Below are 144,179 nucleotides of genomic sequence, written 5' to 3'. Positions count from 1 at the left end.
GCTCATCTTGCGAGAACGCCTGAGAAATTGGGCTTGACAAGGATGAGGAAGAGATAGAAGATATGTATCAGCACGAGAAAGTTGGAGAATGTGCCGCAATGGATCTTGAAGGCGGATGCTGGATCGGGACCTGCCGCAGACTCCCAAACGACCTGGATGGAGTTCAAATCTGCTAAAATATTAGTCTCTATTATTTAATTGTTTTTTAGTGTTGTCATGCCCTTTTTTTCTTCATTTGTACGAAGTCTTATATTATTCGTAGGTAAACACATATTTACTACTGCTATGTACTTGGTTTTCATTTTAGCAACTTTTACGAAGTAAGGCATGGATAAAAACGAATAAAGATACACAAGAATGAAGAAAATTAAAAAGCTATGCATAGAGAACACTTACGTGCTCATTAGAGAGCAGTCTTCCCGCTGGAAATTTCCTTTCACTGAATAACTTTGACTTAAAAGAAAAACAAGGAAATGGAATTATTGTAGCTTTCAAGTGTATGAAGGCTTAATAGTGAATAAAACTGAAGAACTAGATGATTTTGTACACGTAATTTCATGCTATACATCTTTAATAACTTGACGTTTTTCATTTGGAGTAGTCATTTTTGAGTTACAGGCGTTTGAGCCAACTTTTTAGCCGAGTTGGTAAATATTAACAAGCATTGACAACTGATTACGGCCAAACGGCTCCACCGATTTTGGCATTTAAGTAGGTCATTCGACGCAAAATTCAACGCTCTCTCATTTTGTCACGGATAATAATTTCAGTAGGATGCATGATTTCCAAATAACAGACGAAACCGAGTCAAAATTTTTAAAATTTCTTGGTTTTTGGCCACAAAAAGTTGTCCCGAGGGTTTTACAGATCGAAAACGTGGATTCAACATGCTCTCAACTATATACACAAGATAAAAGAATAAAATCTTCTGCTTCTTTTATTGCAAACAAAAAGTTCGCCGTTACTGGACTAAATAGCCACCTAATTCACCAAAATTCGCCACGAGTGACTTTCATATGTCGAACGGCTCAAAAAACAGCTGGCAGCATGCACGACGGAAGTGACCCAGAGGTGAAGACCGAGGTGCACGGGCGCCTGCATTTGCAGCCAAGAGTGTTATTTCCACTAGCTATCCATTCACTTCCCAAGCGGTGGAATGCGGACTTTACAGATCTTGGAAACTAGGTCGAAGATGTTACATTCGTAATTTTTCTGTAATACTTCATTTGAGTAATAGTAAATCATTAAGGTTTTTTTTTCAATCACCCCAGTACAAATAACGCTGGCAAAAAAACAATCCCAAGACGAAACTGAACAGTACTGAATGCCAGTTTGAGGGCGAATGCGCAGTCACCATTAATGTTGTTAACAGCAGGTACAGTGATAGAGTGAATGGAATACGTCCGTTTCCAAGCAAGACGCACTGTGCATACCGTCGTTATTTGCACCGTTATGCAGATATTTCCATCCAATCGCAATATAAAGATGAAATGGGGGTAAGAAACCAAGAGAAACGCAGTTAACTCTGTAACAAGCCACCATTTTTCTCGCACCAAATTCTCAGAAAATGTCACCGAAATTTTGCCGATTCAGTTCGGGTTTACACTGTAGACGGCACCGATGTCTTCTTGAACTCAGTTTCCAGCTTTCGTGACACGCACCATCTCTATGTGTCAAGGTTTCTCAGAGTCTTCTGACTTCTGTTAAATTTCTTACCTTCCGTCTCTATACCCTGTACCGTTCCACAGCTTAAGGGACCGTACCTTTTTCGTTAGTCAGTTGTCCTAAAGAAGTACACGTACTCCATGTGTCGCGCGAGGGAATTCTCCACCAGGGAAGTCATTACATCACTGGGGCCTTCGCTAATTCTTATGGTCATGCGTCGTCAGCGATGTTTCCCACCAGCGATCATTAGTGAAATGAATGAGTCTCCGAACCATGATTTGTCATCTAGAGGAGGATACAGTTATCTCAGAAGGATACTATAGCAGATTATTGTGTAATCTAACAGCCAAAGAGTTTCACACGATAATGGAAGTTTTCCAAAACGTTAACGAGAAAGCAGCAGAGAAGTGAAATTATTGGAAGAGAGGGCTATGAGAGATAGCACACTCGTTTGCTCGTTACTAAAACGAAAGGAAACAAATTTACTGTAATGCCTGGTATCGGTATAACAAAGGTGATATGTTTCAGAATTCTGTACACAACTCAAATAACACTGGTAGCTCTCAAAAACGGTCCTAACCTTGAACTCTAAACGTAGTAGACAACCAGCCTATAGATTCGGCAGCAGCGCGACACTCCAAATAGCCACCAAGTAAAACGGTCTGAAACACACTGAAGAGCCAAAAAACATGGCGCACCTGCCTAACATAGTGTAAGGTCCCTGCGAAGACGGAGAAGTCCAGCAACAAGACGTGGTATGGACTCGACCAATGTCTGAATTGACGCTGGAGGGAATTGACACCACGAATCCAGCAGGGGTGTCCACAAATCCGTAAGAGTACGAGGGGGGAGATCTCTTCTGAACAGCACGCCACAAGGCATCCCAGATATGCTCAATAATGTTCATGTGTGGGGAGTCTGGTGGCCAGAAAAAGTGTTTAAGCTCAGAAGAATGTTCTTGGAGCCACTCCGTAGCAATTATGGACGTGTGGGGTGTCGTATTATCGTGCTGGAATTGCCCACGTCCGTCGGAATGCACAATGTACATGACTGGAAGCAGATGATCAGACAGGATAATTACAGACATATCACCTGTCAGAGTGGTATCTAGACGTATCAGGGGTCCCATATCACTTCAAATGCAGACGCTCCACAGTATTATAGAGCCTCCACCAGCTTCAACAGTCCCGTGCTAACATGCAGGAACCAAGGAATCATGGTGTTGATTCCATACCGCTTGATAGAATCTAAAACGAGTCTCGTAAGAGCGGGAAACATGTTTCCAGTCATTAACAGTCCAATGTGGTGCTGATGGGGCCAGGCGAGGCGTAAAGCTTTTTGTCGCGCAGTCATCAAGGGAACACGAGTGGACAGTTGGCTCCGAAAGCCATGCCGATTATGTTTCGTTGAACGGTTCGCACGCAGACACTTTTTGATGGCCCAGCACTGAAATATGCAGCAATTTGGGGAAGGGTTGCACTTTGTCACGTTCAACGATTCTCTTCAGCCTTCGTTTGTCCCGTTCTTGCAGGATCTATTCCGGCCCCAGCGATGTCGGAGATACGAAGTTTCATCGGATTTCTGATATTCACGGTGAACTCGTGAAACGCTCGTACGGAAAAATCCTGAATTCATCGCTGCCTCGGAGATGATGTGTCCCATCGTTCGTGCACCGACTATAGCACCCGTTGAAATCTTGATAACTCTCCATTGTAGCAGCAGTAACTGATCTAACAACTGCGCTAGACGCTTTATGTTATATAGTTGTTCCTACCGTAGCGCCGTATTCTGCCCGTTTACATATCTCTGTATTTGAATACACATGTCTATAAAAGTTTCTTTGTCGCTTCAGTGTAATCCTCAAACAGGGCGTCCAAATTGACAGCCAGGTAGAATGGATGTCGGCGTCAGTGGGAGTCATCAGCGAAGCATACACGGTCCGAAGTAACTTGCGCCACTGGACTGCTACCTGAATTAGCCCTGAGACGTCAGCTGCTTATCCCATTTGACAGCTTTATGTTGCCCTATGATTGCAGCCAATGAAGTCTGTGATAGCGATTATCGTAGGCTACCGATCTAGCTGTTTGAAGACAGAGATACGGCAACTCTCATTATGGTTCTGATGCACCGATGCCCTGAAGTTCTCAGCACACGAGGAATCGGTCAGTTTTTCACCGAGTGCAGTGTATACGGAGCTGGTGTTTTTGGATAGTGCCTCTGCTGGAGGTGAAGCAGGTCACTTACTGATATTCAGTAAGAGTGGAAATCACCATTGGATGGATAAATAAGATATTGCTAGACTGCGCTGCTTTGAGGGCAGAAACCTATGACTCTCTCACGTAAGGAGTACAGTGGTCTTCTTGGCGGACCTATTTTATATTGCTAAAAACAAGCTGGAGGAGGCAGTTTCTTATGGAAGTGAGTAGACTGTGTTTGTTGCGATGGCAATGACATGTATGTATTGTATTGCACTTTTAACACGAAGTTCTGTTACTAGCCAGCTATGATCTGCTCATTCTGGTTGAAAAGTAAACGACTATAGGAAATAAGTATTCTCGAATAAACACCACAGCGTGGTAGCTGGTGGCTACTTTTTTTGCTTCATCACTTCGTTGTGTTTCTCAAGTGCATAACGTTACTTTAAGCTACTTAAGCAACGGTGTTTCACATAATTTTTAAAGTACTCTTTTCTCGACAATGTATGGACATGAGGTTTACATTGAATATAAGGAAGCCACGTGATATACGTTTAAAGTGTCATGAAATTTCATGCCTGCAAGATGACCAGATATTCATGAGCAGTCACGTTAGTCATTATTCTATCATAATACTTCACCTCTATTTAACCACTTTCTCATTGCAACTAGATGGTTCCTCACCCCACCCCACCCCCGCTGCAAATTTCTGAACGGTTTTGAGATTCTCCTATCACGGGAATATCATCACAACCTGAAACAATGGCGGAGGGTATGTCTGACAGTTCAGAACCTAGAATGTTATTGTGCGTATCAGTGTAGAATAATCACCTATCGACTTGGTCATGCTGAGTCTTCTTCCATGCCAGAATGGCAGAATGGATGGATAAAATTCTCTAGGTTTTCAACCCTCACGATTTAAATTACGGATTTATTTACTTGATGCAGCTTGAAAACTGGGAAGATCTTCTTCATTTATCACTCTGATATAGACATAGCAGACAGTTATTCCACAATCTTTCTTTTGGGAAAAGTTACAAACAGAATTTGGATCGCTCCAGGGGCAACTGGCCATAAAAATCAGGGCATACAACTCCTACTTCTTCATGTAATTGCCACTTATATATGTTTTTCAGAGAAACAATGACTCCCCAAGCAAAAACCTGAATAATCTGACCTTGTCAATTTTTTATTGCCATTGAGAAAGATAACTTTTGTTATAAATTTAAGGAGTCTTGATGTGATAAAAAAAGTTGGCACAGTAGTTATCGTGGCATAAGACAAGTGGCAGCGCTCAGCTAATGTAGGAAAAACACTCCATTATCTGTGGGTGTTAAAAAGACAGTTGAATGGTGTCAGTGCAGATGTTCACCATAGTGCAAATCACTTTTTGTAGAAGTCCTCAGGCAGCCAGCAAAACTGACATACTGTGGACTGTGAAATAGGAGATCCCGAATTACAAATGAAAATGATGATTTGCGTACTTTTGTCGGGAACTTGTGGTATCATATAACAGCCATACATTTACACTGGTTGAAAATTTCTAACCGCCATATGATTGTGTATGAAGTAATATATTGTTTTTATGCAAAATTTTGGTTAAATAGCGGGACTTACGTCAACTGTGATAAGGAACACATATACACCCGTTCTTGATCGGTATCCAAAATAGGCTCCATAACATCGTGTTTCGACTAATTTTATTGGTGAAAAGATGCATCTTAAATTACTGGTTCAGATGCCTGAGGTTGCCAAATACTAAGCGAATTATTTTCGGAAGAATGAAAGACCGTTCGAAGCCGACGCAGGGGAGAATCTATTCCGATTCCGGAGATATGTATGATCATGTGAGCCAATGATGACTCTACGACTTATCATTGAAGATAAATTTTAAAAAGTGTAAATCTACATTTATATTATTTGTAGATTCACTCAAAACGTTTAAAATTCTTGAAACGAACACAATCTTTGAAATTCAGCAGATAACAGGGATAAAACACAGGGAGTAAAATTTTATCTACAACCTGACTGTAATTACAGGAGTTAAAGGACTCGAAAGGGGGGCTATAGTTAAGAGCTAAATGAACCATGGATATAGTCTCTTTCATTGTGTTCTTCACCAAGAGGATATTAAAATGGGAAAGTTTCAAAGACAGGAAAGTAATGGTTTGAAGTATGCCGATGGCATAATTCTCTCAAAGACTGCAAAGGACTTGGAACATCAACTGATCGAAAGAGTAGGTATCTTGAAAAGAGATTATGAGATGAATATAAACTCAGGTGATTCTGAGGGAATTAGATTAGGTTGGAGGGTCTCGAGAAACTATAAAGAGACTGATGACCTCAGAAGTTAAGTCCCATAGTGCTCAGAGCCATTTGAAACTATAAAAATGGCGTCAGTCTAAAAACGTGTAGGGCAAACACAAAACCAAGGTAGACATAGCAACTATCGGTATTGTAAATTGACGTAGCTACATTGAGGAGGAAACAGCGATCGAAGCGCTTACAGAAAGGACTAAAGCTGGCTAAAGCTGGAAATAAGTTCAATTGAAATTTTTATAAAGGACCTAAGCGTGTTCAGAAAGGATAAATTATATATAGTTGGTGATTCAGTGTTTATTGCTGTCAGAAGTGGCTTACGTAGCACTGAAATTGAAGTATATATTTTCTATGAGTTACTGTGGGTGGAAATTAAACTTGACAACCAGAATTTATTATGATTGGTTCCTTTTACCGACCCCTGACTGAGATGATACAGCTGCTCTTGAGTTTCATTTCATATAGGCACTCCGCTCGTACAATTATAGCTGGTAATGAATTCTATCTACCCTTGATATGTTGGCAAAAGCGCATGTTTAAAGTTGGTGGTAGGCAAAAACGTCTTCCAACATCGTACTTAATGCTTTGTCTGAATACTGTTTTGTATAACTAGTTCAGGAGCAAACTGGAAGTTTAACCGGTTGCGAAAACATACCTAACCTCTTAGCAAAAAATAAACCTTAGCAAATAGGTAGCATCGTGACGGATAAAGGGATTAGTGACCATAAGGTCGGTGTCGTGAGACTGAATTTCGTAAAATCCATTCCAGAAAAAATAAACGAAAAATACATCAATTTAGAAAAGCAGATAAAAATTCGCTTGACGCCTTCCCAAGAAACACCACTCCTTCCAATCGGACTATGAAAGCGTATATAAGATATAGGTTTATTTATGGAAATAGTATCGACGTCTATTGAGGGATATATACCAAACTTATTCATAACAAATAGTACTGACACCACATGATATACAAATCATATCAGAACACTGTTGCAGAAGCAACGAAAAAAGAATATGACATTTAAAACAAGCAAAAGTACCACAATTGATGAAGTGTTAGGAAGGTCGAAATTTAGCATGAACGTCATTGCGAAATGCTTTTAATAGATTTTTCAACAAAATCTGGCAGAAAACCCAAAGAGATTCTGATAAAATGTAAAGTACACTATCGGCAAGACGCACAGAGCGATAACAATGGTTATATTACCGATGACAGTGCCACTAATGCAGAGTTACTAAGAATTACTAAACAAGGTGTTCAGAAATTCCTTCCCCAAAGAAGGCGAAGTAAATATTCCAGAATTTGGCTCAAGAGCAAGTCCAAAATGAGTGACTTAAAAGTTGATATCCTCAGTGTAGCAAAGCAGCTTAAACTACTTAATTAAGTCAAGGTCTACGGCCCAGATTGTGTACGAGACAGGTCAATTTCAGAGTATGCTGATACAACAGCTTCGTACTTAGCAATCACATACAGTCACTCGCCCTTCGCAACATCCGTATCTAAAGACTGAGAAGTAGCACGTGTCACTCCAATATGCTGTATGACAGATCCTTACCGCTAACGTCGACTTTCTGTACGGTTTTGGGACATGCATTGCGTTAGAACGTTTTCAGTTACATCTAAGAAAACGATTTGTTGACACATAGCAAACGCGGTTTCAGCAAATATCGTTCTTCTCACACACAACTAGCTCTTCATTCTCACGAAGAAATGAGTACTGTTGACAGCGAACGTCTAACTTATTCCGTATTCTTAGATTTCCAGAGTGCTTTTGACGCTGTTCCTCACAGGCAACTTTTAATCAAATTGCGTGCCTGTGCAGTATCGTCTCAGTTGTACGACTTGTTAGAAAGGTCACATTTGCTTGTAACTGACTGGAAGTCCTCAATTAAAACAGAAGTAATATCTGGCGTTCACCAACTAAGTGTTATAGGCCCTGTGCTGTTCCTGATCTGTATAAACGATTTAGTAGACAATCTGAGCGGCCCTCTTACATTGTTTGCAGATGATGCTGTCACTTACCGACATGTAAAGTTATCAGACTATCAAAACGAACTGCAAAATGATTTAGACAAGATAACGTATGGTGAAAAAAGTGCCATTTGATCCTAAATAATGGAAATCGTGAAGTCACCCACATAAATACGAGAAAGGAATCAGCTAGACTTCGGTTGCACGATAAATCACAAAAATCTAAAAGGTGTAAATTCTATTAAATACTTTGAGACTACAGTTGCGAATAACTTAAATTGAAACGATCAAACAGATGATGTTGTGGGGAAAGGAAAACAAAGACTGCAATTTCGTAGGAGGAAACTTAGAAAAGCGCAACAGATCTATTAAGGAGACTGTTCAGACTACACTGGGCCGCCCTCTGCTGGAGTTCACATCAGACAGAATTGACAGAGGGCATCGTAAAAGTTCAGAGAAGGGCATCTCGTTTTGTACTATCACGAACCAGGGGAGAGACTGACACGGATATGAACCTTCAATCACCAGCTTTCTCCTCAGAGTGTGATAATATTATGTTGGTGCCCACCTACAGTGGGAGAAATGATCATCATAATAAAATAGGAGAAAACAGAGATCGCTCGGAAAGAGTTAACTATCATTTTTCCCGTACACTATTCGAGAGTGAGGCGGTAGACAAATAGCTTGAAGGTGGTTCGATGATCCCTCTGCCAGAAATAAATTGTAAACTGCAGAGTAATAATGCAGATGTAGATGTAGTTGTAGATCTTGCTTTTTCCCATACTTGTTGTAGTAAAGTGCTGTAGAACAGCAATTGTTACGGAACGAACAATTTTGCGACAGCCACTGAGGAACCAGGAGAAAACAAGGAAGCAGTCTACAAAATACTTTAACAGGAAAGGAAAGGTCACTGTGTACTCAAAAAAGTAGACTCTAGGGCACGGAAGAAGTAAACTTGTATATGTCTTCAGACCTGCTCTCAGTTTATAGTGATCACTACACCCACACACAGTAGCATCGAGAAAGGGTAGTAAAATCTGGGCATCATCTTTTATATATCTGTTTGTGTCCCGCAATAATATTTTCACATATCTGCAGAGAGTGCATTCTGTTAAAGTGGAGCCGGGTTTACGAGTAAATTTTATCTCTTCGATTTAAGTGCTATGTCATTGTTTTTATCGAAGACTTCCATTATCCAACGCATTTTGGGCACTGGATCGCTTTCCTTCCCGCGCGTTTCACGGTAATAACCGTAGCTGGCTTCCGTTCAACGGAAGCAAATATGGCAGATTTTGCTGTAAGACTGCTCTTGTTGTATCGTGGAAAATTCCAATATACGCCACTATTTCATAGGTTATTTCAAAGAGTTTACAGTACTAGGCGGTTTTCTGTGATTAAGAAATTGAAGTGTACAGGAGTGTGTGATAGCTATAACGTCGCTTGCAAAATAAAATTTTGTATATGGCCTTGGGCCGTAGCTTCCTCTTTAGTAAATAGGAACTGTGTCCCAATCGAGTTACTACTCGATAATGAGTTATGAATCAACGTAATAATTCATTATACTACGTTCTTAGTTACTTAGTCTGTAGAGGTATTTATGAGTGACGTTTATTAGCAACTCAGACAGAAAGCTCTAAGTATTTTACGACTGTATTGTAGATAACACCCAGTGATAGACTGAATCAAAACAAGTCAATTCAAGAGGAACATGTAATTTGGTCTCAGGCTGTTACTGCACTTTTTGGAGGCATGTGAAAACACAATCAGTGTAAGTCACAGATGCTACATGAAATTATTGCATGTGAATACAAAATAGTTGGCCTAGAAATATGTGTGATTTGAAGGGGATGTAATATTATATGCTGTTTATGATAAAGCGAAAACCTAGACACAACGAGAAATTGTTACATACTTTTTACTGCAGAAGACAGAGCGTGTTCTGTCCACTTCTTTTCACGTAAGAATTGAAATGCACGCTGTCACCAGTAAATTGACTACAAAAACACCTGATAAAGCGGTGTCTTAAGTTCAGTTTACGGATGTCAAAATGTTTGTGTACGATTCGAACGAACTAGACAAAGGGTTGTACAAATTAAAGTACAAAACTGTTGTGATCTATTTTGCACATCAACATTACATACACTTCTTTTCCATGAGTAAATCAGCAGTTGTTATGCACTGAGTCAAAACAAAATATTTTGTTCCATGTATCAAGTTCTGAAACTAAAACGCTTCCTCCGACATATAGCTGTCGAATTATTTCAAATGAATGTCAATTTATTACAATTAAATACGATACTGAAAACACTTCCATGAGTCATAATTTTAGTAACTTCATATTAAATTAAATAGGTGTTATATTTTTTGTTTATTTCTTATTTTTTGCCTTTTGATTTTTATCCCTCTTTGTGTGGTTGGCAACGAATTCACGCATGCCGCAGTGTGTAATACAGGTTTACCGAGCTGACGATTAGCTCTGTTACTTGGTTTTTATGGTAACTTATAAAGTGACATAATTGTTCCGAAGATTTCAGATAATAATGGGCTTCAGCATAATCTCTCCAATCTATAACCGAACCACAGATTAATTAATTCACGTAATATTATGAATACACTTAAATGGTCAAAGATTTTCTAGTACATGATAATAAAAGATTGTCTGTTACAGAAACAACTCTCATCCGATCGCGAATTAATTTTCTCGTATACGTGTGCACAAAATGGTTCTACAATGTATACAGATATCCCTCTATTAGAGTCTAGTACTGAAGTATAGTGCAGAACGAATAATAATTCATGCACTTCATCGCAAGAAGAAGCGGAACAACTGAGCTTAATCAGCGTCAAATATACTCCTAAGCGCCTCCGACAACTGCCTACGTATCAGGGCGTGCTGAGAAGTAATGCCTCCGAAGTTTTTGTGTGAATTCTTAAATCAATTTAAATAAAATAAACGTTTTAAACACTCTACATCTTTTCTCTTCATGCCTATATATTTTTAGCTCTCTGGCACTAGAGGCCTCCGAATAGTAACATTACATGGCGGTGTGTATCGCAACTACTTCGGAACGTAAGAAGCAGCGTGCTGTAATCGAGTTTCTAACGTTCGCCCACACGTGAAGTGCCCTTTCCTTCAGCATGGTAATTCCCGGCCACACACGAGCGCTGCGACATCTGTAAAAATCAGACGCCTTCGGTTCACTGTCTTTGTTCACAGTTCCGACTTGGCCATGTCCGATTTTCATCTGTTTCCAAAACTTAAAGAACACCTTCGGCAGCTTCAGTTTGATAGTGATGAAGCGGTCCTATCTGAAGTGAGGTTGTCGCTCCGTCAAGCAACTCAAACGCTGTACAGAGACGGTATAAAAAAAATAGTTCTCTCGTTGGGAAAAATGTGTTTGTTGGTAGAGTGACCACATTGAGAAATAAATATTTAGACATGAAGAATTAAGATTAGGCAATTTAATAACTTTTGTTTTATTTAAAAGGCTTTAAGCGTTTTCACATAAAAAATTTCGGTGTCATTACTTTTCAGCACGCCCTCCTACAACGGCTTCTCCGCACCGCGGATAATCTGTACCACAACGAATGTTATCAGATGATGGGTGGCACAGCCATGGTATCCCCACTGGCTGCGGTCACTGAGAACATAGAATGTGATCATTCCACCATCGTGCGACAATTTCATGCAATAGGCAAGGTTGAATAATCGGCTGTATTGGTACCGCATTCTCTAAGCCAAAATCACAAAAATCAGCGAGTGGCCGTATGTGCATCTCTTCTTGCTCGTGACCAATTGGCTCTTGAACAAAACAGACCATTGCTAGCGTCTATCGTTACCCGTGAGTAGAAAAGGTGTCTTTATGCTAACACAAGGAAAAGAGCAGAAGGCTTCAGCCCAAACAAAGAACCAACTCCCCGTACAAAGAGCTGCACTCATCCACAGAAGATAATGTTACGCATCTTGTGGCGTGCAACGAATCGTTTCGCCGAAGTATAACAGTCAATGCTGACATTTATTGTCAACAACTCGTCTTGCAGAGGCAATCCAAGAACAACAACCAGGAATACTGTGTGAAGTGATGCTACTCTACGATAACACGCCCCCCTCTCCCGCATTCTGCTACACTATCATTAGCAGATATTCATCTTTTCCGTTCTCTATCGAACAACCTGCCAGGAACTTCCTTTCCAGACAAAAATGAGCAACGAACATGGCTCGACGAGATCATCGCTACAAAGCCGCGTGCTTTCTATAGTCGCGGAATCAAGAGTTATCCCAGCGTTCACATTCTGTGGAAACAGTGAAGGTGAATATATTATTGATTACTAGCGTCCCGGTTATGTGTATCTGTTGTGTTTATCAAACTCACGGAAGAGCACTACGAACTTGAGCAGCAACAGCGTCGTTTCGTCAGATCGATGGTTCAACACATATTCTTCATGTGAGTGTACAAAACAATTTTATTAATGCCATTTAAATTATATGGAACGCGATATTACAGCTTGTTATTTGTCTGTATCATACAGCAAATGTATGGAATTATCGCGTAATCCATTTGTTTTATGTATCGACAAGTACTGCACGTAGCAGAAGATGAGATGTTCACTGCATTCCAAAAGCTCCTGTTGTCTTTTTGTCAGTACAGTAATTGTTCAAGGAAAACTATAAGGACTCGTGACACTTTGGCTGAATTGCGGAGCGACGGGCAGTGTGTCGTATGGCAACTGCACTGGCATACGCGAACACAGCAGGTGCCGTTGGAGCACGGTGGGCCGCGTCTCCGACCCGCCGGCTGGCTGCGCGTCTTTAGCGGGGTCGTCGCCCCTGCCCGACTGGGATGAGATGGGGTGGGCTCCACTGTGCGCTGCCGTTGTCTCACAGACTCCTTTCCGGCTCGGCCGCTCTCTTTTCGCTCTCATTTCTGCAGCTACAGGAGGCGGCGAGGAACAGCAGCAGCAGCTGCAGCCAGGCGCCCGGAGAGCGCCGATCCGAAGCCCCCCCCCCACACCCTCAGCCACTGCCGCGAAAATGAGGACATGGAGGATAACTCCGCGAAGATTGCCATCATTGGTGCTCAGCTCGGCTCACTCTGGGGCACACGTATCGATTCCTCGATCCGGCGGAACGCTCTACCTCTCTCTTACAGAGATGAAATATTGCAAATAACAAATGAAAACCCTGCTTCACTTACAAAATACAATCAGTTGCTGATAGTTTATGACCATCGCTTTCTTATGACTGCGAAAGTTTTACAATAACTTCGATTAAAATTTGCCTTACTATCGGTTAGGTAGTTGAAGGGTTAAATGTCATATTTTTATAGATGTCTATTAAACCCCTTCCTGAGCTAATGACAGTTTTGATAATTAATAATAAAGGTGCCTGTTCCTTCTTCGCACAGCTGTGCACGGAATTGTTTTTTCGACGATAATATCATCACTACTAGCCATTAAAATTGCTACACCAAGAAGAAATGCACATGATAAACGGGTATTCATTGGACAAATATATTATACTAGAACTGGCATTGATTACATTTTCACGCAATTTGGGTGCATAGATCCTGAGAAATCAGTACCCAGAACAACCACCTCTAGCCGTAATAACAGCCTTGATACGCCTGGGCATTGAGTCAAACCGAGCTTGGATGGCGTGTACAGGTACACCTGCCCATGCAGCTTCAACACGATACCACAGTTCATCAAGAGTAGTGACTGGCGTATTGTGACGAGCCAGTTGCTCGGCCACCATTGACCAGACGTTTCCAGTTGGTGAGAGATCTGGAGAATGTGCTGGACAGGGCAGCAGTCGAGCATTTTCTGTATCCACAAAGGCCCGTACAGGACCTGCTAATTGTGGTCGTACATTATCGTGCTGAAATGTAGGGTTTCGCAGGGATCGAATAAAGGGTAGAGCCACGGGTCGTAACACATCTGAAATCTAACGTTCACTGTTCAAAGTGCCGTCAATGTGAACAAGAGGTGACCAAGACGTGTAGCCAACGGCACCCCATACTATCACACGCCAGTATGGCGATGACGAATACACGCTTCCAATGTGCGTTCACCTCGATGTCGCCAAACACGGATGCGACCATCAACAAGCTGAAAACAGAACCTGGATTCATCCGAAAAAATGACGTTTTGCTATTCGTGCACCCAGGTTAGGCGTTGAGTACACCATCGCAGGCGCTCCTGTCTGTGACGCGGCGTCAAGGGTAACCGCAGCCGTGGTCTCCGAACTGATAGTCCATGCTGCTGCAAACGTCGTCGAACTGTTCGTGCAGATGGTTGTTGTCTTGCTAACGTCCCCATCTGTTGACTCGGGGATCGAGATGTGGCTGCACGATCCGTTACAGCTATGCGGATAAGATGCCTATCATCTCGATTGCTAGTGATACGAGACCGTTGGAATCCAGCACCGCGTTCCGTATTACCATCCTGAAACCACCGATTCCATGTTCTGCTAACAGTCATTGGATCTCGACCAACGCGAGCAGCAGTGTCGTGATACGATAAACCGCAATCGCGATAGGCTACAATCCGACCATTATCAAAGTCGGAAACGTGATGGTACGCATTTTTCCACCTTACACGAGGCGTCACAACAACGTTTCACCAGGCAACGCAGGTCAACTGCTGTTTGTGTACGAGAAATCGGTTGGAAACTTTCCTCATGTCAGCACGTTGTAGGTGTCGCCACCGGCGCCAACCTTGTGTCAATGCTCTGAAAAGCTAATCATTTGCATATCACAGCATCTTCTTCCTGTCGGTTAAATTTCGCGTCTGTAGCACGTCATCTTCGTAGTGTAGCAGTTTTAATGGCCTGTAGTGTACATATTATGAACGAGGGTAATGAACGCGTAGCTGCGTAAAGAGGCATGTGCAAGATGATTCCGTGTGAATATCATTTTGTCACGGCTGGTTTCTGCTCAATCAATACTTTATTATTAAGTAATGGATTACCCTAGGAAATTATGTCATACCAGCCATGAAACCGAGTTTTGCCTGGTCTTCTATTGCTGACTGTGCACGGGAAAATCTACATGTTGAAACGTCCCCTTTGAAAATTAATTATGACTGTGCTGGTTAACTATGTTACTTGATTTTCAAACAGCTGAGCAAAATTGAACGTACTCAGACATTTCTCTCTTTACTTATTTTGATCATCGCTAAACTGACACACAAAATTTTTAGCGCAACGCAGTTGGACTTTCAATAATCCCTACAAAAGAATGGTCCTGACTAACAATAACCTATACCTTTCATGAATCACTTACCTCACAAAAATCTTCGTTACTCGAACTACTGCAATACATCGAGCGTCAATATTGCCAGCTAAATAAATGGTTCTAACTACTGAAGGCACTAACTACTGATAGACATACACTCCTGGAAATTGAAATAAGAACACCGTGAATTCATTGTCCCAGGAAGGGGAAACTTTATTGACACATTCCTGGGGTCAGATACATCACATGATCACACTGACAGAACCACAGGCAACAGAGCATGCACAATGTCGGCACTAGTACAGTGTATATCCACCTTTCGCAGCAATGCAGGCTGCTATTCTCCCTGGAGACGATCGTAGAGATGCTGGATGTAGTCCTGTGGAACGGCTTGCCATGCCATTTCCACCTGGCGCCTCAGTTGGACCAGCGTTCGTGCTGGACGTGCAGACCGCGTGAGACGACGCTTCATCCAGTCCCAAACATGCTCAATGGGGGACAGATCCGGAGATCTTGCTGGCCAGGGTAGTTGACTTACACCTTCTAGAGCACGTTGGGTGGCACGGGATACATGCGGACGTGCATTGTCCTGTTGGAACAGCAAGTTCCCTTGCCGGTCTAGGAATGGTAGAACGATGGGTTCGATGACGGTTTGGATGTACCGTGCACTATTCAGTGTCCCCTCGACGATCACCAGTGGTGTACGGCCAGTGTAGGAGATCGCTCTCCACACCATGATGCCGGGTGTTGGCCCTGTGTGCCTCGGTCGTATGCAGTCCTGATTGTGGCGCTCACCTGCACGGCGCCAAACACGCATACGACCATCATTGGCACCAAGGCAGAAGCGACTCTCATCGCTGAAGACGACACGTCTCCATTCGTCCCTCCATTCACGCCTGTCGCGACACCACTGGAGGCAGGCTGCACGATGTTGGGGCGTGAGCGGAAGACGGCCTAACGGTGTGCGGGACCGTAGCCCAGCTTCATGGAGACGGTTGCGAATGGTCCTCGCCGATACCCCAGGAGCAACAGTGTCCCTAATTTGCTGGGAAGTGGCGGTGCGGTCCCCTACGGCACTGCGTAGGATCCTACGGTCTTGGCGTGCATCCGTGCGTCGCAGCGGTCCGGTCCCAGGTCGACGGGCACGTGCACCTTCCGCCGACCACTGGCGACAACATCGATGTACTGTGGAGACCTCACGCCCCACGTGTTGAGCAATTCGGCGGTTCGTCCACCCGGCCTCCCGCATGCCCACTATACGCCCTCGCTCAAAGTCCGCAACTGCACATACGGTTCACGTCCACGCTGTCGCGGCATGCTACCAGTGTTAAAAGACTGCGATGGAGCTCCGTATGCCACGGCAAACTGGCTGACACTGACGGCGGCGGTGCACAAATGCTGCGCAGCTAGCGCCATTCGACGGCCAACACCGCGGTTCCTGGTGTGTACGCTGTGCCGTGCGTGTGATCATTGCTTGTACAGCCCTCTCGCAGTGTCCGGAGCAAGTATGGTGGGTCTGACACACCGGTGTCAATGTGTTCTTTTTTCCATTTTCAGGAGTGTAGTTAGCAAATGAAAGATTTTGATAGAGAACAAACAATGTATTTACCTTAATAATGTTCAAAAGTCATCATAGATATATCTATCAATTTATGACGTCCATCTTTACAAATTTCCTTTTTCTGGCGCACACACGTCCAGATCGTCCGCTTATAGTAACCTCTCAAAACTGGCATCTCACTCTCCACATCCACCACTGCTGGCGTCTCATTTCCAACTGCCCAACGCTACGCGCTATTTACATCCAGCTACCCAACACTACACAAGCGAATATTCCAACCAGCCACAGACTGCACACAGCGCACACAGTGCGATTTTCATACCGACCACTACATGGTGTTACCAACATAAAAACCTAAACAGACTACTTACAATGTGTAATTTATTTCTGACTTACGAAGCTTCTTGGCATACAATTTTTGAAGTAGTATGAATGGATACTTGAAGGAAGAGCTCGACTGCTTCACTAAAATGGGAGAGATCCATGTAAATCTGGACGTGTGAAAAGCAGTTGACACAAAGGTACACGCCCACAAAACGCAACGTCTGGTCTCGTGCTTTGTTTATGGTCTTTACATAACATCACCTTACCAGGAATTGTAGAAGTTTCTAGCGAAATGCTAAACTGTTAGGTATAAATGGGGTTCGGGTGAAAAACTCGCTCGGCTGCACCAGTTCCCATCAAAATTTTCCTTGTATTGTTGAACCGCCCTCTAAACCCGCAGGGCAGAACAGGTGATTAGGACTGTGGAAAGGGCCAGATAAGGTGGCAGTCAGGTTCACTCGAAATTGTAATTAATTATGATTTAATAACACCTTTAAATCAAGCCGATACATATCGGAACCTTTAGAACTACGAGTTTCAAAAAGACAATTATTTCACGGCTGAAGGCCTCGAAACAAGGTATCTTAAAGGTCAACAAAATTAAAATGCAGTTAAAATAGCAAATAAAATAATTAGAATATGTATGGTATCACAGCTAGGCTGGAAAGCCTCGAGGAAAAAGTAGACAGAACTAACATATGCAAGGTGCAATTCAAGCGGCTGAGGGCCAAAATTAAATTCGAAAATTTTAAAATATTTTACCATAATCTTTTAAGGTAGAAGGCCGTAATGTTTCAATTAAAGGGGAATTTCAAGAATAAGATTTTAAGAGGCTTAAGACCCACAATTGATTTTACAAAATTTAAAAATGCATGAAGTCCAGCAAAAACCTGAAATTTGAATCATTGGCTATGATAGATTATAAAGAGACAATTATACACCAGTGAGAAGGACAATAAAGAAAACTGGACTCAGAAACCTCATTGGAGGTCGGTCTGCCCTCGTTCACTTAGGTGAGAAAGGTGGTGAGCCCAACTACACTTGATCAATCGGAACACAACCAGGAGACAGCCACGGACAGACCGACACAACGACTTGCTTGCCACCAATCAGTACATGAGAACTCAAACACAAAAGATTACGAACGTGATTATCCACAATGAAATATGTATTAGCTGTCAAAACTACACACCATGTTGGACAGCGACAACAGGTGAGGAAAGGACGCTGCCTGAAATTACGTTAGTGGCCAGGGCAGGTAACCGGCAGCAAGGCAGAAAATTCCGCTTTTTCATTTCAATTGTAGTCAACCGATATAGTTAATTCCACCGCATGGCGGCTAAATTTCAGCAATACAAACACTCGGTGAAGCTCACAGGAAAACGTCGCCAACAGCGAACCACCGAAAAGAACCACACAACATGAATGGACGTGGCTTGGGTACTTGAAACCACTACTCAACTTTGACGTCCTGTGTCAGTGAACCACGAAGCTCGTAGCGATCGGACAGCACCACACAATTTCCGACACTGCGCAGGGACCGGCAGTGGACCCAGGAGACTGCGCCGCACGGAGATATCCTCCCTGATCTGCACCAACCGATCGAATCTTCTCAGAATGCCGACAACATGAAGACAAATCGGAAGTCGATGCACACACACACAGCCTACTCATGAACGATCGGCGAGCCACACGCGTCGTCCAGTAAGACGACCGACCGACGATCCACCAAGACCGTGGCCCGGCTCAAGTGACGCGTGGTGGCAATGGTCGGGCGAGCCATGTCGACGCAGAGCTCACGGCTGCTCCAACCCGCCTGCACTAGTGCCGCCCTACAACTTCCAACCTGGCAGGTCCGGACTGCGCTCCAGACGCGTTCCAACTGACTGCGGCCCGATCTCGCGACCCAAAATGGCTTACGACAGACAACGACCGGGAAGTAATAGCAGTCGAGAAAAGATACTACGAGAGGGGTTATATCGATACGCGATGCTAGCGCCGCTCATGGTCAGGCAAAGCAGCAACTCAGTGACAGTAGTAATTTAAATTTACGTAGTGAGCTGGAAGTACGTTAAAAACAGGCTGTAAAATACATTATGGTGGGAACACGAGCCACGCACGGCTCAATTGCGTTACGGTGTGGAGAAGTAACTAAGGCTCTGTGAATGAAGAGCTCTGTGATAATGCACGATGCTCTCGATCAAAGAGACGCCGCGCCTCGCTTTCGGAAAGAGTTTCCAAAGAGGAAGTTAAAGCCTGACGTTCTGAAGCCTCAGCAAGTCTCGCCTTACGATCTTCGGTGGATTCTTAAACCACATCATCCTCACTCTTTTAGCCGTTTTGCAGCATTCATAAAGACTCGGTCGTTTTCTAGGCACTTTAGTTCATAAACAAAACGAATCAAATTGTTAGAAGTAGGCACTCAAATTACGCGTTTTTTAGAACAAAGAATGTAAAAAATGTTGTTGAAAAGAGCAAAGCAGAGCTAGGTTTTTAATAAACAAAGCGAAATCAGTAGAACTGTGTTTGAGCATGACTGGGAGTGTTCGAATAGTTTACGTCACAGTTCGGGAAATCTTGGGTTCGGTTCGATCTTTTAATGGGCCTGCGAGTAGTGACATTTATTGGTACTATGACAACGACCTCTCGTATGGATTTTAATAATAAAAATAGTTGTGAAACACGGAGTGAAGCTCATGCGTGCAAACGGCAACTAATGAATAAATAAACTTTTACAGTCATGTCTCTGCTATCCTCCTGCTTCCGCTCTTAGTGACGACTGATGTTACTACACTCCTGCAAATGGAAAAAAACACATTGACACCGGTGTGTCAGACCCACCATACTTGCTCCGGACACTGCGAGAGGGCTGTACAAGCAATGATCACACGCACGGCACAGCGGACACACCAGGAACCGCGGTGTTGGCCGTCGAATGGCGCTAGCTGCGCAGCATTTGTGCACCGCCGCCGTCAGTGTCAGCCAGTTTGCCGTGGCATACGTAGCTCCATCGCAGTCTTTAACACTGGTAGCATGCCGCGACAGCGTGGACGTGAACCGTATGTGCAGTTGACGGACTTTGAGCGAGGGCGTATAGTGGGCATGCGGGAGGCCGGGTGGACGTACCGCCGAATTGCTCAACACGTGGGGCGTGAGGTCTCCACAGTACATCGATGTTGTCGCCAGTGGTCGGCGGAAGGTGCGCGTGCCCGTCGACCTGGGACCGGACCGCTGCGACGCACGGATGCACGCCAAGACCGTAGGATCCTACGCAGTGCCGTAGGGCACCGCACCGCCACTTCCCAGCAAATTAGGGACACTGTTGCTCCTGGGGTAACGGCGAGGACCATTCGCAACCGTCTCCATGAAGCTGGGCTACGGTCCCGCACACCGTTAGGCCGTCTTCCGCTCACGCCCCAACATCGTGCAGCCTGCCTCCAGTGGTGTCGCGACAGGCGTGAATGGAGGGACGAATGGAGACGTGTCGTCTTCAGCGATGAGAGTCGCTTCTGCCTTGGTGCCAATGATGGTCGTATGCGTGTTTGGCGCCGTGCAGGTGAGCGCCACAATCAGGACTGCATACGACCGAGGCACACAGGGCCAACACCCGGCATCATGGTGTGGAGAGCGATCTCCTACACTGGCCGTACACCACTGGTGATCGTCGAGGGGACACTGAATAGTGCACGGTACATCCAAACCGTCATCGAACCCATCGTTCTACCATTCCTAGACCGGCAAGGGAACTTGCTGTTCCAACAGGACAATGCACGTCCGCATGTATCCCGTGCCACCCAACGTGCTCTAGAAGGTGTAAGTCAACTACCCTGGCCAGCAAGATCTCCGGATCTGTCCCCCATTGAGCATGTTTGGGACTGGATGAAGCGTCGTCTCACGCGGTCTGCACGTCCAGCACGAACGCTGGTCCAACTGAGGCGCCAGGTGGAAATGGCATGGCAAGCCGTTCCACAGGACTACATCCAGCATCTCTACGATCGTCTCCATGGGAGAATAGCAGCCTGCATTGCTGCGAAAGGTGGATATACACTGTACTAGTGCCGACATTGTGCATGCTCTGTTGCCTGTGTCTATGTGCCTGTGGTTCTGTCAGTGTGATCATGTGATGTATCTGACCCCAGGAATGTGTCAATAAAGTTTCCCCTTCCTGGGACAATGAATTCACGGTGTTCTTATTTCAATTTGCAGGAGTGTATATCCAAGACGGGTCTTGCCGCTGTAACTAATTCCCACGATGAAAATTACAATCAGTGTATTACTATATATTTCCTTAGTTTCGTGGTTTCTTTCATCTACATTATTTTCAAACTGATTAAAATATTTCAACATTTTTATCTGTTTTTGTAATATGTGAACAGCGACTGAATTGCTCATTTGCAACCTACATGTTAAATCATTACCGTTTCTCATAAACAAATAAAGTAATCCTTTATGGAGAACATCATTTTCGTCCTCGGATATTACTTTTACTTCAACATCAGCATAAATGTTTATAATTACGTACATACTAGTAGTGTATGAGAATTCATATCATAAATTTGTTGAAACCCAATAGGAGTTCGTGCAGTGGTAGGATTTAATGCTATTTTCTCCCGTGTTTCACGAGATTATCAAATTTCAAGTAGAGCCACAGCTTGTTGTTGTGGCTAATTTGTGGTTTGTTGCGTATACTTTGCACTCGCGCCACGTTAGTCAAATGCCACGTTGTTGTTTGAATAAGCTCGATACTGCCTCGAACGCTGCGGCGTACTGGAAAAATCTCGAGCCCGTTCGAACGTGGTTATCGTTTGATCAGCTCTATAAATCAGTAAATCTGTGTATCGTAGCCAGATAAATTCGCTCGTAGTTTCTATTCGTAAAGATAAGATTGTGAAGCTTCTCTCACTGACGTAAACTTCCGAAGTTACATGAGTCACTTAGTTAAAAAACACTAACAACGACATTTATTGATTTTTTTTGTTCTACTACAATACCAAGAGCGCCATCTACTGGTTCTCTGGTATACTACACCGTGAGGACGAAAGATCCGACCTACTAAGCTGAGTAGACCATTTTAGATACAAAATTTTGTCGTGTTCCGGTTTTGATGAAATAAGTTCGTTTGTTTTTTCACAAACCTATAATCAAGGAACCCGTGGAAAGACCATGAAGATTCATTTAGTAATATGAGGAGATTAGCGTGTTCAAACAGACATATAGGCACAATTATTTTACGGTTTTAAAATGTTCAAATGTGTGTGAAATCTCCATGCCCGATGGAGGACTCGAACCTCCGGCGGGACCAGCCACACAGTCCATGACTGAAGCGCCTTAGATCGCTCGGCTATCCCGTGCGGCTTTTGCGGTTTTATTGTTAGTATAGAAGACATTAATGTCACTCACAGTGAACACCTCCGAATGAACTACACCGTCCATAAACTCGTCTCCAGTAATCCTATCGTTTCCCCCTCTACCTTCCAATCCTCACACGCTGCCGCGCCTGTACCAGCACATCCCACCAACCCTCCACTTACACAGCCTCCACGTGCTATCCTGACGAAACCTCAAACATCTCTCCCTCCCAGATCAAGAACTCCCCCGCGACATTAAACCTGTCCTACCAGCTATAGGTCCACTCCATCCAGTCCATCCTACCATGGCTTACTCTCTTTCCCCTCCCCACATTTCCGTACCCCCTTTTTTTCCTTGTCTGCTCTTCTTTCACCCGGCTCCCCTCCCCCTCTTCTATTTCTCAACAACCATTAGTGTCATCAATTCCTCCCTCAACTCTAGCCCCTCTTCTGTCCCAAAAGCCACTCCTACGCTGTCACTGCTATGCACCAGTCCTCGATCCTTATACCAACGTATTCCTACCCTCCTCACTGGCTAACCTTTTCAACTTCTCTAACTGATCCCTATCCCATGGCCAGTCCTTCCAGATTCTAGTGACGGGAAAGTTCTTCCATTAAAAACCATTTTACAGATACATGTTTTAAATGTGCGCTTACTGTGTTTCGTTTCACCTTTTGTTATTGCTGTTTTTATCCAACAATGCAAGAAGTCATCTATCATATATTTAAAAACTTCCATTATATTTTTCACCTTTAAAAAGTCTTAACTTCAGTCTAAATACCTCCACTAGATGTTTCTTGTTTCCTCTCATTTAATTTTACATTGTCAGTTGGTTGAAGAGCGGATGCTTGTACCGCTGATAGCCCACCCCTGCTGCTGACATGGTGTGCGGAGAGATGAAACAACAATAAAAAAGACTGTTCATATGCTCAATATATTAAAATGTTTTGATCGTAAATCAATAATTAAACGAATTTCAAATGCCTGTAGAGAGTGATCAAGTAACCTCACAGCGTCTTAGAAACATGAATATTTAATACAGCTCTCTCCTGTGGCCTGCCAAATAGAATAGATGCGGTGGATCGAGTGCAACGAAGTTTCGTATAATTACTTAAGTTCCATTCAAAGTAGAAGAAAACATCGACATTGGTGAAGAAAGAAAGATTGGCCTTGTGTTAATAAGTTGAATAAGGATCTCACAATGTTGTGCACTAAGTACTTGTCGAATCCAATAACGTAATTTACGCTACTCTCCTTATAAAATTAGGCCTAATGAAAAACTTCGTTAACATCATGGACAAAACTGGGGCAGCATTTCTCTACTTCTCTATCTGCGCGAGAAATTTCCACGTTTTAGAGAGGCGAAAATAAGAGAGTAGAATTTCGTGAGCCCCCTTATAAGTAAACTGTACAAAGATGAACATTTCAACGCGATCCCGACAGATGATGAAAGGTTAGCTTGGGTAGCCTTCGTTGAAGTGTCAACAAATTTCCTAGGAAATACGAGGCAAAGGACTATAAGGATCTTGTTGCAAACCTTCTACACGGTAACTTAAAGTCATCATAACTTCAAAACATGAGGTAATCCTGGATTTTCATTAACTTTCGTTATCAGCACAACCGAAAACTTAAAGATTGAAAAGAGTAAAATTTTGTTGCCTAGTGATATAAGCGTTGTCGAAAACGTTACTCATCCCCATCCCCATGTATTATTTGTACCGTACTTTTTACTCGTGTTTAAAATCTTATACATTACTTTCTGATATTTTTTTGCTGTTGTAAAAGGAAAACAATTTTCTATACTTAAATTAATTTTCTAGGGAAACATATGAAATGTTGCACCGTACTTTATAGAACAAAACAGCATCAAAACACCGAGATATTGACATTGTAAGCAGTGTTACATTCTAAGCAAGGATCCTAAAGGCAACTAAATTTGAAAGTTTGGGTATAATAATTCAACTCTCGATTGTCGAGACATCAGTTTCAAAGGAACTTCAGAAACAGCTTTCGAGGAAAACGCTTCTCAGCAAGAATATGAAAAGAGTCAATTAACTGGATTTAAATGAATTGCCTCTGGGAAATATAGAAGCTGTATTTTCTGTGTCTGTCTTATCAACGGATGCAGGTTCAAAGGCCTTTACTGGAGAGAGTGCCAGGAGGGACTCACGAATAGCTGGCTCGCGTACACCTTTAATTGTTTCACTAATTAAAACCAATATCGCTGCCTCATCGGGAACGAAATTGAAAAGTGCGCGTCTGTGTTTGGGGCCGCTCCAGCACGAAGCCAGTCGCTCGACGTCTGCTATTCCAGAAATGCACAAGCCGAAAAACCAGTGTTCACCCGCTCATCGGAACATGACAGGCGAAACTACAGCCATGTTTGCTGTCTGTGAGGCCAAGTGAGGGGTTAAGGAAATAAGGGGATCTGCTGTTTAATTAATGGGAATACATAGGGCCCCTGCTGATCTCGCCATTAGTTCGAAAGCTGCCACGTCACACTTCTCTGATGGATGACGCCACCGTTGCCTCTACGCTGACCGCCTCTTATTAATGAACGCGTAACCGTGATTACCGGGTGAGGCGTCTCCAGCGTGACGTGGCGTAATGACCTCTACAATGGCGACATCGTGCACTCTGAGCGTTCTGGTGACAGCAGACAGGAGTCATGAGGAATTTACCATTTGAACATGCGATTACGTGTAAACACCTGAAGCAATGGGGCAGTGGCTAAGTTCGTGAAATGCCTAGTATTTTTTGTAGTAAAAAGCAGGTCACCGTTGATTCCCTTGGTTTATTTATTTAATCGTGGCAAATGCATCAAACTTTAGCATGTAAATTACATACATATTAGCACTTGTTATCTGTTACTTTACAAACTGAAGACTGGTACATCGCCCAGAACATATTGTACCTTCGTATAGTTTGTTGGATTTCATTTATACAGTGATGTACTTTGGAATTTTAGGAATATGGAAAAGAAATTCGTGTTTTTAAAATCAGCCTTATGCAAGGAAATACTGTTTAGCATTTGGTTGGTTAAAAAAATATAATCAAAAACACAGTAAAAAGTCAAAAGCAGCTTCGAACCTGAGCAAACTCGTATAACATATTCAAGAATTCAACAGTACAGTCACACAAAACTGTCCTGAACTTTAGGTTTAACAAAATATGTCTGATAACATATTCCCGGTTTTGAAAAATTCAATGGAAACACCAAGTCAGGTGCAGCACAAGTAGCAAAAAGAAAAGCAGGACATATTTCGTTAGAAGAAGAAATTCCGTTTCTTTATGAAAAAGAACAGCAACTCAGTGTTCAGTTATGTAAAACACATCATGATTTAGCTAACAGCACAGAGACATTAGCCCATTTCAATGACAATAGACGAGGTATCGTATCATACACATGACTGCCAATGAAAAGGAGGAAAGAACACAAAACAAAATACTGAACCACCTCATGTAATCCACCACATCAATGAATAAAGAAGACAGAAAGGATGCCAGACAGTCTTACCAAGATATACCAAAAAACAGACAGAAACTTCCAAAATCACTCAAAATTAGAATCGTAAAAACTCAAGCCATACACATGACACAAAAAAACCCTAAGCATCCAATTAAATAGTTTACCAGATGTGCACAGAAATAACTACGCGATTAGACCAACAGTTATTTCAAAAATACACCACATAGCTAGGTACATACACATAGTTCTACAGAAATCTTACACTATCACAAACAACAGATACCTATAAAAATCCAACAATTTGATACAAAAACTAAAAGACATAGATAAACCATCACAGCAAACCTGATATCATTTGGCATCACATTCATGTACACTCCTGGAACTTGAAATAAGAACACCGTGAATTCATTGTCCCAGGGAGGGGAAACTTTATTGACACATTCCTGGGGTCAGATACATCACATGATCACACTGACAGAACCACAGGCACATAGACACAGGCAACAGAGCATGCACAATGTCGGCACTAGTACAGTGTATATCCACCTTTCGCAGCAATGCAGGCTACTATTCTCCCATGGGGACGATCGTAGAGATGCTGGATGTAGTCCTGTGGAACGGCTTGCCATGCCATTTCCACCTGGCGCCTCAGTTGGACCAGCGTTCGTGCTGGACGTGCAGACCGCGTGAGACGACGCTTCATCCAGTCCCAAACATGCTCAATGGGGGACAGATCCGGAGATCTTGCTGGCCAGGGTAGTTGACTTACACCTTCTAGAGCACGTTGGGTGGCACGGGATACATGCGGACGTGCACTGTCCTGTTGGAACAGCAAGTTCCCTTGCCGGTCTAGGAATGGTAGAACGATGGGTTCGATGACGGTTTGGATGTACCGTGCACTATTCAGTGTCCCCTCGACGATCACCAGTGGTGTACGGCCAGTGTAGGAGATCGCTCCCCACACCATGATGCCAGGTGTTGGCCCTGTGTGCCTCGGTCGTATGCAGTCCTGATTGTGGCGCTCACCTGCACGGCGCCAAACACGCATACGACCATCATTGGCACCAAGGCAGAAGCGACTCTCATCGCTGATGACGACACGTCTCCATTCGTCCCTCCATTCACGCCTGTCGCGACACCACTGGAGGCGGGCTGCACGATGTTGGGGCGTGAGCGGAAGACGGCCTAACGGTGTGCGGGACCGTAGCCCAGCTTCAAGGAGACGGTTGCGAATGGTCCTCGCCGATACCCCAGGAGCAACAGTGTCCCTAATTTGCTGGGAAGTGGCGGTGCGGTCCCCTTCGGCACTGCGTAGGATCCTACGGTCTTGGCGTGCATCCGTGCGTCGCTGCGGTCCGGTCCCAGGTCGACGGGCACGCGCACCTTCCGCCGACCACTGGCGACAACATCGATGTACTGTGGAGACCTCACGCCCCACGTGTTGAGCAATTCGGCGGTACGTCCACCCGGCCTCCCGCATGCCCACTATACGCCCTCGCTCAAAGTCCGTCAACTGCACATACGGTTCACGTCCACGCTGTCGCGGCATGCTACCAGTGTTAAAGACTGCGATGGAACTCCGTATGCCACGGCAAACTGGCTGACACTGACGGCGGCGGTGCACAAATGCTGCGCAGCTAGCGCCATTCGACGGCCAACACCGCGGTTCCTGGTGTGTCCGCTGTGCCGTGCGTGTGATCATTGCTTGTACAGCCCTCTCGCAGTGTCCGGAGCAAGTATGGTGGGTCTGACACACCGGTGTCAATGTGTTCTTTTTCCATTTCCAGGAGTGTATAAAAGTATGCCCGTAGAGGAAATAATCAGCATTGTTAATGAACAACTACAGGAACAAAAAAATACAACAAATCCACATATAGAGGATACTGAAGCAATTCTGAATATTAAAAAGAGCAGGCCTCCTCCATTTTCAACAAAGAGATCTATCTACAAAAATATCGCCTACCAATGGGCTCACCCATCAGAGACCTACTTGCGGACTTATTTCTGAACCACACTGAAAAGAAAATATTCAATGGAATTATGGATCCAAAACAAAACAAGGTTATAATTATATTAGCACCAGCATGTGGATGATATCATTTGCCTGATATATGAAACAGACATCAGTATAAAACGACTACACAGTGACATAAACACAGTTCTCCCAGAAATAAAATTCATCGTTCAGGCAGAAGGAGACGTAATTTAAGTTTCTTGACTTCACTGAATGCAGACTCACCCGCAAACATAATTTTGGAATATACAGAAAACCTACAACCAGAAGCACAACCATTCGCAACCGTTCCAATAACCCCTAGGCACACAAATACTCTTTCATGGTGGTACATGGTACACAGGCGCAACAATCACCACTCAACAAAACTCGTCTACATACAGGAACTAAACACAACACACCAGTAAGCCACTACTATTGTACACCTTACAAGGAGCACAGCATGGCACATACTAACATATGGCAATAAAAACGTCCACAGGACTGGGAACATCCTGAAGAAACAAAGACTACAAATATCATTCCGAAAAAACAACACACTGTAGACAAATCTGAGCACTAAGAACACCACGGACAAATTCTCCAACCTAGAGTGTGTCATTAACCGGTAGTTAATGCCAATATGTCTGCATAGGCAAAACACGCAGAAATTTCAAAACAAGGTAGTCTGAACACTTCGGAGTCTTAAAAAGTGATAATTCACATCCAGCTTTTGCAGATCATGTCATACAAGGAAACACCCACCCAAAACATTACTGAGGATTGTGTTAAGATTGCCAGAGAAAAGAGTAGTCCCTCTCAGAAACTCACAATAAAGGATAAGTATCACAAACAGAAAGCAAAGATACAAGGAAAGAAAAGAGGAATGAAAATGCAACACTGTGCAAAAAAAAACGCTGTTTTAAACACCCAGTCGATTATATAAAGACACCTTTGCACATTAATTACAATAATTAAACATCTGAAAATATCTAAAAACATAAAAAACACCTGTTTTCTCAATCAAACCCTACTCCACTTTTCCTCCCAGCTATCGCTCTCTCTCTCTCTCTCTCTCTCTCTCCCCCTCTCCGTCTCTTTAAATACACACACACACACACACACACACAAGTTTTCCTGCAGCAAAGACACCAGAATAGTTCTCATGAAACATTCAATATTAACGCCACACTAAGCACAAGGCAAATGACGAACAACTGAGAAACGACAACAACGCAGCACTACTAAATTAATATGCGCTACAGTCTCTTAACGAAGGTACGAGCATAAGGAGTAGGTTCCCAGACATGTGAGGCTTGTTAAGTAATAGAATCCCGAAAACTGCCCTCGGTGTCGAAATTTCATGAGACAAGCGTATCGTGACGAGCGTGTGTGTGTGTGTGTGTGTGTGTGTTCTGGCGAGTTGTTCGCTGATGATGCTTTGTTGTATGGGAAGATGTCGAAGTTGAATGACTGTAGGAGGAGACAAGATGGGTTCGAAAACATCTGTAGTTGGTATGATAAATGGCACCTAGCTCTAAATGTAGAAAAATGTAAATTAATGCAGATGAGTAGGAACAATAAAGCCATAATGTTCGGATGTAGCATTGGCAGTGTCCTGCTTGGCTCTGTCACATCGTTTAAATATCTGGGCGTAACATTGCAAACCAATATGAAACGGAACGGGCTTGTGAAGATTGTGGTAAGAATGGTGAATTCTCTACTTCAGTTTATTGGGAGAATTTTAGTAAAGTTTGGTTCATCTGTAAAGGAAAACGTTAGAACAACCCATTCCTGAGTGCTGCTCGAGTATTTGGGATCCGTACCTGGCCGGATTGAAGAAAGACATCGAAGCAGTTCAGAGGCGGGTTACCGGAATTATTACCGGTAGATTCGATCAATGTGCATGTATTACGGAGATACTTCGGAAATTCAAATGGGAATCTTTGGAGGGAAGGTGACGTTCTTTTCGAGGAGCACAGTTGAGAAAATTTAGAGAACTGGCATTTGAGGCTCGTTGCAGAACGTTCTATTGCCACCAACATACATTTCGCTTAAGGACCACGAGATATTAGGGCTCATATAGAGGCATCTAGATACAAGTTTCTCCCTCGCTCTAGTTTTGAATGGAACAGGCGTGGTACACGCTGACCTCAACCAAGCACTGTACGTTGACTTGAGGAGTATGGAAGTAGATGTAGATAGAGACAGATGTGTCTGCTCAAATCACGTTTTATGGATAATACGTGTGGAGTAAGGATAAGAGTGAAATTACAATTAAAAACGGCCTGAAAACAGTGTAGTCAAGAGCAGTAGAAAGAGGTATCCACCAGAGATACAACAGCGTGTAAAATGTAAATAAGTGTCATACATAGGCCCCACCCACGAAAAATTTGCCTTCAAAATACACAAATTTTGTTGCTGACAACTTTGCAGTTGACATGATGCTGAAACAACAAAAAATTCACATAAAGCTATCCATAAAAACGCATTTTCTCTAGCAAAGTAATTTTCAATTGAGCAAACCAGACAAAAGAAGCAAAATGCACGTGTTATAGTTCTTAGATTTACAATAAATAAACGGTTATGAATTCTGTATTATACTGAACAGAAACAGATTTGACACAAAGATAATGACTCATAGGTGTCGAAATATTACTCATTGAACAAAAAAATAGTGTTGCATAAGACAGATTTAAAAAAGTTGAATCATAAACACGGAAAAAGTCAACAGAAGCTTCGAACCTGAACAAGATCATGTTGACAAAATGTTGAAACAAAAGAAATAAAGACAAGGACGACAATCTGAGCAACTTTAGCCCAGCTGTAGGGAATCGTATGCTGTAGCTGCCTGTCTATAGTTGCGAGCAAGAGAGAGAGGCTTCTCACCATCACTCGGCCAAGGTCGAGCTGGCAGCGCCGAACGCTTGTCATTGTAACTCAGGTAAAGCACGGCACGACCACCCACAGTAAAATTAAACGTTAAAATAACGTTACTAGACTTGACTATCTTATGTAAACCTATCCCTATGTTACATGTTAAGAGTTTCAAAATGACCCGCTGATTAGTTTAAAAATAATTCACTTTTACCAAATTTCAAAAGCACGTAACATTAAAGGTAGAAATTTTTACTTTTAGAATTAGGTTTAGTTTAATATAAAAACATAATATGAAGTTTACTGTGAAACTACTTCTTATTATTTTCATGTTATTCAATAAAATATGAATTTTTAGCTAAACTTTGTAAAAACATGTTACTTTAACTGACCTTTATAATTAAGATACAATGCTGAAATTATAGCAGTATATTTTATATATGTAATGAGAAAGCTGTACCACGTTTCTAGACACACCGTAAAATGAAAAAGGTACAGATTGTAGAAAAGAGACAGTTTAGATGTCACCATTTACTCTTTGTTCTAACAGAAAATTTCTGGATATTAGAGTTCATTTGTTACCGAACAGATAATTTTGTAGAAGATGAGCTGAGTACAATTATGCTCAGAGAAAATTTGGGAAAGTTGTTAGTCCTCAACTAAAAATGCAGTAAATGATTTTGTATTCGAAAGTAGTGCTGTGTGGGCCCTGCAACACACGATGGAGGCGTTCTATCTGCAGGTGATCCGTTTGCCATTCGCACATCATAGTCAGCTGTACGTGCAGTCCTCGCTACTATTAAGAATGTGCTGTATTTGTAAGCACGACCGCGCGCACAACGCCTTGAATCGCGTTAAAAACGATCGAATTGATTAACACGCAGATTCTGTAAAAATGAGCAAAAGTGAACGCGCAGGGGTTAAGAATTTGCTGGATAACCTGTGTTTCTGTTTCCATGTCTCTAGCTTTGTTTGTCGTCCGTACTTCTGGAAATCGGCGTTGTAAGTGGTGTACCTTATTCACCATTTTTAAGGCTAACAACTGTACTTAACTAACACACTGGGCAATAATTAGTAATTCTTGGAACGTCAACTAGAAACATTTTCTGAACTTTGTCGACTGTTGTACGCTAAGAAAACTTTATTGAATTCCGGGACTATTGAATTGCTCATATGAAATTTTAATTAATGTACTTATCTGTGAAACGGCAGTAGACACCCATTTATCGTCGTGGTTCCTGACTCCTCTGGATTATAAATAGTCAGAACATTTTATTTCAGTTTTGGCCAGTTGATTTGTGGAATTGTAGACTGAATATTATCGGCATCATGTTCTCCATCGCTTTCTGGCTCTCTGCGCAAATAATTCTCAGGCTTTTTTCAGTTCATACGCAGCTTTAGAGGTTCGTTACATAATTACTATTCCTCACTTTCTGAACATTCGTGCAAGAAGTGTGGCCCTATTAACAAAATTTCAAGCTTTGAGGTTTGCAGTCGACTCATCTAAATCACTATTTTAACATATTTTCAGAATATAATTAACGTGTTCACAAAATTAGTTGATAGCACATTAAGGCTGGTGGTAGGATGTAGTGTTCTAAAAACATTAAAATTTTTATTTCAGTCTGATGGCTGGTACAGTGCTTGCGAAGATGGATTTCTTGTCACGGTAAAGCAGAATGGTTTTAGAAAAAGAATATCCTGTCTTGATAACGTAGCTTTGCAAGACGACTCATAAAAAAGTGATGCAAGTATAAGGAGACACATATGCTCTCACATATTCGATGGATTATGTTAATAAGTACAGAAGAAAATTATGACTGAGGTTAAGGTATGGATACCGTCTCCACTGGATTAAGATAATACACAGGGCGAGACTGCTAAATGAATCCACCATAAATATTTTTAGAATGGGTAAGTATATGGTGCTATGGTTTTCACTACATTATAGTCGACACATTGTCAAGCTTTATTGTGTCAGCAATTAATTTGTAAAGTAAATAGTTGCCGAGTCACACCACATGATTATTTTTGATGATATTATATCTTATTTCTGTGGCACTGCCATCGGTGTTCGAAGAGGACTGAATCGGTGTAACCTATGTCAGACTTTATCAAATGGTAAAGAGATAAAACGTCGCAAATCACTGCACCACCATCAATAGCAGGCTTATAGATACCTCTGCCGTTTTTCTCAGTCATCAGTCTTCTGACTGGTTTTATGCGGGCTGCCACGTATTCTTCGCCTGTGACAAGCTCTCGTCTCAGGGCAGCAATTTCAACATACGGCCTGAATTATTCGTTGGGTGTACTCCAATCTCTGTCTTCCTCTAAAGTTTTTACCATCTACAGCTCTCCCTAGTATCATGGAACTTATTTCCTCATGTCTTAACACATGTCTTACAGCTTGCTATGCTGTACCAAACGTAAGCGAACATGTAACATATGTACTGATTGTGAGTTAGCCATTAACATTGTCGCACAGAAACAAATCTAACATCCTCTCATGGTCAGATTAATTCTTACTCTGAATTTAACAGCTGTGTTGCTGATGAACACAAGCCAAATACATCGGCCAGCTCTGACAGAAATTAGAACGTCAAACCTTACACTATGTGATCAAAATTAACCGGACACGCCCGAAACATACGTTTATCATATTAGGTGCATTGTGCTGCCACATAATGCTAGGTACGTCATATCAGCGACCTCAGTAGTCAATAGACATCGTGAGGGACCAGAATGGGGCTCTCCGCGGAACTCACGGACTTCGAACATGGTCAGCTGATTGTGTGTCACTTGTGTCATACGTCTGTACGCGAGTTTTCCACACTCCAACACATCACCAGGTCCACTGCTCCGATGTGATATTGAAGTGGATACGTGAAGGGACACGTGCAGCACATAGGCGTACAGGCCAACCTCGTCTGTTGACTGACACAGACCGCCGACAGTTGACGAGCGTCGTAATGTGTAATAAGTAGACGTCTATCCAGACCATCTCACAGGAATTCCAAACTGCATCAGGATCCACTGCAAGTACTATGACAGTTAGACGGGAGTTGAGGAAACTTGGATTTCATGGTCGAGCAGCTGCTCTTAAGCCACACAACACGCCGGTAAATGACAAATGACGATTCGCTTGGTGTAAGGAGCTTAAACATTGAACGATTGAACAGTGGAAAAACGTTGTGTGCAGTGACAAGTTACGGTACACAATGTGGCGATCCGATGGCAGGGTGTGGGTATGGCGAATGCCCGATGAACGTCACCTAAAGTGGTTCAAATGGCTCCAAGCACTATGGGTCTTAACATCTGAGGTCATCAGTCCCTTAGACTTGAACTACTTAAACCTAACTAACCTACGGACATCATACACATCCGTTCCCGAGGCAGGATTCAATCCTGCGACCGTAGCAGCAGCGCGGTTACGGACTGAAGCGCCTAAAACCGCTCGGCCACAGTTGAACGTCATCTGTCAGTGTGTGTAGAGCCAACAGAAAAATTAGGAGGCGGCGATGTTATGGTGTGATGGTGTTTTTCATGGAGTGGGCTTGCACCGCTTGTTGTTTTGCTTGCGCTGTCACAGCACAGGCCTACATTGATGTTTTAAATATGGTATTTCGAACGCCAGAAAACCCTAACAGAAATAACAAATAACTGGTTTTCCACATTCTGTATTTGCCAATGCATTTAATGCAGTCAAAATTACTTAGATAACACAGGAGGATTTTTGGAAAAATTTGACGCCATTACATAATAATAAAAAGCATATGTTTATCATTTCTTAACATAGGTTCGTACTATATTATTTTTTGAAAACTTTGTACCAGATCTCTTATCACAAACCCCTCCTGTGTTACTAACAAAAATCTTCAATTGTTCTTGTGCTTATTTTTAGGTACGGTATCATTAATGTGTGCATCCATTTTAAGAGAAAATGAAGTTCGTAATATCACTAAAAAGTGTACTGAACTAGTTGTCGTAGATCTTCGTCGAAATTAAGGCTCGTTCAATGGACGTTGTCTAGTAGGTAATAATGGCTGGGTTATTGACAAATAAAGACTCTGCTTCCTACTGAATTTTCATGCATCCTTTTCATTTTCTTCGTGTCATGTTATTTCAGTAAAATGTAACAAATCCAATATCCTGTTCTTAACATCACAATTTCTTGACAGATACTTCACATGACTTTACGCCATAACCTACCAACTTCCACTGTACTACCTCCATAGCTCACTGAAACGTCTCTGCTTCTGCTGACGCTCCATAACTACCTGAATAACTGGTACACAAAAATCAACAACAGTGATATCACAGACCGCAGCTCGAAGATATTGGAATACAGCGATCTTTGCATGCAAAGAGTATAAAACAGTTTGCAACTTCTGGTCAAGTGTTTTTCGGAACAAGTCATACAATATAATACAAGCACTGACGGGTTCCATTGTAGTCTAAAATTGGTAATATTAACATCTTATGCTGTTTTTGAATTCAACTTCTCTTCGTTACCGAGCGATCCTGACTGGGTTTGTTATGCAAGCTGCAAACTAATATGAAATACCGGTGCACAAAATGGAAACCAAGCGTCGGTCATCGTCGTCCTGATGTCAGCTGACAATATGTGTAATGTTACGTTGTGAAATAATGTGTGCATAGTTTGAGTGGCGTATGCGGTGATCGATTTTAATAATGAAGCGTGTAAAGCTTCCAGAATGAGATTTTCACTCTGCAGCGGAGTGTGCGCTGATATGAAACTTCCTGGCAGATTAAAACTGTGTGCCCGACCGAGACTCGAACTCGGGACAGTTTTAACCTGCCAGGAAGTTTCATATCAGCGCACACTCCGCTGCAGAGTGAAAATCTCATTCTGGAAACATCCCCCAGGCTGTGGCTAAGCCATGTCTCCGCAGTATCCTTCTTTCAGGAGTGCTAGTTCTGCAAGGTTCGCAGGAGAGCTTCTGTAAAGTTGGAAGGTAGGAGACGAGATACTGGCAGAAATAAAGATGTGAGTACCGGGCGTGAGTCGTGCTTCGGTAGCTCAGATGGTAGAGCACTTGCCCGCGAAAGGCAAAGGTCCCGAGTTCGAGTCGCGGTCGGGCACACAGTTTTAATCTGCCAGGAAATTTCGTGTAAAGCTTGATTTTCACTCTGTGAACTACGTTATTTGGAACAGTATCATACCGAGGGATAAACCGAATGAGACTGCGCTGTTCTAAACAAACTTGCAGTTAATCTCGGAAAATGGAAGCACTATTCTCTGTCTGGCTATCCTGTTCTAGCGTTAACTCGATGTCAGTAAATGCTTCTGGAAAATTCTGGAATGGATCCTACCATTACTCCACGGCCATATATCGATCCTACCTTTGTAAAACTAGACGGGTTAAGTATGTAATGAAGAACAGTTTCCAAATTTCAATATATTGGTTACAAGAGAAGTCCGTCCAGTTCATTCCCAGATTTACGTGTCATACGTTGTGGAGAAACGCCCTTGGAAAGATGTTCCACTGATGAATAAAGTCAGTACTTTCATGAACCTAGAAATTGTGTGGAGCACGCTATCGAGCATTCGCAAATCTCATAGAGAAATTTTATCTATCACAGAAATTCGTAAAAATGTTGACACGCTTCAATTGCTAAGAAGTTACTCTAGTTGTTAGAGGATAACGTGTCACAGTTATTATGTGACCATTACAGTGAAACGTTACACTGTAGCAAGCCGAATAATGCTCATGACAATGAATCGAATTTGGTTCGTGTTTTAAAAATTCGTGTGGTGTCCAGACTACATAATATCATGTGTAGAAAATTTTATGTGATTGCAGGGTGTCTGCTTCAGCTTTAATTTTGCTGTTCATCAACGCAGCATTGTTGCCTGTTACATTATTTTAGTTGTATAACAGTATAGCCTATTTTAACCAAAAGATGACGTGAGGTATACGTCTTTTGGTCTTCTGTCTGAAAGTGTGAGCGCGGGTAAGGGGGAATGTACACACATCAAAAAAAAATTTGCATCACCGCAGTTCCCAGAACTCCTGAAGATAGACGTTGACTGTGGATATTGTATCACAGGCACAGTCCCTTTGACTGTTCAGAGATGTCACTAAACCCACGCAAAAATGTAAACAACCATGCATTAGCAGCGCCTATTAGACGGAGGGGGACCGACAGACGATCAGTTCCAGTCATTCCACAACGAAGGAGGTACACGGCTCGTGTTGTCTGTAGTTCAACCACACCTAGACGGTCAACACCGCGGTTCGATCTCGTCCGCATTGTTACTTTGTGCCAGGAAGGGCTCTCAACAAGGGAAGTGTCCAAGCGTCTCGGAGTGAACCGAAGCCAAGTTTTTCGGACATGGAAGAGATACAGAGAGACAGGCACTGTAGATGACATACCTCGCTCAGGCCGCCCAAGGGCTACTGCTGCAGTGGATGACCGCTCCTAGGGATTATAGCTCGGAGGAACCCTGACAGCAACGCCAGAATGTTGAATAATGCTTTTCGTGTAGCCACAGTACGTCGTGTTGCGACTCAAACTGTGCGCGATAGGCTGCATGACGCGCAACTGCACTCCGACATCCATGGCGAGGTCCATCTTAGCAATCACGACACCATGCAGCTCGGTATAGATGGGCCCAAAGACATGCCGAATGAACCGCTCAGGATTGGCATCACATTCTCTCCGCCGATGAGTGTCGCATATGCCTCCAACCAAACAATCGTCGGAGACGGGTTTGGAGGCAACCCGGTCAGGCTGAACGCCTTATACACATTCTCCAGCGAGTGGAGCAAGGTGGAGGTTCCCTGCTGTTTTGGGGTGGCATTATGTGGGGCCAACGTACACCGCTGGTGGTCATGGAAGACGCCGTAACGGCTGTATGATACGTGAATGCCATCCTCCAAACGATAGTGCAACCATATCGGCAGCATTTCGTGGACGAAAATTCGCGCCCCCATCGTGCACATCTTGTGAATGACTTCCTTCAGGAAAACGACATCGGTCGACTATAGTGGCCAGCATATTCTCCAGAAAAGAACTCTATCGAACATGCCTGGTGTAGACTGAAAAGGGCTGTTTATGGACGACGTGACTCACCAACCACTCTGAGGGATCTACGTCGAATCGCCGTTGAGGAGTGGGACAATCTGGGCCAACAGTGCCTTGATGAACTTTTGAATAGTATGCCACGACGAATACAGTCATGCATCAATGCAAGAGGACGTGCTACTGGGTACTGTACAGCAATCTGGACCACCATCTCTGAAAGTCTCGCAGTATGGTGGTACAACATGCAATGTGTGGTTTTCATGAGCAATAAAAAAGGCGGAAACGATATATATGTTGATCTCTATTCCAGTTTTCTGTACACTTTCCGGAACTCTCTGAAATGAGGTGATGTAAAACCTTTTCTGATGTGTGTCGTAAGGTGATTTTACTTTACAGTGCATAATTTTCGAAAAAAAAACTCTTTTGTAACTAACTTGTTTAGTAGGGCACTGATGACGTTGCTGTTGAGCGTTCGGTATCAAAAACCACCACCACGTTCTGATGAGACCAGTCAACAATGGTTATAATGTTAACGAGCGAGGTAGCTCAGTAGTTAACACACTAGACTAGATCCTGGAGGACGACGGTTCAAATCCGTATCCCGCCATCATGATTTATGTTTCCCGTGATTTCCCCGAATGGTTTAAGGCATATGTCTGATTGTTTCCTCTGAAAAGACACGACCGATTTACTTTCCCAGCCGTCCCTGCTCCGAGCTAGTACTCCATCTCTAATGATCTCGTTGGCAACACGTTGTTAAACACTAATTTTAATTCTTTCTTTTATTTCTCACGAACAGTAGCGATCAGTACAATTTCAGTATAAACTACATAACCTCGATTGAAGTTTCTCATAACGATAAATAAGGAGGAGTGATCCGTATGTATTTTTAAGACATTTTTTATAGCAAAGATCGCGTTCAAAACTGTTTTTTATTGAGCGGTTTCGACAGCTACTGCTGTTATCTTCAGATCTTCAAAAACTTTTATGGATGTACGACATGTTCAATTGAACGTTCATTACTCATGCTGTGTGTACTCTCCACTTCAAAAATGGTGCAAATGGCTCTAAGCACTATGGGTCTTAACATCTGAGATCATCAGTCCCATAGACATAGAACTACATAAACCTGACTAACCTAAGGACATTACACACATCCATGCCCGTGGCAGGATTCGAACCTGCGACCGTAGCGGCAGCGCGGTTCCGAACTCAAGGCCATAGAACCGCTCAGTCACAGCGGCCAGCTACTCTCCACTAAAATGTTAACATGGCGTGTGCAACGAATGCACAATATTACATGACGTACAGTCGAAAACGTTTTTTATCTTGAGAATGCTTAAATAATGCCAGAAAAATAATTAATGACCAGTCTCTGAGAATAACTGTGAAGGTAGCACAGTGAGAATAACGGGCATATGCTTCTTCTGGTACAATTTTTTGAGTGAAGTCATAATTCATAGAACTTGTAAAGTAACGACACATCTATGTTGTTTCGATAGGCCTCCAGCCAGGGTTTGCAGCCGGCAGAGACACGTCAGGCATCTGCCCCACATCTCCACCTCCCGCCTCCACCAGCCCCCTGCGCCTGTCAGCAGATACACCTAATAACTGCGTGGGCAACGTCGCTGGAAATACACAGACGTCGCTCAGGCAGAAAACAAGCTGCGCTCGCAACTCGAAGCGTCCCCCTAACGGCGGCCAACTCTCTCTCCACGACGGGGATGAGCTGGCCTTATTATTAGAAGCGCGAGGCACGCCGCGGATGCGAGCCCCAGTCTAGATGGGAGAATGCGGCCCCTCTTCTGCTTTCGCGGATGAAAAGATCCAGCGCAGCCTTCAATTCTGGCAGCCATAGCGACTCTGGTGGCCTTGGTGCTCATTTCAGGACTTCTTCGTATCTCGCTTCCATTCAGCGAACTGTTTATTTTTATGTCGTAAGTCTATCTCCGGCTTGTTATAAGTTCGCTAATGCACGCAACGCTAACCAGTAGCCACCAGTGGAGCAGGAGTGGAGAGGAATGAACGCGTGGGATCCAGCCTTGGGACTACGATCAGCTCACTACTGGATCGTGAGCTGCGGTGATGACTTACATGCCGCTGAGGCTACGTTAGTGACGCAGGCGTGTTCTCTGCTTGTGCTCTGATGCCTATAGCTGAAAATAACCAGTCTTCAGCCTCCACTGCTTCGCTGCGGAGACTTCGCCAACACAGCAACAAGTAAGTTCACTGGAAGACAGTTCTCTTTCTAGCTATATACTCGGCAAACTAGCGTAGGGCGAGATAGACGGTACTTAGCAGTGGGTCACGTGCTATGGCCTCTTCCCGTTCCCATTAAGTGCGGAGCGCGGGAAAAATGACTATTTAAATGCATCTGTGTGAACAGTAATTAGTCTCATCTCTTCTTCGTTGTCCCTAAGGAAGGTATATCTAGAGGTTTGAGTTCTCCTTCTTCACCTAATATTGGTTATTGAAACTTTGTAAGGGGGCATTCGCGAGATAACTGGCTCTTCAAAGTTTCTGCTAATTCAGATTATTCAGCAACTCCGAGGCTCAAATGGCTCTGAGCACTATGGAACTTAAAATCGGAGGTCATCACTCCAAAAAAATGGTTCAAATGGCTCTGAGCACTATGGGACTTAACTTCTGAGGTCATCAGTCCCCTAGAACTAATTAAACCTAGCTAACCTAAAGACATCACACACACATCCATGCCCGAGGCAGGATTCGAACCTGCGACCGTAGCGGTCGCGCGGTTCCAGACTGTAGCGCCTAGACCCACTCGGCCACCTCGGCCGGCGTCATCACTCCCGTAGAAGTTAGAACTATTTAAACCGAACTATCCTAAGGACATCACACACATCCATGCCCGAGACAGGATTCGAGCCTGCGACCGTAGCAGTCACGAGGTTCCGGACTGACGCGCCTAGAACCGCTCGGACACTGCGGCCGACGGTATATTTGTCTTGGTAATTTGCGTTCATAGCTGTTCCTGACGCCTTAGTGTCAGAGATTAATAAATATTACAGGATTTACCAAGGAATATGTTATGTATACGTCCTTTAGTTCAAAAGCTCAAATATAGAGACTGCATGAAGGACAGGTAGTATTTACTTTGACGAAAAGGTTTCAAAGTTGAAGATCTAAAAAGAGGCAGTACAAATTCATTACAGACTCCGGCTGGATCTTATGTTCGTACTTAGGTCAGTCCCACAGTATCAAGTTACAGCTGTTTTCCACTAGTTCTACTCGGTTATATACTTATCCACTATCTTCACTAATAACTAAGAAGGTAACTATCCTATCCAACGCGTCAAAACCTGCCCTGAAATTTTTTATGCGGGAAGAAAACACGAAAAGAAGAAGAGTTCAAAATTTTAGCTGCTAAGAAACACTACAAATATTTCAACCAAAAAATGTTGAAACTGTCCATATTCATAGCTCGCCAGGCGGCTGACGAAATGTACAGCGCCGCGTACCTGCAGCAGACAGCGCACACGCAGCACGGCGGATACAGATCCTTGGTTGATGGCACATCAGTAACCAGATAACACGGTACAACGTGGTCGCATTTTGTGAAGTGAATTTCACTTTCTGTTAATACTTTCTCTGACACAATTGTTTGCAGTTACTATTCACTCGCACTTTCAACTCATTCACTATCCTTCATGATTAGCAGTTGTCTTTGCGGCATAGCTAGTTGTTAATTAGACTAAACTCCACCCGAGCAGGCCGTGAAGGCCCAACGGTACCAACCGGCGGCCGCCGTGTTATCTTCGGACTACATGCGTCAAGGGATGCGGACATGGAGGGGCATTTGGTCAGCACACGGCTCTCCCGGCCGCTAAGCAAATCCTTAACAATGGAAATAAACCTGAATTGATTTTCTTTACGATCTCTTCGTAAATGCTTGCTAATAGCATCAGCCTTTGAGCGCCTTCCATCATTTCGCAGCGATGTGGAATGAAATTAATACTTCTAACTGTGCAAACATTAAGTATTAAGAATGTTGCATGCAATCGAAATCGTATACTTCTCCTGAAGACCTACTTATGTGTGAATGATTAGTTAATTTCTTCGCCATTCATACTAACGATGACGACGTTTCGTTAGAAATTGTGAAAGCATTATAACAAACAGGAAGTAACATCGACGATCCTGTAAGTTGTGGTTCGAAAGATGACTGTTCTGCTAATCAAAATCCAGAACAAAAGCCGAATGCCTTCCAAGCCCAAAGAAAATATATACAGTAATACCTTTAAGTGAGAAAATATTGGCTATACATTTTTAGGATGAAGGAGGGAGAAAACGGTTATACATAAACATTATGTAGAACCGGTTTCGTTTCGTAAAATGTAAACATCATTTGTGTAAATGAAAGAACGTTTTACGTGAAGTGTAAAACTATGCCAAACTGAAAGTCGCAAAAGCGTGCAACAAAAACTATTCGAAATACTTAGAACTGCATGCAAGAGTTAATCATCATTACCATGGAAGATCTATGAGATTAAGCGCTCTGAAATGCAAGTGAGATTAACGTTACTGACTTCCAGGCTTCTTCGACCTGGTGAAACAGATTCTGAAAATTTTACGGAAATGGAAGTCGCAGAATTAGGAAATTTACCTCAATTAAACACGAATAAGAAATACCATTAGTAACAGATATTACTACAGAAAAATTCGTAGCTGACGTGAAGACGAAGCTTCTTGCTATCAACTAAAATGCTGCGTATAAAGCCAAACAGTCAGGTTTCGTTGAAACCACACTTTATCGTTTCAAGCGAAAAAAAAAGACAAATTCGCTTGTATGGTTGATCAGTACTAAGTATCACTGGATTATTGTTTCCGCAGCTTAATATCTATCTTGAAGAACATCAAGACAACTTAGTAACAAAAAAAGAGCTGTTTATTCGCAATAATCTAACAATCGATGTATCAAAATGTGGAAAAATGGGAATAATTTTCTGTATTGCATTAGAACCGTCTTCTTACCAGTTCCAGAAAATAATTCATTGCTTTTGTTCGTCTCTTGGCTTGTACTCAACAACATCTCTGCCTTCAGGAGGATAAGGAAAAGACTTCATTAATTCCATCCGGAACTAATAGTGCAATTAAGCCTGATAGTAAAATATTTTCAACCATCTAACGCATTTTTCAGGTAATTGTCGGAAAAATAATTTCCATTATCTCTTTATCATTCTAGGTTCATCAGCGTAACAGAACTGTTAAACTTCAATCATTTCTGCATTGCTGCTCACGACATTTTACCAATTTGATTAAGTATGCCTGGTATGCGGCTCAAAATGCTGAACGACTGCCACGGCAATTTCGTACCCCATTCCATTTCTGTCTAAATAAAATAGTAATTACTGTGAAGCACCTGAATGTATTAAATATTCTTTTATCAGTTGTGCCCAGTTTAAGGAAAATATTTGTTTTCGTCATGCAAAAGGCAATTTGCTGTTTTATGATGACTGCATGTAATAAACAAGAAACAAAAAATGATTCAAATGGCTCTGAGCATATGGGACTCAACATCTGTGGTCATCAGTCCCCTAGAACTTAAAAGTACTTAAACCTAGCTAACCTAAGGACATCACACACATCTATGCCCGAGGCAGGATTCGAACCTGCGGCAGTAGCAATAGCGCGGTTCCAGACTTAAGCGCCCAGACCCGCTCGGCCAGTAAACAAGGAACAATTTCACTGTCAGCAAAATACACGTTATTCAAAAAATTATCGTATTTATTCAAAAGTTAATGGTTTGAGACATTTTTGATATGGTTACACTGCCTAAAATTGGCTTGTGTGCTCTCTGGACTTCGCGATATGCGACGCTACCTTCTCTTGTCATAGCATCGTTCGCTTATTCGTCGATTGGCGTGCTAGGAAAGAAGGGTTGTACAAACTGCTGTTATATACGTTCTTCGTACTGCCAAAATGACTAATATTTTTTAAAAATATTTGTAGTGCGGCTTAGCAGCTAGAAGTTTAACACTGCATTTCGTTTGATTTATTCTTCCTGTGTGGAGAATTTCAGAGTAGGTTTTGACTTGTCGGAAAGGACCATTTCCCACTAAATTACCTGTAGTCACTGTTAAGTACAATTAGAAAACACACCATCTTGGGAACAGTTAGTTGTTATCAAGAGTTGCTATCTTACATTATTCTGCTACTAATTTGAACCACGAAAGCTTTGGCATTACATGTCAGAGAAAATTGTATACGTTTTGAACAGTGTTGTTTGTTTCCCCTTACCGGAGGATCAAGTAACCAGAGTCCTCACAATTATGAGTACTATGTGTAAACTGGTGCATTTAATAACTTTACAGCGTATGTTATTTACTTCTGTGAACCGTACTTTGGCTCTTAAATGAGTGAAATTTTAGCTAATAAAAAAAAGTTAACTCGATACAACAGACTATGTAATTACTTTTCTTTTGTTTGTCAAATTTTTAAATGTGAATGTGAAAATTATTCTGGTGAATTTTGTCTCATTCTGATTAAACTACAAGCCCTAGAGTCACAATAGCAACATTTTTAGCACACACACCGCAAAATATGTTTCTTTCTTGTCAGAACGCTTGCAATGGCACTTCAAACAAGGTGCGGTGCTCATCTCAAAGCTGTGCACTGTGTACTCCAGCAGATCAGTGTGTTTATTCAAACATTCATCATGCCTACCGCAGTATAGCAGGTTGGAGCATTTTGTCGTTTACGACAGCGGTGGGCTTCAAATCCCAGTAAGGCTATCCACTATTGCTGGAGGCCGTAGTTGGTAACGTACCCGGGGCACGCGCTCATGTAATGAGCAGTCAATAATTCGCTCACCCTTGCTGGTTAGCACTCAGGTGGCTTCGGGCGCCTGAGCAATGCCGTTGGGTTTCTGCGATGTATTTGGTGTACTTGTCAAAAAAATGGCTCTGAGCACTATGGGACTCAACATCTTAGGTCATAAGTCCCCTAGAACTTAGAACTACTTAAACCTAACTAACCTAAGGACATCACACACACCCATGCCCGAGGCAGGATTCGAACCTGCGACCGTAGCAGTCCCGCAGTTCCGGACTGCAGCGCCAGAACCGCTAGACCACCGCGGCCGGCGGTGTACTTGTAACCTATAACCTATCTATGGCGTTACTCATAATCTGCAAACTGGACAGTGTTCGGCCATAAAAAATTATGGATATGGTAATCACATAACAACGGCTCCCGTTGGCTGGAACAGACGAGCAAATACAACCAGTGACGTATAACAACTGCATCATGACGGATGCAGCCCAACCACTGTGGGTCATTAAATTTGCTGCTACCACACAGCATAATCTATGCAACACGTACCCTGTGAAAGATAATGCAATTTCAAGCCCAGTACAAACGATTTATTTTACGAGTATGGAATAAATCGCACGCCAAAAATCTAAATACAAAGCCAAATCAGTGTACTAAGTTTGCCAATATGTACGGTGGGGTCGACGGTTCAACTGCAGTAATGGGCATGCAATTATTAATTTAGCTATGATAATTTTGACCCACATTGCAATTATTTGGGTTTAAGAGAACATTTATTAGGACTGCCCGTACCAACATTTGCGGCACAGTGGATTCTGCGGTTAAAACTCACCGCAGCTTCAGGGTATCAGTACAGTGCTATTCTTGCATCAATTTCTCGAAATTACTGCGTTCGTGTTTCTACTGATAACTCCAGTGAGTTTTGCAAACTTAACGACTGCAGTTTAACAAAGTTACACAAATGAACACAGAATCCGGTTCACAATGGATACATTTACAAATTTTGGCACCTTTAGAAAATTAATGTGAAATTGCAGTACTTCGTGCAACTTTCAAATAATATTCTACGTTGTTGATTTGCCGTGTCAAAATAAGGTATCCAGTGTGCAGCAACCGGTGTCATACAATCACGTACCTCAGGGAATTTATAAAACCTACTAGTTTAAAACTTCATCCACATTATATATAAATGTTTGTTCGGTGCATATATAATTTGGTTCACAACACTTCCAAGCGCTTCCAGTTATCTCTCACGATACAATATAATCCCAGTGGCTGTAACGTGAATAACAATGCTTTGTATCTGACTTGCGCCGGGGTGTGACGGCATAGCGTCAATGTTTAAAAGCTACGTAGTCGCACGCTTTTCTTTGTTCCAGTCGTACTTTTTCCTCACTAAGAAACCACATAAAAGCTGCAACAGGCCTCCATCCACAGATTACATCGCTGGGCTCAACGTCGAAAATTTCTCTTAACAGACTCATCACATAGGCTAGCGTACGGTGTTACAAGAAGAAAAATGTTATAATATGGTGATACGTCAGATTTTTTGCTTTATGCAAGACAATAACAAATTACATCTCGTTGCTAGACTGTACCCGGAGTCCATTACTCACTCTGTGAAAATGAGAAAACGCATTACAAACTTTCTAATATAGTGACGAGCCAAGACATTACTACTGCCTGCGTAATAGCTCGTTGGGTTATCTTTGTAACGCAATATATCACCGATTCTGCGTATCACCGCTTCTACAGTTCGTTGATAGATACGTAGCAGCAGGTGTCTACGCACAAGTCGTAAAATTCCCGTAAGTATCTGAACGCTGATTTGTGTACACGGTGGTGGCGCTCGATAGCGACCCTGATGGGAAAAATTGCATTCACATCAGACGAATTTGGTGGACAAGACATTAACGTGGTTTCCCTATCATGATCCTCGAAACACCATTGAGCGATTCTGGCTCCGAGACAGGGACAATTACACTGCTGAAAGATGACATCGTCATCAGGGAAGACGTCAAGCACGACAGGATGCAAGTGGTCCGCAGCTGATAGCGTTTCTTCGATTACTACCTTTGTTCCCATGCAAGCACAGGAAAATGTCACTCTCAGCCTAATAATACTCCCTCCAGCCGGCTTCCGTGGCGCGGTGCACGTTTCGAGCAGACGTTCGCCTGGATGACGGCGTTTGTGGAGACGACCATCGACCTGGTGTAGCGAAAACGTGTTTCATCCGAGGAGCCGACACGCTTCCAGTGATACAGGGTCCGATCTCGATGATCGCGAGCCCACTACAATCGTAACTGACGATGTCAGTGAGGCAACATAACACACGTAGGGTCGTCTGCTGCGGAGCCCCTTCCTCAAAAATGTGCGCTGAATGCTGTGCTCCAGGACACATGTGCGTCCACTGGCATTGTTCTCTTTCGCCAGAGGTGCCACAAATCGGCATCTACACTACTGGCCATTAAAATTGCTAAACAAAGAAGAAATGCAGATGATAAACGGGTATTCATTGGACAAATATATTGTACTAGAACTCACATGTGATTAAATTTCACGCAATTTGGGTGCATAGATCCTGAGAAATCAGTACCCAGAACAACCACCTCTTTCAGTTGATGAGAGATCTTGAGAACGTGCTGGACAGGGCAGCACTCGAACATTTCCTGTATCCAGAAACATCCGTACAGGACCTGCAACATGCGATGGTGCATTATCCTGCTGAAATGTAGGGTTTCGCAGGGATCGAATGAAGTGTAGAGGCACGGGTCGTAACACATCTGAAATGTAACGTCCACTGTTCAAAGTGCCGTCAGTGCGAACAAGAGGTGACGGCGACCTTAACTAATGGCATCCCATACCATCACGCCAGGTTATACGCCAATATGGCGATGACGAATACACGCTTCCAATGTGCCTTCACCGCGATGTCACCAAACACGGATGTGACCATCATGATGCTGTTAACAGAACCTCGATTCATTCGAAAAAATAACGTTTTGCCATTCGTGCACCCAGGTTCGTCGTTGAGTACACCATCGCAGGCGATCCTCTCTGTGATGCAGCGTCAAGGGTAACCGCAGCCATGGTCTCCAAGCTGATAGCCCATGCTGCTGCAAACATCATCGAACTGTTCGTGCATCTGTTGACTCACGGATCGAGACGTGGCTGCACGATCCGTTACAGCCATGCGGATAAGATGCCTATCATCTCGACCGCTAGTGATAAGAGGCCGTTGGGATCTAGCACGGCGTTCCGTATTACTCTCCTGAACCCACCGATTCCATATTCTGCTAACAGTCATTGGATCTCGGCCAACGCGACCAGCAATGGCGTGATACGATAAACCGCAATCGCGATGGACTACAATCCGACCTTTATCAAAGTCGGAAACGTATTGGTACGCCTTTCTCCTCCTTACACGAGGCATCACAACAACGTTTCAGCAGGCAACGCCGGTCAACTGCTGTTTGTGTATGAGAAATCGGTTGGAAACTTTCCTCATGTCAGCACGTTGTAGGTATCCCCACCGCCGCCAACATTGTGGGAATGGTCTGAAAAGCTAATCATTTGCATATTACAGCATCTTCTTCCTGTCAGTTAAATTTTGCGTCTGTAGCACGTCATCTTCGTGGTGTAGCAATTTTAATGGCCAGTAGTCTATCTTACTTTACAGAGCAGACAAGCCTCCAAAGCCCCGTTTTCGAGATGCTCGCAGGCTCTGTGTATTACTCGTAATAGTCTGCCCTCTGGCAAAGTCGATTGTCTCAGTGTGTAATATTTTGGCTGATCAGTGTATTGGGTAGATTTTGCATACACTCGAATATGTTCTGGTACTTGCATTGTCGGTGCATGTCGTACAGCCTGATTAAAGCAAATTGATAATAGTCTACGAGCTCCATGTAGATTCTATTACTAAACTCATGGGGTAGCGTATAATCTTAACAGATAACTTCAGCGGAGAAGCTGCAGAGTAGGATATGTGACGTATGGAGGTAAAGAAGTGAAACAAAGAACTTGAAGAAACGCTCCACCAGATGTATTCGGGTATCCTAGTCGGCAGCACACTGCCTGTAAAAAACAGTGATCAGCGTTTGAGTCGAAATTCGGTGACGACTAGAAACTGTCTCAAATATCTCTTCACAGCGTACTCCGATACAACTGGAATAATCGTCATCTCAGTATGACTCCCTACTGTTTTCTCCAGAAATGCTAGTCCAGCAGTAAGCTGGAACCTTTAAGTCGGTTGAAGGGGCGTTCGCGCAGTACGCTATTCGCAACGCCAGTTCCTTCTAGGTATAGAACATCACACTGTGAAATATGAGTCATAGCTGATAAGGGGTCCGCATTAATTCGTCATCACCGATTTGATCGCAATTTACGATAGATGCCGGCCTTGGCCAGACATGAAAATGGTAGAAGTGAGAGCTCCAGATGGCCAAGCTTTTACAAAAAAAAAAAAAACAGCGTTTCAGGCGCCTGGCGGGCGAGTCATGAGACATTTATGATAACGTATTCTGCCGATAGACGTTGGCGCAGCGGAAAGAGTACAAAGTGGTAATCCCTTACCCGTGGCGTTGATTCTCCACGGATGAACTTTTTTCAGTTGTTCGGTTGCTTAACGCTACTAATAAACCGAAATAATGTTCACTATACTGCATTTATTAATAACTTCATAAAAGGCACGATAACGGAAGGTAAGCGAAAAGCAGTGATCGCAAATAAATTTCCAGTAAGAGATTCAAGGCGTACAAGAGAACTAGGAGACGAAGTTGTGAAGTAATAAGAAGAGACATAATAAGAAATGACGTCTTACGAGAACAGAAGGGAGTTACCAAGGATATAGTCGAACCCCAATTGGAAACAAATGAGTAACATAATATGGAGATATTAGAAAAACGCCAGAGAAAACGTGCCCTTTTAAAATATGGCTCTGGAGACCTACACGACACAGAAAAAGAAGAAGACCACGGCTACAGTGGAACAATTTAGTGAGGCGTGTGGTCCAGAGTAGAGGGATGCAAGAAGAGAAGTGACAAGATAGAAAGAGATGGAAACTTGGATGCGAGGGACGTCGCAAGATATAGAAGACTCGCAGAAGGAAGAAGAAGAGAACATCGTAAAATTAAATATTTGTATTATTTTACAATTGATGATTTACGATATTCATTGTCAAAGCAGGGAAAGCAATAACTTTTTGGCATGTCACAAACGTTATAACGACGTATTTTTACAAATGCAAGGTAGTTTTATGGTACTTATAGAAAAGCAGACTTGGTTTACATCCGTAAAAGGTTTTGTCTTATCGCACAGTGTGGTGGCAAACCACGCGTATCACACCATTCCACTAAATATTGTTAATGGAAAGTATTTCCGTGCAGTCTTTTGCGAATTCACTAAATTGTTAATGGGTTGTAATTTTCTTTCCTTTTTTTTTGTTAGTTCATTTGGATGGGGAATCACTTTGATCCTACATTATGGCGATCCTTTTTCAGTTTGATAAATGTCGTCGTGTAGATGTGGATTTGTTTGGCCTTTCACTTTATAGAAAAAATTAATTCTTCTGCTTGTAAGCATTCCTCACATCTGCCACTTTTCGTATGAGGCTGTAAGTTTCCGCACATTTTGATGAAGTAATGAAGACATTCATTTTTACTGCCACATATTCAGCCACTAAATTTTCCTTTGGCTTTATTTTTCAAACCTTCTACGAAAATATTAATAAATCTAATACACTGAGAAGTATTTCAGTTTGTTTGTAGTGCAAGTAACGTAGAAATTGAAAATAAGAATGTATCCGTAAAAGGAGTCGATCGCACGATCATCGGATTACCATTCTGTTTTCTTTCCGCTGCTCCAGCCGCTGCCTGTTAACAATGCCGACATAAATTTCCCGCGCCAAAATTGCTATTTTGTTCTGAACGTGTGACACTTCGGAGCCACACCGTTGTCACATTCATTTGTGCCATAACCATGCTTATACCATAAATGTCGACAAAATCAGCGATGACGAGTAGGGGCGTTCCCCTTGTGAGCATATTCAGCAAAGAGGAAGAAAATTCTCATTTGCTTCTCGGCTCACAAAATAAGATTAGTGAAGAATTAAAACCGCTAGCGTCTGCCGACAGAGTTTCTCCCAAAGGAATTTAGTCAAAATATACAAAAGCTGTTACACATTATAGAATTCCAACAGTCAGACTCTCAAAATTTGTGTGAAAAATAAAAGATAAACGAATTAATCTACACGGTTGCTCCGTATATTTACGACATTGCTCTTTTTTAACACTCAAAATTAATTTGGCTTCTCCTAAAAACACCGAAAATATGTAGATTAGTGTAAGCACGATGCGCTTTCGTTCAGGAGATTTACATATCTGCGAGCTCAGTATTTCCAGAACGCGCAGGAAATGAAGAAGGAAACGGAGCTAAAGAGAAATTGTGGCTCAAGAGAGCGGGGGATTACGGTCGTGTTCGACCGTCTCTCGCCACCTGTTGACTGCCGAATTATCCCAGATGCTCCGCACCCTCACGCACACACACACACACACACACACACACACACACACACATTCCGGGCCATTTTTCACTGTCGAACATTAATCTTAGTCAAAACACCTTCATATCAACTTCAGCTTCCCGTTTTTACCCAGTTTTTTCTCTCTTGTTTTCGCTTCCCTCCAGGTTGCCGAAGTGCGGGAGCGATAGACGCAAGAAATCTCATCAGCAGCCTCTTCGCTCGGTGAGCCGCCTCGCGATATTGGACTGCCGGCGAGTTAATTAATCTGCTTCCAGCGAGTTTGCCGCGCTGTTCTCAGGTGAGTATTCCTGCTCATTATGACGAGCGTGGCAGGCTTCTCTTTCAATTAACGTTATTACGCAGGCAGCTTCTGCTCCGCGCTGGTTTCTTCTACCCAACGAACGCGGTTCTTGCAGAAGAGTGAATTCTGTGTACGCAAACAATTCTGCAAAATACAGTTTCACTGAAGGTACCTACTTTCAGAGATGATTTAAAAAGATTTTAATTTTACATACTTATATTCACTAATAGGCTACAAAGGGAAATCCCACTTCGAAAACACATTTCCAAAAGAAAAGAAGGATGCTACCACAATTCTACTCGGCGTTAGTTGTACATGGTTTGCATAAATTTTACTAAAACGTGAGCTTACTAGCATTACAAACAGTTATACGGTATACATTATCAAATAAGTTTTACATTGACACCAACATTTCTATTTTAATGCTGTTTTCTGTGTTTTAGCCTCTCTTCCGCATTCCAAGCTTTAAGTCAAATGAGATATATTTCGTCTTTTGCAACTGTAACAAAAATCGTATTTAGAATATATTCCATTTCACTCCATTTCAAAATATCTTCAGTGGTCACAGTTACTGTTTTTCTTAAAAAAATCTGTTTGCCGAGATCATAAACGGATCTCATGTTTTAAATTTTGTACTACAACCCACGGCCCTCTACATGCTGGCGTTCGATTTTCTTGCTTACAGCAATTCATTGACATGTACTGTCGGTCCAAAGTGGTCCAGAGATTATTAGGGCCCGGATTAGTATGTAAATACGTATTTTCGCGTCAAGTAATTTTCATTCTTTTTGTAGTTTTCAATATCAGTCATGACATTTGGAGTTTGAAAATGTAGCTGTCATTTTCCATATTTCAAAATGTTGTCCATATTCGTTCATATTTCAAAGTTGAGTCCATATTTTTACATCAAAATATCATAAATCCGAATTTTCAACGTTACGTAATTTTATAAATGCCGATCTTTTTAAGGCATAACAGCATCAAGAAGTTCTTTGAATGACATTTCAAAGAGCGATTCCTGGCTTCGGAATGAACAAGCCGAAAACACAAACAGCACCATCTGAAGTAGCCTAGTTTTTCAGATAGCGCAACGCAATCTGACTTTCAATCATCCCTACAAAAGATTGGCCATGACTAACAATAACCTATACCTTTCATGAATCACTTACCTCACAAAAATTTTCGTTACTCGAACTACTGCAATACAGCGAGCGCCAATACTGCCAGCTAAATAAAGGATTCTAACTACTGAAGGCATTAACTACTGATAGGCATAGTTAGCAAATGAAAGATTTATGGGAAGAGTGAAGGAAGAAAAATCTCTTCCGGGGACTGAAGCATTGCAATGAGGTTTTTGACGGCAAGGCTGAACAGTTTTTGACATGTTGTGCACTACTGTCAACATACCCTTCCCCACCAGTCATCTGTTATGAAAATCCCTCACCAAAGTTACAATCTTTCGTGAAAGCACATTTATAAACACTCTATTACCAAACGTGATACTTTTTTATAGTAATGAACATGATATTAAATTAAGGCAGCTAAAACGTAATTTCTTTCAATAACAAAGGTTGTCAGTATCCTCGACGTCCGTGAAATATACCAGTCGAAACTAGGGTGCAAAGGCTCTCTAAGAAGTCTTCGTCGTGGATACGTTACATGATTTCTATTCCTCTAGTTTTTCTGTTCCGTCATCCAATTGTCCTTCGCGTGAACGCAAAACAATTAGGCCTTACAATCAAGCGGGCTCGTTCGTGGCAGGGATGAGAACAATAAGGCTGCACCATTTAACGTTTCCTCATTGTTATACTTGACCGTTTCGTTCAACGCGCAACGTTTGACGCGCACCTCCACAAGTAGTACGCTAGCCGTATGTATAACTCCACGTCCGTATCATTCACTGTTGCTAACAAAGAGGTTTGCCGCTACGCGTCATTGTTATTTACATCTATGTTCTTTCAAGTAGAAAAGTTTGCGTATCTCAATCTGCGTGCTTGTGGTTTCTTTACAGAAACATAAAAATGGCGAATGATAAGCAACCGTTGTCTTTCAAATTGCAAAATACAGTGAAGGTTTCCCAAAGCAGTCTTTGAGTACAGATAGTAAAGCAATGCTTTGTAATGCTTGTGAAAAATCGGTGTCGACTGAGCAACACTTTCTAACATCATAGTACATATAAACTACTAAACGTAAGGTTAATGTTATAACGAAGAATAAATTCAGACAACAGTTTTTTCTGATGTAACAGCCAGTGGCTCGCAAAGTTTTATGTTATGCCATGATTTGTGCAAATATCCCTTTATGGAAATTAAATAACCCAGTGTTTAAAGCTTCCTAGAGAAGTATTCTGGCAAACATATTCCTGACGAACATACACTTAGAAAACTATGTCAGCAGCATTTACGAGGATTGTTTGGCTTCAGTTCGAGACGGCCCTATATGGGCCGCAATCTATACAAGTGTGGGCACCTCAAAGGTGATGCATTGGCAGTGTAGTGACTGCAAGACCGTTTGAAGATAAATCGAACAAATCCTTTCTATTGGCGTATGAAGAACTTCCTAAATGTAGCCATCAAATATCAGCAAAGCTCTTTAATCATGCTATGAGTGTTTTATTGCCTAGTGGCGTAAGACACGAACAACTTTTCTCGTCGGTGACCGAAGCTGCTCCTTGTATGCTTAATGCTGCAGATGTCCTGAATATTTCATATCCCAAAATAATCCATGTAACGTGCTTGCCACATGGAATTAATAATTAGGTGCATGCATAAGGCCAAATTACAAAAATGTTGCTAGATAACTATCAAACGTGAAAAAAATATTTTTGAAAGCTCCTAGTAGAATCTAACAATTTTAAGAGCTGTATCCCGATATTATTTTGGCACCGCAACCAGTACTGACATACTGGAAGCAGTTGAATACTACTGTTAGTAATTCAGTGACAAAAAGCAATTATTTTTCAGTTTGAACATGAGACTGCTTGTATTTTGAATGCAAAAAAGCTTTCTGAAAATGATACCTAATGTACGGAGTGATTTAGTGTACATCAAAAGCAATTATTGTTTTCTATCGCGTCAGGTTAAGGGACTGGAAAATCCTTCAACATCATTGAAAGACAGTGTAAAGATTATCGAAGGCATAAAAATGAAAATTAGCGAAGCAGATGACTTGTTAAAGCAAAAAGTGACCTACTTACTTGAGAAAAATGAAGGCTTTAAACTGCTGACAAAAATTAACAGTACGCTGTGCGGGACAACATATGACAAACTTGACGCCCCTTACTCACCAGAACTGTGCTAATTTAAGTTTGCTCCAGTCACATACTCCAACGTTGAAAGATCTTTCAGTCAGTACAAGGCGTTGTTCCCTTCAAACAGAAATAGTTTTAATTTTGAAAAGTAAAAAAGAAAACATGTGATTGTGTATTGTAACCATAGAAACAATGCCATTGAGACTGAAGAAGCATAAAATTGTTTGTTTTTGGTATAATAAAGTGTGGCTTACTTGAAAATAGTAGTTTCTTGTGTCCATATTTTGTATTTGTAAGCCCATATTTTATATACATATTTTGTCATTTTTAATACATATTTATCCGAACTCTAGAGATTACGTTCCTAGTTCAAAAGCGACTTGAGCAAAGTATTTATTGCAGCAGAATCAGTCAACAACTGTAAACAACAGACACGCATTCGACCAGTCAGTTGTGAGTGGCGGACGAGCGGCCGCAGTGTGTCATCGTCGTTGCGTCACAAATCGCACTGGAGCAGCATCGCTGAATCAGTTGTTCAAGGCTTTCTCCACAACGTTTTGAAGAGGAGAAAAGCGTTTTCTGTGTTTCTCCCGAAGATCTTGACTGCCGGAAGGTTCTTTTCTGGAGAAAATAATTACTTGGTGTTATCAACACGGCCTGCCACAAAACGACAAAGTACAGAAATTCGCATGAAGTGTCAACATTTTGATGAAATCACTGACATTGAGTTGTCCGAAAAAAGGGCTTTCGTGACAATATCACATGGTTGTATGAACGTTCCGTGCATTGTACTTGAGTCGGGGAAGACTTCATTGAACATCTGAAGCGTTAAAACCACTACCTTAACGTTTATCTATTAGTTATTAATCCCGTCTTGAAACATTTTTGACTGAATGTGCGGGATATATTTTTGTTTTTATGTTTCGTAAATTCATGTACACCTCGGGTACTATGTTCTGATTGTGCGGAATGAAGTCCACTTTAGTTTTGTTTTTGTGGCTGTGTGATTCTTTGGTTCTGGTATACATACAGGGTATCCCTCCTAAGAGCCGCCAGGAGAATTTTCCTTGGTGTTTCGTCAGATATTTCCAGTTTGGTTTTTTCAGCGTGCAGCTGCTCATCACGTATGTTACGGGACGCCTAGTGTCAACGGAATGCGTCGGGAAATTACCCTTGCAAACAAAATTATTTTCAGTGCGGAATTTTACGTTCCAATTCGACAGAACGGTCCAAAATCAGTGTAGTAAAATATTTGTGTTCTCTATATTTATTAACAGGTGCAGTAAAACTGGAAGTATTACCAGTACCCGACAGTAACACCACCTAAATGACCCTCACCGACTGCTACCGCTATGACGCAGCGGTGCTCAGTGGCTGCTGGAGTTCCGGTTTACTTCGAGTTTTACTGATACTGGACGTCGCATGAAAGACAGAATGAGCAGAAGTGTTTGGGCTGCCTCCAGTTACACATTTCCAGAACACCAGACAAAATGTGCCTGACGTACTAACTGATAGGAGGGACACCAGGTGACGATATTTACGTATACAAGGCAGTGTTGCGACTGACAGACTCACTCACTGACTCATCATTGCCAGCTCAAACAGCTAAGGATAGAAACTTGAAATTTGGAAGAGGTGTTGATCTTATACTGTAGGCGCTGTTCAAGAAGGGACTTTTCGAAATTCCATCTCTAAGGGGGTGAAATAGGGATTGAAAATTTTGCTGAAAATATTGCGCTTTTAGGGAAATTTTGAAGGTAGACGCACGAAAATTGGTTTTGGTTTCTCGGTCAAAAACAAAGAAATACGCGTTTCAGTATTTTTGCAAATTTAACCCCTATGGGGGTGAAACAGTGGGAAGCTTTCTTTTAAATAAGTTATTAGTAGAGAACTACTAAAGCATTTTTTAAATCTGCACCTAGGTAATCTGATATTTGACTTCACGCTTGCAAATTAAAAAAAGTACGTGTTTCAGTGTTTCTGGAGATTCAGCCAATAAGGGGTGAAATAGAGAATGAAATGTTTAATGAAAATATTTAATTATGAAAGCATTTTTAAAGCTAAATCTTTGAAAATTAGTGTTTGGCATCTCGGTTGGAAATGAAAGAAATATGTGTTGAACTATTTTTGGAAATTCAACCCCTAAGGGGGGATTCAATGAGAGCGTAAATCACTAAGGATAGAATCTTGAAATCTGGAGAGGGCATGGATCTTATACCTTAGGCATCGTTTAAGAAGGAATTGTTTGAAATTCCAACCCTAGGACGGTGAAACAGGGGAAGACAGGTTTTTGGAAATATGTCACTATGAAGGCAATTTTGAAACTAGAACTACGAAACCTATTATTTGATTTTTCAGTCAGAAGTAAAAAAAATATGTGGTTCACCATTTTTGGAAATTCAGCCACTAAGGGAATAAAATAGGGGGTGAAAGTTTTTTGAAAATAAATCATTATTAAAGAATCTAATAAATTATTTTTAAATGTACATCTATAAAAGTTGGTATTTGATTTCTCAGTTAGAAAATTTTAAAAAAATATGTGTTCCAATGTTTTTTGGAAATTCGTAGGGGATGGAAAATCTTACGAAATTATTTCGTTATTAAAGTGCTTTCAAAGTTAAATTTACGAGAATTTGTATTTAGCATCTAAGTTAGAAATAAAAAAGTATCTGTTTAATTGCTTTTCTGAAATTCAACCCCTTAGGGGGTGAAATAGAGGATGAAAGTTTTAAGAAAATATTTATTTATTTTAAAAAATTTTGAAGTTGAATGTTTAAAAATTTGCATTTTACTTCTTGGTTGTATATAAAGAAATGTGTGTTAGGGGATGAAAGTTTCTATGGAAATATCTCCACAAGAACGCAAAAGGAATTATGAACAAAAACTTACGACTCCAGCTACTAGTATCGCTTTTGGGTCAGAAATACATTCGGAAAATACTATGCTTAACTCTCTGTCTCTCTGTCTCTCTCTCTCTACATTTTGTGCTCCCCCCTCTCTCTGTACACCTTCTCCTCCCTCTTTTCTCTGTCCATCTTCTCCTCTCTCCACTCGGACTAGCAAATAGTCCTCCGTGTCTCTGATATCTCAGTCTTCCCTCTGTTTTCGTCCATCTCCTCCTCTCCCCTTCTCTCTCCATAGCCACTTTATCATCCGCAACCAAATGGAAAGTTAGTGGTTCTCATCCCCACCCCTCTCCCAAGGAATTACTTTCCACATTGCAACCAGCATGTGTACTTCATTTGGTTGGGACCGATTCAGGAGCTATAGAGGAGCTTTTTAATCACAGCTTTGTCCAGGTTCGCACGTGTCAAATATGGTTGACCTACACTTTATTTCTTACATATTTATACACATATTTCACCTGTATTGCAGCGAATGTCGCCCTGATGTTTAGTTTTAAGGTCTTTCGAACATACATGCCTGTCTAAAGGAACAACGCATCGTAATTCGGAGCTACAAAGTCACTGCAATATCGTATTTATTGCCGACAACGGGCAAACGACTTTCAAGTAAAATGTCTCCCCTGTACGGAAATATACACAATGGATCTACAAGTATAGTTTGTGGACACATGGCCGACGACATACGGAAGTTTGGGTCCGCCCGTGAGTAGTGCTCGGATATTCAAATGGTAAGGCGACTGCTCGTGATGGTAGAAAAATCGGGCTCGTCTCCCCAACCGGCCCAAATTTTCACTGTCATTCCACTCTACAGCAGATGGTTGTCCCTATCCGCAACTATACTTCATGTATTTCATGACGGCTGAGTCGCCGCAGTGGATGCTCTTTCAGTTGGGCATCCACATCAGTAGGAACATGGCATCGGAATAACACAGGCACTGCAATATCGTATTTTCTGCTATCGTTAAAAATATAATGTATTCCTTGAACAGTTAATCGGTAGCAGATTTCCTACTCTCCAGCATCTACATCATCAACAATACACTGTTTATTGTTGCGAAAGGAATCAATTACCTCCATTGTTGTGTACACTGATATGAACATGGATTTGGATATAGTGAAACGGGATACTCAATTAATGAAGTGTAGAAAAGTGTGTGAAAAGCAGTCGGGTCACTGTGATCCAAGGAACGTAAGTTAAGTGTAACAATTTCACCTATAAAAAATTGAATAATGATTTTTTTTAAATTGGAAGTACTTATGAAGAGAAAGAAAAGCATAAATTTAAATTAATAATTTACTGTCGGGCCATACTGACCCAAGGACTTGAACTGGCAGAGAATGAAGTTTTATTTCATCAGTATCTTTTGGTGTTTCTTAAACATTACCATTTATTTAAAGTAATACCAGGTTTGTTTATGGCAGGTACAACCGCACATTGAAAAATACTTGGTAGTGCAACCCCGGACACTAAGGTTGCTCCATGCTAGAAACAACTTGTACATACCTATTGACGGCTCAGTTCCTTTGGAACTATATAGGAAGTCGTCATCGACTAACATTGTTCCTTACTTCCACTGCGTCACATTCTCGTATTTCTCTTGATGCGAAGTTTTCTTTTGTTTCGTGGCTGAAGATAACAGATAGCCATATCGAAAGTTTTCTGAAAACTGTGTAAAATGAAACACACAAGGTCGCCGCTTTCGCCAAGTCCCATAATTCCACGCGAAGAGAGATGACCTCGGCAAAGTTTGACGCGACCCTCACCGCCTCCCTCCAGTAGCGTGCAAAGGGGCGCATCCTTTGTCTGCCGGCCCGGCTGTTATTGGATTTCTATACATGCCGGCGTCGAATTTATCGACGTCGAACCTACCGCTGGAACAATACCTCTAGACACCAGTATCAGGAGCCGCGGAACGAGTGCTGCACACACCGATACTTATTGCGTACTGTTGAGGTGTAAGGTAGGTGGGCGGGTACAGACGTGCCTCATCAGTTGCGGGAATCAATGTTGCAAGAAGCCTTGATGTCAAGAAAATATTTTCAACTGGCTTCCGTTAATCGAGGAAGGGTCACACTATTAACGATAATTCTATATGCAAAACGCTGGATGTGATGCAGCTTTCAAGAAGGACTTATGACTGGACGTTGAAGAATCAGTAAACAGTTATAGACATTAAGTTATCTTTGAAACACAGGTAACATCTATCCAGAGCGGCAAGCATGCTTAGCAGAGCACAACAGTGTCGGCTGGGTGGTGCGCCTCAATTTTTTGAACCCATATATACGATGACGTAAGTTAAGGTCCCTGGTATTACACTTAGGACCCATTCACACTGATGGGCCCTCGTTACAAGTAACTGACGAAAATAATTTCGGATTTGGTTTGAAAAAGATATGACGCACGCCGGTTGGGTAGTGCAATGATCGAAGTACAGGATTCATGTGCAAGAGATTTCGAGTTCGAATTTCATCAAGTGCTTTGAAAATGTTTATTTTTAAATCGTTATTGAAATCATTATTTTATTTAGTTATTTGATTTAAATGTAACTTTTTTATTTATATTTTTTTATTTATATTTCTCTCATATTTTTCTTCCCACAATTCTTTTCCCGCTTCAAATCATTATACATGTGATTTAATGTCTCATCCTACATTGTCGTTCACATTATTGTAATCATTATTTCTATTCCATATTTTGCTTGAATTTCATTTCATGTGTAACACCTTCTTTAGTTTAAATCTTTCCCTGTGTTATTTTGTCCATAGTGCTTCAAGAATTTATGTTTTAAATGTTGGTGTGACTATAATTACCATCCAACAAGATGTACATCTTGTAATGATAATTACATTTTTGGCACGACTGCACATGTTAATAAATTATTTATATTTTGTTTGTTGATCGATAGATGGACACTTTCAAATTTTTAAATATTGTACAAGAAAAAAGAAAATAATTTATTTGACAGGCATAAAGATTCCAACTGGAAAAAGATAGATGCAAGAAATTGAGACAGTTAAGCGGTGATGAAAATGAAGTGACAAAGGGATAGAAATATAAAAAAAAAGATTTATATTCATTAAAGGAATAAAAATAATGATTAATGTCATTTGGATAAGAATTAAAAAACGAGAAATTCCATGTACCGGACAAGATTAGAGCACAGAAGCTCTTGCCTATAGGCTTGTATTATAACCATTACGACACGAAACCTATCTGTTTTACCTTTATTTTTCAAGCTGTAGGGCATCACGTGAAATGCCAAATTTTTTTCGTTGGTTTCTCGCAAATGGGGGCCGACCAGGATGAATGGTTGCAGGATATGATACCTGGGACTTTAACCTACAATGCCGTGTAGATGGTTTCAAGAAGTCGATGCCACAATTGAGCGCCTCTTCTTGCGAGCGTTCAGCGCGTCTAACTGCTACTTGGAGAATATGGGTTAAATTCCAGGTATTGCTAGGTATTTCGTTCCTTGTTGTGAAGACTGGATCGGCTCCTACTCATCCTTGTAATGACAGTTGAAGAGCTGCTTAGCTGAGAAGTAGCGGCTCCTAACTCTAGGAAGCTTACAAGATACCGGGACGGCAGTGTGTTAGCCCCATGACCCTCCATACCACAACTGAATAACACTTCGTGGCAGAGGGTGACACAGCGGCTGGTAGGCATCGTGCGCTCCTCTGGACCTAATCGCTGTGTTGAGTTGTTTTTAGTTTCACCCGAAGCTGTCTCAACTACATACTTTTCAATCGGTTGGCGCACAGTGACCCGTAAAAATGTATCCTCTCAGTAGAAAATTTGTTTTGATTATTGGATCATAACAAAAACACTATGATTCGAAGTCCTTGAACAGTTTCACAGAAAGTAAACTGTAGAACGTTTTTATGTCACATCGGAAACTGTAGTGTCGCTGAGAGTCAGTGCTCACGGAAACAAGCACTCCAGTCCAGATAATGTCTGTGCAATGTTAGGGAGCTGGTATCAGGGAGTGGTAAGGTGCTGAGCATAAAGAAGATAATCTGTATACATATTGATGTGTTTAACACAGAGGACGGATTTTAATTTACAAAGACAAACAACAATTATTCACCACAGAAGTCAAGTTAAAAACAATAACTACGAATCATAAACCTCGGGGGAATGTTCCAAATAAATTAGCAAGATTTTAAATAACATTTTCTATAAGAGAAGAGATTTTTTTAAAATCGACCTCAAATTTTTTAAACTTTGTAAACATTAGAAAATCGTTCCATAGGTACTTATTGCGTTAACAGGATTTTTATAACGTGAATAAACTGTCAAAGTTCTTAAGATAATAGAATACGTGACTTCTAAAATTACAAAAGGGAGTATAAACAAATTATTAAGTGTTACGAAGTACTAATGGCAGCAACAAAATTCAAGGAAAACACGGGCTGAAGCACAAGAGTTAGGAGAACAGGCAATAGAAACAAAAAAAAAGATAAAACTTAAATCTCCAAAAACCATGCGCCTGTAGCGTAGGAAAAAAATCAAAGATTTTTCAAACAAAACACTATAAAATGCAAGTTTTCTTTAATTCGAATAAATGCTTAATTAGAATATGCCTTTATTACCAGGATACCCACCCACGCTAAGAGTTTCGGGCAAGCAGTGCAAGCCAAGTCAGCATACGGCAAGTATACCAAAGGAAATTCAGTGGCAAAGCACAGTGGCTATCACGAAGCGCGGCGTCTCGTAGGTGCATGGTACTCGCCGTTGTTCGTGCGTCAGGCCCAGGAGAATAAGAGTCTAGTGTCCAGTGAAGCTTCACTTGACTCACTACTTAACAAACTGTTCTCTTGAGGTACAATAGTCCACATTTAAGAAAGTGCAACTCCATCTGAAAACTTTGAATCTTTCATTAGTCATACCTAATTGATGACGTTGAGTGCTACTGGTAAGGTCACAAACTGGGGAGAGGGCTTCCGCGCTCGCCTCTGTTTTGACCTCCGTTGCGAGGGCGCTGCTGTGCTGAGGGGGGGAGGCGCGATCTTTAGGAGTGCCTTCCATATAGCATTGCAGGTTGCAGCGAGAACTGAAAAATATCTGTGGTACCGATATGTGTTGCCGATTTTGATGTGGCACGGTGATCTCTGGTTGATACCACAGACTCAGTCTCCACAGAGATAAATATTGTTCAACTGATGTAAAAAGCACTTACGGGCTAAACGTGCCTCTACCACTCCTCCACCAATAGGCACCACGGCTTTTTCCTCTCTTCTAGGTCTCCGTGACGTTATGCTTCAACAAGATAATGCAAGACTATTTATTGCCCGTGATGTCCTAACCAACCTCGATACAGTGTTCGACTGGTGACATTGCCACCATGTTATCCAAATGCCTCGCCCATTGGAAATATCGGGACAGGGGATCCTAGAAAGCCGGCCGGAGTGGCCGTGCGGTTCTGGGCGCCACAGTCTGGAACCGAGCGACCGCTACGGTCGCAGGTTCGAATCCTGCCTCCGGCGTGGATGTGTGTGATGTCCTCACGTTAGTTAGGTTTAATTTGTTCTAAGTTCTAGGCGACTGATGACCGCAGAAGTTAAGTCGCATAGTGCTCAGAGCCATTTGAAGTACGAGGGCTATTCCGAAAGTAAGGTCCGATAGGTCGCGAAATGGAAACCACGGTAAAAATCAAAAATGTTTTATTTGCAACAGTTAGATACACCTTGCAGCTACTTATCTCCATAGTCGCCGACCCGACTTAGACGTGTATCGTAGCGTTGTACCAACTTTCCCATACCCTCGCTATAGAAGGCAGCCGCCAGTGCTCTCCGCCAATTCTCTACGCTGGCCTACGGCTCGTTGTCTTGTGCCGAAATGTTGTCTTCATAACCAGCGGTTCATGTGACCTGAGCTGAAACTCAGAGGGAGACAATTACGGGCTGTATTGTGGGTAATCTCACATTTCCATTTGAAAACGATGCAGGAGCATCTTCATTGTCCCTGCAGAATGCGGCTGAGAATTGTCTTGAAGACGAAACAGCACGACAGTTATGTAATGTTAGCTGCATAGCTTCAGGGGAAATTTCTCACCAGCCCCTCGTACTTGGCGGCAGACACTATTTTCTAGACATCTTTACGCACTCACTGCGAGCTCAGAAATGAGAGGAGCGACGTGATGCTAACTGGGGTTATACTAGAGACACTACCCAACACATCTGTGCAAAGCTTTATCGGATTTTCATAGTCGTTTCCATTTCGTGACCGATCGGACCTTACTTTCGGAATAGCCCTCGTATTTGATCCTAGAAACTGGTACGCCACCGTTTTCCAACCTCTACAAGTGGTGAACTCTGGAAGAGAAGCTGCTTGTACTTACATCTTCTACGGCCTTGCCGCAGTGGATACACCGGTTCCCGTGAGATCACCTAAGTTAAGCGCTGTTGGGCGTGGCTGCACTTGGATGGGTGACCATCCAGCCGACATGCACTGTTGCCATTTTTCGGGCTGCACTCAGCCTCGTGATGCCAATTGCGGAGCTACTCAACCGAATAGTATCGGCTTCGGTCAAGAATACCATCATAAAGACGGGGAGAGCGGTGTGCTGACCCCACGCTCCTCCTCTCCGCATCCTCCGTGGAGGATGACACGGCGGTCGGATGGTCCCGGTAGGCCACTCGTGGCCTGAAGACGGAGTGCTTTTTTTTTATATCTATTACCCAAAATCACGTAAGCTAAAAAGGCCGTCCAATAAGTAAGGCAACACATTTTTCTTTTCGCCCAATTTCACTTGAAAAAATTAAGAATTTGTAGTTGGGCATCGTGAATTATTTCCGCTCAGTGCCTATAGTTTCATGTAGTTCTGGCAGTTTGCGGCTTTATAGGTAATATTCAAAATGGCGTCTGTAACGGAGGAGCGATCCAGGTCGAGATCTGTCATTGACTTTGGGATGACAAGTTCCGCCTTCTGCAAGACACCTTTTTTCTTTTGTTTCACCCTTACGTGTTTCAGTACTTATGTGCTATCGTCAGTGGGTTCTATTTTTATTTTTAACTTGGGTGAAACAAAAGAAAAAAGGGGTCTTGCATAAGGCGGAACTTCTCATCCCATTTTCTTAGCAAGCACGGAGACAACAAGAAGAACTGCACCACAAGATGATTATTGTCATTGACTTTCTTTGGGCGGGAAACGAAAGCCTCACAGATACTCATACGTGTTTGCCGAATAAATACAGAGACGTGATAGTGAACGAAAGGAAAGTGAGTAGTTGGGCTAGTCGTCTGCCATTGTTGTTGTGGTCTTCAGTCCGAAGACTGGTTTGATACCGCTCTCCATACTACTCTATCCTTGCAAGCCTCTTCATCTCATAGTAACTACTGCAACCTACATTCTTCTGAATCAGCTTACCATATTCATCTGACACTTAAATTCTGTGCTCGATGGAAACAAATTTTTCTTCTTCAGAAATGCTTTTCTTGCTTTGCTCTGTTAAAATCTTGCACACCCTCTTAAACTACGTCCTCTTCCATTTCCACAATATTGCCCTCTAGTACATCTCCCTTGTATAGATTCTCTGTATACTCTTTCTCGCTTTCTGCTTTCCCTTCTTTGCTTAGGACTGGTTTTCCATCTGAGCTCTTGATATTCACACAGGTGTTTCTCTTTTTTCCAAAAGTCTATTTAATTTTCCCCTAGGTGGCATCCATCTTTCCCCTAGAGATATATGTTTCTAAATCCTTACAATTGTCCTCTAGCCATTCCTGGTTAGCCATTCTGCACTTCCTGTCAGTCTGATTTTTAGGCGTTTGTATTCCCTTCCACCTTATGCATTTGTTGCAGGTTCATATTTTCTCCTTTCATAATTTAAATCCAGTGTCTATTGCGTTACCCAAGGACTTGTATTAACCTTCGTCTTATTACCTACTTTCTCAAAGCTATCCAATCTTGTTCTACTGTATTCCTTTTCCCTATTCTTGTCAATCCTTCCCAAGTGCTCCCTCTGAAACTCTCTACAGCCTCCAGTTCTTTCAGTTTATCCAGATCCCATCTCCACAAATTCCTACTTTTATGCAGTTTCTTCACTTTTAACCTACATAACCAATAAATTGTGGTTAGAATCCACATCTGCGCCAGGGAACGTCTTACACTTTACAGTCTGGGCTCCAAATCTCTGTCTTACTATTATATAACCTTCCGGTGTCTCTAGGTCTCTTCTACGTATACAGTCTTCTTTCATGAGTCTTAAACCAAGTGTTAGCTATGTTTAAATTGCTCTGTGCCAAATTTTACCAGACGGCTTCCTCTCCGTTCCTTTCTCCCAGTCGATATTCAGCCGTTAGTTTTCCTTCTCTTCCTTTTCCTACTATCGAATTCCCGTTCCCCATCATAACTAAACTTTCGTCTCACTTAACTATCTGAATAATTTCCTTTATCTCGTCATATATTTCTTCAGCCTCTTCATTATCTACTGAGATAGCTGACAGATAAAGTTTTGCTAATGTGGTGCGTGTGGGCTTTGCGTCTATCTTGGCTACAATACTGTGTTCACTACGCTGTTCATAGTACCTTATCCGCGTTGCTATTTTTATTCATTATGAAACCTACTCCTGCATTACTCCTATTTGATTTTGTATTTATGACCCCATATTCACCTCACCAGGAGTCTGCACCTCCTACCACCGAACTTCACTAACTCCCAATATATTCAACTTTAACATATACATTTCCCTTTTTAAATTTTCTAACCTACCTGCCAGATTAAGCGACCTGACATTCCACGCTCCGATCCGTAGAACGCCAGTTTTCTTTCTCCTGATAACGACGTCCTCCTGAGTAGTCCCCGCCGGGAGATCCGAATGGGGGACTAGTTTACCTCCGGAATATTTTATCCAAGAGGACGCCATCATCATTTAACCATACAGTAAAGCTGCATGCCCTAGGAAAAAGTTTTGGCCGTAGTTTCCCCTTGTTTTCAGCCGTTCGTAGTACCAGAACGGCAAGGCCGTTTTGGTTAGTGTTACAAGGCCCGATCAGTCAATCATTCACACTGTTCCCTCTGCAACTACCGAAAAGACTGTTGCCTCTCTTCAGCAAACACACGTATGTCTGGCCACTCAACAGATACCCCTCCGCTGTGGTTGCACCTATGGCGCGGCTGTCTGTATCGCTGAGGCACGAGAGCCGCCCCACCAACAGCAAGGTCTTTGGTTCATGTCATTATGGAAACAATAACGCGCAAACCGGTCCCATCACCAACGTGCCGGCCGGACGCGCATAGCTGTGACTCCTGCAATGTTGAAATATGCGGACTCTATCGTTCGAGTTGATCAACGGATCACAGATACCTTACTGCTCCACTTGACTGACACTCTCATCCAATAGCCGGGGTGGGGACTCAAAGGTGGGTGTCCGCTCGGTTCTTCGTCACCTTGCAGAAGAACGTACAGAACAACAAAGAACCGTCTGCATGATGCTATGTATATCTCCTGCTGCCTCCGATACCATTTCCACATTTTATACCATTTAAATTCTAATATTAACGTATTCCCTTTTGGGTCATTATTGACATATGTAGTGTTTATCAGTCGCAGGGAAGCACTATCGGTCTTTCAGACAGCAGACATGTGGGAAAGCAGAATATGTTGTTCTACATACTCTGAATTTAGTGACCTTTTTGCCGGTCGCTGAACCCAACCTTCCTTACTACCTCTAACAAGGGGAGGCCGCCAATTGTGAAATTCAGATTCGATTCATACTGCGCATAATAAAAGCTCATGGCCAGAGGTGTAATGTGGCAAAGCACCAAGATGCACTTCTCAGCCGTTGTCGAGAAAATCGACAGTTAAAAGAAACCGTTGCTGTGAAAAACTCCCTACGATTGATAACTTTCTACAGCGTCGTGGCGCAGCGGTAAGCGCTCGGGTTCGTAATCCGAAGGTCGCCGGATCGAATCCCGCGCCATGCAACTTCTTTTTTATTATTAGTTTTTTGAAATTCAAATATATATATATATATATATATATATATATATATATATATATATATATATATATATATATATATATATTAATGAATTGCTTATGCATGTTGATGAAGGCGGATCGCTCTCCAATTGTACCGCCTCCATTTTTCCGTTTGTTTAACAGGGTGTACCAAAGCTCTCCCGTCCGCACTGATTTTCTACGATGTTATAAGCTGCGCTAGGGACCGCATCTACCTTCTTTCGAAGTTAACAGGCAACTACGCTGTTATGCGGCGGCTCGTTTCGGCCCATTCAACATCTGTCCTTCAAGTGTAACGAGCGAGTAACGGAGTTTATATTTCATACCTGCCACAGCAAATTTGTGTTCGTGGGGTTTCTATTCTAATTCGAACGTTTGACTTACGCTATACGTATTCGTTTAGGAATATCGTTTCTACGTCTTTCGTTAACTATACGTGGTTAACATTATGAAGACAATAACATTTGTGAAATACAACTTTGTTGGCGGAAAACATAATGATGTTCGAAGTCGCCAGTTTTTCCACGACAAACGACTTTCAACAACTTATTATATGAACCCGAGCGTTTACCGCTACACCACGACGCTGTAGAAAATTTATAATCGTAGAGAGTATTTCACGGCAACGGTTTCTTTTAACTGTCGATTTTCTCGACATCGGCTGAGAAGTGCATCTTGGTGCTTTGCCACATTACACCTCTGGCCATGAGCTTTTATTATGCGCAGTATGAATCGAATCTGAATTTCACAATTGGCGGCCTCCCCTTGTAAGCGCTTATTGCTCGCTGTACAGATGTGGTAAATTTCCATCCTTGGTTTCGTAAGCAAGGCATACCTACCCGCTCTCTTACATTCCCCAAAAATTGTTTAAACTGAGTTTGAAATACCTAAACACTAGCGTAAAGCCTGCTGCTTCGCTCGTGTAGACTGTATGGTCTGCACAAATATTTTTAGTCTTCCTTTTTCTAATCTAATTCCTATGTTGTTACGCCCATTTCTCACGGATGAATCTGCACGCTACGAGATAGTTAGTGACCCCTTACATAGCGGTTTCAAAACGCGCGTTCGGTTATCCTGCTTTAGATTTTCTGTGAGTCCCCTAAATCGGTTCAGGTAAATGCGGAGATGGTTCCTTTCAAAGGGTACGGCAGAGTCCCTTTCCCACCTTCCCTAATCCGATGGGACCGATGACCCTGCTGTTTGGTGCCCTCTCCCAAATCAACCAACCAACCAACATATCAGTCCTCGCGCAAAAGTGACATCAAGATACGAAATAATGGCTGTGTTCGGGATTTGATTATTTATTTATTTATTTATTTTTTATTCAAGCAAGAAAAGCGGGTCATGATTAAGTACTGGAACTCTTGCCGGCAGATGGAACAGGAATGAAACTGCTTAGGTCTCAAATGAGGTACAGAAGGTATTATTCCTTCTACGCTGTATGCGGTTTGATGAAATGGAAACGAGGAACGACAGGAGAAAAACTGGTAAGTTGGCTACATTACTGAATGCTTTTGTTGCTAACTGTTGGAGTTATTACAGCCTCAGTGTAGTGAAAAAATGCTTTACACTGTCAGAGGCCGCTGTGTATGGGTACAGAACATGCTTAGCAATCCAGCTAAATATGGGATAAAAATGTTTGCCTCCGTGATGCAAAAACATTTTATTGCAGTAATCTGGATGTTTACTGTGACATGCAACCAGAAGGGCAATATTGGGTATCTAGTGCTCCTGAGGGCATAGAGAAAAGACTTCTGGTGCGTGTAGAAAATTCTAACAATTCTGACAATTTGTACACAAGCTGCTTCCTATTTGAATATTTGCTGCAGGAGAAAATCACTTGTATTGGTACATGAAGAGACATGAAATTTCTCCAGAAAATCATACAAACAAAACAAGAGAAACTGGATGTAAAATATACGAATTTCAGCAGGATAGGATCTCAGTTTCATACGTTCCTCGTCAAAATCGTGGTGTTACACTTTTGTCCACTATGCAACAGCTGATGAAAAAACACACCGACGTGAGATCATAATTGACTGAAATGTGACAAAGGGTGGAGTTGACGTTGTAGGTAAAATATATGCTCGTTAATCCATTTCAAGAAACACAAGGAAATGGCCATTGGTTATTGTTTTATTTTTTTGAACACTGATGGAATTAATTCACAAATGTTTTTCTTCACGAAGACGTATCTCAAGAAGCTAGCAGAAAGTCTTAAGAAAGAGCAACTCACATCAAGAACTAAATTCAAAACGTCGCCAGCCGATCTCACCGTATTTGTTTCGCAGTTTCGTGCTGAAGCATTCGACTTCCGCAGATCAGCACGCTGAACCTCCAGCGAAAAACAGTGGGATAGGTATGGGTTTGTGCTCATCAAAAAATTCATCTACATCAATTAAATGTGATAGAAGTAATAACTTTCCTTGCAAACAGCACACTAAGAAACAAATTGTCCATGAAAGGTGTTATGAAAGTGAACATACGTGGAAATAACTGACTAAAGGAAGAAAAGAGCAAAAGCTTTGTTATAAACGTTGAAGTTAGTGATTGTGAACTACTTTCTTCAAAAAGAAAGAAAAATTTAATAGTTTGTTCAGCACAGTCTAGTTTTTACTTACAAATACCCACGTTGTAAACTTAACAACGCGAGCCTACTCTTGTGACAACAATATAGACACCTTCCCGACGGTTAATTTCATTTCACATAGCGAGTTCAGAAAAGAAAGAGAGAAATCGGATGAATACTTCTGCACTTATTAGCGCCAGTCTTGCACCCGGTACTGAACTCGCTCCTGTACATGGAATCGCATTTAAACATGACATCTGTTTTGTCATCAGTAATGGTTAGTTTACGTAGTAATTACAAAAAAAAATTACTTTGTAAACATATACTACACCTGAATGAGATTTTCACTCTGCAGCGGAGTGTGCGCTGATATGAAACTTCCTGGCAGATTAAAACTGTGTGCCCGACCGAGACTCGAACTCGGGACCTTTGCCTTTCGCGGGCAAGTGCTCTACCAACCGAGCTACCGAAGCACGCCTCACGGCCGCTACTCACAGCTTTACTTCTGCAGTACCTCGTCTCCTACCTTCCAAACTTTACAGAAGCTCTCCTGCGAACCTTGCAGAACTAGCACTCCTGAAAGAAAGGATATTGCGGAGACATGGCTTAGCCACAATCTGGGGGATGTTTCCAGAATGAGATTTTCACTCTGCAGCGGAGTGTGCGCTGATATGAAACTTCCTGGCAGATTAAAACTCGGGTTCGAGTCTCGGTCGGGCACACAGTTTTAATCTGCCAGGAAGTTTCATATACTACACCTATTTATAAGTTAATATACCGGCATTAAAGATACATTTATTTTTCTAAGAAATTCAGAGGAATCCGATTCGTCGTGATGACTGTTAAATAGCTTTCTTTGATTTAGTTCACAAATTGCCACGCTTTCTAAATTTTTCACGCTAATTAAGGCCATAGACGCATAGTCTTTATCGAATGTACTTTTCATCAGAAAGCGATTCTGCTTTCTTAATTATTTTCGCAAAACTTTTCATCAACTTCTTCACCCCCTTAGGGGCTGAATTTCAAAAAATGTTGAAACGTGTATTCTTTTGTTTCAAACTGAGAAACCAAATAACAATTATCGTAGTTATAGCTTCAACATTTCGCTAACTGGGATATAGTTTCAAAAAACCATTCATCCTCTACTTCAATTCCTTAGAGGCAGATTTTTGAAAAATCTGTTGCTAAACGACACCTCCAGTATAAGATCATAACTCTTTCCAAATCTCAGGTTTCCATCCTTAGATGTTTGGACTGAGATGATTCAGTGAATCAAGCAGGACAGTATATAGACTATAACGTCTTTCAGATTAAAGAACCGTTAAACATAATATTCTGTGTAATAAAGCGACAACAACTTTGCTACCATTCAGCATATTTTTTAGCTGTGTCGTATGAGGCATTCACACAGTTTCCTTTCTGACGATTGTGACAGATTTTGGACAATGAGCGCAGCAGCTTTAAAGGTAAATTCTTCCGTGCTGCTTCGGTCGTCCGCCATTATAAATATCTTCTGCTAATCACTGTATTGCAATGTAGCATTCATTGGGAATCGTTAGCTATTGTCTGCCTCTTTTCATAAGCCTTTAGTGCAGCCTTCTTTCAGAAATGAAAACGTCACACACAACATCTAAGTTCGCGATTGATCGTGCCAACCCATTCAGCGCTGATATCAATGTCAAGGTGTCGTAATCAGACGACTTTCCAACGTATGTATTTGTAGCTTCTTTACCTGTGGCGTAGTACTTTGGTTTCCAACATATATTGTCGTATGTATTAATTTTGAGAAACAATTCTCTGAATCTGGTTAAGAATTCCAGCCAGTAAACGGCAAACCCACAAACATTAGTCATCCGCAGGAGACATGACAATAATATCGTGTAACGCCACCTATATGTTCGATAATGGGCTCAGCCCGGCGAGGAAGTGACTCTACAATTTTCTTCAGATGTGTCACATCCAGCTGAAGCTCCTCATTACTAATTAGATCCCGTTGTTTGTTGTTGTTGTTATTAATGTGGTCTTCAGTTCTGAGACTGGTTTGATGCAGCTCTCCATGCTACTCTATCCTGTGCAAGCTTCTTCATCGCCCAGTGCCTACTGCAACCTACATCCTTCTGAATCTGCTTAGTGAATTGATTTCTTGGTCTCCCTCTACGATTTTTACACTCCACGCGGCCCTGCAATACTAAATTAGTGATCCCTTGATGCCTCAGAACATGTCCTACCAACCGATCCCTTCATCTAGTCTAGTTATGCCACAAACTTCTCCCCCAATTCTGTTCAACACCTCCTCATTAGTTGTGTGATCTACCCATATCATCTTCAGCACTCTTCTGTAGCACCACATTTCGAAAGCTTCTATTCTCTTCTTGTCCAAACTATAGTAACAAATTACGGGTATGTTGAGTGCTACGTTTCACCTAATGTTCCAAATTATAGCTGACGTTTCCTACTGGATTAACACCAGATGATTTCGTGGGACAATCGCGGTGTGATACGATACCTGAGTGTTCGTCAAACCAGGAATCTCTGAACACGGCTGTTGTCATCTTGGAAGATGGGAGTGTTTTCTGTGGAGATGTAAAACAAAGAGGAACACTTGTTTAAAGGTAATAGATAATTAACTAAATATCCTAGTTTATGTCCATAGTACCCCGAGTGAGCGAGCCACTTCCGGCAGCTGACGTCCAATTTCTGTTTTGTTTAACACAACAGTAGACGCGCAGATCTATGGGCCAATGTGACGAATAGCCTTTCGTGGGGTGCCGAACCGAACAACGTCCATTGCATGCAGTTAAATTCACAATGTTCGTTCGAGATCGTTAATCACTGACAACAGCAATTTCTAGCGAGTTGTAATCGGCTGTCATTGACAATGCTTGACACTCTGTCAACCCCTGTCGGTTATCACGTTTCAGCAAATTTCTGTTTCGACACACTGGACAGTCTGCCTTGGTACACTAACATGTCGGGCAGCTTCATTACTAGTGCGTTCAGAGGCACATCCAAATACGACAGCTCCGTCTCGTCATTCCGTCACGCTCTACACTGCATTTATACTTAGAAAAACCCTTACGTTGATTGGATGAGCGTATTTTGCAGAACACTGTCATTTCCTCCTGCGGGAAGAACGATTGTTGGTAAACCTCTGTGTGAGGTCAAATCTCTCTAATTCTACGGTCATGCTCCTTTCTCGAGATGTACAAAGGTGGGAGCAATTTTTGGTCGACTCTTCGAGGAACATACGCTTTCGGAATTTTAACAGTAACCGGACCATGACTCAGAACACCTCTCTTGCAGCGTCTGCCACTAGAAATGACTGATGTTCTCGATGATGCTTTCTCGCTTTTTAAATAAGCCTGTTTTAATACGTGTTGTTGTTCTATGGATCTTCTCAGTATCTTCAATCTACTCTCTTTGGCACGAATCCCAAACTGACAAGGTATTGATCGAACAAGGGTTTTCTAAACTAGCTCTAAACTAACTCCTCTGATCTTACAATGAATCTCAATCCGTCATCTGCCCTACTTAAGATTAGTTTTATGTGGTCGTTCCACTTTAAATCGTTCCGTATGCATACTCCTAGATAATGGATATGACTGCTTCCAGTGATTGTTCTGCAATCATGTAATCATACAATAATGGGTCTTTCTGTCTATTTGCGTACAGTTTAAATTTGCTTCTTTGGAGTGTAGCCATGTATGGAAGTGAAACATGGACGATAAACAGTTTGGACAAAAAGAGAATAGAAGCTTTCGAAATGTGGTGCTACAGAAGAATGCTGAAGATTAGATGGGCAGATCACATAACTAATGAGGAGGTATTGAATAGAATTGGGGAGAAGAGGTGTTTGCAGCACAACTTGATTAGAAGAAGGGATCGGTTGGTAGGGCATGTTCTGAGGCATCAAGGGATCACCAATTTAGTATTGGAGGGCAGCGTGGAGGGTAAAAATCTAGGAGGTAGACCAAGAGATGAATACATTAAGCAGATTCAGAAGGATGTAGGTTGCAGTAGGTACTGGGAGATGAAGATGGTTGACTGGGTAGAGTAGCATGGAGAGTTGCATCAAACCAGTCTCAGGACTGAAGACCACAACAACAATATTCAGGGTCAACTTTCAATCTCTTCACCAAGTGTCGATCCACGGCAGGCCTTTCTGTATTTCGGAACAATTTTCTGGCGTTGTGACTTCTCTGCGTACAGTATTATCGTCCACGCAAAGCCTCTTGAGACTTCTCACAGTGACCAATGAATCATTTACATATATAGATATGTGAAAAATAGTTTTCCATAACACTCTTTTTGGGTATGTCTGAAGTTGTTTTTACTTCTGAAGATTTCTCTCCGTTGAGAGCGACATGATCTGTTAACTTTGCTAGAAACTCGTGTTTTGTTCATTAGGGGGCATTGTGGAACCGTATGGAATGCTGCCACGAAGTCGAGGAATACGCCTTCATTCTGGGCTCTGATGGACGAACAGAGCGTGCTGGATTTTACACCATTGTTTTTTTTGGGAACTCATGCTGATATCTGCAGAGTACAATTGCGGCCTCCAAAAATGTCGTAATACTTGAGTATAAAACATTTCAGAATTCTACAACAGACCGACATCAGAGATATTGGAATGCATTCTTGTGCTCTGTTCGAAAACCTCTTTTCAAAACTGCAGTGACCTGAGTTATTTTGCAGTCATTACGAACGCTCCGGTCTTCCATCGACCTATAGTACACAGCTGCTGGAAGAGGATAATCCATGGAGAATCGTACTGGTACCCCGTCAGGTTCAGTGGCCTTTCCTCTTTTGAGCGATTTCATTTGCCTTTCTATCCCATGGTGCCTTATTTGATTATCTGTCATTTTGATGTTCGTGGTGAATTTTAGCGTTTTGAGTTTCTCTCAGTCATCGTCTCTGTCGATATCATTAAGGTTGCAAAGTAGCTTGACGGTGGGGCTCGATTCGTTTACTGATTTAACATAAGATCAAAACTTCTTATGGTTTCCGGTCAAGTCTGCGTCTTCTTAGAGGTTCGGTGACAATCTTCGTCTTCTTATAGGTTCGGTGACAACCATTTAAATGTGCCTCAGCAAGGTGCACTGCTTTTGGGCTTTCAGATGCAAGATCCGCTCGCGTCTCGATGCCTGAGGAGATGGTGTAAACAGGGTAGTGAAGGAAGTGGTTCATCGTCTGCTCAACACAAGGCGTACAAGATACATCTTAGTTATCGTAGAGTCTCCACTTTAACAATGGTGTTTTACTTCGGCCAGTGTCCACGCGAAGATGATTACGTGATATCCATGTTGGCCAAGACAGGTTGTTTCCCGAGAGTAGCTCCTCTTTTGGTCGTATCACGTTCAGCACTTAATTGCCGCTTTCGCCTACAGTAAGGGTAGGTACTTGAGATGAAGATTTTCCTGCTGCAAAGACATCGAGCAACTGGTTCATGTCCATAAAGTGGGTGTCTGTCATCAATGTTGACCTTGCGTCTTTCCCATTTCACTGTTACTATCCGCCTGATATCGTATGGAGCTACTCCTGCCACAACCTGGACTTCTCGGCTGGGGTTGGTGTCAAGCACCCTTTCACCAGACGGCAAGTTCTTTGAAGATCAATATCAATCCGTATCGTGTGGCAAGATTGGTAACAAACAGGGGAAGCATACTTCCCTGTCGAGTAGCACAGGTCTAGATCCGACATCCGAAGTACATGTGGGCTTAGTCCCCAAATAACGGTTTTGAGTTTTTTAAAGATATTGTTTCTTGCTGCGACCTTCATTCTGACACTATCACAATGTTCGTTGAATGTCAGACTCCCATCAAGAATAACTCTGAAATATTTTGGGACAGAGCTGTGATTAAGAGGAGTTCCCAGCCATGAGACTTTTAACCTGTAGTTATCATATTTGTTAAGGAGATGGAAAGCACTGATTACGGTTTTGCTTGGATTTGGCTTCAGGCAAAACAGCTGTCAGCGCTTTCCACCTTCGTATATACGTGTTAAAATTCTGGGAACTCCTCTCCCGTCGAGCTGGTGGATAGAGCTTTACTCTCAAATCCTTAAACGTATGACGCATTAACCTCCTTGCACTAACGTTCTTTTTGTTGCAAAGAAGTACTCTTTGCTCTTGTAGCATATTTCTGACACAGCTTTCGAACCACGACCTGTACTTACCATTCCTCACAACTTGCTCTTTCGACCCGCCTTCCTGTATTTACTCTCTATTCTGGTCGTATGTAAAGTACACAAGCGGCAAGACGCAGTCAATATCTTCGCTGCGCAGTGCCGATGGTACTGTTACCGACGACTGTGCCCCTAAAGCGGAGTTATTGAACGCAGTTTTCCGAAATTCCTTCACCAGGGAAGATGAATGGAATATTCCAGAATTTGAAACACGAACAGCTGCTAGCATGAGTTTCTTTGAAGTAGATACCTTAGGGGTTGCGAAGCAACTCAAATCGCTTGATACGGGTAAGTCTTCAGGTCCTGATTGTATACCGATTAGGTTCCTTTCAGATTACGCTGATACAATAGCTCCCTACTTAGCACTCATATACAACCGCTCGCTCACCGATAGATCTGTACCTACAGATTGGAAAATTGCGCAGGTCGCACCAGTGTTAAAGACGGGTAGGAGGAATAATCCATCTAACTACAGACCCATATCATTGACGTCGGTTTGCAGTACGGTTTTGGACCATATACTGTATTCAAACATTATGAATCAGTTCGAAGGGAACGATCTATTGATACCTAATCAGCATGGTTTCAGAAAACATCGTTCTTGTGCAACGCAGCTAGCTCTTTATTCGCACGAAGTAATGGCCGCTATCGACAGGGGATCTCAAGTTGATTCCGTATTTCTAGATTTCCGGAACGCTTTTGACACCGTTCCTCACAAGCGATTTCTAATCAAGCTGCGGGCCTATGGGGTATCGTCTCAGTTGTGCGACTGGATTCGTGATTTCCTGTCAGGAAGGTCGCAGTTCGTAGTAATAGACGGCAAATCATCGAGTAAAACTGAAGTGATATCAGGTGTTCCCCAGGGAAGCGTCCTGGGACCTCTGCTGTTCCTGATCTATATAAATGACCTGGGTGACAATCTGAGCAGTTCTCTTAGGTTGTTCGCAGATGATGCTGTCATTTACCGTCTATTAAGGTCATCCGAAGACCAGTATCGGTTGCAAAGCGATTTAGAAAGGATTGCTGTACGGTGTGGCAGGTGGCAGTTGACGCTAAATAACGAAAAGTTTGAGGTGATCCATATGAGTTCCAAAAGAAATCCGTTGGAACTCGATTACTCGATAAATAGTACAATTCTCAAGGTTGTCAATTCAACTAAATACCTGGGTGCTAAAATTACGAACAAATTCAGTTGGAAAGACCACATAGATAATATCGTGGGGAAGGCGAGCCAAAGGTTGCGTTTCATTGGCAGGACACTTAGAAGATGCAACAAGTCCACTAAAGAGACAGCTTACACTACACTCGTTCGTCCTCTGTTAGAATATTGCTGCGCGGTGTGGGATCCTTACCAGGTGGGATTGACGGAGGACATCGAAAGGGTGCAAAAAAGGGCAGCTCGTTTTGTATCATCACGTAGTAGGGGAGACAGTGTGGCAGCAAAGACGTTTTTCGTCGCGGCGAGATCTATTTACGAAATTTCAGTCACCTACTTTCTCTTCCGAATGCGAAAATATTTTGTTGAGCCCAACCTACATTGGTAGGAATGATCATCAAAATAAAGCAAGAGAAAGCAGAGCTCGAACAGAAAGGTTTACGTGTTCGTTTTTCCCGCGCGCTGTTCGGGAGTGCAATGGTAGAGAGATAGTATGATTGTGGTTCGACGAACCCTCTGCCAAGCAGTTAAATGTGAATTGCAGAGTAGTCATGTAGATGTAGATGCAGGTGAGGTTAAATCTGACATAACCAAAGCTATATGACTTATGTGAGTGACAAGGTGGTACAGCCATGATATTAGGTTCTGTCGACTCCTCAGAATGGCAAGAAGAACGTATTACCAACAAGGTAATATGCTGAAGCGACTTTCGGCTGCCGGACGTTTGAATCGTCGCGGAGTATTGACCTTTACATCGGTCGACGTCACTGCGGCGGCGCCGGCAGCTTCGCTTGCAGACCGAATTCCGGCTCTAGGACGCGTGCAGCGCGGGGCCGGCCGCGGGGGAGACCGCGTCGTTGCGGACATCAAAGGCAGAGCCGCCGCCGCCGCTGTCGGCGTCAGCCTACGTCCAAACAAGCAGCCGCAATCAAAACAGCGCATTAGACGCCACGGCCCGCAGCTGGCGCGGCCGCGCTGTTTGCTCGCCTACTTTGCCGTGGCCGCCTAAATACAGGACGACCACTACCGACAACCACAAACACAGCCACTCTCATCCTCTATTTTCTGTGACATAAAGTGCCGAAAAGGGATGCAGCACTTAGGCAATTAATCCTATCGCAAAATCCACTCTCATGGCGCTGATCAACGAGCTGCGACTCAGAAACTGAAAGCTTCTAAAGGACAATGTACAGATGTACAGCATTAGTTGAAAGTTAAGAAAGGATACATCTTTCAATGTACAGTGAGTTGGTCCATGTCTGGAGCACAGTCAAGCAATTATTTTGCGTTACATGGATTCGTCAATTCATTAGTAGATTTCCGATGGGATGTGGCAACATATGTCTACGCACACGTCACGCATTTGCTACAAATTACACGCGCCTAGAGTTAGCGCCCAATAGCACTCTGCGTGTTCCATCGGGTTCTGACCAGGCGAATTCTATGGCGAAAACATCAAAGAAAGCTCTACCATGCTCGCCAAAAACATGTAACACTATTCTGGCCTTTGCGCCATTCAGATATCGTGTTTAACAAGGAACTCCTTGAGTGCGAGGTTGAAAGCGGCCAATATATTGGCTACCGTGAAACCATAATATTGGCTGCTTATGGCAACAGAGGGCGGGACTAGATGTACCCAGTAGAGAGTGCAGCTCGAGGATACGAAGCGTAGTGAACTGCTTAGTCGGCGAGTAACTCACAACAGTGTTACAGTGCTAAGGGGTATTGATAACAAAGCAGAGCAATTGCAACGATAAATAAAGCAAATATTGCATTATATCTGTAACAGCTGCAGAAACTGACATTTCGTCAGAAAGGAACACAGGAATTTCGCAGAGGCAGAAGGAAGTTGGCTCAAATGGCTCTGAGTACTATGCGACTGAACTTCTGAGGTCATCAGTCGCCTACAACTTAGAACTAATTAAACCTAACTAACCTAAGGACATCACACATATCCATACCCGAGGCAGGATTCGAACCTGCGACCGTAGCGGTCGCTCGGTTCCAGACTGTAGTGCTTAGAACCGCACGGCCACTGCGGCCGGCGCAGAAGGAGATGGCAGATGGAATATTAGCGTTTGTGCAAGGTGAGTCAGCGGAATAAATGGTGTCGTATGAGGAGTTCAATGATGACGATACGTGCTTAACAAGTGAACGTGATATTGAAACAAGTTTATAACCATGTAGTTCGTCATCCTTGTCTCCAGTGAAACTTAGTAAAGGACAATCGTTGAGATTTGAAGGCAATGAAGAAGGCAGTGTGGACAGTATTTTTTCACAAGTTGTCAACTGATGAGAAGCCAGTACATGGGTTGTGTGATATACACTCCTGGAAATGGAAAAAAGAACACATTGACACCGGTGTGTCACACCCACCATACTTGCTCCGGACACTGCGAGAGGGCTGTACAAGCAATGATCACACGCACGGCACAGCGGACACACCAGGACCCGCGGTGTTGGCCGTCGAATGGCGCTAGCTGCGCAGCATTTGTGCACCGTCGCCGTCAGTGTCAGCCAGTTTGCCGTGGCATACGGAGCTCCATCGCAAACACTGGTAGCATGCCGCGACAGCGTGGACGTGAACCGTATGTGCAGTTGACGGACTTTGAGCGAGGGCGTATAGTGGGCATGCGGGAGGCCGGGTGGACGTACGCCGAATTGCTCAACACGTGGGGCGTGAGGTCTCCACAGTGCATCGATGTTGTCGCCAGTGGTCGGCGGAAGGTGCACGTGCCCGTCGACCTGGGACCGGACCGCAGCGACGCACGGATGCACGCCAAGACCGTAGGATCCTACGCAGTGCCGTAGGGGACCGCACCGCCACTTCCCAGCAAATTAGGGACACTGTTGCTCCTGGGGTATCGGCGAGCACCATTCGCAACCGTCTCCATGAAGCTGGGCTACGGTCCCGCACACCGTTAGGCCGTCTTCCGCTCACGCCCCAACATCGTGCAGCCCGCCTCCAGTGGTGTCGCGACAGGCGTGAATGGAGGGACGAATGGAGACGTGTCGTCTTCAGCGATGAGAGTCGCTTCTGCCTTGGTGCCAATGATGGTCGTATGCGTGTTTGGCGCCGTGCAGGTGAGCGCCACAATCAGGACTGCATACGACCGAGGCACACAGGGCCAACACCCGGCATCATGGTGTGGGGAGCGATCTCCTACACTGGCCGTACACCACTGGTGATCGTCGAGGGGACACTGAATAGTGCACGGTACATCCAAACCGTCATCGAACCCATCGTTCTACCATTCCTAGACCGGCAAGGGAACTTGCTGTTCCAACAGGACAATGCACGTCCGCATGTATCCCGTGCCACCCAACGTGCTCTAGAAGGTGCAAGTCAACTACCCTGGCCAGCAAGATCTCCAGATCTGTCCCCCATTGAGCATGTTTGGGACTGGATGAAGCGTCGTCTCACGCGGTCTGCAAGTCCAGCACGAACGCTGGTCCAACTGAGGCGCCAGGTGGAAATGGCATGGCAAGCCGTTCCACAGGACTACATCCAGCATCTCTACGATCGTCTCCATGGGAGAATAGCAGCCTGCATTGCTGCGAAAGGTGGATATACACTGTACTAGTGCCGACATTGTGCATGCTCTGTTGCCTGTGTCTATGTGCCTGTGGTTCTGTCAGTGTGATCATGTGATGTATCTGACCCCAGTAATGTGTCAATAAAGTTTCCCCTTCCTGGGACAATGAATTCACGGTGTTCTTATTTCAATTTCCAGGAGTGTATACGGGTGCAAATATAAGCACGCAAAATCAGAAAACAAAACATTTCCACATAAACACAGTCTTCCTGAAGCAATCTTAAACTCCATAAAGCCAACATTCCAAAATAAATGTACCCAAGGTGGAACAAAAAATCCGAATGAGAGCTTCAACAGCCTCATTTGGAAGAGAAGCCCAAAAACAACATTTAGCTAATCTACTGTTGTTAAAATTGCGACATATGATGCATGTCTGGTGTTTAATGATGGTAACATTGGAAGAATAATGACCCTTACCGGACTAGGATTTGTTGGAGGTTGCTTCACCGAAAAGCTATTGACAAAGATAGATTCTGCGAGTGTTGCACGTTGTGGCTCAAGGATATAGCCAATAGGGCACGCCAGAAACATGAGATAAAAATGAAATAGGTACACGAAAAGCAAGAAGACCAAATGTATGATTATGGTCAACATTAAGGTACTGGTTTGTGGTGTAAATCCATATAAAATCTTTTTAAGCGCATTTCCTGGAACGTTATTTTTTTAGTTATAAGGAACATTTTCCCCTGAACCATTGGAAATAGAAAAGTTCGTTTTTCTGCAGGTTCCGTTCATAGTATAACACAACTTCCTGTGGCACAAATTTTTTCTGAGTGTATTTCTGTCAAAATTATTTTCTGTGAAATTGAAATTGCTTTGTTTCATATGCATAATTTGTTTTTTTAAATAAATTGCAAGAGCTCTAAAACTGATATTAAAAAACTGTTCCATACGTTTGCTTATCTGATTACTGAGAATTACCTATCACTATATGAAAGTTGTAAGTAAAGGAATTTTTGTGAAAATGTTCCTTGTGTGACAGCATGTGATGCGAAAATTTCCAACAATGCCATAATCAAATTATTGAGGAGAAAAATTTGAAAAAATTCCTGAATGTAGCCCATAACATAATTACCTCACATACAAAATTTGGTTTTATTATCTTTCAAACACGAAACAGTGTGTTAGATTATGTAAACATGTCCACTTTCTCCTACGTCCCCCTTAAAGAACGTCTTCGAGGCCTTAAGTTTGTTTGCAGTGAAGCGTTGTAAGGAGAAGTGAGGTTCTGGCTCCGTCGACAATGTTAAACATTCTACAGTGTCGGTATCAACGACCTGGTCTCTTATTGGCAGAAATGTGTTCGTCGCCAGGGTGACTTATATTGAGAAATAAATATGTATACATGAAGAATAAAGGTGTAGATTGTATATGTGTTTGTATTCAAAAAGCCTTAAGAGTTTTCACATAAAAAATTCGGAGGCATTACTTTTCAGAAAACCTTCGTACATGCATGTAAAATGGACATATGTAATTAAAATGTGTTGGGCTACTACTTTCATGCGTATATTATTTTAAAACAGTATGTTACTGTGCCATTTGGTTTTAACACGTACTCACCTGCTGTTCAATCGGACAACTTCGCCCTCTGCTGGTTCCCTCTCTAATCCCTTTCATGCTTGTTAATGTAGCACCTCCCCCTATTCCACTACTGTGTTCTGACAAATGGTCTCCTGTGGAGCAAGTTTCATAGTTTGACAACATATACAGGATGTTCCAAAAGTACATAGGAATATTTCAGGGCGAGGTTCAGAACATGCAAGAGATTAAGAAAAGTCACATGAACATAGGTCCGGATATGGATGTTTATGGTGATATCGGACAGGATTGTCGATTACAGCGTACATTACTAACGCTCCTACGAACTTGCCATAGCGGTTCCGCAATCGTAAGTGACGATACACTAGTGTGACAGCGGTCTCCTTGGACAATGGCCGTGCTGGAATTACTGTACTTCGTGGTAGGATCTACAGACCGCTCAACGCACTAAATGGTACAAGTCTGTTAGATCTTACACCGCTGCCGCTGTCGTAATGTGAGTTTCTCCAGGTACAGTTTATGCGTTTCTGTAATACTCTACTGTCGTCACTGATTCTCATGCACATATTGTTTTAGACAGTGTGTAACGCCGGAAATGCATATCCTCCTATTTCCATCTATTGTACTGTAAGTTTTTTTCCTTATTTTGTTACCTGAATATATGACATTTCTGTGCCTTTATATATTGTAATTGTTTTACTATATATATATATATATATATATATATATATATATATATATATATATGCATTTATGTCGATGTATAATTGGTTTGTTTCGTAAATATTATTTGTATTTTTACGCTGGGTCTTGCCTAGGGAAAACTGCTATCGAACGATTACATCGATAGGTCGTGTGAAGAATCAAAGTGTGTAGGATCTTTGGGAGTGTTAACTCTGCCGCGTGGAGCGCGGGCAGGGCAGTCGGGGTCTGGCTGGAGTAGCGAGTGGAGCAGGTGTGTTGTGTGACGCTCCCGCGAGTTGCCGCGCTTTCGGGGTTTGGCAGCATGTAATTGCGCTCGGCTCGCGATGATAGTTTCTGACATGGTGTCGCGGACGGGAAGCATTAGCTGGCGCACATCAAGAGCCCGTTTCGCCTGGTGACCGTGTCGAGAAGAAGGCGCGCCAACATCCAGCTTCTGCAACAGCGACGGCCGACAATGAGTGACCGTCGCCACCTCCTCGATCGACGGCTTCAAACCTTCAATCAACTAACAAGGAAGACTAAAAGCACGTAAAGTTTCAGAACTGTATGGCAGACCTCAGCTTTTCAAATTGTTCCATTTGCCTACCAAAATTACAGCAACTCAGCATGAACCTTTGTTGCTCATTGTCCCAATTGCATTACCAAGCAGGGTCCCTTCCTTTTTCCGAAATGAAACCGAGTGTCGTTGAAATTCAGACGCCAACATTAAAGTACTATCATTGCATTTCATTACTATAGTTTCCAAGTGCAGTTAAAGCATAGCTGGCTACAATAGTTAGATTACACAAGCACAAATTAAGAGTGCGAGTTTTGTTAGCATATTTTAGCTTACCTGTGACTGCAGCTCAGCTTGGTACGTACTAAATTTTATTATTGTTAATTATTCAGAATCATTTAATTCAAGTTCAAAGTTAAATCTCTTGTTTCTAAATTGCGTAGAGTCAAGTTGCTTTTGAAATGATTGTTGAGGTAGTCCAAGACTAACCGTATTCTGCTGGATTTCAATGTGCTTCAGAAAGAAAGCTCACTATTAACTTCAGTCACTAAATTAACTTTCGATTTTCCGGTTTTATTAATTCTTTTGCTAAATTAAGTCAGAGTGTAGCGAAATTTATTACTTCTGACAAACTTTCAGTTTTCACACTACACGTGTCAACCTTCAGTTGCCACGCTTCTAGTGCTAATTATATGTGCAATAACCTTTCTTTTTCAGTTACTATAGTAATTGTCCTTAGGACTGGCGACCGTGATTTCCCCCAAATCTCAAATATCTAATTACCGCTAGTTAATTGTTGACGTAACGGCCGCACATTTACTTTCTTTATTAACTTTACCCCTTTTCAAAATTAATTTCCACCAGTTTCATTTGCATTTTTCCTTTCATTTAGATGTAACCCTTTCCTCCCTCTTTACCGACAGATTAACTTCGGTGACGATTGCTTTCCCAAATTTCCCATTAGGTACACGCGGTTTAATTTTTCACTGTCATTAAGGTCGATAAGTGAGGGGGAGGTTACAAGTGCTCTGACCAAGTGCATGTATGCAAGGTACCCAACCAGCCACTGACTCGCTGAAGTGCACTAGGAGTCCTAATCAGCATGATGCAGGTCGGTACAGGACCCCCACTATACACACCATCACAGAATATTCCAGTGTTACTGCATGGACAAAGTGAGGATGTGGTTAGAAGCGTTTACGTATTGGTATGGAGACAACTGCAGATAGAGACTGCTGTGATGAGACAGAGATCGAGAATGCAGCTAAAAGTATTAAAGTGCGGTTTCTGGAGGTCGTGTGTAATGAACTGTGACGTGCAAAAGCCTACATCAAGCAGCAGTTGACCGCCGAATGTCATCCGAGGCGTCATCCTCCGGACATTTGCTGTGCTGCTCAAACTCCATCCATTACAACAGTGTACAATGATTCTGCACTCCGTGTGAAATCGTATGACACATAAACTTATCTACAGCACTCCACCGTTAAAAGATTGTTCGGTCAAAAATGGTGCTATCCTTTGTTTTGTAAAGACTGAACAGATGGCTTCCATGTGTTAAAGCTGTGTATAGAGACACTGCAGAGTACCTATGTATGAACAGTGTGCATGTAGACGACTGCGGACAATGGGTCAATATAGTGCCTACCAAAACTAATGAGTTTGAGAGAAATACACGCTGAATTCTTTGCTTAGAAACAGTCTTTATTTTCTGTATTCTGTATTGGTGTTAAGATTAAGAAATAACGTAATGCATTCCGTTTCCAATTACTGAATAAAATATATGTATAACTATGTATAATTTTTATTTCTTACTTCTCATTATACTGTAAGTACTAAAGCCGTTGAAACCAGATTTTTCGCCGCGCAATTTAGCCGTGCTGTCTGGGGGCCTTGTCACGGTTCGCGCGGCTCCCCCCCCCCCCCCCCCCCACTTCAAAGGTTCGAGTCCTCCCTCGAGCATGGGTGTGTTGTTTGTTGTCCAAAGTGTAAATTAGTTGAAGTTAGATTAAGCAGTGTGCAAGCCTAGGGACCGATGACCTCAGCAGTTTGGTCCCATAGGAACTTACCACAAACTTCCAAATTTTACCAGTATTTTCACCGCAAACATGCAAGAGCAGAAAACTATCTCATGTAACTAAATTATCTGTAAAAGACTATCAGCATGCCAGGACCTGACATAGTCGGTATCACGACAGGGCATGGAGTTCATTATGTTCTACAAAACACATTTTACGCCAGTCACTGACGTAGGAGGTATCATGGCAGGGTAGGTGAAGTATCAAGACATTGTTGCAAATGACTGGAGCTGTGACGGTGTGCAAGAAGACCGGAAGAAGAATGGCGTACACCTTCCCGACAAAATACGTGCAATAATTGTAGGTCGATCCATCTGCAGCAATGCAATTGTTCTCATATCGCTGCTAACACATCCGAATGGAGTCCACTTTGAGCACTATGTGTATTTTCGAAAACACTGTTTCAGTCCAGATACTAACTACTACAGGAGATATTGCAGGGTGTAGATGGTGTGACATACAGGACATTCAGTGGGAGCAGTGACATCCCTCCATCGGAAAAAGTAAAGGCCAACACAGTGTTCATATTTGACGATGTTGCTGTGGAAAGCCAAGATCAAAGTCGGCGATGTTTCTGTTTCGGTCGCCATATGGCTGTTGATTTATTTTATCTGATTCAAATGGTTCAAATGGCTCTGAGCACTATGGGACTTAACATCTGTGGTCATCAGTCCCCTAGAACTTAGAACTACTTAAACCTAATTAACCTAATGACATCACACACATCCATGCCCGAGACAGGATTCGAACCTGCGACCGTAGCAGTCGCGCGGTTCCGGACTGCGCGCCTAGAACCGCTAGGCCACCGCGGCCGGCCTATTTTATCTGAGTCATACATATTCCATAATCCCTAAACAGCTGGTGAGAGATAATGCAAACCTAATTATAGCATTCAAACAGGACAATCCGAATCTAAAACACATTGACGTGGCTAAGGTAGGAACCGATATGTCGTTCAATGGTTTTGTAAAGGTATGTGCAGACTGCTGGAAATACTCAGTATGGGTTTCTCGTTATTGATAAAACAAGATTAACAATATAGATTGGCGATAAATAGCTTCAAAGAACATCCGGTCTACTGGACCTTAAATTTCCTAAGATCCACGAAAGTTGTAAATTATTCACCTAAAGATCTGGAAATGTATCGTGAAAAATTGTTTTTGACTATTCTGCATAATAATTCAAAATGCTGAAGCCATGTGAAATATAAATCCATTGTAAACAATATATTGAATGGTGAAACAAATAGTGATGTTGGTACTGACATTCAGCATAAAAGGGTGAGCAATCGAAAACCCAAATGAGCTAACAGACCAACTACAAATGCCATTGGCATCAACTGTCGCTGATAACACAGCTCATTCGAATGGAGTTGTTTCAGTAATTTCTTAGCTTAGGGAGAGACGTATCATCAAATAAATATGGAGACTGTAGTTCAAGAATTCCAGAAACCAGCACAAAAAACACACCCTCGAAGATATATTATGATTGAAGGTTTGGACGACATGTGGCAGGCGGATCTTGTCGACATGAGGGAATGTTCGCATGTGAATAACGGATTCGAATATATCTTAATGGTCATTGATGCTTACTCTAAATTCACCTGGGCATTACCCGTGAAAGCGAAAACAGGAAAGGAAGACGCGCATGTGTTTGGGGGGTTGCTGCGGACGGAGACGAATCGAAGCCCAGACAACCTTCAAACAGATCACGGTGGCAAGTTTTACAATAGATATTTCAAGGCTGTGATGGAGCGGTGTGGAATACATCACTACTTAACGTTCACCCACCTGAAAACGAGTATCGTGGAACGTCTGAACGGAACAGTGAAAACTCATATGTGGATACAATTCAATCTTCATGGCTCACACAGATGGACAACTACCCTCCCGCAAATAACTGCACTGTATAATCGACCTAAACATCGCACGATTTCGTGGTAATAGACTACTAGTTACAGTACACAATCGTATTAAAATGTTAGATCTGCGCAAACAGCAGTTTAATGTAGGTGATTTAATATGTATTTCAAATCACAAGACAGCATTTGAAAAGTCATACATGCCAAACAGGTCAACCGAGACATTCACTGTTTCCAAAATGCAGAAAACGAATCCTAGAACCCACCTCTTAAGGGACAGCAGTAGTAGACTACTGAAATAGCAGAATGCTTTTACACAGAAGAATTACAGAAGAGATCGGAACCAGATGTGTATCTCGTAGAGAGGGTCATGTGGCTTCAAGGGAATACACCGTTAGTTAAATGCTTTGGTTTTCCCGCATCACAAAATAGCTGGATCGGCGCTGATGATTTGCTATGTAACAGGGTGCGCAGACCACAACCACTTCAGTAGCATAACATGCGTGATAGGAGATGCATTAGAGGAGGAGGCGGTATTGTCGACAAACCGCCTGTAGAATTACACATTTCTGGATGCAACTACTGTGGACTTCGATCAAAACTTTAAACACGATTGGCACTCGGTGATAACGCGATAAATCTGTTCGACCAAGTCTCTATGGAATACAACAACATGTAAGCAGCAAATAAAGATCGTCATACCGCCGATCGTATTTTAGCTGCTAAAGGTAAGGCAATACGTGCGAGAAGGGATTTTGGTGTTGGTCAACGCTTTGCACCATTTTAGTTGAGAAAACTATGCATGGTAAAGTTAAGCTGGTCTTGGGTGTGAAGAAGTTCAGCCAAGCTATGAGCGCTGCACATAGGGTGCTAAGAAAGAAGACGACAACCAAAGGATATGTGAGAAACTGTATCCTGAAAGCGTAGTATGCAGCTAAAAGCACCCTGAAGCAGAAATGAGCGAGAAAGAAAGATCTATTAAACCACCCAGGGTTCTACCAATAGCCAAGACGTTGAGTGGAATTATTCCGTTCCTCATTCCTGCCCTAGCCGGTCTCTCAGCGGTGGGTACACTGGCTGGAGTGCTGCGGCTATTAGCAGAACAGCCAAGAATGCACAAAACTCTCTCTGGTGCAACAGCAGGATGCACGAAGACGTAACTCCATGATGGTGGCAGCAGCAATCGGAAAAGGGCTATACTTGGAAACATACAAGAAAGGACTAGGTCTCTTCATAAACAGAAGAAAAGCCCCCAAGCAGTCTTACCGGACTGGGCATTTACAAATTCTGACCTGTTTAAGTTTGTTAAAAAGAAATTCAACAGTCCGAGATTCTGAGGCGTGTTTATACGGGATACGTTACCGAGGACTACAGGTTACAGACTGCAAGCCGCGGCAGTCAGTAGTTTTACTCCCGACGAAGATGGCGGAGCTAGCCATTGAAAGCTTGAGAATTTTATTGGAATTGACGTGGTTTGAAAACCGAGAAGATTTTATCCAGTCATGCCACCTGGGAAGACTCCGAGGAGACGCCAGGGATTTTATTCTTTGGTACATTGCATGCTGTTGTGCGCTCGGGATGGTGTTTGAAATGGTAATTTCTTTCGCAAACCAGCGTTATCCTTTTCATTTTGAACGTTGATACAAGCCTTCTTACTCTTATTGTCCTCAGGGAGTTCGAGATAACTGGACCCTCCATTTAACGCATCGTAGACATAAATAAGGATGTCAGTATGGTATTTGTATGTGTGTTTCAGCTGACCCTCTTACTTCCATCTCGGGAAACTGGGCCAGTATAACACCCAAGGTGGATTCACGATACCACACGGCGATTGATGTAGTCAGAGATATAACGCCATTATCTCCCCAGATGTAGCGCAGGCTTTTCCTCCTCAGAAGCACCAGGCTGCTTGGACGGGTGGTCAACTCGCAGTAGAACACTGCGTTACGTTTAATGGCATTATACCTCGGATCATCTAGGGCTTTGAGGAGCTCCCCCTCCAGCACAGGGAGGCAATCGTCTAGGAGCCTGACTGGCTCGCGACTACCTCCTGGCAGGATTCTCAATTGTGGTAAATGAGATATTCCCCTCAAGTGTCCTAGCAACCGTCAAGTATTCTAGAGGGGTCATGACGCCGCTAATCTGATGTGCTTCACTATAAGGATGGGATGGAACACTACCACTAGCCACAGGTTCATTATCATTAATACTACAACTGGGAGACGACTGCATCCACTGGGTGGATGTTGGCGCTGGGGAGGAGGTGTCTTCAGGAGGGAGGATTATGTGCCGAGGCACACATACTTTTCATTTATGGAGAGGGCGAAGAGCCGGAGCTGGAGTAGGAGGACCTGGCGGCTGCGAGCTTCTGTGGGAGCACCTAGGCCGCGGAGAGGGTGCTCGTTGATGCTGCTGCATGTTGGAGCCTACATCATCGCCAGCCTGGAGGGGCGGGGGGGGGGGGCGAAGCGGTCGTTCCTGTGATTGAACCACTTATGGACGCCAGGCTGAAGGTCTGATACCTGCCCCAACAACCAAAGCTCTAGGTGAAAGTGCCACAGCAAGCTGTTGTTGTAACAGTATTGGTGACACATCTGTAACGTACAAATTATGGAAAAAAAATCAAGTACAGTTCTCAAGATTTTCTAAATATATGCTGTAAAGAAATAAAACAATTAAGCACATCAGCATTCCAGAATAATAATTATTATATGCTGTAACGAAAATGGTCACATTATAATCACCTTTTGCCCTCTGGGTTTCAGGATTGAGTAGTTCAGTCGATATTGCTGCTAATTCTCCCACCCAGTCAAATACATCCACCTCCTGTTCCAGAAGAGAGAATCACACTGCCTTTCAGCAGCCACCATCTCATCCTCCCACTCCGGTATTTCACTCTCGCTGGGATTATTGTTCTTGCGCAGCCACTGATCCATCTCACGGAAGTCATCTACAACAAGATACTGATAATAAAAAACAATAACCACAACGAAAAAAGTTTTACTCAATTTGCCTACAGCGAGATAATGATCATACATAACTATGAAAAAAATAAATAAATAAAAGTTCATACTAGATGGGAGTGATGACTCTTGGCCATCATTCTCGGCACACTTTCCTACTACAATCTCATCCTTTCGTTGATCTATAGCAACATTTACAGCAAAGGATAATATACGCCTCACATAACTGTATACGATGAAAAAAAGTCGAACGGCAATATATTACAACTGTTCTTGTTGCATTTCGGCCTCCATTAGCAGCGAGATCAAAAATTTTAGAAACACGATCTGAATACATCAAGAGCTGTTTTCTGAACAAGTAAAACCATCACACAGAATTTGGAGATGTTCTTGCATGATGGTAGCACAAGCTCTTCCAGTCGCTGGCGACTTTCGACTTCCAGCTGGTGCTCCCCTAATGCTACAATAGTAGAAATATTATAAGCACCTGTTGCGATTTGAATACTTTAAGAAATGTTTTCTGTACATGTAAACTATCACACACAGAATTCTGAGACGTACTCACATGATGGTAGCACAACCTCTTTCGTTTGCTGGCGTCTTTCAGCTTCCAGCTGGCGCTCTAACTCATCCAACATTTCGGTAATGAATGCTACAATAGCAAGAAAAAAACTACTTTTATAACTACTTGTTACGAAAATGTATCACAATTTCGAAACAGCTGACTACTTTGTTACGAAAGTTTATAACTGTCGCAATTTGAATTTTTTTTATATACACTTACATGGCAATGCCTCAAGTTTGGCCATTTCCCTCCACCACTACCGCTGGCGTCACTGTTGGCTAACCGTTTCATATTGCAGGAATCACACGGACATAACAAAGCTCTGTCAAAGACTGATGATGATTGTGTTGGGATTTTGAATTTATATACCTTCAGACTCCACCCTCTATTTTGCAGAGGTCCAATAGGAATTCAGAACGCCATACCAGCAAGCTATAACTTGCCTTCTGTTTTCTTCAAGTAGGCTTGGTGCAGGTGTTTGAGGCACAGATCGTGGTTGTAAAGGAGAAAAATAAATTCTGAGAATAACATCCTTTGTTTGCTGGGAAGTGTCTTGGAAGATTAGACGCAGCTTTAGAAAAATACTGTTTTTTCGTTGTAAGACAAACAGATAGCTGAATACTTCTGATACTTCTGTCAGTTGCGTCCCTCAAAATACATGTTGCTGTTGGTAGCGGTACAGCTGTGGGATGAGGACGCTAACCTCGCCTTATGACCTAACGGGACACGCGAGGCGAGGAAGCTGCAACATCCGTCATGAATGCGGCCCAGATGGGGACGAACGGAGACTCCCGCAAGGTCACGCGAGGCGGCGTGGTGCAGGAGGCAGGGAAGGGATGAAATCTGGCTCACGCCACTATTGCACTCGCACCTTGCGGTGTACTGCGGAGCATCTTTATGACTTTGCGATAACAGTATATTAAGCGATTGGAAGTAAAACAAGAGTATCCCTGTCCTACGAAAAGCAAATTGTGTCTATCTAAGAACTTAATTCAGGTTTCCCTGCCCTCTGAATTTTTTTCCGATTTCTGCCAAATATTACCATTTTCTAAACAATTTACGTCAACAATTTCTGTTAATATTAAGTCCTCTGAACCTACAATTGTACTGTACAGCGAAATTCTGAATTACCGCCAAAATTCGAAATTCCTGCCAATAGGGTAGGTGGGAGAGGGGGAAGGGGAGGGGCTGGGACCCACGTGCAATCTGAGGAAAATACATGATGTGTGGGAGGTTCGTGGGGGGGGGGGGTGAGGTGTAATTAATTGATTAATTTAATTAATATGCATATCAATTTGATATAAAAATTGGGGTCATGCCACCTACTCCCTACTACTGGTGGCACCCATAGTGATGATGAATCTACATACTACGGATATAAACGTGTCTGTACTACTTCATTATCCCCAACAATCGCAGCACAACTAATATCATCAATAGGTTGCAGAGTATCTAATTTAAATACCACTGTTTGTAGTTCAGCTCAGTACGACGCAAGAATCTGTGGCCCATGTACTTCCCTGTAGATCTGGCCCAGGCTCCACATCCTCAAAGCTACAACCATTGTCACCTATTGGGACAGACCTGCTGCACCTTAATCAGTATCACCCATGTTGTTACCGCAACTGCTTCTGCACACCCACATTTCTTTCGGCACTACAGATACTTCAGGTTCCACATTTTCACAAGATGTTGGAGTCATAATTTTCTATCCGTTTTTGCCACAACGAGAGTACCTTGCGTAGCAAGTAAACTTACGAAACCTCCCACATATTTTGAATCTTGACACGTGTTCACATCGTCAAGCCTCAGACGAGCACTTTTCAACTGTAATATGACCGTAATATTCTTGTCTCTTGATAACGACAGTTTGTTTTACTGTTGGACTAACACCATCAATTGTTTTCCTCCCACCAAATATTCCATTCTTTATCATCTTTCCCTGTTTCCTTGTTTTGTAACCTACTTTTCTCCTCTAACGCTGCGTTTACTGTTTTAAGCATATTCCTAGCGTTCGCAATTTTCTTTGCACTGATCTCTTGTAAACGACTTACTGCTGCTGATAAAATTCTCAGTGTTTCCTCCAGGATAGCCTTCTGTGAAATCGGCAACGACACGGTTGATCCATTAACAATTATACAAAACCGAACAACCCAAAACGATGATGCTGATATTTAAATACACTACCATGGTATACTTTTTACAACTTAAACTTCCGTCAGCATGGCTTCTCAGGAATAGCAGCATCCCATACACAAATAAAACGTGTGATGCGCCTTGCTTTCAACAAAATACAGTACCCATTAAAAACAGTATAAATCGATACGCATAACAAAGAATTAATTAGTTGCTACGTCCACATGCTACTCTATAATCCACACATAAATACCTGCCAGAGGTTTCTTCAAACCACCCACAGACTATTTCTCTACTGTTCCACTCTCTAACAGCACGTCAGAAAATGAACAGTTTTTGAAGAAATGTAAGATGTTAACTTACGTAGAAACGGGATCCCTTTGGAGGGACAAGGTTTCCTCACCGTCTCCTCCATTCCTTCCATTTTTTTATGATTCTTGGGTAATACTTCTACATAACATTCCTTAGTTACTTACTTAGCCTACTTGCTTTTCGAGATTAGAACGGTAGAACCACGTTCAGCTACAAGGTTCTTCTTCCACTGGTTACTGTTTACTGATCTCTCCCGCCATGTACCCTCTATGCCGATCTGCAGCAAATCCTCATGAATTCTGTCACTCTACAGTTTCTTTGAACTACCTAATGGTCCTCTACCGTGCGTAGTAAAATCCATGGACATCAAAGGCCATCAATATTTGTCCACCTCAGTGACATGACGGGCCCAGGTTATCGTAATGTCTACAATATCTTGGCGCAGGCCAGGGTGGCCGAGCGGTTCTAGGTGCTTCAGTCCGGAACCGCGCAACAGTTACGGTCGCAGATTCGCATCCTGCCTCGGGCGTGGATGTGTGTGATGTCCTTAGGTTGGTTAGGTTTAAGTAGTTCTAAGTTCTAGGGTACTGATGACCTCATAAGTTAAGTCCCATAGTGCTCAGAGCAAGCCATTTGAACAATATCTTGGCTGTTGTAGATATGATCTATATTTATGCTGGACCTCCCGTTGTTCAGTGATCTATCTGCCCGCATGGGATGCACTACTTTAAGGGAGGGCCTCCTGTCAACGTTCTAAATAACACTGCCGTAAGAAATTTTATCGTTTTAACTAATAGGGTAGGATTTTTTCTTTCACATCTTGAGGCTCCTTAGTTACTAATCTGTCAAACAGTCAAGCACGAAGGAATGTCTTGTGTCCCTGTGAGCGACTACTTTTCCCTCAGCGAGGGAAGTGAGGCAGTAGTAGGACACTAGATTACCATTGAGAAAGACCGTGGTCATACGTTAAGTCTGCTTATCTAAATTTGGGTTTTCAGTGGTTTCTGTAAAAGTCATAAGACAAATTCCAGGGTAGTTAGGTTGAAGAAGATACATTACATTTTATTTCTTATTCTTCCCAACACCGAGTTAGATATCCATCTCTACTGAACTCATCTGCAAAGGTTCGTAGACATTTACTTTTTACGAGGTTGTCTGCGCCCGCACACAATGAGTAGAAACGAACGTGGTTACAACGGGGCAAGTGAGAAAAAAAAGTTTAAAAGATATCTTAGATCAAATCCCTCTGTCTCCTAGTCTCACCCACGATCACACGCACAATTGCAATAGCTGAAATCATGGAAGAGAGTGTTAGAACTGTTTAGTTATTCTAGAACTACCTAGAGGAAAACTAAAATATATCCATGGAATTATTGTTCATAGACTGTATCTGCGAAAACTTTATCAGAATTTTATCAAAAATGTGTTGTCAACGTGGAAAACAATGGAGTGACTTCGTAAGCAGAATTAACTAAATACGAGGGCCGTTCAGAAAGTAACCTCCGGTTGATTTAAAAAAATACACCAAGTTAAATAAAAATATTTTAATATATACATCTTACAACTACATCTTTGCACTATTTTTCTACATAGTCTCCATAGCGATTGAGGCACTTATCGTCTCTCTTCACAAGCTTTGAAATTCCTTCTGCATAAAAATCACCCGCTTGTGCCTGGAGCCAGCCTGTGACCGCATCTTTGAGCTCTTCGTCGTCATCAAACCGCTGTGACCCGAGCCATTTCTTCAAATGCATGAAGAGGTGATAATCACTTGGCAACAGGTCTGGGCTGTAAGGTGGATGGTTGATAACGTCCCACTTGAAGGACTCAAGAAGGGCCGTTGTTCTGCGAGCAGAGTGAGGACGGGCGTTATCGTGCAAAAAAACGATACCGGAAGTCAGCATACCACGGCGTTTGTTCTGTATAGCCCGTCGTAACTTTTTTATTGTTTCACAGTACACGTCTTGATTAATGGACGTACCACGTTCCATGAATTCAACCAACAACACCCCTTTGGCATCCCAAAACACCGTTGCCATCAGTTTTCTGTCAGAAAAATCTTGCGAGGCTTTTCTTGGTTTGGTAGGCGAATTTGAATGTGCCCACATCTTTGATTGTTCTTTTGTCTCAGGGTTCACGTACTTAATCCAGGTTTCGTCACCGGTCACGGTTCTGTTTAACAATGGTTCTCCTTCGTCCTCATAACGTGACAGAAAGTCTAATGCAGAGGCCATTCTTTGAGTTTTGTGGTGGTCGGTAAGAATTTTGAGCACCCATCGTGCACAGAACTTACGGTAACCCAATCTTGCTGTAACTATCTCGTACAAGAGAGTCTTAGAAATCTGTGGAAAACCAGTAGACAACTCCGACATTGAGAAACGTCGATTTTCACGAACTTTTGCATCAACTGTCTGAACGAGTTCGTCAGTCACCAATGATGGTCTACCACTCCTCTCTTCATCATGAACGTTTTCTCGTCCACTTTTAAATAAACGTACCCATTCACGGACAACTCCTTCACTCATAACTCTTGGTCTGTACACAGCACAAAGCTCACGATGAATAGCTGCTGCAGAATATCCTTTGGCTGTAAAAAAACCTTATGACAGCACGCACTTCACATTTGGCGGGGTTTTCTATTGCAGCACACATTTCAAACTGCCACAAAAACTAAACTAGCGCAGGTACGACGTTCACTCGACCACGACTTGATGCCGACTGACCTGTTGAGTGCGTGGACGCACAGATAGCGTCGCTACTCCCCCCACAACCCGCACTGTGACCAATCGGAGGTTACTTTCTGAACCGCCCTCGTACAAGAGCCAGTTCCTCGCGGAAGAAAGTTTTATCAAAATTATGCAGTTTACTATTTCTACTTTGCCTGTTCGATACAAGTTTCCGTAATTAGTCGAAGATACGGTACTCCAGGTTATCGAATCTAAACTTTTGTCTGGTGCTCACATTGTCTGGAAAGATGAAAGCGTTCGTCTTGTGAGCGCCGTTATTAGTTACCGACAGACTCTCGAAAGTTAAATCCCTCCAAAGCCCCGAATAGCTGTTTTCCTCAGTAAATATACTGAAGCAGGCGCTCTTACACGAATCTGTTGATTCTTTGGCTTTTCTATCAAACCATGATGCAACCAGTTCCTTTAAAGCGCGTGTAACGCTGGCACGCAAAACAAGGACCGTTTTTTACGTCTGCAAACAATATGAAAAAGATTTTATGAGCCACGAATACTCTTAGTAATATGTTCGAAACCTTGTCATTATTTCAGAGCAATTGGAAGTACATCTGCACCCTTAGAAACAAATAAAACACTACCGTTTCAGGGTCAGCGGAAGAACAGTTTCAAACACAATTAAAGCCGAACTGTAAAACCTTGCGAATTGGAAGAGTGGCTTGACATTGGACTTCCATTCAGGCAGTTGACATCCCAAACCGGCCATCCAACTTTAGTTTTTTCCGCGGCTGAAGATGTGCATATAACGCCATCTTTACGCTCTAGAACCGTGACAACAGAGAATGGTGCATGTCAGATGTGTACATCATTTTCGAAGGGTATTTATCTGCCTTGTGACTGCAGATTCGCTGTAATGCTTGCTCTTCCCAGTAAATCTACTACGTTACGACTTACCTCACCAAATATGAAACTGTCTTTTTTAAACATTTTAAATAGAATGGTCAGTAATGTGAGAGCCGCCATTAAATAAATTAAATTACTGTGAAAATTGTGTGGTGCTCTGGGATTCGAACTCGAAACTTTTGTCTAGCACTACTCAACTGAGCCAGCTAGGCACGACTCTCGACCCATTCCTTATGAACGTCAAGATTCCGCATTTCAGTCACGTTCCAGCCTCGTATTTTAATCTGCCAGGAAATTACAAACTATTCTCAGTCTCTGAGAGATTATGGTCCAACGACAAGGGTGTGTTAGTCAAGGCACTTCGTATGTCTTACGGAGCATGTGGAAAAATTACAGATTGATAGAATACAAAAAATAACTTACATACTATAGAAGTCTGATACCGCATTATTTAATGTCGAGTTGGAATCTATCTACAAGTGTCTGGGTCGAAGGAAAACGATCATAAAACGGTCAGTACTTGGAGTATGAGAACTTAACGCTTTTCATTTACTAGCCAGAGGATTTTGATCCTAATAGCCTATTAACGTGTAGCTTCAGACAATACGCGTTCGTCCCAGATTATGGGCTCTGAACATTTAGAATGCATTGACCGCTTAAAAGGTCCTGATTACATTTACACTCACTAAGAGAAACAATGACTTTCAAAGGCATCACAGTTTGCATTCAACATTTAATACTCTCGTTTTATGACAGCCAACTATAGCTTGTATGTATCTCAGCACTGTTATAATCCAGTGTATTGTCGTAAAGGGACTGGCTATTTCCCAGGGCGTTTATCGAGCGTTGGGCTGAGTATCTGGGGGTGTGAATGAACGCGCAGGTGCTGGGACGCGGATCCACAGTATTAATGCGTCTCGTTTTACTACCCTCCGCGCTACTGTCGAATACCTGAATGAAGTCTGTTTATGCGCTCAGAGTACTTACGTAGAGTGGAGATACGTGTAAACATCGCATTGTAGGTGGGTCATATAACGTGTGCGTGTGTGTGTTTGCGCTTGCGCGGGTGTGTGTGTGTGTGTGTGTGTGTGTGTGTGTGTGTGTGTGAGTGAGTGTATGCACATGTATTCTCGGCTGGCCTTCTCTCTCAGCATGAATTCACGAACTCCTCGCAGTGGCTAAAAGCTGCTCGCGGAACTTTGCCCATAGCTTTCAGCACACCAGATACAGAGTAACAGAGAGTCGTTAATAAAATTTGATTTCTTCAGCTGGGAACTAGTATAAACATAGTATTAGGTGAGTGTTGTCAGAGCAGCACAATATAAATATGGTTCTTCTTTCTTGATGGGAAGTTCCCAGGAAAGCAGCCAGCAATACTAGGGTCCAGTTTATAGTTCCTGGCCGTGAATGAAGTGTCTATACGCGTTTTGATGTTTCAAATATCGCACATTTCTTCTCCGTTCAGCTGCGTCCATGTGTGGTGAATAACGGATAAGTTTTTTGTGTTTACTCGTCAGTTTGGTTTGTCACAGAGAAAGGAGTTAAAACGTTTCGTCATTGCAATTCTTATTTTTATGTTTAAAACACTTTAAAATTACTTCATAGGTGATAATCATCGGGTTCAACGCATGAGAGCTCTACATTAGTGCCTCCTCATCTCATTTACACTATGTGGTCAAAAGTATCAAGACACCTGTCTGAAAGTGACTTAAAAGTTCGTGGCGTCTTCCGTGTGTAATGCTGGAATTCAGTATGGTGTTGACCCACCCTTAGCTTCGATGACAGCTTCCACTCTCGCAGGCATACAGTTCAATCAGGTGCTGGAAGGTTTCTTGGGGAATGGCAGACCATTCTTCACGGAGTGCTGCACTGAGGAGAGGTATCGAAATCGGTCGATGAGACCTGGCACGAAGTTGGCGTTCCAAAACATCCCGTGATAGTGAAACGCAAAACAACAAGGGGTGCAAGCTCCCTCCATGAAAAATACGACCACACAATAACACCACCGCCTCCGAATTTTTCTGTTGACACTACACACGCTGGCAGATGGCGTTCACCGGGCATTCGCCACACCCACACCCCGCCATCGGATTGCCATATTGTGAACCGTGATTCGTCACTCCACACAACGTTTTTCCAGTGTTCAATTGTCCATTGTTTACGCTTCTTATACCAAGCGAGGCGTCGTTTGGCATTTACCGGCGTGATGTGTGGCTTATGAGCAGCAGCTCGACCATGAAATTCAAGTTTTCTCAAATATCGCCTAAATGTCATAGTACTTGCAGTGGACCCTGATGCAGTTCGGGTATCCTGTGTTATTACGACTCTCTTCAAGTGTCGGCGGTCTCTTTCAGTCAACAGACGAGGTCGACCTGTACGCTTTTGTACTGTACATGTCCCTTCACGTTTCAACCTCACTATCATGTCGGAAACAGTGAACCTAGGGATGTTTAGGAGTGTAAAAATATCGCGTACAGACGTATTACACAAGTGACACCCAACCACCACCTGACCACATTCGATGTCCATGAGTTCCGGGGAGCGCCCCATTCTGCTCTCTCACGATGTCTACTGACTACTGGGGTCGCTGATGTGGATTACGTGGCAGTATATGGCAACACAATGCTCCTAATATGATAGAGATATGTTTCTGGGGATGTCCGGATACTTTTGATCACATAGTGTATATTATTTTCGGGACCGCTGTATTCATTGAACATTGTCACATACAATTGAGTAATAACTCGTTATACTGACCGAGTAATAATTAATAAACAGCACACAGGAACAAAGAATAAATAATAAGTACGAATGTATGGTAATTCTTGCACAATACAAAAGTTAGAAGTAATTTTATTCCTTACAGATATCGACAGAGGTAAGCACAAATAAGAAATTTTAAATAACGGAACGGAAAGTGAAATGGAATAATCGGTCATGTATAATTGTATGAGTAACACGTGAAGCGCATATGATTTAACTATGAATGTCTAAACCAATGAATATATCTTTGGTAATACCACACTAAGGCCGTATAGTATTGTGGTCAGGATGGAATGCTTAGAAAAGTGGCAATGCTTCAAAATAATCTGTAGTTGTCCAGATACACCATACAAAAGAACTGCATAAAAACATGGCCGATGTAATGTGGAAAACTGAAAGAAAAATGAGAAATGATGATTTACAAACGTGAATACAAAAAACTGAATTTATTAGCATAGCCAAGATTAACGCATCTACGAAATAAATAACATATAAATGAGACAAACTTTCCAGTCCTTTTCATAAAAAAGTGAGCATTAGCATAAACGATATAAATTGAAACATACTTAAAGAAGAAATTCTAATCACAGATGTACAATATGTGGGAGAAGTGGCTTCAGCTATGAAGCATCAATCGTGAAAAAGAAAAGAAAACAAAATCTGCAGCTATACGGACGGAAAAAAGGAAATTATACCACAGGGAAGTAAAGAATGTTGCTAAAAGAGGAAACAAGAAAATAAGGAGATAATACGTGAAACTGCACATGGCAGACTAAGGTCAACAAAGAATTTAAAAATAAAAAAAATTACGTGAATAACATATTAATTTCAAAGTACTGTGAGATTCAGATCGTGGAGGCGTTTACTGGAAGCGAGGAAGTAACTCAGCTATGAAAAACATAACACAAATACCATTTTATTTCTTAAATGAAAGATTCCAGAAAACAGGGCAACTTATATGGAACAATTTTGTACAAATCACCTAGTTGGCATTTTGTCAGTCCACACCCTGTCTGGTACTTCCGTCCTTGTCTCTGCGAAAATGCATTTTGCCCTACCACCTTTATTCCACTTAACTTTCGTTCACAGCGAAGCTGTCTTAATTCATGGACGGACCTACACTAGAAAACGTCATTATTAGCATTCATCAAATGAACAGGACGCGTAATGAGTCAACTTCGGAGTTTCAATGGACGGTATGCGTACCATGATACTTGAGAAACCATTCAATTGCCTATCTTACAGTATTATAACATTACCAAAACATAAATAGGCGGGAAGTATTCAGAAATATCGAATTAGCAGCCTTACAATTTGCGCATGAAATAGAAGTGATGAGAAAATAATGGTACACATTATAAATGACGTTCAAAGCAAGGAATGCGTCAGAAGGCGAATGGCACCGGTGACTGTGATGTTTCCTTAACAGAATAGCTTTACCACTAAAAAAATTGATACAGAATCGAGAAGCATCTTTTAGAAGCTAAATGCCCGTAAGACAGCTTTCTACAGAACTAAGACAACGGCAAAGGCGGTACTAGACAAGACCAGACTCTGTCTGAAGTACGCTCCTGCAGAAGGGATTTACAGGTGGAGAAATGAAGTATGAATTGAGAGGTACTAAAAGCAATAGATAATACATGTTACTTGAGTGTCCACTACGACATCCTTGAAAAGGAAGGTGAAAAGTTAAATTTCAGCGGTTTGGCCCTAGACGGGTCTATGTGGCTTGACCAGCCACAGTGTCAGCTTCTGCCAATGGCGTCATTGGCTGCGGTATGGAGCGGCATTGGTCATCACACCGCCAGAATTTCAAAGCGTTGTTGGCACCATTTCACTACCACAGGAAATGACGTTTTACCTAGTCCACACACTGCCAGAAATTCACGGTGAATCAGAGAGCAATTTAGACAACTATTTACCACAAGAGCGGTACTGTATCGTGAACTTCAACTCTGAAATACCTTCCCACTTGCCGCGTCCTTTCTCACCCACACTACGATGCACCTGTTATCCGTTCCGCAGTAGGACTGTGTCTGCAGGCGATCCAGAACATGCACTCTTGTGACAAGGTGTCACTCTTGTTGCACAGTGGTCTTAGCGTGCGACGACATATGTAAATTATTTTTGAAATCTTCTCGTCTTTCTGATGCCATTCTTTGGGTCTTTTGTACTAGTCGAAGTTTAACGAAATATTCCATATTTTACTTCTTACATCGTTACCAGTGGGCATTGCAATAGAACTTTTTCCTGCATTTACTCACCCTTGCACACTTTACATGAAGCCACATTTTGCTTTTATTCCATTCGATCTTGTTCACAGCACTCAGTGTATCTTTTCCTCTGTTCTGTGAATGAGCTTCTGTGGTGGCTTCCTCTCACAACCACCAAACCACTTTAGATAGTTTTATATTTCTCCTCCTTTGCTTAGCTAAGTGTTTTTCTTTCTTAGGCTCAAAATGGCTCTGAGCACTATGGGACTCAACTGCTGAGGTCATAAGTCCCCTAGAACTTAGAACTACTTAAACCTGACTAACCTAAGGACATCACAAACATCCATGCCCGAGGCAGGATTCGAACCTGCGACCGTAGCGGTTGCGCGGTTCCAGACTGTAGCGCCTAGAACCGCTCGGCCACACCGGCCGGCTTTCTTTCTTAGGCAACCGCTTTCTCTCTGCATTGTCGAACGCAAGCTTTCTACGTGCGACAAACTTAAACCATTCAAGAACTTTTCAAAATAAACCATGAACTGGCACCATGTAAACGGTACGAAAAATGGCGCGTCAGTATTATCACACAGGTTCGCACAATCAAAATCTAAGGCGATCTCCTTGGAAGTTACAAACCGTGCAGGACATTCAGATAGATGTCTACTTTTAAAGAGTGCATGTAGCATCATATTGGTATAACGGGACGATGAGAACTGCTGGAATTTGATGGCTTGTAGCCGAATGCGAAACAGTCTGTCGTGGAGCTTATCGTGAAACTGTGTACCCTTTAAGGCGCAGCTGCAGATAGTGCAATAATGTGTTTTATAGGCACATGAACCATGGATCTTGCTGTGCTTGCGTGCCTCAGCGATACAGATAGCCGTACCGTAGGTGCGATCACAACGGAGGGGTATCTGTTGAGAGGTCAGACAAACATGTGGTTCCTGAAGAGGGGCAGCAGCCTTTTCAGTAGTTGCAGGGGCAACAGTCTGGATGACTGACTGATCTGGCCTTGCAACACTAACCGAAACGGCCTTGCTGTGCTGGTACTGCGAACGGCTGAAAGCAGGGGGAACTACAGCCGTGCGTCGTCATGCTGCAGATGAAGCTAAGGAAGTGCGTCGGGAGTCTTGTCGTGTATTGACAAGAGCTACACCGCCAAAGAGCAACATCTCGCCTATGGAGAGGGCAGCCCTCCGGAACTTGCGAGCAGATCCGGATACAGTGGTTCTTGAATCGGACAAAGGTAATGTTACTGTTTTAATGCTACGAGAGGACTTTATTAATAAGATTAATGTTTTATTAAGTGACTCAACATATCGCAAAATAGATAAGGATCCTACTACCCGAGTGATGAGGAAAACAGCCGAACTTCTGACTAACATTTCCTTACCAAAGGAGGTAACTAACAAACTAAAACCAAATAGTTCAGTTCCACCTAGGTTATATGGATTGCCGAAGATCCACAAGGATAACGTGCCGTTACGTCCAATTTTGAGTAATAGCGGAGCAGCCACTTACGACTTAGCAAAATATTTGGCGTCTTTGCTCAAACCAAGGGTAGGAAAGTGTCCACATCACATAAAGAATTCTAGTGATTTTATCAGCAAACTTCAGTTATTGCAGCTGCAAAGTTATGACTTGTTGGTCAGTTTTGACGTGTTTCTCTTTTTATAAATGTACCTCTTTTGGACTCACTACATCTCATTGGCAATAGGTTTGGAGCTCACGGACAGCGCTGTTTGCGCACATCCTCTCCTCTACATTCTTATTTTATTTAACAACGAGTTTTATGAGCAATCAGGCGGTGTCGCCATGGTGAGTCCTTTGTCTCCCCTGGTGGCCAATCTTTTTATGGAAGATTTTGAGGAGCGAGCGCTCGCCTCAGCCACTTTAAACCAACAGTATTTTGGCGATATGTTGATGATACTTTTATAGTTTGGCCTCATGGTTTGGATCGTGAGCGAGAGTTCCTACAACATCTGAAATCCATACACGAAAACATAAAATTAACTATGGAGCTGGAGAAGGAGGGTAGCCTGCCATTTTTAGACTTATTGGTGCGACGTAAGAGCGATGGCACACTTGGTCATTCGGTATATAGAAACCCCACTCACACAGACCTTTAGTTGCAAGTCTATAGTTGCCACCAACCGGCGCAAACGATGGGTGTTTTGAAGACATTGATTCACGGAGCTCACGTCATCTCTGACACCGATAGTTTGCAAACGGAACTGGAGCATCTGCAGACTGTATTTCTGAAGAATGGGTATTTGTCCCAGCAAGTGGAGAGAGCGCAGCAGACCTGTAAACGACGGAACAAAGAAGAGAAAGAGGCCTTTAAAACGACTGCCTATTTACCATATATTGGTAGTATTTCAGCGCAAATAGGCAGAATATTAAGAAAATATAAATTGAAAGCAATATTTCGCCCTCCTGCAAAAATTTCGTCGCTGTTGGCATCTGTCAAAGACGACCTAGAGCTGCGCAAGGCAGGTGTTTACAGGATTCCGTGTGAATGCGGCAAATTTTATATAGGGCAAACGATGCGTACTGTGCAGGATCGCATTGTAGAACATCAGCGGCATACTCACCTCCTTCAGCCTTGTAAGTCTGCCATCGCCGAACACTGTATTTCCACTGGTCATGTCATGAATTACAATGAGACAAAAATTGTGGCCCATACGTCTAACTTTTGGAGTTCTATTATTATTGAATCCGTGGAAATACGGCCGTCTGACAATGAGTCTCTTATTAATCGTGGCGGCGGTTTCGAACTGAATTCGGTGTGGAATCCAATCGTCGAAAAATTTCGTGTCCTCCGTAGCCGGCGTAGTTCTGTGATGGAACCGCGGGAAGACAATCGAATTGATATCGATGTGGCGAGTTTTCACAACGAAGGGCGCGCGAAGGAGCAGAATCGAACGAGTTCAAGTAGCGCACGCACAACGCCAAGTGAATCCACCACGCATGTGCCGGAGGGGCCTTAAATACCTGAGCTCAGAGAGTTTTCGCCAGTATCACCTGAAGATGACCAGACGACTCTGCGCGGAAATATTGTGGTAGAAAGTTACAAAGATCCGGCAGTTCACCCGAAATCTTGTGCAACAATATGTACGCGGGAAAGTTTTAAATCTCCCAATGCAGGAATAGGTTAAATAGGAGCGCAGAGAAGCTAAAAAACAGCATAGTGAACGCATTATTGTAGCCAAGGTAGACACGAAGCACATGCCTATCACAGAAGTACAAGTTTATACGCCAAATAGCTCCGCAGATGAAGCAATCGAAGAAATGTATGGAGCAATAAAAGAAATTATTCAGTTTGTTATGAGAGCCGAAAATTTAATAGTCATGGGGGGACTGTAACACGATAGTAGGAAAAGTAAGAAAAAGAAAACTAAGAGGTGAATGAAGCAGGCGCAAAGGAATACAAATGCCCCAAAAATGAGATCGACAGGAGGTGCAAAATGGCTAAGTAGGGATGGCTAGAGGACAAATGTAAGGATGTAGAAGCACTGTATCACTAGGGGTAAGATACAAACTGCCTACAGGAAAATTAAAGAGACCTTTGGAGAAAAGAGAACCACCTGTATGAATACCAAGAGCTCAGATGGGAAACCAGTTCTAAGCTAAGAAGGGAAACAGAAAGGTGGAAGGAGAGTATAGAGGTTCTATTCAAGGGCGATGTACTTCAGGACAATATTATGAAAGTGGAAGAGGACGTAAATGAAGATGAAATAGGAGATATGATACTGCGTGATGAATTTGAAAAAAATGGTTCAAATGGTTCTGAGCACTATGGGACTCAACTGCTGAGGTCATTAGTCCCCTAGAACTTAGAACTAGTTAAACCTAACTAACCTAAGGACATCACAAACATCCATGCCCGAGGCAGGATTCGAACCTGCGACCGTAGCGGTCTTGCGGTTCCAGACTGCAGCGCCTTTAACCGCACGGCCACTTCTGCCGGCGATGAATTTGACAGAGCACTGGAAGACCTAAGTCGAAACAAAGCCCCGGAAGTAGACAACATTCCATTAGAACTGCTGATAGCCTTGGGAGAACCAGCAATGACAAAACTATATCATCAGGTGAGCAAGATGTATCAGACAGACGAAATCCCCTCAGACTTCAAAAAGAATGTAATAATTCCAGTCCCAAAGAAAGCAGGTGTTGACAGATGTGAAAATTACCGAAACTTAATAAGTCACGTCTGCAAAATACTAATACGAATTCTTTACGAATGGAAAAACTGGTAGAAGCCGACCTCGGGAAAGATCGGTTTCTATTCCGTAGAAATGTTGGAACACGCGAGGCAATACTTGCCCTACAGCTTATCTATGAGATAGACTAAGGAAAAACAAAATTACGTTTCTAGTATTTATAGACTTCGAGAAAGCTTTTGACAATGCTGACTGGAATACTCTCTTTCAAATTCAGAAGGTGGCATGGGTAAAATAAAGGGAGCGTAAGGCTATTTACAATTTGTACAGAAACCATATGGCAGTTATAAGAGTCGAGGGGCAGGAAAGGGAAGCATTGGTTGCGAAGGGAGTGAGGCATGGTTGTAGCTATCCCCAGTGTTATTCAATCTGTATATGGAGCAAGCCATAAAGGAAACAAAAGAAAAATTGTGAGTAGGAGTTTAAATTCATGGAGAAGAAATAAAATCTTTGAGGTTGCGATGACATTGTAATTCTGTCAGAAGCAGCAAAGGAGCTGGAAGAGCAGTTCAACGGATTGGACAGTGATTTGAAAGGAGGATATAAGATGAACATCAACAAAAGCAAAACGAGGATAGCGGAATGTAGTCGAATTAAAGCAGGTGATGCTGAGGGAGTCAGGTAAGGAAATGAGATACTTGAAGCAGTAGGAGAGTTTTGCTATTTGGGCAGCAAAATAACTAATGATGGTCCAGGTAAAGAGGATATAAAATGTAGAATGGCTATGGCAAGGAAAGCGTTTGTGAAGAAGAGTAATTTGTTAGCATAGAATATAGATTTAAGTGTTAGATGGCCATTTCTGGAAGTTTTTGTATGGAGTGCAGCCATGTATGGAACTGATACATGGACGACAAATAGCTTTGACAAACAGAGACAGAAGCTTTCGAAATGTGCTGCTTTAGAATAATGCTGAAGATTAGATGGGTAGATAACGTAACTAATGAGGAGGTACTGAATAAAATTGGGGAGAAGACAAATTTGTGGTGCAACCTGACTAAAAGAAGGGAGCGGTACGTAAGACACATTCCGAAGCATCAAGGGATCACCAATTTAGTATTGGAGGGAAGCGTGGAGGGTAAAAATCGTAGAGGCAGGCCAATAGAGGAATATACTAAGCAGATTGAGAAGAATGTAGGTTGCAGTAGTTCGTCGGAGATGAAGAAGCTTCCACAGGATAGAGCAGCAAGGAGTGCTGCATCAAACCAGTCTCCAGACTGACGACCACAACAACAACAACAGGCATGGATAAAAATTGAAGAGGCTGAATTTGTCAGTTCTTTCCAGGTGATGTAAACTGCAATATTACACACTTCTCAGGAGGGGTAGTTTGCTTTAAAGAGGTGGAACTTTTGTAAGTTGACCATGAATCAAGTAAAAGCAAGTTATTTTGATTAGCTACTGGCCAAAAGCAGTGCTCGTACCATAGCTGTAGTTCTGTGACACCTATTTGCTCATTCTTGCTTGCTGTGACGTAAATATTCCCCACTGCCGTTGCATGCTAACGCACACGAGAAATAATAGCAGGGGGCAGAGCGCTTTCAGTTTCTCGCAACACAGTAAATAACCTGCCAGCCAGTTTACCATCTAGCTTAACAATCGGCATAATTGTATACCAATACGTTAAGACGTTAATGTTATTCGATTTTCATACAATTCTCTTGGGACCTCGAATCTCCAGCATTCCTTTCACATGCATTTCCTCTTCAAATCTCGGTTACTCCGTGTTGAAAACAAATTGGTTACTGAACTATGGGGTAAGTCTGTTCATATCCTCTACAAACTGCCAGGCCGATTCCGCAGTTTGCAGTGCATCGTCAAGTTGACGCTTTGTTGTAAGTTTTGCTATCTTACGTCTTCCAATTCTGTGGCACTGCTTGAAATTATGTAATTGTCCACTGCTTCTCTTGAAATCACTGTAATCTATGTCGCGTGCAATTTGATGTGCACAACGTGATAGGTCACAATCAAGCACATCCTGTAAATTGTATCGAGAGTCCTTGTAACTGCGCACACACCAGTTTTTTAAACAAGTGCTACTTGTCCTCCGTTGAGTATCTGTAGTGATTCTTATGCACTACACGATCATATAGGTTCGGACTGGTTTGAAATCTGTTTGTAACTTTTTTTTTAATATGCTGTGGACGACTTTGCGTGTACGTAATTATTTTTAGTACCCACCCGTGGACGACGATTGTCCTCTACTACGTTTCGCTGGGGACGAGATTTGTGGCTACCTGTCCGACAAGGATAATGAACTACTAGGCTCGACACCTGTTTCAGTGTCACTTTTATTGTTAAGCGCGAATCACTCAGCAACCCAGGTTGCTAAGTGATTTATCCACTGCGGTATGACTGATACGGAAAATCAGCTCTTTGCTCCCGGTCTTCCGTTGTTATTGACTTGTCTTGATTCGGGGACATATTGCATTTCAAGCTTCTTTCTCTGTAGTGTTTCTGTAATTCTGAAGATTTCTAGCTTCATGCAACGCTTTACATTGAGGATTGCTGTCTGTAGGTCCAAAAACCTTACGAAGGTTTCTTGATTTTTCTTACACCTGGCTTCCTTGATCAAATGCATTGCTAGAACTGTCATGTATCTTCTTCTTCCCTAAAGTCAAACTGATCATTTTCTAGTAGACGATCAACTGTCTACATGCGCTTTGTGGTCCCTACATGACCGATAGATACTTATTAAGGAACTTAACATACTCTCTGAAATACTTTTTGTACTGTTGTAATATTAACTGTCCCGAAAGCTACATACCAAAAATTGTTCACACCAAATGTCTTCTAAATTTTATTTTGTTTTACTACGTAAGGTCAGTTAGTAACGGTCAATTATACATAATATTTAGCTTTTCCTACTGGTGTAACTGAGTTACACTTGTTGAGAGAGGGAGCTTTCGTCGATGGAAAATAGGTATGCTGCATTAACTTACACGCATATTTAAAAGTAATCAGGGGTAGATATTATAGAAAGTTTGATAAACATCGTTTTTATACTTTTACAGTGTGACGTTAACTCTGGATTCGAAACCTACTGTTTTCCTAAATTTACTGTACGTATCCATTGTTTATTATTTTTCTTGTAAAAGTGTCTCAGTTTTGTCCACTGGTCTAACAGATTAAATGAGCGTATCTTACACTTCCTGAATAACTCCTCTATTATGTGAAGAAAATCTACAATTAATTTAGAGGAAAAGTTTTTGCATAAGTTACTATTTTTATTTTATGATCTAGTCCACCCTACTGCAAAAACATTCAACCTTTCCAGGAGCGCTAACGGGCTTAATCCTGTATTGCATGCAACATCTGATGCATCAAATATTCTGCCTATGGACGTGCAGTGTTCGCTTGAAAAGGGTAACTGGACTGGAAAAACAGAGTAAAGGACCATATGCAGCTGTCACTTCGCGTGGGACTCCAATTTTTCAGAGGCGGTGACGGCCGAACACAACTCCGTTCAGTTGTCGCCTGCGCGTAACACAATTATAGTTCGTTAATGTCTCTCTTGATGCAGCAATTCGCTTTTGTTCAGTTCTATGTCAGCTTCCATATACCCTTTTCCGGAGCGAAGAAGTAAGATAGCCTTTTCAAATTTTTCGGAACCGGACTGATAGCGAGGCAACGTAATTAGACTGTCTGAAAAAGTAGAAAGTAAAATAAATGAGACAAACAGGACGCAGTCCTGTGACACATCTTATTTACTGGCTGCACCAGCCACGGCAAACGCACATAACACACGAAAAGCATCAGATGGATCGCTCTCAAATGTAGAGGAATCTAACTAGATAATGATCTGACACTGAATATATTTTTCTTGATACTTAAACAATTTTTAACCAAAGTATTCCACTCTCAAACGTTTTATAGGCAAAACACCGATAATATTTCACTGCGACCCAGGTAATTGTTGCTGTTGGATTAAATTATTGAATGTGTTTGTTGTTGTACGAGGGTTGACTGAAAAGTAATGCTTCCACCTTCGATGATAAACAGGTATTCATTGGACAAATATATTATACTAGAACTGATATGTGATTACATTTTCACGCAATTTGGGTGCATAGATCCTAAGAAATCAGGTCCCAGAACAACCACCTCTGGCCGTATAACGGCCTTGATACGCCTGGGAATTGAGTCAAACAGAGCTTGGATGGCGTGTACAGGTACAGCTGCCCATGCAGCTTCAGCACGATACAACGGTTTATCAAGAGTAGTGACTGGCGTATTGTGACGAGCCAGTTGCTCGGCCACCATTGACCACATGTTTCCAATTGGTGAGAGATCTGGAGAATGTGCTGGCCAGAGCATCAGTCGAACTTTTTATGTATTCGGAAAGGCCCGTACAGGACCTGCGACATGCGGTCGTGCATTAGCTTGCTGAAATGTAGGGTTTCGCAGGGATCGAATGAAGGGTAGATCCACGGGTCGTAACACTCTGAAATGTAACGTCCACTGTTCAAAGTGCCGTCGATGCGAACAAGAGGTGACCGAGACGTGTAATCATTGGCACCTCATACCATCACGCCGGGCGATACGCCAGTATGGCGATGACGAATACACGCTTCCAATGTGCGTTCACCGCGATGTCGCCAAACACGGATGCGACCATCATGATGCTGTGAACAGAACCTGGATTCATCCAAAAAAAGACGTTTTGCCATTCGTGCACCCAGGTTCGTTGTTGAGTACACCATCTCTGTGATGCAGCGTCTAGGGTAACCGCAGTCATGGTCTCCGAGCTGATAGTCCATGCTGCTGCAAACGTCGTCGAACTGTTCTTGCAGATGGTTGTTGTCTTGCAAACGTCCCCATCTGTTGACTCAGGGGTCGAGACGTGGCTGCACGATCCGTTACAGCCATGTGGATAAGATGTCTGTCATCTCGACTGCTAGTGATACGAGGCCGTTGGGATCCATCACGGCGTTCCGTATTACCCTCCTGAACCCATCGATTCAATATTCTGCTAACAGTCATTGGATCTCGACCAATGCGAGCAGCAATGTCGCGATACGAGAAACCGCAATCGCGATAGGCTACAATCCGTCCTTTATCAAAATCAGAAACGTGATGGTACGCATTTCTCCTCCTTACACGAGGCATCACAACATCGTTTCAGCAGGCAACGCCGGTGAACTGCTGTTTGTGTATGAGAACTTTCCTCATGTCAGCACGTTGTAGGTGTCGCCACCGGCGCCAACCTTGTGTGAATGCTCTGAAAAGCTAATCATGTGCATATCACAGCATCTTCTTCCCGTCGGATATATATATATATATATATATATATATATATATATATATATATATATATACCAAGTGGCAATATCGAATGATAATATTTTTATTTTATATTATTATTGATTTCACAGTATTCGGTAAATATTTGAAGTTGTTCTTTTAAAGTTGTCGTAGAACATAATTATACAGCCGGCCGTTGTGGCCGAGCGGTTCTAGGCGCTTTAGTCTGGAACCGGGCTGCTGCTGCGGCCGGAGGTTCGAATCCTGCCACGGGCATGGATGTGTGTGATGTCCGTAGGTTAGTTAGGTTTAAGTAGTTCTAAGTCTAGGGGACTGATCTCAGATGTTAAGTCCCATAGTGCTCGGAGCCATTTGAGCCATAATTTTACTTTTCACTTCGACTGTGAGAAACAATTGTATGTGGCACGAATGAAGAAGTCCTGTTGCACTGGGGAGGGGTGTGTGAATGGAATAAAGAGATGTAAGATGTGAAGAAATAGCATAACAGTGGCGTTATAAAAACAATCTTTAACGCAACTAGTGTACCATTTCTTCACATCATCATTCTTGGAAAACATGTTGCTGAAAAATGATGAACAAAAGTCTAAATGACAAGATTGACCTTTGCAGTGGTTGGGACGCGTGAGGGGAAATGCTGATGTAATCGGGGCTGGACGTTACCAAGAGAAACTGCAACGTTCAGCTTCACCATACTATTTTGCCACTACAACTGCTAGGTTAGTGGAGTTGACAGAAATGAAAAAATAGGAAAGCTGACATGAAGTGTTCCTGACAAATCTGGTATGTGACGAACCGAAAGACGGTTCATTGCGCCAAATAGAGTTATCATTGTTAGCAATGTGGTTATCGTCAAGCATGAACGTGCATCGTCTTCCTTTCAATTCTTGCTCTAAGGTGGATAAGCAGGCTGCTAACTTTTTGACGTACAGAATGTGTGATAAATAATCAACACTCAAATATACAGCTCTAAAACTGGCATTATATTTACAAAATGCTGCCGATATTTTTATAGGTAGGTACGACAATACTTTATCTGTCGGCATATCGATACTATCTTTCGATGTAACGAGGGCCGATAGCTATATTTTTTTAAATATTATATCGCTTTCCTGATATTTTTGAAAATATCAACAGTCGTACCTCAAACCCTAACTCAAGGTGTAAATCCAATGCGTCTAGCACGCAAACAAGTTGTTGCAGGACCTCAGGTGGTCTCCTTCTAATCAACACGCGGCCATCACTGCCACCGAGGCAGAATCAGCTGGCATCAGAAAACATAGCAGACCTTCACCCTGTCCTCCAATGAACTCTCGCTTGATCCCTTTGAAGTAGCAAATGGCGGTACTTTGTGATCAATGGCATGCACAATACAGGGGTCTGGCTCGGAGCTGTTCCTGGAGTAACTGATTTGCAAGAGTTCGTTTTGTCACGGCGGTGCCAACTGCTGTTCACATTGTTGCTGCAGACGCAGTACGATGCGCCAGAGCCCCAAGCCGAACATGATGGCCTTCCCTCTCACTAGTGCCACCTGGCCGTCTGGAGTCCGGTCTTCTTGCGACCGTAAATTCTCGTGCTTACCGATGCCAGCTGCCATGTACAGTGGCTACATCCCTGCCAAGACTTTCTGGAGCATCGCAGAAGGAACATCCAGCTTTTCCTAGTCCTGTTACACGACCTCGCTCAAACTCAGTGAGGTTCTGATAGTTGCGTCTTTGTTGCCTTAAAGGTTTTCTTGAGTAACGTTACCTCACCCCATCCAGTGTCAAAGGTGACTTATGCTCACGATCGTTAAGTGTGTATTTACAGCAAACCTGACCTGCATCCCCAAAGTGGCGGTTGTAGCGCCATTGTTAACGCCACTGTTACGAGACTGGCATGAAATATGAAGAGACATCATCTTCCAGAAATAGAAACACGCCTACCAACTTTCGTTTGTGTGGCACAACCCTTGCCGGCCGCGGTGGTCTAGCGGTTCTAGGCGCGCAGTCGGGAACCGCGCGACTGCTACGGTCGCAGGTTCGAATCCTGCCTCGGGCATGGATGTGTGTTATATCCTTAGGTTGGTTAGGTTTAAGTAGTTCTAAGTTCTAGGGGACTGATGACCACAGATGTTAAGTCCCATAGTGCTCAGAACCATTTGAACCATTTTTTGCCACAACCCTTCTTAGTGCTGCGATTTTTTTCACGTCTGTGTATGTTATTTCGCGTTTTTTTTTTTTTTTTTTTTTTTTTTTTTTTTTTTTTTTTTTTTGGGCGAGGTGGGGTTGGGGTAGGGTATGTGCAGCGGACGTGTGTACCAGTACGTCAACACATACACAACGATGTAGGTGCTTGTACTGATGAAGAGCTGGACGATACCACTTTGGGTTCGCTGTAAACCGGCATAACAACACCAAGCAGAGTAGTTCCATCAACGCCGTCACAGAATGGTTTGTACAAAACGTACTGCCCGTGGGCTCACTAGTTCAGGGTCGGCTGAGGTCGTTCGAGATCGGTCGACGTCGAGCCACGAGTGTTTCGTTCCGGCTGCTGCCAGCATTGGCGAACTAAAATACAGTACAGTACCCATTACGAAGCTATTTCCGCTTCGAAACAGTATGCCCAAATGTGATGTCAACATCGCTTCAGGAAAGCGTAGCTTATTCTCACCGAACCTTCACTCACCACACAGTCATTCGTGTGTTGGGCTCATATGGGCGGACCTTTCGTCCGCTCCATGCACTCCGCTGAGAATTTCGTCAGAATGTCGCGGAGAAATAACACATTTTCAAGTGGCAGAAGTTAATCGCCTTACGGTTTCTGTATTGCATCTTTTGGCAATTTCACATTACAAGTTATTTTAATGTTGTTTGTGTATTTTCACAGAAAAAGATATAAATTGGTAACAAACGGAGTAAAATATAGTTCCACCCTTATCCCCATATACCTTATACCGAAAGACTCGACAGATATCCATGATTAATGTCCGAAACTTCGGGATCACCCTGTAAATACTGAATAACTGATTGACTGCTAATCAAAAGTAATTGCTGGTTGATGAAACGTGACCACATATTCGTTTATGAAGAAGCCTTGGAGCACAATACGGCCGTGACTTAAGTTATCGAATGTGTATAAAAATTTAAATAATTTTCAGTTCTTGTTTATCAGTAACACACAATATTACACTATTAATTTTTATTTACTACTGCCGTTAATGTTCGAGGTTTACAGAACTTGGTTATGTGGCAATACTCGGCTGTTTCTCGTAGTTTACCGTTATGGATCATGCGGGGCTTTGACACCACTATTCATATTTCTTGGTATTTGGTGATCACCGCGTTTTGCAACCTACAGCATGCAACAGAAGAGGTTCCATAGAAACACAATCAAATCAAAACACTATTGTAGTCTGCTGTTTTCGTTGAAGTTCACATCACAGCGATTTGAATGAATTCACAACATCCGAGACTACCAAGGGGCATGTAGTTATAGTAATGCAAAACGTAGTGAAACCTTATCCGTAGGTAATGGTTTAGTTCCTTCCCTATGGCTACTGCTTAAAATTACGTTCTAAAATCTTGTTACAACTTGTACTCATTCAACTGGAAGAACGAAGGAAGGAAGGAAGGGAGGAAGGAAGTTTAGAATTTAATGCCCTTTCCACAGCGACGCCATTACAGACGGAGCACAAGCTCGGATTCTTCCAAGAATAGGGAAGGATACCGGCCGTTCCATTACAAAGGCATTTCCCTGGAGTAAATCACGGTAAAACCTGAATCTGGATGACCGGACGATGTTTGTCATTCAATAGAAACGAACCAAACGTCCATCAGTTTACCTGGTTCGCCGTTACACAGATGATGCGATACAGGATGCACTTTGTTAAAAAAGCAAAGTTGGGATTCAGTGCGAAGGAAGTCAAGAAAGAAGAAAAAAAATAGTTCAAATATGTAAAATAGGAAAGTTGTCTTTTTCCAAGCTTACGGACAATGTATCGATTAATTGAGCGCTCTGAAGTCTAAAACAAGAGATGAAAAGAAAAGACTTCTGTTTTCACTCTGCGAAATGAGTCTGAGTGCTCTTTAGGTGATGAAATGGCGCTACCTTTCAGATCTCCTGGCAGACTACAAATTTAGTAGGGCTCTCCGCGTCTGTAGTAACAGATGCTTTGGCTGTAGTTAAGTTGGAATGAGAGGCAAAATGGAGTCTTTCCGGTCTGCTAATGTCGTTCTACATGTATGTCAGAAAGTGTGGCATTTCTCATTTCACCGTTTTCATTCTTTCATTTATAGAGTGTGAGAATGGTAACCATTTGCACGTCTTTCTGCGAGCTATTACTGAAATAACTATCTGGCAAACTATGCGTTACTCGAAATTCATTTTGCCAATTTTTTGTTGCAAGCAAAACCAAAAATTAACTGAGTTTCTAATGAATCGAAAGAATTTCACTTCCACGTATTCGCGAAAAACCTTTTAAATCATAAAACAGTCGTTTACAGAAATATGCATAATATTAAAAAATGTAACTATAGTGTCTAAATTAAGAAACATGATCCCGGACAGTTTCTGTACACTGGGCGCAGTTGCTTCGAGTGTCTACAATGACATTTCGAAACATGTCTGTGGTAACGCGTTATCATAGCTCCATAGACGTCTATGTTTTACCTACAGCACTTCACAGTTGAAAGCCCTCGAAAGTGCTGCCAGGTGTTAGGGATTTCTTGAAGTTGAGACGCATTCAGGAGTTTTTTGAATAGTGATGAATAAATGTATCAAAACTTAATGCATGATGCAGGAGTTTTTCATGTAGCTCAGTGTTTAAGACATCATATCTCCTGAACTATGTGTGGTACCTTAGTATAATTTTGTGGCTGCATTTAACGGAATATGTCGATAATGTCTGCAAAATGTATTGCAAATACACTCCTGGAAATTGAAATAAGAACACCGTGAATTCATTGTCCCAGGAAGGGGAAACTTTATTGACACATTCCTGGGGTCAGATACATCACATGATCACACTGACAGAACCACAGGCACATAGACACAGGCAACAGAGCATGCACAATGTCGGCACTAGTACAGTGTATATCCACCTTTCGCAGCAATGCATGCTGCTATTCTCCCATGGAGACGATCGTAGAGATGCTGGATGTAGTCCTGTGGAACGGCTTGCCATGCCATTTCCACCTGGCGCCTCAGTTGGACCAGCGTTCGTGCTGGACGTGCAAACCGCGTGAGACGACGCTTCATCCAGTCCCAAACATGCTCAATGGGGGACAGATCCGGAGATCTTGCTGGCCAGGGTAGTTGACTTACACCTTCTAGAGCACGTTGGGTGGCACGGGATACATGCGGACGTGCATTGTCCTGTTGGAACAGCAAGTTCCCTTGCCGGTCTAGGAATGGTAGAACGATGGGTTCGATGACGGTTTGGATGTACCGTGCACTATTCAGTGTCCCCTCGACGATCACCAGTAGTGTACGGCCAGTGTAGGAGATCGCTCCCCACACCATGATGCCGGGTGTTGGCCCTGTGTGCCTCGGTCATATGCAGTCCTGATTGTGGCGCTCACCTGCACGGCGCCAAACACGCATACGACCATCATTGGCACCAAGGCAGAAGCGACTCTCATCGCTGAAGACGACACGTCTCCATTCGTCCCTCCATTCACGCCTGTCGCGACACCACTGGAGGCGGGCTGCACGATGTTGGGGCGTGAGCGGAAGACGGCCTAACGGTGTGCGGGACCGTAGCCCAGCTTCATGGAGACGGTTGCGAATGGTCCTCGCCGATACCCCAGGAGCAACAGTGTCCCTAATTTGCTGGGAAGTGGCGGTACGGTCCCCTACGGCACTGCGTAGGATCCTACGGTCTTGGCGTGCATCCGTGCGTCGCTGCGGTCCGGTCCCAGGTCGACGGGCACGTGCACCTTCCGCCGACCACTGGCGACAACATCGATGTACTGTGGAGACCTCACGCCCCACGTGTTGAGCAATTCGGCGGTACGTCCACCCGGCCTCCCGCATGCCCACTATACGCCCTCGCTCAAAGTCCGTCAACTGCACATACGGTTCACGTCCACGCTGTCGCGGCATGCTACCAGTGTTAAAGACTGCGATGGAGCTCCGTATGCCACGGCAAACTGGCTGACACTGACGGCGGCGGTGCACAAATGCTGCGCAGCTAGCGCCATTCGACGGCCAACACCGCGGTTCCTGGTGTGTCCGCTGTGCCGTGCGTGTGATCATTGCTTGTACAGCCCTCTCGCAGTGTCCGGAGCAAGTATGGTGGGTCTGACACACCGGTGTCAATGTGTTCTTTTTTCCATTTCCAGGAGTGTACATTTCAATGTCATGAATGATGCAGCATCTCATTCTTTATGACATCATGAGTAGTAGGGCAAAGAGAAAACCACCCCACGTTACATTGTTGACTAATTTATTGCAGATGGTAGATTCAAGATAGTGACGATAGATGTGGCAATGTCGCAATGACGTCACGGTGGGAAGTTCAAATTTTGGCTTGGAAATACGTCAGTTGGGCTACCTCCACTAACCTAATCCCTTCCCTGCCCTTCCCTCTCCCCTACTCAAGAAAATTGCAAACATTTCAAATTTTGGCAGGAAAATAGCTCAATTGGGCCACTTCCACTAACCTAAGTCATCCAACAACCATATCTTCTTCTGAATTGGCAGGAAACTGTCAGTTTCCATCCATCTACTGGAGAGTAAAGAATGTACTTTATTTATTTTCAGTGGAAACATGGAACAGTTTATTTAGGGATGGGATCCACGTGGTTTATTTATTACACTGGCACTAAACAGCCGCCCTGACATGCTTGTTGTCACAATGCATAGCCTACAGACGTGCAAACTACTCGTAAATTGCAGAAATAATGCGGTGCACTGACGTGCAGACGACCAAACAACTCGTAAATTGTTAAAGTAATGCATGCTGAACGCTCTACAAACATGCTCATTAATTGTAAAGTATCGAAATAATGCACTGCACAGCCTACAGGTATGTTCACAAAATAATGGAATACGCTGATCTCCAGACACGTTCACAACGCGTAAAACTGTTAAAATCACATATGTCTAACGCTCTGCAAACACGCTCACAATGCTTAAACAGCCGAAATAATGCAATGCACAAACACTCATTGCATGTGTAAATGCTTTCGAGCTATCGTTAAGAAATTCGACAGCGATGTATCAGCCGTCTTTTTCCTACAGAAGTAGATGCCCACGCCAGGGTGGCGCGAGAAAGCCTGGAGAGGACAGTAAGGTGTTTACCTGGCCACCATGGCTGTTGCGCTGACAAGTCACCTTTTTATTTGTGGGTCCAGTGCTGGCCTAATTGCTGAGCGAGATGTTTTCCTAGTGACCCACCATTGCAGGCAGTGTTATACTGACATCTCCTGTTTGTGTAAATGACAGTCAAGGCAACCCCTGGACACACTATAGAAATCCTTTGCGCTGCTTTCAGAAGCTGTTTACGAAAATATCCCATAATAATACAGGATGCATTTTTCCTGAAGATCCTAACGACACAGCTCGTCCAATACATGTCAGCCACCTCCTGTAAATCAGAAAGTGCCATAGAAATAGTTAACAATCGCTTTTGTTGTAGGAGCTTTCGTGGTGTCTCAGCTTGTCTGCATTGAGAATTCTTACCCTAACAGGACTGCTTGTTCAAAACATAGGTCAGCACACGGTATTAACACCTGTGGCGAACTGCAAAGAAGGTTCTCAATGTTATGCAGACATCTCATGTCGATTTATGTGTCAGGCAAACCTCCCTCAGGACAGACGCGTACTATATAAATCTTTTGCACTGATTTCAGTAACTGTTTATTAAAATATCTCAGAATAACACCGAATCCATTCCTCCTGATGGTCCTAATGAGGACCCCGCCCATCACGTGTTACCCTTCCTGGATATCGTAATGTACTACTTTCAAAAAACATCTCAGAAACGGTAAGCGTTTGTTCTTGTTCTCACCGATAAAAGCCTCCATCATGTCAATGTATGCTTGCAAAAACACCATTAATCATAAAAGCGTTCTTGTTGTTTGGAGGGACAGCTTCCCGCAAGAGATGGATGGTCTGCTTGAACATGTCTCTGAAGACATCACGTTCCTCTCAGAAGTTTCCGTAGATACCTCTCCCGCATCTTGTTGGATCCAGTCTGCAGAGTCCAGTATGCTCCGCACAATGGATGTCTTGTGAACGAATGGAGCAATCTGATTGGGTCTTACTGAATTCGCCTACCACACTGCAGCTGCTGTCGGTGTGGGATCACTGTCAGCCATTTCCTTCAGCCTTATAATTTACAAAGTCAACTATGGTGTTCTCATGTCAGGGAAGCAGTATATGTGTCTTACACCCGTCCTTCACCTGCTAGATGCCCACAATACACCACAGTAAATGTGTTCTCAACCAAATGAAGACAGGAAATGTGCAAAAGCAGTCTGCCGGACAGTTTACATGGGATGGAATAATGGTCAACCGCAAATACACGTCCATATTGAATCTGCTCAAATTTCCACGAAGAACACACGTGATCAGGAAGGTCGTCTAACACATACTGAGTATTAGATCAGGATTCAGCCGTCTAGAGGTCTACACAGTTAGATCTGCTACATTCCTTTACCTCAGCCACCCCTTCCTTTTGGACGGCTCCAGTTGTAAGCCGGAAACGCCAATCGTTGGCAGCACTGGCGCAGGTCGCACACGCTTGAATATTAAACTCGTGAAGATAAGTAATTAATTATATAATTACTGTCAATTAAATTAATATCACACCGTAACGAAGTTAATTAGAGCCTGCTTTATACACTCCTGGAAATGGAAAAAAGAACACATTGACACCGGTGTGTCAGACCCTCCATACTTGCTCCGGACACTGCGAGAGGGCTGTACAAGCAATGATCACACGCACGGCACAGCGGACACACCAGGAACCGCGGTGTTGGCCGTCGAATGGCGCTATCTGCGCAGCATTTGTGCACCTCCGCCGTCAGTGTCAGCCAGTTTGCCGTGGCATACGGAGCTCCATCGCAGTCTTTAACACTGGTAGCATGCCGCGACAGCGTGGACGTGAACCGTATGTGCAGTTGACGGACTTTGAGCGAGGGCGTATAGTGGGCATGCGGGAGGCCGGGTGGACGTACCGCCGAATTGCTCAACACGTGGGGCGTGAGGTCTCCACAGTACATCGATGTTGTCGCCAGTGGTCGGCGGAAGGTGCACGTGCCCGTCGACCTGGGACCGGACCGCAGCGACGCACGGATGCACGCCAAGACCGTAGGATCCTACGCAGTGCCGTAGGGGACCGCACCGCCACTTCCCAGCAAATTAGGGACACTGTTGCTCCTGGGGTATCGGCGAGGAGCATTCGCAACCGTCTCCATGAAGCTGGGCTACGGTCCCGCACACCGTTAGGCCGTCTTCAGCTCACGCCCCAACATCGTGCAGCCCGTCTCCAGTGGTGTCGCGACAGGCGTGAATGGAGGGACGAATGGAGACGTGTCGTCTTCAGCGATGAGAGTCGCTTCTGCCTTGGTGCCAATGACGGTCGTATGCGTGTTTGGCGCCGTGCAGGTGAGCGCCACAATCAGGACTGCATATGACCGAGGCACACAGGGCCAACACCCGGCATCATGGTGTGGGGAGCGATCTCCTACACTGGCCGTACACTACTGGTGATCGTCGAGGGGACACTGAATAGTGCACGGTACATCCAAACCGTCATCGAACCCATCGTTCTACCATTCCTAGACCGGCAAGGGAACTTGCTGTTCCAACAGGACAATGCACGTCCGCATGTATCCCGTGCCACCCAACGTGCTCTAGAAGGTGTAAGTCAACTACCCTGGCCAGCAAGATCTCCGGATCTGTCCCCCATTGAGCATGTTTGGGACTGGATGAAGCGTCGTCTCACGCGGTCTGCACGTCCAGCACGAACGCTGGTCCAACTGAGGCGCCAGGTGGAAATGGCATCTCTACGATCGTCTCCATGGGAGAATAGCAGCCTGCATTGCTGCGAAAGGTGGATATACACTGTACTAGTGCCGACATTGTGCATGCTCTGTTGCCTGTGTCTATGTGCCTGTGGTTCTGTCAGTGTGATCATGTGATGTATCTGACCCCAGGAATGTGTCAATAAAGTTTCCCCTTCCTGGGACAATGAATTCACGGTGTTCTTATTTCAATTTCCAGGAGTGTATTTTCAACTGACGGTTTCACTCGTTTCAAAGTATTTCCTGAAAAAAAAAACATAGAAACGTACTGGCCGGTTTCCGCGTACTTTAGACCTAGGTTTACATACAAATTTAAAGCTTTTCTTTAAGTATTAAGTGAAGAATTAGGTTGCTGTCATTACACATATATTTAGTAGTCCCGTATCTACTCGGGGAATTAAAGGTTTTAAGTTCTATCATTTATTTCCTTTTAAAACGAGTAAAGCACGTAACGTGCATACACAATTTTAAGGCCTAATTTTTCGGGTATACAAAATTTCCTTTTTAACGTTAGTTTAACTGCTTTACGTTACAATATTAATAGTAAGTGTAAATGTCGTGTGACTAGGGGCTCCTGTCGGGCAGACCACTTGCCTGATGCAGTCTTTCGATTTGACGCCACTTCGGCAACGTGCGCGTCGATGGGGATGAAATGATGATTATTAGGACAAGACCCAGTCCCTGAGTGGAGAAAATTCCCGACCCAGCCGGGAATGGAACCTGGGCCCTTCTGATCGACATTCTGTCGCGCTGACCACTCATCTACCAGGGGCAGACCGTATTAATAGTATACACGCATATTAGTTTTCCACATATCTTCAGTTACTTTTGTGAACTATAATTAATAGAATATTACTGTTATTGCCTAGATAAATTTTGTTAAAAATATTATAAACAACCGTGAGCGAGAAGTGTTTGAGCTGCCGTAGGAAAGTCAGTTCTGATGTTATGTGCAGCTGTTGTGGCAGATAGTTACATTGGGGTGAATGTAGTGGCATGGGAATCAGGGAAGTAAATGGGTCTCTTCCATGGTATTACAGATTATGTTCAAGGGATAGGAAAATAGCGGAACAGGAAGGGAAGATTAGAGCCCTTCAGGCTGAACTGGATAGAGCTAGGGAAGAGCTGATGAAGTTAAGGGGGGAGGAGGGTGAAGACAGGTGGGAAGCAGTAGCAAGGAACAGGATCCACCGAAAGAGAACAGTATCAGACAGTTTCATCATTACCACAAACAATAGATTTGCCTTGCTACATCAGTCAGCTAAGGAAGAGGCTCAAGTAGATGTAAGTGTAGTCAGCAGTAAACAGAATTTCACTAAAAAAAAAAAATGGTTAAAATGGCTCTGAGCACTATGGGAGATAACAGCGGAGGTCATCAGTCCCCTAGAACTTAGAACTACTTAAACATAACTAACCTAAGGACATCACACACATACATGCGCGAGGCAGGATTCGTACCTGCGACCGTAGCAGTCGTGCGGCTCCAGATTGAAGTTCCTAGAACCGCTCGGCCAGACATTCCCTAGCAAAACCAACTGTTGCAAAAACAGTAGAAAGTAGGAGGAAGTCCTCTTGTTACGTAGCAGCGATGGAAAAGGTGTGGGCCATATCTGACAGGAAATATTAGGTGACAGGTATCAGGTCACAAGTGGTTTCAAGCCCAGTGCATATCTTAGCCGAGCGATAGAGGATGTAGGGATCATTGTGCAAGGGTTTTACAAAGCACGATCATGTTGTGGTAGTGGGTGGAGCGGGAAACAAATTGATAGGGATCAGGGCTACAATATTCAGTGTGACCTGGTAAAAATAGCATCTGCAACGAACCATACAAATGCTGGCTGGGTTCCTGATTTCGTGCGGTATGGCCGGCCCCAATTGAACAGCTCTGTCAGGAGGGTCAATATGGAGCTAGATCAGTTGCTTCAGGCGGTTACTTTGAAAGGCATAGGTTTGGTTCCTGTTGATGGTATTGGTAGGTGGGACGTCCAAGACATGACCTGCATCTCAGTAGGAAAGGGAAGGGTTAAATGGCTGGGATGCTAGCAAAATCTTTAAGGGGCCCTGAAACTCATTAGAGTACCTTTTTAGGATAAGATCAGTGTCCAATCATCCTACACTGATTGAAATTAAGCTTAATGAAAAGTTCAGACAGGCAGGTACTAGAGATGTGAAAATATCACAAGATTCTTATAACAGCACAGTGGAAAATAATCTTAGTAGGTCATAAGATTCACATAAAAGCACAGAGAAAAATAATGTTAATATATTATATCAGAATATCAGGGGATTAAGAAACAAAATAGATGGGCTTCTTGTTTGTATAGAAGATTTAGAAACTGAGGGTGGAACAGATGTACTATGCCTGTTTGAACACCATATAGTCACAGGTATGGAAATGGTAAATGTAGGTGGGTATAAGTTCTCTGTAGAGATACCATGGAGAGAGAAGGAGTTGTCATATATGTTAAAATCAGTCATAGTGTGAAAAATCTCGAAGGTAAAAAATTTTGCATAGAGCAACATATAGAAGCAAGTGCATGCGAGCTTAAAGTAAATAATGGCATTTTCATAATTGTAGCCGTGTATAGGTCTCCAATGGGAAATATTCAACTATTTTTGAAAAACTTGGATTCTTCGTTGTACTATCTGTCAGGCAAAAGAAAGCAAATTATTGTTTGTGGGGATTTCAAAGTAGCTTTTCTGAAAGAATCCGATAGAAATCTTGACCTTGAAGTATTACTTAATTCTTTCCATTTGATATCAGTTATTGATTTTCCTACTCAGGTGGTACAGGAAAGCAGAAAACTGATAGACAATGTTTTCATACATCAAGATAAATTTAATCAAATAAAAACTTTTCCTGTTAATAATGGTCTTTCTGATTGTGATGCACAGCTAGTTACAGTATGTGATATAGCTCCATACAGTCATACAAAACAGTCATCCAAAATAGTGCATTCGATTAACGATTTAACAATTCAAAATTTTAGGGAAAGCTTGAAACAGTTAGACTGGGATGAGGTGTACAGGGAACATGAGGCTAATTTCAAATTTAACCTATTTCATGATACCTTTGTGAGGATATTTGAAAACAGTTTCCCTAAGAAACCAGTGAAATATAATTGTAATAATCCATGTAAAAACCCATGGCTTACTAATGGGATAAAAATATCTTGTAAACAGAAAAGGGAAATGTATCTTATAGCTAGAAGGAGAAATGAGCCCACAATAGTGAAACATTATAAAAACTACTGCACTATATCAGGAAAAGTTATTAAAAAGTCCAGAAGTATGTGCATTATGTCTGAGATTAGCGCATCTGATAATAAGATTAAAACAATTTGGAATATTGTGAAAAGGGAAACAAGACAACCGAGAGCACAGGAAGACTGTATTTCTATCAAACACACTGAAGGTATTGTTAACAAGAAGTCAGAAGTATAAAAAATTTTTAATAATCATTTTAAGTGTAGTAGAAAAAATAGGATCCAGATATTCATTAGAAAATGCAAGGAAGTATATGGAAGAGTACCTATGCAATTTGATAAAACTGAAAGTCAACCCACCTCTCCTACTGAAATTAGGAAAATAATAATTCACGCAAAAGCAAAAGCTCACATGGAATTGATGGCATTTCCAACAGAGTACTAAAAGCTTGTTCCCAACAGATAAGTAGAATTCTCAGCCACATATGTAGTATTACTTTTGAATGCATTATGGGAATAGCAGTGACCAATGTCTTATAAATAATTACTACTAAAAACAGTCTTGATCACAATTTATTTAACAAGTTGACCGGTTTCGACCACTACTGTGGTCATCTTCAGACCATTGAGTAGGAACCTCTTTCTGTTGGTGATTCTCCAACAGAAAGAGGTTCCTACTCAATGGTCTGAAGATGACCACAGTAGTGGTCGAAACCGGTCACCTTGTTAAATAAATTGTGATCAAGACTGTTTTTAGTAGTAATTACATATGTAGTAGCTCACTGAAACAGAGCATTTTTCCAGATAGACTGAAATACGCTATTGTTAAACCATTACATAAAAAAGGGGATAGATCTGATGCTAACAACTACCGCCCAATCTCAGTTCTGACAGCTTTATCCAAAATTCATGAAAAAGTAATATACTCAAGAGTAGCTTCACTTATTTGTAAAAATGAAGTACTAACAAAATGTCAATTCGGTTTTCAGAAAGTCTTTTCAACAGAAAATGATATACGAGGGCCGTTCAGAAAGTAACCTCCGGTTGATTTAAAAAAATACACCAAGTTAAATAAAAATATTTTAATATATACATCTTACAACTACATCTTTGCACTATTTTTCTACATAGTCTCCATAGCGATTGAGGCACTTATCGTATCTCTTCACAAGCTTTGAAATTCCTTCTGCACAAAAATCACCCGCTTGTGCCTGGAGCCAGCCTGTGACCGCATCTTTGAGCTCTTCGTCGTCATCAAACCGCTGTGACCCGAGCCATTTCTTCAAATGCATGAAGAGGTGATAATCACTTGGCGCCAGGTCTGGGCTGTAAGGTGGATGGTTGATAACGTCCCACTTGAAGGACTCAAGAAGGGCCGTTGTTCTGCGAGCAGAGTGAGGACGGGCGTTATCGTGCAAAAAAACGATACCGGAAGTCAGCATACCACGGCGTTTGTTCTGTATAGCCCGTCGTAACTTTTTTATTGTTTCACAGTACACGTCTTGATTAATGGTCATACCACGTTCCATGAATTCAACCAACAACAACCCTTTGGCATCCCAAAACACCGTTGCCATCAGTTTTCTGGCAGAAAAATCTTGCGAGGCTTTTCTTGGTTTGGTAGGCGAATTTGAATGTGCACACATCTTTGATTGTTCTTTTGTCTCAGGGTTCACGTACTTAATCCAGGTTTCGTCACCGGTCACGATTCTGTTTAACAATGGTTCTCCTTGGTCCTCATAACGTGACAGAAAGTCTAATGCAGAGGCCATTCTTTGAGTTTTGTGGTGGTCGGTAAGAATTTTGGTCACCCATCGTGCACAGAACTTACGGTAACCCAATCTTGCTGCCACTATCCCATACAAGAGAGTCTTAGAAATCTGTGGAAAACCAGTAGACAACTCCGACATTGAGAAACGTCGATTTTCACGAACTTTTGCATCAACTGTCTGAACGAGTTCGTCAGTCACCAATGATGGTCTACCACTCCTCTCTTCATCATGAACGTTTTCTCGTCCACTTTTAAATAAACGTACCCATTCACGGACAACTCCTTCACTCATAACTCTTGGTCCGTACACGGCACAAAGCTCACGATGAATAGCTGCTGCAGAATATCCTTTGGCTGTAAAAAACTTTATGACAGCACGCACTTCACATTTGGCGGGGTTTTCTATTGCAGCACACATTTCAAACTGCCACAAAACCTAAACTAGCGCAGTTACTACGTTCACTCGACCACGTCTTGATGCCGACTGACCTGTTGAGTGCATGAACGCACAGATGGCGTCGCTACTCCCCCCACAACCCGCACTGTGACCAATCGGAGGTTACTTTCTGAACCGCCCTCGTATATATGCTTTCACTGATCAAATATTAAATGCATTCAATAACCTAACGTAACCCATTGGGATATTTTGTGATCTCTCAAAGGCTTCTGATAAGCTTATGTATTGTGGTATGAGTGGGGCAGTGCACAAATGTTTTAATTCATTCTTAACTGGAAGAATGCAGAAGGTTGAAATTGACAGTACAGATAGTTTGCAAAACCCAGCAGAGTCCTCTAATGGTGTCCCACAGCATCCAGTCTCGGGTCCCTTATTGTTCTTATATATATTAATGACTTTATACTCATGGAGATGCAAAGCTAGTTCTTTTTACTAATGATAAAAGTATAGTAGTCACACTCAATAAAAGAGAATCAGCTGAGGAAATTGCAAATAATGTCTTTCTTAAATTATTAAGTGGTTCTCTGCAGATGGACTCTCACTAAATTTTGAGAAAACACAGTTTATAAAATTCTGTACAGTAAATGGCATAACACCATTGATAAATATAGACTCTGAACGGAAGTCTGTCGCTAGGGGAGAATACTCAAAATTTCTGGGTGTGTGCACTTATGAGAAATTGAATTGGAATAAACACATCGACGATTTGTTTAAACGGTTAGGTTCAGCTACGTATGCTGTTACGGCTATTACAAATTTTGGTGATAAGCATATAAGGAATTTAGCCTACTTCCTATTTTCATTCACTGCTTTCACATGGCATCATATTTTGGGGCGATTAAGAGAGAAAGTATTCATTGCACAAAAGCGTGGAATCAGAATAATAGCTGCAGCCCACCCAAGATCACCTTGCAGACATTTATTTAAGGAACTCGTGATATTCACAGTACCTTCACAATACATCAATTCACTAATGAAATTTGTCATTAATAAATCATCCAAATTTAAAAAAATAGCGAAGTGCGTAGCTACAATACTAGAGGAAAGGATGATATTCGCTATTCTGGATTAAATCTTACTTTAGCACAGAAAGGGGTGAATTATGCTGCCACAAAAACCTTTGGTCATTTGCCAGATAGTATTAAAAGTCTGGCAGATAGCCAACTAATATTTAAAAGCAAATTAAAAAACTTTCTGAAATGATAACTCCTTCTACTCAAGAGATGATTTAGTAACTTTAAAAAATTATTAATTAATTAATTGTTTTGTGTAAAGAAAACTTACGTTAAAGTGACACGTTCCACATCGTTACGAAATGTCGTATTCGTGGTCTATGGAACAAGGGTTAATGTATGTTTGTTCCCGCCACAGTTCACAGCTGCCACGTACTCCTCGCACACCAGGCAGAATGGTCCTAGGAAACAGACCACATATATTTTATCAGTGTACTTACAATTAAGTATTACGATTGCGGTCTCAGATCGTCAACACTCGACAATGATTGAAGTATCGGAAATACCCCCTGCTGATTGCTGTGGCTCTGGAAACAGAAATATCTGTACTATTGTTATGACAGGATGTAATTTTCCAAGTAAAAAAACTTTTATTCCCTTTGCGACTGTCGAAGTTTTTCACGTCAAATCCGTACTTTCCTTACGACAGGACATAGTCATTTTCATTGTATATGCTGCAACACAAATACTTTATAAGCCTGCTGCTCAATTGGAATCTTTCACGCATCTCCCCTTACTAAGTATGATACTTCACTGATAACTGAATGCTGGCGATACGAAACAATACTGAGCGAAAATCAGCGATGGGTGGTCATGTCACATAAGTTTTTCTTATGAGCTGTGTTGTGACTGACAATTCGCAATTTTTCAGAACACAACTTTTATTTATGTAAGTTTACAACGTTGATGACAGAACAACAAAAGTAAGATGACAATAACGATACCAGTAAAAGTCTCCTAATTGAGGCAAACCAAAGTTCACTTCTAATTTTCCACGAAAGTTTGTGGTAACACACACACACACTAGTAAAATTCCAATTCAGAGATGAAGACGTAATCTCCAGCGGTCGAAGTCCACTAGGTCGGCATGTAGAGTGAAGTGAATTTTGGGGCTGGTTCTAGCCCCTAATTAGCTGTCTCCAGCCAATCGGTTTTTGGCGCAGTGAAACTTCCTGCAGGCCGTGGCTCGAGGTCCCCTGCAGGAAGTAGTTCTCGGAGTGTCTGTTTCCATTATCTTGTATGTTAATAGACATTGTTCACCGTGGTGCTTTTGGTACGCCTTGGACACAGACAACCGCGTCCTCTGTACTGCAATATTGGTTGCCGGCCCTCAGGGGCTACCTTGGCTCCGGCATAACAAGCGGTACAACCGTGTCTTATGTTAGAAAGGGAGGCGTAATCGTCTTACAAGCCGCCAGATGTTAAAAGACGTTTGCAGCAGCCAAGTTACTGTCACACGTTGTCTTGGTTCTACAGGTGCTCACAATTATCACTTACGGTATCCACGTTTAAAACTACACAACTGTTATAAATCGAGATGTGGCATTAGCTCCTAATGGAGTGGTTTTCCACACAAATATCGCGACACAAAATATAGGCGGTGATTGCCGGAATGTGTGCTAACAGACCGAAAGTGGGATTGCACGTCGCTGACGATGTAGGCTTAAAATCACCTAACTTAGAAAGTGATTCGGCTAAGGAACGTGATATGAAGCCAGTATTTACAACTCACTCATGAAGCTGCTAGATATTTCTCCAGAGTTTGTAACACATTCTGTCTCGATGACACGTCAGAGGTTTGCGATATATCCGCTGGGTTACAGGCGATGGTTGACTGACAATGATCACATACAGTAGATGGTGGTCTGATTGAGGTCGTAAGAAACGTACACTGGCTTTTCGGATCTCTAGTATTACGCTTTCTCGTAGAAATGCTGTCTGAGATTTGGAATAAAGTTTTTCCATTCAGCCACATACCAGCGTTGGATTCTATGGCGATGTTTTTTAATGATTACAGCTACTAGTAAATCATATTTCGTGGCACTTTCATATCTCAAAACTAGTCACCTTTTTCGAACCTATCTGTTACGGTAAAATGCCGACGTGGTTTTACGTAGTCCCTATGCATCTTGTAACTGCTCCTCAGACACTGCCCTGCCTTCCCTGCAGCTTTGCGTATGTGATGTCCCAATTTAAGTCAGTAGTGAACAGAAGTCATAGAGAGCTATATCTACCATATTATGCAACGTGTGTAGAAAGAGAATGGCCTGAGTTAAAGCGACAGGACTGTGTTTTGACCACTCGGTGGAAATGGGAACACGTTGTCGTAGCTCTCCAACCAAGTACAATGTGGAAGGTCAGCGCCAAACGAAGCCTGCTCCTGCAACACGAGGTACTATAAAAGACAGTACGAACAGTTACGGCAGTGTTTCTTATCGGGAAAATTAGGGAGACTCAATGTCATACAGGAACTGTCAATATCACACGGATATTGCTCCTCCACCAAGACTATTTCTCCATCTCAAACAAGTGTTCATAGTCATTCACTATGTGGTAATCTACAGTGTACCAGTGAACGGATGGGATGGAAAAGACATCACCGATATACTGTAACAAAAAGCGTCACATCTGATAGTGTGAACAATTTTAGCAATTTTACCGTAATTTCAACACCGACCAAAGATTCAGTAGCATGCTTCCCATTTTCAATATCATAGCTAACCTGACCCTCCTCTACTTTGTGAGTACAATTGCAAATGTATATAAATGTCTGTGCAGTACGTCCAATCATTGTTAATTCTCGGATATATACTTCAAAGTATATCAGACAGCGATCGAAATATTTGTAGCACTTCGAGAATAGCTCATAATTTACGAACTCTCTCTAAAGGGATGGGAGTCACAGGGCTTTCTTGCATTCTTAGGATAAAGCTAGAGACCGAAATATCTCCTCGCATTATCTTTGACTAGCGCCCCCCTGCAACACTGACACCGATTTATTCTGCAGCTAACCAGAAGTAGACTGCTACGTTCTGCGTGCTGAGTCCGTAACTGCTGTTTTATACATGCAAGTGCACAAGATTTGTCCAGTTACGCGAATGTCGAGGAGGTTAACAGTAGTAGGTATGAAACTACGGTGAAGTAACAGCAGACGGTTATGAAGAACAAGAAACGGAAGGTTTTTATATGTGATGGAGCTCCAGACAGGCAGAGTTCGATGCAGTTATGTAAATCAACTGTGCTATCAATTCTAAAGCATTGTTCTAGTGTCTGGGATTAGTGCCAAGTACGTATTGGTAAGATAGAACGTAACGCATGCACTCCTAAGGCTACATGGTTCTGTACTTAAAACGGGTTACAATATTAGATCGTTCCAGTTTCCGTCCTATTAGTCGTGTGAATGCAATGCTGTTAATATTAGAATGTAAGACTACGTACATCCTTCTTTCAGTTTTCTCTAAGACAATGAATGGTGGCAGACTGTAAAGTGAAACTACTACTTCTCTAAAGCATCGATTCTGTGCGATACATTCGGAATATAGCTTTCCAGAGGCGTATAGCGTCCACCGTTCACATCAGATCACGGTTTAAAAATTTTACTATGCTCTCATCAGTATAATATAAACCGATCGTTACTAATGGAGAATACCTCTTACAAGCGAACTGACAAATGGATAGCAGCGGTGTTTGACATGTGAAATTACACGTCATACCGTCACTAACTCTGTAAACAGGACATATGTCAAGCGTATGTATACATCTGTCGCTAACTTAGAATCACCGTAGTTATGAAACTGAAGACGTGATTTTATGCCCAATATGTGACCCGGGAATGGAGTACATTCCATAAATCTTCGTTCGTTTAGAGCAATTTGTCGAAAGAGTATTGTCATGTTTCATCGCACATTAGATGGGAGTCCTCTGATGACCAAGAGTTTTGCTGTTAACGATCGCAAGTAGACAGTGCTCTAAGTGACACACAGATCACGCAGTTTTATACAAGTCGAACGCTGACTATGTCACACAACGGATGTATCCTGACTGAACAACAGAAAAGAAATTGTCAGATGACCTGCTGTAACATCTGCCTCTCTCTCTCTAGAATGCATCATGAGTCTACTACTAAATCGTACCTCGTTACAACTCCTCAATCATTCACTCTAACCGCTCTCTGTCAACCTTTAACGCAGATGCAAGTAAGTTTAGGGACAGAGGGTTCTCTTTTTTCTTGGTAAGCGTGAAATACAGTAGTCAACTCGCATGTATGACTATTACCTCACTAGACATACAGTAGAAAGTTGCCTCACCGAAAAAAATACTGTTTACGTGGTTCTCGGCTCTCCCATATCAACATTTTCTAGGATTTTTCTATATCTCTTGCTGTCGCACACTCGTTCCCATGTACAAGAACTGTTCTGTGCCAACCAGAAGACAAGCAAGTACTTACTCAATTTACCAGTACTTCGGTGTATTTTCCCTCAATTTATACGTATTTTATGTAAGTTTCGGTAATTTTATCGAAGTATAATTCCTCAACTGTGTTGGGATGTGAACAGTGGCAACTATACACCTCTGGAAAGCTAAATTGTTTATGTATCACACAGAATCGATGTTTTAAGGAACAATTTTTTTTTCATTTTACGGTATGTCACCATAGTTTATCATAGAGAAACCTGCAAGGTAGATGTATGTCACGCGCTTGAAATATATTTCTTACATTTGAATAATAACAGCGTTGCATTCCACACTGCGAATAGGTTGGAAACTGCAACGATCTAACATTATAGCCTGATTTAAGTAAAGACCGTGTCGCGTTAGTGTAGCCTTAGGAGTGCATGTGTTACTTGCTCTCTTACCAATACCTTCTTGGTAGTGATCTCAGTCACTAGAAATAAACTTTAGAATTGATACCGTAGTTGAGTTACGTAAAGTGACTCGAAATCTGTCCATATGGAGCTCTATCATGCATAAAATCCATCTGTTTCTTATTCTTCTTAACCGTCTGCTATTACATCACAACACTTTCATGTCTACTACTATACATCGATAAGTGGTGCTAAACTCCTCGACATAAGCGCATATGGAGAAATATTGTGCATTTGCAAGTTTGTGGAACAGCTGCTATGGACTCAGCATGTTTCATTCCCTCACTAGATGCAGAATGTAGCTGTCTATTTCTGGTAAGCTGCAGATTAGCTCGGTGACAGTGCTGCAGGGCTGATTGGTCAAAGACAGTGCGAGGAGATCTTTCAGTGCCCAACTTTATTCTAAGAATGCGAGAATGCCCTGTGACTCCCATCCGCATAGAGAAAGATCGTAAGTTACGCACTATGCGCAAAGTGCTACAAATATGTAGATCACTGTCTGCTATACTTTGATATATATGTTCGAGAATTAACAATGAATTGACGTACTATATACATTCTCAATGGTACTCGCAAAGAAGAGGAGGGGCGGTATAGCAATGATACTGAAATTAGGAAGGATGCAGCCGCGTCATTGGTCTGTGTTGAAAATATGGTAAAACTGCTAAAATTGTTCACACTATCAACTGAGATGCATATTGTTACAGTACATTACTGCTGTCTTTTCGATCCCATCCATTCACCGGTACACTGTTGATTACTACATAATGACTGACTGAGATGGCTTGTTTGAGATGGAGAAAGAGTTTTGGTGGAGGGGCATCACCTTCCAGGAATGGTTAGCAGCTAAACAGTGATCTTGTACATGACTACAATACGAGGAATCAATCGAAACGGAACACTGAGCCAACAGCTATGTCATCACTGCAAAAGATGAGTTCAAATGTAGAGGCCATCAATCATCTTTGAACAGCAGTTTGGAAACGCTCCACAACGCTGCAAAACTCTTCCAGTTTCCATATGTTGTCACTGTATTTCATTTAAAATCATTCAGTGTGTGTGTGTGTGTGTGTGTGTGTGTGTGTGTGTGTGTGTGGGTGTGTGTTGCAGTAGCAGCAGCAACAACATGATTTACATACTGCAGCATCCTGTGAGAGTCAATAGGTGAAAACGTGTTAATTTCAGTTTAGAACCAGAACCTATCTTGATACTCTGTGGGATATGGTCCTCCTTCAATACAGGCGATGAAACTTTACACTGGTCTGTGCAAGCGACTTCGATCATTGGCCACCTGCTCCAACGAATCAACACCAGGCTTCGTTTGGAAATGACCTTACACATTGTACTCGGTTGGTGGAGCTACGACATGTTCCCATTTCCACTGAGCGGTCAAAACACAGTCCTGTTGCATCAACTCAGGGCACACTGTTTCTACACAGGTTGCATTATATGCTAAATATAGCTCTCTCCGACTTCTATTCACTTCTGACTTAACCTGAAACGATAACATACGAAAGGTGCAGGGATGGCAGCGCAGAGTCTGAGGAGCAGTTTCAAGATGCATAGGGACTATCTAAAGCAGGGCCGCACAAACACGGAAAACCGCACGCGTGCAAAGCGAGGTGCAGCGAGTGCCTGCACAGTGCATCGGTTCAACTCGGCATACTTCGCCTCAACTCGGCTTGCTAGGTGAGGCCGACGATGTGCGCTGCCGAATGCGCTGCCAGACGGCTTTAGTCAGCATTGGAATACGTAAGCGCAAGACAATTACTGGAATAATGGAACCATCTGCTCGAAAAAAAGGGAAAATTGCCGAAAGTCAATTTAAACTGGAATGTGAACTTTCCTACTTTTTTGTGCGTTGTGACGATAAAGCCAAATGTCTAATCTGCGGTACACTAATTACGTATGTCAGAAAATCGTCTATTGAAAGGAACTACAGCAAATTGCATTCATAAAAGTATAGTGATATAACAGGGGATGCCAGAGAGGAAGAATTACGGAAGTTGCAAACCCTTTCAGAAGAGAATTCTGTATCTACAAACGAGGTTTGTTACAAGTACTTTAGCATGTATATTTTGGTTAAAGGTCATGCGAAACGAAATAACATTTGTTTAGATTCCTTAGTTTTCGTTTTCGCATAAATTATTTCTGACGTATCTTTTTTTCACTACTTTAGGGTGAAGAAGATGAGGGGTGTTGCGAAAGGACTCTCAGAGCTAGTTACAAAGTTGCTCTACGTTTAGCAAGAGCTGGGAGGCCATTTATGGACGGGCCATTAATAAAAAACATTATGTTGGACGTAGTAGAGACAATGAATCCCACATTAGGTCCCGCGTACAGCAGAATACCACTTTCCAGATTGACAGTATATCGGAGTATCAAGACATTGCTGAGGATTTGCATGAACAACTGGCAGCCAAAATTGAAAACTTCCTATCGTACTCCATCGCACTTGATGAGTCCACGGGTATTAACGACACGGCTCAGTTAGCAATATTTTTGCGTGGCGTGGACGACGACCTACATGTAACGGAAGAGCTCCTGGATATGATTTCGTTGAAGGACACTGTTACAGGGGCAGATATTTTAGCAGCTGTTGAAATGGCAGCTGAAGGAATAGGACTCCCTTGGGAAAAGCTGTTTTCCGTAACCACAGACGGGGCACCAGCAATGTGCGGTAAAGCAAAAGGGTTTATTGGCCTACTGCGGAAAAAACTTAACATGCCGAATTTACCTTCCGTTCATTGTTTTGCACACCAAGAAGCTCTTTGTGCAAAAGTTATCGGCCTTCAAGATGTGATGAAGGCAGTGGTGAGTATCGTGAACTACATTCGTTCTCATGGACTCACTCATCGTCAATTCAAAGAATTTTTGATTTCCTTTGAAGAGGAGTATCCAGATATTCCATACCACGCTGAGGTGCGCTGGCTGAGCAAAGGGAAGTGATTTCCCGAATTTTTCGACTACGCCACACTGTGGATCAGTTTTTGGAGAGCAAAGGACGTCCGGAGCCACTTTTTCATGATCCTGAATGGGTAGCTGATTTAGGATTTTTAGCAGACATTATGGCTCTCCTAAATGATTTAAGTCTGAAACTCCAAAAAGAAGACAATCTCATCAACGATATGATCAGCAAAATATACGCTTTCCAGTATAAACTGAAGCTCCTCAAAAACAACCTTTCAGAGAAAAATACGCAACACTTTCCTGAACTAGGTAAGCGAGTTATAAATTGTACCTTTATTAAAACAGCCTGATTTTTATAACCGCTCTAATCAAAACGGTACTATGTTTTTGTTTGACAGCATCTGCGCAGGAAGGAGCGTGCTTTGAAAAATACGACGAGGTGCTACAATCCCTTGAAAATGCGTTTAACGACCGATTCCAGGTAATGTGCCGGTATATGACATACAGCTAAATAAAGGAGATTGCGTTACATGTGCAAGTGTAACATTACATTAAAACCAATAGTACGCGTTACATGTTTATTAAAATCTATCGCATTTTAGTACTTCGAAACAACGGCTTACATTACTTTCATTTATTAACATTGGCTTTGTTATTGTTTCAGGAAATTGCCTACCTGCAGCCAATTGTCGATGTTTTTGTTAAACCTTTTTCGATGAATATTGAAAGTGCGCCTTCAGATTTACATTTCGAACTAACTGATTTGCAAAGCGATGTTCACCGAAAGGATGTGTTTTACAATACAATTCTACCAGAATATGCCGAAGGAAGAATTTCCCAAGTTACACAGAGAAGCAGCGAAGATTATTTCTACGTTCGGTTCCACTTGTGTATGTGAAAGGTTTTTTTTCTGTTTTGTCTTGTACAAAAAGTAGATTGCGTGCGAGTATTTCTAATTTTAATTTAAAAAACTCTCTCAGAATTGCTGTCAGCCAATCTCTTGTTCCAGATATTAGTAGCATAATTGCAAATAAAATAAAGAGCACATAGGAAGATACATTTGTGTTGAAACCAAATTTAAAATTGTTACCATTACAGTTATTATATAAATATCTTTTGTACCGGTACACCAAACTAAGCTCTCCACCTAGTGTACATTAGTATTTGGCAACGACGAAGACAACAGGGTAAAAACTTTGAAACAGGTCGAGACAGGCGGCGCGAGCGACACAAGCTAAGGGAGTGAGAGGCAGCGCTGTTGCGCAAAGCCGAGGAGTGGGGGGTCTGCACCGTCGTCAACATAGCCAGCACCCCCTATAGAGGAAAGCCTGCGCGCCCGCTCAGTGACGTCACGCACGTAGTCTGGTGCCGGTGCTCGCAAGTCCGTTTGGCCACAGCAATAAGACTGTTACGGAAACCGCACGAGGAAAATTCGTAAAGAAATCTGACATACCTCTCTCATGAATTACAAGATTTCCTTTCTCAAATGACCCAGTTCTTTTGTCTGTAACTTATTTCTGCATACCATTTAGCCCCGACGTAAAAAGTGGCTGTAATAACTTTCATTATCTGAGGCATCAAAACTCCCAAATGAATGGACCCATTTCATTGTAGTTTATTTTAAAGTTGCTTTAATGGGGATTGTCACGACTTGTTTGATGGCAGTTTGGTTAGCCGTTCAAAGATCGTCAGCTACACAAAGTGCAAGTGTTTGCCACCAGTGTGCTCTTTTCCAATACCATTCCTAAACTGTAAGTGCTGTAGTATAAATTGTAAATCTCGAAAAGGCCAATATAAACGTCTGCAACGGTATACATTTATCTTTTATGGCTGGCCACCATTCACCATTCTTCCGTTTTGCAGCTCCTGTGTAAGACGATTTTTAATGACAAAAATTTTGATTGAAAGCCACCCGCGAAAGATTCTCGTATGCTCTCGCGGACTTTCTATTAGGGTTTTTGTTATGTTTTTTAAGTTAAATATTGCATCACTTTGACGCAGGTCTAATAGTGTGGACAGCAATTTGCAAAGTAGCACACTGGCAGCTAACATTTTAAGGACACTCTTATTGCCGCTGCTTATTCCTTATGTAGCAAAATCTATTTTAAAACCTGGTTGGATGATATACGTGTGAATTAAAAAAAGAAACACGAAAATTGGGCAAATAGTGTTCGAATTATAACACCCCCTAGAGAGAGGCACTGGTAATAAGCAATAGTATGAGTCGTTTCAAAAACTAACATTGCCCTGAAAGACATGTTCTACATATGTTTTAGTCCACCATTTCAGCAACCTCGTATTCATGCTTTTTTTAAATTTAAAGAAATTTCTCCTGTTAATATTTTTTAAGTAAAATGCAGTTCTAATGAATGATATGATATCTCTTCTCAGTTTGTGCACCTTTCCCTAAGAAACTTTCTTTCCATTAAGAAAATCTCACTGACCTGAGATGAGTATGTAATGGTATTGCCATAAAGTTTTGGTATGCCAATACAAATTTCAATGAATTCTCTTTTCTCAGTAAGTTAACTAAATTTCCATTATGTATTGAAATTACATGAGGTCTCAAAATACAGATTACCAGGTTAGAATTTCGCTGCTCTAAACTGAATACCTTTGAAGAAAGAATGTTTCTGTACTAAGAAGTATATACTTTGAAACAAACTGTTTGCATGAATTGCACATAAATAAATTTCAACTACGAAGTAAACTTTCATTTCATCTGTTGAGAAGTTTTATGACGTGATGTGACCTGTGATGAAATAATTGTGAAAAATGAACACTTACCTTCATTTGGCATCACATTTGGGCTGCACTCACCAGTGGCTTAGATACTTCATCCTTCCGTAAGTTTGGGGAAAGGGGTGGGGGTGGTGGTTCAGCTCTATTTAGTTGCAATACTTTAACAGATCATCATTCCAAAATATATATACTGGTAATTGTTTAGAAGTGGAAAAAAAGTTTCATCTACTGACCATGCTGATATGAATGAATGCAAATTAAGTAAAAAAATTCTGTGTATGAATGAATTTATTTATTTCTTTTGTTCATCTTCCATACACTCTTGTCAATCACTAACACATGGAATGAGAAAAATTTTAGATTATAGTGGTTCACAATAGAAAATTATAGATGTACAGCATGAATACTATGTAGGGACAAAATAATTAAGACTTATGGACACCAAGGCCAAACATTAACAATAACCACATTCTTAAGACTTAAGTTTCATAATTTTAGGAATAATAATGATAAATTTTGAACAACATTAATTATTAAATTGCTATTTTATAATCTCCAGGGTAGTAATGGAAGGTCTTTAAGTGGGACACTAAAAGAATGCAAATAAAACACTGCACCATAAAGTTTTGTGTAGGAAGAATGCATATGAAAGCACTGTAGTAGAAAAATGGCAATGCATATAGACATTATATTAGGTCACCCTGTAAATTGCAAGTAATTACCAACTGTAAGTGTATGTTATGTGGCAAAAATGTGTCAAGTGGTGTTGGAATATGATCTGCTAACATTAATTAGATTAGGTGAGTGAAAAGCAATTGTGACAGGCTTAAGCTTTTTTAATATTCTTTTATAAACAAATATATTCAAAAAGCCAACAGAAGGGCATACCTGAGAGTCCACCTCAGATTTTTTCTCCTCAGCAAAGATGAGCTAACAAGAAGGCACTTTATGGCACAGAGCAAGCATCTATTTAAAGAGCTCAGTAATTAGTCAACCTGAGGATTAGTGGCACTCAATAGTGCTTGTAACAGAAGTGAGAGCTGTTCCAGAATTACATTACTATTAGATGAGGAGACCTGCCAATCATTATACACAAAGGCCATGAAAGTACTGCAAAGCCCTCCCCCACCAGCTTCTCCATTTGTATTGGTAGTAAAATATATGCAAACATGATCTACATAAGAAAATGTTGAGAGAACAACAGTTATAACAGCTGCAGAGAAAGTAGTAAACTCAGAAAAAGAGGGGCAATTGTCACAGCATGCACATCTGCACTCATAACAGTGACAGTAGTAGAAGACAGAGGAACACCACGAACACTACGTGAAATCGAAGTTTGTCTACCTAAAGAATGCATAAATACTATAGTAGCTTTTTCAACAGTAACAATTAATGAATCATTACAAATTGGCAGATTTCTCACATGTATCACAAGCTAAAGTAATAACTTCAGTATACAAAGAAAAGTATTGCAGAGAATGTAGAGAACTATAGAGCAATTTTGCTCTTGTCTTCCATTTATCACCAAAACAAACTAACCTTGTTTGCAAAAAAAGTGGAGTCTGCTATAGCACAGTTTGTGTAAGTTTTTCTCAAAATAATAAAGGAAGGTGATCAAAATGGCATTGTCTTGTCTTTGTCAAAGGCATGTGCCATGTTGGGCCACATAACTTTATTACACAAATTAGAAATACTATGAATAAGGCATGCAGCAAAGAAGTGGTTTAAGTCATACTCGGAAAAGCAAGCGAAATGATTTTTAGGTTTCACATACTATAACAAGATTACTATTGGTCCTCTCTGCCTGCCACACCCCCTCCCCTCCCTCCTGTATGTATCATTCACCACCCAACTTCAACTGAGAAAGAATTAGTGTAAGATTCTTTATATTAAAGATTAATTTCTTTGATAAAAATTTCACGTTAGGATATTAGTGTTGATAGCTGTTAGCAGCTGTATATTAAAATATTTATACAAACTCTCAGCCATAAGTTGCAATTTGGTAAGTTTGACTAGTTTCAGATTAACCTGACTAGTTCAGCTTAAGAGGCATTTGTTGATGTGGCAATATTACTGATGACAGGTTTTGTATTAATGATTTAAAAAAGAATCTAAGATAAAGATTTCAAAATTATGTTGTAAGAGTTTGCAGTTTTCGCTGAGTGTTTTTTGAATTTTTTTTCCATTAACCTTTTTACAGTAGTTGTTTAAAAATATATTGACACCAACCCAAACAACACTTTTCATTATTGCCTGGGATGAATGTCCATTGCAGCATACCCCATCAAATAATAAAAAGTCATTTTCGTGAAGAGTAGCAAGTGCTACTGCACAGGCAATAGCACGTTGATTCGTACAGGCAAGAAAATCTCTTTCATGTTCTTTGAGAAGTTTGCTGATGACAATATAAGTGTAGACAATCATATTTAAAATAGTGTCTGATGGGTATTTTAGTCCTCCATGATCAAGTCTCTGTATCAAACTAAAATGTTCGTTTATTGGCAACTCCTTTTCAATCACAATTTCATTAAGGCAACTCTCACATTTCAGCTTCTTAATCACTGCATGAGCACAGTAGCCTGCAATGAAAGTTAAAGACGTTGCAATATCTTTCACTGAAAGAACATCGTCTTGAGTTACACTGACTTCTATGTCTAATGTGTCTGTTTCTTCAACTTCAGAAAACATAAAATTTTTTATGGCCCCTACTGTGATATTGCCATAGGAAGGAGAACATAAAACTAAAGGCATTACACTTTGAATTCGAAGCTTCTTTTCTGCTTCATAGACTTGTGTCACTGAAACATTGTATTGGGAACCTGCAAGCTGTCTATACTTTCCAAAACGCCGCTCAAGCACATCTGTTTGTAGCTTGGCTGTCAGTAAATAGCTCATACCTAGCTCTTCAGTACAGTATCGAGCAATCTCTACCACGGCATATGTTGTATGCTGAATAGCAAAAAATGTTTCTTTTGTGAGAAACCCACTTGACAAACCCTTTGCTTTCCACACATCAAGCCAGTCTAGAAAATCTAGCAAAAATTGCATAGAAACGCTATCAGTTGTCAACGGATCCATATAAGGATTCTGTTTGTGTTTCCCTTTAAACACTGATTTCACATTCATGACATCAAACCATTTTGTTATTATTCGAATGTATTCTGCTGTTGATGGTGCATGTCTCAAATCAAATTTATCACTAGCTACCTCAAGGCCCTCTGACATGTCGATTGAATATCTGCAGCACTAGTTTCATGCTCTGTTTTTCTAATGATGTAGGGCAAAGTGATTTGAGAGACAATGTGTGACAATATTTTACTAAAGAACTGGAATCTATGCCATAAATCTGTTTCAGTGTTTTAAAAGAAGCTACAGAAAACTTATTTTCTTCCACTTCTTTTCTAACTGGAAACTGAGGATAAAACATATCTTTACCATCATTTTTTTGGTTCAGCCACACATTTCTTATGCATTTAACAATGTGTACGGCATCAATTAAAAAGAAAAGTGGGCGATTAGGATCAGATGGATGTTTAAAAACTATATTAACAGCTTTATCCAGAGAAAACATTGACATGGTTTTGCTATTGATTTTGTTGTTGTCAGTTACCACACAAAAAACCCTATAGCCTATTAGTTCAAGGCCATTTATTATGGCCAGTAGCACATCGTATAATGCATTAGATGAAATGGTTTTCACCGGTAAAATGTGAACAACATCCCTGTACAAAGACTTGACACTCTGCAACATAAATACAAATGCTGAATTTGCAGCACATTCCGAGTTATATGACATGCCCAAAACACTACCTCCTTTATATTCCAAATAAGAATTTAGATGAATTTCATCTACACTCAAAACAACATTGACATCATTGCTGTTCAAGTATTGAAATTTCTGTCTTGCATAGGACAGGAAATTACTTCCCCCAAGCCTTTCGTGAGATGGATTCACATTAAATTTGCTGCAGACCCTACGCAGAGTGCTTGGATGTGGCATTTTCATTAATGAGCTGCTACGTAAAAAATTGTAAGCATGAGATGAAATGGAAAATAGCAAACAACACAGTATCATAAATGTAGAACTAAACCTATGATTAAATTTCTTTACATTTATGAGACTAACTTGTTCATATATAAAGTCTACCATCTCCTTTTCACTCTCCTGTAAACTGTCTTTCAGCACTCCTAGACTGTCTTTCACTATCTCTACAATACTATCTATAGAAGTTTCTGAGTGCCCACAATCTGTGTCTGAAAACTCCTGCAGTACACTGACAATTTCATGGATATTGGTTACAATTACAGGAAAAGATCTTTTTCCTAATGTCTTAATTTGTACATCTTTCTTAAACAATGAAACATTTAAATTACTATCTATAACGACAGAATGTGTGATTAATGGTGCTGGATTTCTTATTATCTTTAAAAAACAAACAAAATCACTGTGTTTTTCGATCACACTCCACTCGTTGGGCAAATCCACTTCCTTCGTACGCAACATCAACTCTTCTAAAGAACTGAAGCTGAAAGTGTTTTCATAGTCCTTCTGTGATGCTAAACTATATTGTAACGCTGCAGCTAACTGCTCATTTTCAAGCCTTTGCTTTTTCTCCTCTGGCCCTTCACGTCTACTTTCTTCCTTTGAAAGGTAGGAAGGACAGTTTGGGAGTAGTGATGGAACTGCATGTGGTCTCAAACGTGGTTTGAGAAGGGGGGCTCTTAATAACTGACCAGTCCTTTCATCCACAATTTGTGTTTCCCAAATAACATCATCCTTGTGGAAGTTAACATGACATACCTGTAATTAAAAATGAATAAAAAATGAAAACTGTGCTTACAACTGAATGTGATGACAATATTAATAGTGTGAAAACAATTTATGAATATAAAGTTAGTTTCTAGTTCTAAAATACAAATAGACTCCCAACTAAAATGCAGAATACTCAAGTGATAAATGTGGCCATGGCATAGTAACTCTATAAAACAATAACACTTCAATATCAAAACACATGCAGTTACATGTCATGGCAACAAGCTCTTAAAGAGATGGTGAAATGAAGAAAGTACTTTCCCCATCAAAAATTACAAACATTGACTAATGTTTGTAGCATGATTCAATAACAGTGACAATTTTTTTTATAATTTAGCCTTGAAGCTCATATATTCACAAGAGGGGTGGGACTTTTGCTTAATGTCTTGCTCTATTCCCCCCCACCCCCCACCCCACACACACACCTCTGACACAAGAAAGCATGATGA

Source organism: Schistocerca nitens, chromosome 4 (genome assembly GCF_023898315.1).
Source record: "Schistocerca nitens isolate TAMUIC-IGC-003100 chromosome 4, iqSchNite1.1, whole genome shotgun sequence".
NCBI classification, from domain to species: Eukaryota; Metazoa; Arthropoda; class Insecta; order Orthoptera; family Acrididae; genus Schistocerca; species Schistocerca nitens.
This window is presented reverse-complemented; position numbering follows the sequence as displayed.